Source organism: Ammodytes marinus (assembly GCF_949987685.1).
Source record: "Ammodytes marinus genome assembly, chromosome: 11".
Taxonomy (NCBI): Eukaryota; Metazoa; Chordata; class Actinopteri; order Uranoscopiformes; family Ammodytidae; genus Ammodytes; species Ammodytes marinus.
In genome coordinates, this window is record NC_137215.1 from 7,763,023 (window position 1) to 7,907,201 (window position 144,179).

The 144,179-nt window shown below is 40.3% G+C and overlaps 7 protein-coding genes across 7 annotated transcripts; 4 read left to right on the forward strand and 3 right to left on the reverse strand.

Annotated features, from left to right (window-relative positions):
• The first annotated feature begins 257 nt into the window (after positions 1–257).
• On the forward strand, positions 258–5,346 carry polh (polymerase (DNA directed), eta). Its single transcript, XM_080036913.1, has 10 exons — positions 258–438; positions 783–917; positions 1,079–1,311; positions 1,707–1,885; positions 1,985–2,088; positions 2,213–2,332; positions 2,832–2,955; positions 3,182–3,247; positions 3,397–3,569; positions 4,085–5,346. Exons 1-10 carry the CDS (start codon positions 302–304, stop codon positions 5,031–5,033), a joined length of 2,220 nt encoding a protein of 739 aa, XP_079893039.1. The 5' UTR covers positions 258–301; the 3' UTR covers positions 5,034–5,346.
• Positions 5,347–5,751: 405 nt separating this feature from the next.
• Positions 5,752–15,952, reverse strand: gtpbp2a (GTP binding protein 2a). Its single transcript, XM_080036372.1, has 12 exons — positions 15,565–15,952; positions 14,221–14,247; positions 13,473–13,657; positions 13,105–13,213; positions 12,791–12,988; positions 12,317–12,491; positions 9,399–9,618; positions 8,750–8,885; positions 8,583–8,641; positions 8,305–8,476; positions 7,769–7,933; positions 5,752–7,653 (listed from the first exon to the last, which is right to left on the reverse strand). Exons 1-12 carry the CDS (start codon positions 15,763–15,765, stop codon positions 7,471–7,473), a joined length of 1,830 nt encoding a protein of 609 aa, XP_079892498.1. The 5' UTR covers positions 15,766–15,952; the 3' UTR covers positions 5,752–7,470.
• Positions 15,953–19,897: 3,945 nt separating this feature from the next.
• Positions 19,898–22,003, forward strand: LOC307257776 (otoraplin-like). The gene is made up of 4 exons (XM_080037089.1): positions 19,898–20,087; positions 20,261–20,400; positions 20,641–20,751; positions 21,099–22,003. The coding sequence occupies exons 1-4, from the start codon at positions 19,973–19,975 to the stop codon at positions 21,120–21,122; spliced, it is 390 nt and encodes a 129-aa protein (XP_079893215.1). The 5' UTR covers positions 19,898–19,972; the 3' UTR covers positions 21,123–22,003.
• A 14,846-nt stretch (positions 22,004–36,849) lies between these two features.
• Positions 36,850–62,244, forward strand: pcsk2 (proprotein convertase subtilisin/kexin type 2; the record flags this gene model as incomplete). The annotated part of the gene is made up of 12 exons (XM_080036286.1): positions 36,850–37,044; positions 38,903–39,007; positions 42,636–42,749; positions 43,027–43,135; positions 43,569–43,606; positions 48,800–48,876; positions 49,996–50,084; positions 50,663–50,838; positions 52,746–52,961; positions 54,433–54,533; positions 56,273–56,500; positions 61,755–62,244. 12 exons carry the CDS (start codon positions 36,850–36,852, stop codon positions 62,242–62,244), a joined length of 1,938 nt encoding a protein of 645 aa, XP_079892412.1.
• Positions 62,245–64,211: 1,967 nt separating this feature from the next.
• Positions 64,212–72,954, reverse strand: bfsp1 (beaded filament structural protein 1; the record flags this gene model as incomplete). Its single annotated transcript, XM_080037422.1, has 8 exons — positions 64,212–65,218; positions 65,485–65,576; positions 66,510–66,730; positions 67,756–67,869; positions 69,087–69,179; positions 70,418–70,513; positions 71,369–71,429; positions 72,581–72,954. The coding sequence occupies 8 exons, from the start codon at positions 72,952–72,954 to the stop codon at positions 64,212–64,214; spliced, it is 2,058 nt and encodes a 685-aa protein (XP_079893548.1).
• A 5,666-nt stretch (positions 72,955–78,620) lies between these two features.
• prokr1b (prokineticin receptor 1b) lies at positions 78,621–82,503 on the forward strand (the record flags this gene model as incomplete). Its single annotated transcript, XM_080036461.1, has 2 exons — positions 78,621–79,084; positions 81,795–82,503. The coding sequence occupies 2 exons, from the start codon at positions 78,621–78,623 to the stop codon at positions 82,501–82,503; spliced, it is 1,173 nt and encodes a 390-aa protein (XP_079892587.1).
• A 13,664-nt stretch (positions 82,504–96,167) lies between these two features.
• Positions 96,168–103,163, reverse strand: plek (pleckstrin). The gene is made up of 9 exons (XM_080037098.1): positions 103,039–103,163; positions 100,055–100,210; positions 99,433–99,614; positions 98,804–98,895; positions 98,520–98,704; positions 97,865–97,972; positions 97,443–97,526; positions 97,256–97,325; positions 96,168–96,758 (listed from the first exon to the last, which is right to left on the reverse strand). Exons 1-9 carry the CDS (start codon positions 103,078–103,080, stop codon positions 96,619–96,621), a joined length of 1,059 nt encoding a protein of 352 aa, XP_079893224.1. The 5' UTR covers positions 103,081–103,163; the 3' UTR covers positions 96,168–96,618.
• Between the last annotated feature and the right edge of the window lie 41,016 nt (positions 103,164–144,179).

Sequence of the window (144,179 nt, forward strand, 5' to 3'; positions counted from 1 at the left end):
ACATTGTATGATGATAAACCGCCTATTAGGGGATGTATGACTCGGCAGCAACTATCAAGTTATTAAATGCAGATACATTAACTTGAGTTGTTAGTACTCGACAAATCTGTAGTCCTATTTATTAACTCCTTGAAAAGCATTTTTTTCTCCATGCAAAAGTCAGTGCACCGACTTTTGATGTGTCGACTTTTGATGACGTATTTATGTAACATCCAAACGACTGCGCAAATACCAAGCGACGGGAAGGGAAACATTTCGGCGCCTTGTTTAATTTCAGTGGATTTCGTTCTCCTCTGCAGCGATGGAGTACGGAAAGGAGAGAGTGGTGGCGTTAGTGGACATGGACTGTTTTTACGTCCAGGTTGAACAGAAGCTCAATCCGGCTCTGAGCAACACTCCATGTGTGGTGGCCCAGTACAAGACGTGGAAAGGAGGCGGGTGAGTTTCTGACACTAGAGATGTATTGTTTTGATGATCAAGGCAACATGCACTGCTTGCAAGGAGAATGTCCAACACAATTCTTGCCTAGTAAAATAAAGGTAAAAAATAAATAAACAGCAGGAATCAGGATTGTTATGTATTCTGGATTACTCCATTTGTGCACACGGACTGTTAATGTAAACAATCACACACTTTAGCATTTCAGCTGCACCAAGCTTGTGTCTGCTTAGTTGAACCATTTAAATAGCTGCCTGTGTTGGCAATTCATGTTCTCACAGTTTGTAAATATGACTTAGAAAATGTGGTTCTCAACAAAATATCATCCTCTGCTCTGCTGCTAGTATCATTGCTGTGAGCTACGAGGCCAGGGCCTATGGTGTCACCAAGAACATGTGGGTGGACGATGCAAAGATACTGTGCCCAGATCTGCAGGTGGCACGAGTGCGTGAGTCTCGCGGCAAGGCAGACCTGACACCGTAAGTGCTGGTGATGTTTAACCTGTTACACCTGTTCTCACTTCCAGGGGTATTGTGCCGTAGAGCATATTGGGGCAGTATGAATAGTAAATAAATGTAGCTTTAATACCTCTACTTCTCTGGCCAATTGTAAAGTAAATATCACTCTCAACCGTGTGTAGTTACAGAGAGGCGAGTGTGAAGGTGATCGAGGTGATGTCGCGCTTCGCTGTCATCGAAAGAGCCAGCATTGACGAGGCCTACTTGGATCTGACTGACACTGTCCAGCAGCGGCTGAAAAACATGGCCGACAAACAACCTGAGCCTCACCTGCTGAGTATGACCCACATCCAGGGCTACCCACAAAGTTTGCCTGAACAGGAATCATATGCAGAGGATGCTGTATTGGATAAAGGTAGGCTGTAAATGGAACTGTAACCAAACTAATCAATGACTCGACTAAATGTTTCAGCACTGGACAAGAGAAGCTGCTGTTAAGAGTCAGCGATTCTAGGGAACGCTTGTTGTCAGAATCACTTTTTGTCAAAATTAGTACATATCTCTTCCGGTACTACAGTGGGTTGGTCCAAGCCTACTTGTTTACATACCTGTTTGCATAACCTAGGTTGTGTATCAACACTAATATTGTTGTCATTGCATACACAATACGGACAGGTCACAGTTCGTGAGAAGATGATTTTGACTACAAACATTCTCCAGATACGCTGTATCCACCTTTAACATAACCTTTAACATGCCAAATCTCCGGTAAGGATGTGTCCTTCTAAACAGTGTCATTTTTGTCCCCAGAGGAGCAGAGGTCCAGAGGTGTCCAGCAGTGGCTGGCGTCCCTACCCGTCCCTCTAATAGGGGAGCAGGCCTCTGCGGAACTGCAGCTGACTGTGGGGGCAATAATTGCGGAGGAAATGAGGGCCGCTGTGGAGAAAGACACCGGTTTCCGCTGTTCAGCAGGGATATCACACAACAAGGTGAGAACCTCTCAATGATTTATTCCTGTACATATAATACCACTGCAGCAGTGCTTTGAAAATTTGTAACTGTCTCTCCTATGGTCATACTGTTTCCAGGTGTTGGCCAAACTAGCCTGTGGTCTGAACAAACCTAACCGACAAACTGTTGTGCCTTTGGACTCTGTGGCAGAGCTTTTCAACTCTTTACCAATCAGCAAGATGTGAGTTCAATGCACTACTATGTCACGAAGGAGTTACTCCTCATCATATTCTGACATAAAAGTGACAAACAAGAAAAAAAAAAGACAATAATCTGTACTTGGACTGTTTATTTGACCTTTGCAGCCGTAGCCTGGGGGGTAAGCTGGGTGTCTCCATTACTGAAACTCTGGGCATAAAGAACATGGGAGATCTGATTCGCTTCTCTCAGGCCCAACTGGAACAGCACTTTGGAGAAAAGACAGGGTAAGACAAGCCGCCAGTGTTTTGTGCTGCTGCAGTGGCGCAAATTGAAAGTTGGCTGTCAAATTGCGCTACCCCATCAAAAAATTGTGGTCTCCGCATGTCCAGATCCTCAAAGTAGCACTTATCAATTTGTAGCATGATCCGATAAGTGCTACCGATCAGATATTATTTTAAAAGTCAAAAGTGTCAAAAGGTTACTGGCGAACAAAAGTGTTTGTCTTGCATTTACGTATTATATCACACGCATCATAATTTTAAGATGAATGGACATATTGATTACAAATTCTTAACTTAGCCATTTTACTATATGTATCCTAATACATATCTGTGGTCACAGCATGCATTATGCCACATGCTTATAACACAACAACATTACAGGGACAAAGGTTTTCTCTTACAAAAACCAACCTGTTTGATAAAAGTGCTTCAGAAATTGACATTATTATTTATACTTGATTACCACCCCACATTAACCATTGAGCCTCTCTGCTTTTTGCAGCCAGTGGCTGTATGACATGTGTCGTGGGATTGACTTTGAAGCAGTGAAACCGAGACAGCTCCCCAAGTCCATCGGCTGCAGTAAAAACTTCCCCGGGAAGACGTCACTGGCCACAAAAGAGCAGGTAACGGCCATCTGTCTCGGTATGACTCAATCTGGCTTTTATTTTTAGACTGATATTGGCTGAAACTGAAAGTGGGGAAACTTTGAGAGAATGTAGTTGATCCATCTAGATGTGTAAGGAAGATGCAATTAAACACATTTTTGTAACATTACCATGTACAATATTGTTATTTTTAATTATGATTTGCCAGATGTTTTAAGGTGTATTATTGTATACCCCTCTGTAGGTACAGTATTGGCTTAATCAACTGGCCCTTGAGCTGGAGGAGAGGCTTACCAAGGACAGGGAAGTGGTGAGAAAAAATTATTTGCGATTGTGTCATATTTTCCGTTGTTACAGCAGTACTACCTATTTCCTTAACTGGGGTTTCACTGTGAAGTTGTTTTTGGTAAGTATAACCGTGGTTCACATCAGTGTCCGACATGTCTCGCCCCCTTGCAGAATGGTCGAGTGGCTAAGTCGTTGACAGTCGGTGTGCGTCAGCTTGGGGACAAAAGGCCGAGCAGCTTCTCCCGCTGTTGTGCTTTAGTGCGCTACGAAGCATCCAAACTCTCTGCTGACAGCTTTGCCATCATCAAGAGTCTCAACACAGCCGGAAACCACCAGGCAGCATGGTAAATTGATGCACATGCATGCAGTGAAATATTTACGCTGCGTTCCAATACCCATACTTCCCTGCTATTTAGTATAGTAGAAAAATATTTAGGATGTCCCAATTCATGTAGTCAGATGCAGCTTGCTTTTAAAATACCCGGATGCCCTACTACATCCGGTCGTGATTTTTAGTGAGGAAATCGGCATGCTTTTTTGGAGATTCTGACCCACAAACCACTGCGCAGGTGAAGTTACGTTTCAACGGACTCAGAATCAGAGCAAAAACAACCAGCAATGCGACAGATACAGTACATAAGCAAGAGACAAATTTAAGGCACGTTGTAATGATCAAATAAATGAGTCAAAGTATGCCCCAATTGTATGCATCATGCAAACTACATACTTGTTATAATCAGCTGTAGTATGTAGAATAGTCCAAAAAAAAAGTATGCGATTTGGAACGCAGGGTTTAAAGTCAGTTGGTCTAAGGAAACCCTGTGTGATGTATTACTGTGTTCTTGCATCCTCTCCCTAGGACACCACCCCTCACCTTGCTCCACATCTCGGCGAGCAAATTCAGCGACGCTCCGTCAGTAGGGGGCATCGCTGGCTTTCTCTCCAGCGATGTTACGTCAACCCAGAGTTCATTCTCAAACACTCAGTCGTCCACACAGCCCCACTCTGAGCTGAAGAACGACAAACAACCCGGCACCATCCAGTCCTTCTTTCAAAAGGCAGCTGAGAAAAAAACACAGATGGTTACAAAAGATGTGGACGAGGCGGATGAGGATATGATAAGCTCCGCAGGAACTCTCCTATCTTCCTCCATTCACAAAACTTCTGCTATTGATACTGAGTCGGAAGCAGATTCCAATAACTCCATATCTTCCTTTGCACTTTTTTCTGAATCTAAAATTGCGTCAGCCAGCCCCCATCCTGGCATTTCCTCTTTCTTCCACAAGAAGATTCTTGAAAGAAGTGTACAGGCCTCTGCATTGAATAAGCCTGAAGGACAAAGGCCAATGACTGTCACTAAAGAGGACTTCGAGGACACTGTCGCTATTGTGTCGGGCCTACAGGCAAAAACTAGCTCCGAGGTCACATCTAACCAGTCTCTATGTGAAGACTCCAGGGATGAACCGGACATTGATGCAGAGGTAAATCACCATCCTGCCAGTGTGGACAAAGAAGACCTGTTGACCTGTGAACGCTGTAGCCAGGAGGTGTTGGTCTGGGAAATGCCTGAACATAATGACTATCACTTTGCCCTGGACCTCCAGAAATCACTGTCGTCATCTTCCTCAACCGTCTCTTCTCCTTCTTCCAGTGTCTCTCTAACTCCTGTCAGAGCAGGAGCAGCAGGTATAGCCCAGTCCTCCCGGGGCAAGACAAAAGGCAGGGGCCAGTCGGGACCCCAATCCAAAAGGCACCGCTCCCAAGGTGGAAGTACAGGCACCCTGGATTCTTTTTTTAAGAAGAGCTGAAGATGTGCTGTAGGACTGCAATTGTTTATCTAAATAAAATACACATTCCTGATAACTCATATCGCAAATGTGTAAGGACAATAGGTTTTTCATTTGTTCAAGGAATGTGAAAGCCATAAGGTTACAGAAATCGCTAGATTAAAGTTACTGTTCTTTATAGGATTGGAAGGGTTTTAAAAAATATATATTGTAAAGTAAAAGGCAATAATTCTGTGAACCAGAGTGTATTAAAGATACTTTATTTTAGATGTTGTAGTTGTGTACATGATGTTGTAGTACTCTGACGTGCCAGCAGATGCCACTAAAGACTTGACAATAGAGCAGGAATCCTCACTTGAGTGACTTCATGTGAACTCAAGAAAGAAAACATGTTTGTCTGTTGCAGGACAACAAGGCAGTGCATCTTTGAAATACTAGCACAGTGAGAGTAATTGCATTCCGACCTGAGTCATCCTGTTTGATTTTTCCACCTTTGTACATATGGTTCTATTGACTGGTGAAAGACTATCAATCACTCTTGCTTTGTCTTGCATCAGCTGAGGAGTGGATAAGGAAGAGCTGTACCATGGCAATTAAATAACAAAGCTTTTTATTTACAACTCAAGGTTCTGTAGTGAGTCATGGCTCTGTAACGTGAGCCAGTGGACGCAGTACCCTGTGTGTATGATGACATGGTTGAAAACATTAAGCAATAAAAGAATAAGAAAAAAACACCTGCTGAAGAGACAATAAAAGTTTTATTCATGTACAATCATGATACACAAATTGGATCTGTACATAAATATTGCATTTCACCCAATTTAATGGAGAAAAATATTACACTTTCAATTAATAAAGAGGAAAACAGATCTGAAACATTTCAACAAAGTCAAAATGGGTGGGTGCCATTAAGAAGACAGTGAAACATTTGTTAAAATGAGTCGTAAAATCTGGAACTACTAGAAATCTATAAAATACTTTTGAGATGCAGTCAAACAAACACCTGATATAACTCTGCATAGAGGCTAGAAAATATTTTGGTTTAAATGCTTATAGTATTCTTCTTTGTGAGAGCATACAAACAGTGCGTAACAACAAAAACAGGTTTTAACAGAGTAGCACCGACCTAATTAGAACTTGTCATGGAAGGCTACCCAAACGGCAGTTCCATCAGGCACTGTGTTACTGTTAACCCCCCTCCATAGTAAGTAACAGAAGTGAAGAGACGACATCAAAGTACCCCAAACTTAATTGCTTTTAAACAAAGCTACATCAGTACTGCTTTACATACTATATACTCCATACTCAAACATGTCTCTTTGGGAGAAACACTCTTGTCTTTTTTTTTTTTATTATTCCCTCAAACCTCCCTCCCTCCAAATCGGCTACAGGAACCTCCAATGGAGTAGTTCTGTGAGAGTGGAATGCTTACTACTAGTACCAAGATGTCTATACTGACCTGAGTACGGTAACCTAAAGCACTTGAAAGATAGGCAGCAAGATCATTGGCATCTCACTGCACTATCGTGAGGCATTACTTGTGAATCTCGCAGACATATGTGACGTAACAAACACCAGTTATAAGTGATTGCCAATGTGAGTTATCTTGGCAGGCCTGTCATAACTTCATAATGCCCGTTGTGAGTAACATAGCTTTAAGGTGGTTTAGCTTATAAATAATTAAAAAGCTGTGTCCGTTCGTGAACCACCAAAGTATCTAAATGCTTTTACTAATTGTCTCACATAGTTCTTTAGCGGTCAGTCAGATAAGGATATGATGTCAGAAAAACATTTAAAAACAGTGAGGGCCAGTGGTGTATCTTCTTCAGTCAGGCACAGTGCTGGTAACAGACAAGCTGCTTTGGGTCGATCACAACAATGACATTAGCGATACAGCTTGCACCTTTATGTCCAAGCATCTCTTACTTGCAAACTGCTTGTAAACAATGATCTGCCAAAGGTATCTTCACTGGTGTGTATGTTTCAGTGCAAGAGAACGTGTGCTGTGTGCATGCTCTTTTTCAAAATGTGTAGGGAGTGTGTTTAGGTGTTAACCTTGTATTAGCACTTCAACAGAGGTTTGAGACAGCCATTTCCTAGTTAACACTTTTTAAATGTGTGCATTGTGACTATGTGTTCTTGATAGTCAATATCACGCCAGTAGATGTTGCCATGTGAATGTGTTAAAGAGGGGGCTGGAGGGTTTCCTCTTTTCAGTGCATGAAAGCAACACTCTAAACCTCATCACCAGAAAGCAGTTATTTAAAAAGGCTTTAAAAAGGGAAAAGTAGGAGGGATGGGGACAACCAGGTTTTGGAAAAGGCTGATAAAACAACAAAGTCAACTGAGAGGGATTTACTGAAACAAGGCAGAGACGCAGGAGGTTGTTTATAGAGCACCTTGTTTTTTTTTGGGTTGGGACGGTGTTTTTTTTCTGCTGGGGTCGTCAGGAAAACCATTAGGCTTCGTCGTCCTCGCTTTGGGATGGCAGGTACTGGGCGACGGGCTGCAGCTTGGTGACGAGGCCGATGCCTTTGGTCACGCCCTCTCTGAAGAGCACTTTAGCTCCAACCTTCAGGTACTCTGGGTGCTTGATGAACTTGAATAGGACCACTGCTTTCTCCCCTGTCCTCAGCTCCTCCTGGGTGTACAATCACATCATATTATCAATACATTTATTGTAATAATAATCAGACATATTATGCACAAGATAACACATTGGGATCTAACAAGCAGAGGTAAGTGGCGGAACTAACCTTGCCATAAACAGCTTCCACAGTGGCGGTCTGTCTCACATTGCCTATGTGCACAGTAACCTGGAAGCCCTTGTGGAAGGTCTTGGCGTGGAATAGCAGCACAATCTCAGCCTCAAACATCCAGCAGATGGTAGGATCCATCTCCGGACTCACCATCACCATGCCCTGTGAATAGGAAAAAAACACATGGACATTGCAAACATATAGATTAGAAATCAGTGCGTACTTCGTAACATGATATAAGTTTAGTTTGGTTTTAAATAATATAAAAAAAAATGTTGGCGTAATTTTTTGTTGTATTGTATTTAATGTTTTTTCATAAGTTGGTCAGTTATCCGTTTCTTGGATTTTCTTTCAATCAGGTTTGGGTTTCTGTCACAATAACTAACAATTAATTGACAATAACCACTGGTGCTAACTATCGATATCTTATATGTTTTCCCATATGAATTACTGATAAAGTACCAAACCACCAATATACATTTTTTATTTCCATGAAAATTTTGAGTTTGGCAAATTTGTCACAAGTGTCTCACCTTGCGTAGTAGCGACCGGTCGAAGTTGCCCAGGGCTAGTGTGGCTGCCTGGCCGGCCCTGAGCACCCTGCATGCCGAGCGGTTCCTTTGGATGCTCTCGATGGTCAACTTGTGGAACTGGCCCGAATCGGTGGGCCCTACCACAAGATCATCTCCCTCACGACAAATACCACTGCGCAATCAAAGAGAACACACGGTCTGAGAAAGTCCAGGCTAAAACATATTAAAATGCATGTTAAAAATGGAAGACCATGAAGTCAACATTTCAACACACTGACCTGTAGAGAGTACCTCCCACCACAGTCCCCACCTCTGGCACAGTGAAGATCTCATCAACCTGCAATGATGAACACACTACTATCAACCACACAATCAAAGTCATATGTATTTACTGTGTACAGTAAGTGTTAACATGTGCCAGCTGGTCCCTTTATCTTGGACCTACCTGGAACTCAGTTAGCTGTTGCATGAGCTCCTCCTGCTCCTTGCTGGTGCTGAGAGGAGGGATGATGTTGAAGAAGACCTTGAGCAAGTCTAGACTCTCTCCGGACACACTGGACATGGTGAAGATGGGTGTGATGCTGCCAGGGAGAGCACAAGCACGTGATCAGGACAAACAAGAACACACCACAAATTGTTTTTTACCCTGTACGTTTTTCCTGTCGTATCAGTCCCTGTCTTATCATTGTTGTCTTATTATCATTTTCATTTAGCTGGCTAGCTAAACAGGTAGTACCACTGACTTTGATACAAGAACCCAGGGTTCAATTCCCAGTCAGGCCGGGGCAAGTTAAGTGAGGGTTATGGGCAAGACCAATGCAACCTGCCTAAATCCAATATTAAGTCACTTTGGAAAAGAGCACCTGCTAAATGACATGTAATATTTAGTGCTCAGGTCTTGGCTATTCTTTTATTATGTAAGGCACTTTGTTCTACATTTTCTGTGTATGAAAAGTGCTCTATAAATTAAGTTTGATTTGATACCGTTATAAGAGTTCTACACTATATAGGATGCATACACATCACTACAAATCGTCAAATAGAAAACATTAAATGCTTTATTCAGTTGTACTTTACATATACTTGTTTCATACTTTGGTGACTGGGCGAACTGTTGGGCTGCCGTCACAGCGTCATCCGTGCTGCTGATGACCATTGGGACCTTGTTGCAGCCCGGCTGCTTCAGGACGCGCTCCAACTGTCGCACAGTGCGCTCCACTGTGGCCCGCGCACAAAGGTCCACCTTACTGATGACAATGAAGATGGGAACCTTCAAGGCCATGGCAAGTCCCAGATGCTCCCGCGTCGTACCGGCTGGAAAATAGAAGGGAAAGGAAGTAGGGATTTAGTTAGGTCTAGTTGAAGGGTTTCCTTAAAATGAATTTACTCATTCAGATGCACTTCACTCTGCACCACTCTACATCATCAAACGTGCTTTAACATGCGAGGGCACAAACACAATGTTTGTTTACAGGTAGTGTGCATGATGGGCTTGTACACATCTATCCAAATGAAAAGAAAAGTAAGGGACCCAATGTTCCCGGCAAACATCCATTTGGTCACATAAGGAAGTCTACACCCTCGAGGGGCAAGGGACTGAGATATCATTGCTTGTCTGCTGGCAAATAATATGAGTCTGAGCTTCAAAAGAACATGTCAACAAACTGATAAGCTGGTAAACATTTTAAGACAAGTTTCTCCAAACAAAGTGACACTTTCACAGAGGTAACATTGTACCTGGAGGATCATGTTTCTTTGTGAAGAAAGATGGCATGTTAAAGTGACATGTAAACATGGATAGTAGATTATGTTTCGGTCAGATGTAGGTCTAAACTCTCCCTACGTCTCCTAATAGTTTAAGGGTACACTGACCCCATAAAACACATTTACAGACACAGACAGACACCTAAAATACCATAACCCCTGATCAGCTGAGTAGCGTGTTGTTGTGCTATTTTTAGAGCATCCGAGGTAAAGGTGCATGGGAAAAATCAGAATAGACAAAAGTTCCTCCTGTTTTAGAAAGGAAATAGGTATTTTTTGGCTTGTCACAGATACGACCTAAGACGAGCCCTTTGCATTACCCAGATCCATTACTCTGTTTCATAATTTAAGCTGTTGCTCTTGGGTTGCAGACACTGTGTCCCATTTCTGTCTGTTGCATAGTTAAAATGGTCCCCAATCTTGATCCCATTTCCCCCCCAGGCGTGCCCTATTTTAGAAAAGACAGCCACACAAACATTGCAACAACTTCAGTTTTTCAAAGATAAATACCTAAATATGGATTAAATAATATTCATTTTTTTAATTTTTATTTAGTTTTATCAAAATGCTGGATATATTTTTCACACACAGTACGATCAGGAAGCAGATCATGAGGAGATATTCATTGATTTTGACAACAAGCGTTCTCCAGAATCGCTGACTCCAACTTTAAAGTGATCAGAATCTATTGTTTCTAAACTTTTAGACTGAATTTATTTTCCTGGTGTTGAAATAATCTGTATTATAACTATGAACAGCAAACTAGTGTACATTTAGTTTTGGCGGTAGTATATCCCTACTGAATACAACTTTTTTTTTTTTTTTTAATACATAGGCATCGTAAGTGTTGTCTATAAGGCAAACATTTCATCCACATGGCTAAAACACATTGCAAAAAATTAAAACACATCCACAGATTTCCTAATAAACCTTTGGTAAGTCTATTGCTTTCAAGAGACTCTTTACAGAAGGTCACAAGCCCTCATCAGCATGTTCTTATCTGGGGCCCACTAGCTGCGTGAGTCAGAGCCCCTCCCCCCAGCCATGAAGCAGAGCTGACATAAATAGATTAGTGTCAGGATGGCCGAGCGGTCTAAGGCGCTGCGTTCAGGTCGCAGTCTCCTCTGGAGGCGTGGGTTCGAATCCCACTTCTGACAGCAACGTTTTGAATAGGGAGGGACCATCAAGCTAAATGAATTAGTGTTCTACTGTTACAGCAGGATAAGTTAACAACAACAGTAGACAAACCTGTGTTTACAACCAAAGCAAATAACTGGCTAGCTTGTTTCAGCAGTTCAGGTTACAAAGTACTGTCTGTCCTTCCTGGACCTGGATATCAAGTCTTGTAGACTCTCACTTGATTAAAGGTTTGGGTCATTGAAAGGACACTGTGCACTGATACAGAATATATCAATACAATAAGTTTATTGTAACAAGAGAAAGACCATGAGCCGTAGAGTCACAAAGTTTGTCCCATATTAATATACTATGGGATGTGTAAAACGCTTTGCTTTGCAATGCGAAAAATTCACTTAGGAATTTTGTCTTCACTTTGCCGTGGGGGACATGTCTGTTGAGGATTATTGTAATGTTTCTGGAATCTTTTTTGTCTATGCCCCTAGGCTCCACGATTACAGACACAAAATGAAAATAAAGTGCCGTTCAGCAAAACGTCACATGAATTCTGGGAGAAAGTTCAGCTTGATCATTTATACAATATGAGCAAAAATCATGGGAATAACTCCTGGTGATTTCCAAGTGTTCCTGCAAAGTCAGCAATGTTGACATATGCAGTAGGTCACCGATCCATTTGCAGGTCTTTGATTCACCAAATCTGCACAGGATCAAGCACATTAGCTGCCTCCAGTATGTAAGAGGACTCTAAAATGAATGGATGGTATTTGAGATATTTTGGGACTAGTAGTGGCAGGCAGGGGCATGGAGACGGTGGTAGGAAGGGTAGCCTGTTACATCACTCAGATATCACATGTTTGCAAAGGGCTACGCTACAGCTGTCCGCTCGAGTGTAGAGTTGTTGTGAATACAAACACAGGCTCTCTCACAGATCTGGCCCTGCAAGTGTTTATTACCCTCCTGTGTCCCTGTAACAGATCCACTTTCAGCTTGGCTTATCTGAATAGTAATGTGACTGGATAAAGTGCACACAAAGAGACACGGTTACATTCTAACTGAGGAAAAATTTTCATACAAAACTAGTAGAAAATCAAATGAAGCAATAAATACTCACCAATGCCGGTATTTGCGCTGACGACCAGCATGGCGAAATCCGGACAGTAGCTGGTGAGGCCAAAGATGGTGGTCTTCAGGTACTTGTGGTGACCCGCCAGATCTATGAACGTGATCATTTTAGAGGCACTCTCACAAATCTCCTCTGCCGTCCGAGACTCGCTGTAATTCACAACCTGGGGAAAAAAAGTAATATTAAGTTTCTCATGAGCTCCCATTACATTTAGGAATATCCAATAGCACCAACATATCTCTCGTTATTTATTTAAAATGTACAGTACGTCGGCCAGATATCAGTCACTAATCAGTCACAGGTAGGGTCATTTGATGATTTCTACATTAATATTACAGCAAATTATATTGTATTTTCCTTTTAGTATTAATATTACCAAAAACATATACTCTTGGGAACATCTTAGTGAGAAAGGAAACCCTGTTATAATAACTATAACATAATGTATTCATCTCCTCTCACCTCTCCTTTACTGTTGAAGCCGAGGATCTCAAAGCTGATGCTTGACGTGCGTCCAGTCTGGATCTCGTGTAGATGTCTGAAGAGGTTGAGCCTGGCTCTCCCCCGTCCATTGTCCAGCTCACCCTGTGTCAACACACCCAACAGAGTGGACTTCCCCGAGTCCACGTTACCCAGTACGGCTACTCGCAGGTCCAAGAACTGCAGGTGAAACACACAGAATAAGCAGTGATGCAAAACAAATCTAAATTACGAAAACAACAAAAGAACAACAACCAAAAAAGCAAACATGTCTTCATCATAGTAGACCTACTAACCTGCTGGTCATCTGGCACCTTGCGAATGAGAACCTCCGCGATCTTCCGAGGCTCATCAGAGTCATAGTCCACCTCTCGCTCTCTGAGAATAGCGATGTCTGCTCCAACTCTGTCAGAAATAGGAAAAAACAAATATGTAAATGAATATAGAGTGGTGTTTTAATAATGCTATTACATCATGATTGTAGGATATGTATTTGTATGTATTGTTACATATAGTATGCATATTCATTTTGTAAACTGGTTTGGAAATTTAAATTGCACACCTTCATAATTTTCACTTTGTTTGGTTAGGGTTATGATAACTTTATATTTCAGTGACAACACAGGTTCTAATGAAAACTATTGTTGATATTATCTTGACTTACTTCTCTGCCAGCTTATGAAGCGTCTGCAGCGATGACCTCATATCGTCCTCTGATAGTCCCACCAGCATGCCATTGTCCTCGACACCTATTTGATAGACCGCTTCGCCCCGACCCTCCTGCAGTCGCCATTTCATCTGTGTTGCCAGGTGCTCAAGGCGGTATTGCGTGGGGTCTATAAGCTTCAGCTAGACCACGGAAAGATTTAAGAGATTAGTGCTGATCTTAAACTTAGACTGTGGAAAGTTATATGGCCCTATAGTCAGTGGTTAAATAATTATGATGCAAATAACTAACAATGCAAAGCAAATATATTAAAGGTGGAGTCAGCGAAAAAATAAAATCCAGTGTTGATACAACCTAGGCTGTGTAAACGGGCATGATGTTGCTAGCTACGGTGGGCCTCCTTTGTTTGCATACCCGTTTACAGAGTCTAGGCTGTGTATTGACACCATCTTTTTTTTTTGCGCACACACACACACACACACACACACACACACACACAGTACGGACAGGAAGCGGATCGTGAGGAGTTATTCACAATCACTGACTCCACCTTTAATGTAATACTCTTTATTTGTTCATATTTAGTTAATGTAGGGCTGAGGCAATAACTATCTGAAGATGGTGGGGTGGAAGCAGCTGTCCAGTTACTAAAAATGCTCCTGCTAATCCACTGTGGTGTTGGCTTCTTTTCCATGCGAGACTGCACTTACATATTCTTCTGACATGTCACAGCTAATTTGCTTACCTTGTACTCTATATTTCCCTCTTCGGCCTAAGAGACAGGGAGAGATACAAAGGCAGAAGAGAAACAACAGACTGTCAGACTGCAGAGAAGTGAGACAACAGGCTATTGATCAGTTAAGAGAAAAGCAATTGGACTGAATGAGCGGTCAGTGCACTACTGTGAATGGGCAGTCACTGAGAGCTATACAAACTGACTAACTGCTTAGCCAGGCTTATACACAGCTACTTAATGCGTTATTTGACAAAGCACTCACATGTATAAGAGTCAATATACATTTAAAGTTGTCTAGTCAATATCATTACACGTGCAAATATTTCAATTGTATATTGTCAACAATGATTACTTCAGGACAGTGGAGCTGGTTACATGCTGGGGGATCAGCTGAAACAACAGCTGAAGCCCTGGAATATGTTGGGACTTGCCCCATTAACAGACAAGAGTTCATGGCAGTGACCTATATTAATAATACCTTTCCTTTACAAATTTCCATAAAAACACAACTTATTTGGTTGAGTAAAAAAGCAAGATGTTGAATGACATGTTCGTTTGTTTTTTTAATTTGGTATGGTATTACATTATTTCACTGCAGGTCATTCAAAATACACAACTAAAAACTATAATAACAATGACTTTTTGAAAGATTGATTCAAGACATTTTAATACTAACCTTATGTTTAGATTAACGTATTCATTAATGTTTAAATGAAACTTTTAAATGAGTGTGTAGGAACCTTGTCTGAGACAATAATGGTCACGTTAACCGTTGAGTTTACGTTTAGCTTACTAAGGTTATAAATACACTATCAATGTAAGTTGTTCAGTATTTGTGTAGTAACCATGTATACAAGGTAGTAACACACAGTCCTTAGCTGAATGACATTTGCTGGCCCGAGGGGTGTACACCCGCCCCCTCTCAGATATTTACAAACACAGCTGTTCTTCTGCAAGACAGCAAAACATACTAGCCAGCTACTAGCACAAGCCATTCAACTAAACACACGAAGAAGGGATAACTACAGTAAAGTAAATGCGAATGGAAAATTTAAAGAAAACCGCTCATGTTAGGCTGCTAATGTTAGCCGTGACCAACCATCTCATTCATTTCCCTTTGTTGCCGACAAGCTACGTGTCACTACGAGTTAGAATACAACTCTGTAGTTCAGGGCAGCTAACCCAGTAGTCTAATGCAAAGGGAAATGGGCCTCTGTCAGCGTTGCACACCACAAAATGCTCAAAATATCCCTAGTTAAATTTACGTTTTTATTGGCGGCACTTTGCTACGGGTCGCAACTAGTATTAGCTAGTTTACGCTAGCAGTGTACGTGCGCGTGAGCTCAGCCTTACCTCCGGAGGTAGATATGGGGTGTTATTGCTTGGTTTGAAGTTTCGAGCGAATCGCGCTTTAGATTTCTTGTTGATCTTGTTGCAAGCTTTTTTGGAGGCTACCCCGTAGGCATGTCCCGGTTTGAAGCTGGACGCGACACCTTGAGATGCAGAGCCGCGTCCATTTCCTGAGCAAAATAACTCCGATACCCGGTCATCCATCGGCTACTCCGTCCGGGACCTAACTTGTTAGCTAAGCCTACTCACTACCTGGATAAAGGCTATGCTAAATATTACAACTAAACCTCGACCCCAGGCATGCAGGTGTTGTTATTCAGGTGGAATTATCCTGCTAATGGTCGCTATCAGCCCCCCAAAATAAAAAACAAAGCACCGACCGCCCCCCAAACTCTTCAAACCGAACAATAACAGCGCCGTCCGATGCTGTGGGAATTTGAGTGTACAGTGTGCCTACGTCACGGTGCTAAATGTCAAGGGGTTGTGCCTCATTTACTCATAGAGACAGCGCGACTGCAATGCGAGTGGGCGGTTCTATTTGTTTCCTGGCTTTAAACCCCGCCCGTCTGGCCGGTCTGGCTACCCAGGAGACGGCAAACAGACAGTGATACAAGTGATAAGAGTAATACACACCCCCGTTTTGTTTTTACATGACTTTGCATCAGACGGAAGCAATACAATGCTATTTCACGAAAGGGTTCATTATTACATAAGCCTAGGCCTACTTAGTTTTTACAAAGGGTTGTACTTATTTAGCTGATGCAAGAACATCGAAAAAAGTGTCATCTACAGTACTTTAGTCAATAAGTCCCTTAGAAATAGAATGTGACCTTCAAGTTGGCATTTAAACCTGCAGTGTGTAGAATTTTGGGTTTTATTTCCTAGCAGATTTTGTAGAAAGTAATTATAATATCCATAAGTACATTTAATTTAGTGCATAATAGCTGAAAAAAAAGTGTTTAATTATTATTTTTCCCTTAGAAAGGGTCTCATATATATCCATATTTCTGCATATTTTGGACCAAGGCCTAGTGCTGCCATCTTGAAAGTGTCATAGTTGGAATGTCATCAGGTGCATTGTTTAACATTTTTAATTGTTCTTGTCCTTGAAGGCCACTCTAGCTTCTGTTATTATTCTAAAGGGGCGGGGTTACCCAGGGAGCGTTGCAGTCTAGAATTTTGTAGAACTTTCTTGATGATGTCATATTACACACTGCACCTTTAAAGGCTTTAAGGGTATAATGTAAACACATTTGTAGTTGTTAGGCTAATTAATACACAACTGTCTATTAACATAGACAGTGTGGCATAATTATGAAATTCACCATAAAAATAATATCACAATTTGTCAATGACAAAAAAATAATAAAAATAGCATACTAGTGTTTTGCATATGATGTCACCAACAAACACACATTGATTTGGATGATATTTGTCACTATCTGTTATGCATTTATAGAGATAACATAGAGAGACCAAATACCTATTATGAAACACTGGACTACTTGCTTAGAATTTTCCATCTAGTCTGTTATTAAGATTACAGAAGGGTTGCCATGAAATTGTTTTAGCCAGAATGTCATTTTTTTCACTTGCCAAAAACAACCTACTAAACAGAGGGGAACACACTGAGTAGTGCATTTTCTTGACCATAGAAAAAGGGACAAGAGTGCCATCGGGTGTTTGATTTAAATATGACTCCTGTATTGGTCCCAACTCAATGGGCTGCCTGTGTATGCCATTGAGAGGACACAGAGGGTTGCACTACAACATATTATTAGTTGAGAGGAAGTTAAGAATGACTCACAAATATGTTGGCCTTGGCTTTTGACACCTTTTGAAAGTGGGTCTCTATATCCATTCTGTTTTGGTCTCAAACCATTTCCTGATTTTGTAGACTAAAAATGTTAGCCTGCTAGGGCTTGGTTCGGTCATGTTTATTTCACAATTATGTTTTGGAAATTATTAGATTTGAACTGAACGCAGTTTTTACCAGTATGCCTTATTACCAGTGGCGGACTCAGACTGTTTGAACGGCAGGGGCGAACAAATAAAATGGGCACATTCTGGACAACATGGGGCCCCACCAGCACACACAGTGGCTTTTCTAACATTTCATTAATTCATTAATTGATTGATTCATTCATTCATTCATTCACTTGTTACATCTCTGTGTAGCACTTACTTGTGTCACTTTGTAGTTTGGTTTATTTGCAGCTATAGTACTTACGTGACTCTTGTTGTTCTGAGTTTGTACCTTCATTGTTGAATGCACTTAATGGAAGTCGCTTAGGATAAAAGCGTCAGCTAAATAAAATGTAATGTAACGAAACACCAAACACTGTGTTTGTAGATGTTAAAAATAACGGTTGGGCTCATGCAACTAAATGGAAAAAATTTAGTTTCAAAGACACTGTTTCCCCTTATTAGCGACTTTATAAACACCAAAATGAGCTGTTCACATCATTGTGCACTTTCACATTTTAGCCAAAGAAAGGAGGATGCCTTGCTGCTTTCATCTTTACTAGCATTTAAGTAAAAATTAGACTTGAGAAAATTCAATGTGCCGCACCATACAGTCTTTGACCGCTGACAGCCAGCTACGGAAATATTTAAGGAACTTTTCCTTCATATTGAGGTGATAGCAAACTATAATTTTTTTTTTAAGATATTTTTTGGCATTTTTTATGCTTTTTATTGATAGTGTAGAGACAGAGTTGAAATGGGGCAGAGAGGGGAGTGACATGCAGAGAACGACCGCGGGCTGGAATCGAACTCGGGTCCGCTGCTGGCCGAGGCCCATGGGGGGACGCCCTACCAACTGAGCTAAGGGCGCCCCCATAGCTGACTATCATTGTCTCTCTTGCATGAAATGACCTACACTTGAATGAGGACCGGATCTTGAACGCTCAAAAAATTTATATAAATTTCAAACGGATTTTGCAAACTAAAAAAAAATCTGTTTTTCTAACTTGGCATCTAATTGTGCTTTTCCACTATGGGTACGGACATACTCTTAATTCGCTTTTTGCTTTGTTATCCAGTGGAGATTTAACTCGATGTAGCTGTTTGTCATAGCGACGCCGCATGAAAGCAACGCCTCTTTCGCATTCCCCGTTCGTCAGCTACCAAAGAGAGGAACGTCTGCACCTCAAGCTTGCTCCAGAGGGCACATCATCATCATTTAGGCCTATTGTATGGAGGGGCACTTGGGGCACTCAATAATTTTTTTTCACGTGAACGGCAGCCAATAAGGCATTTTCTCTCATTTTCACCACCATAGAGGGCACTTTAGCAACACCTTTTCAACCATGGGGGCACCAGACGGGCAGAAGGGCACTATCAGGGCACCAGACGGGCACCGGACGGGCAGAAGGGCACTATCAGGGCACCAGACGGGCACCGGACGGGCAGAAGGGCACTATCAGGATACTAGACGGGCACTAGAAGGGCACCAGACGGGCAGAAGGGCACTAGAAGGACCAGACGGGCAGAAGGGCACTATCAGGGTACTAGAAGGGCACCAGACGGGCAGAAGGGGACTATACGGGCATCTCATTAAGGCACGTCATCAGATTTTCTTGTTCTAGAGGGCACATCATCATAATCTATTGTATGAAGGGGCACCCTAGAGGGCACCCAATCATGTTTTGCATGTGAAAAGGGCAGCCAATAAGGCATTTCCTCTCGTTTTCACCACTCTTGAGGGCACTTTAGAGCGCTTTTTCAACCATTGAGCCACGACGAGTCCGCCACTGCTTATTACAATACATTTACTCCTGTTGTGATTGCTTAATTGTACAGTTAGTGGAGGTATCACTCTTAGGTCTGTTATGTTCAAGTAATTTATTCCTCAACGTTATTTCAACTCTTAAACCCAGTGCTTTGTCAAAATCAGGGAATATCTCCTCACGGTCTGCATGTGCTGGGAAAATAATCCAGTGTTAATACACCGCCTAGCCCTAGGCTCTGTAAACGGATATGTTCCAGCTACGGTGAGCCCCCTTTGTGTATATACCCTTGTTATACAAAACAGTTTAGCATAGGCGGTGGGTTTGCACTGGATTTCTTTTACAGCGAACACACAGTACGGACAGGTAGCAGATCGCAAAGAGATATTCACTGATTTTGACAAAAAGTGGTGACTCCACCTTAACTTCCTTATTGTTTTTACAGAGCTGAACATGGACTGCTCATTCCTGCAACTCCCTGGTGGGAAATGAATAGTTCCAGAGTGTGAAACTCAACACTGATTGGTCAGGCGACCTCTGATGTAGGGGCTCAGCCCATAGAGGCTGGGCCGAGAGAAGTTTTTTGGGGAACTTTATAGTCTTAAGTCATTTCAAACATCCACATTCACGTCAACACGCACACAGAAGAACGCTGCCTTGTTTATGCTCTTTTGGTCAGCATGAGTTATCCTCTGGTGATCCTGCTCTGTGTTGGACTGCTGCACCAGACTGAGGGGGCCGTGCGTATGGATAAACTATCAGACAACAAGATTTGCGGGGATGCAGAGTGCTCATGTAAGTCAGAGCCTTAAATAGAAGCATGACGCAATGGCTGTGTGTGAGTGCATCCTGAAAACTACCATTTAAAATCATGCAATAAAAGACATGCCTGATACACTTTTTTTAAACAGTACATTCTTTCATTAATATTTCCTTTTTTCTCATGTGATTGCATGTGCTGTTTTTAGACGTGCTCTCCATGGCCACAGCCTTGGTTGACTTCACAGCCCCTGACTGCAGATTCATCAACATCAAGAAGGGTCAGATGGTTTATGTGTATTCTAAACTGGTACCAGCGGAGGGCGCTGGAGTCTTCTGGTCTGGAAGCGTATGTGCACAGTTCATACAACTTTACAATCAGTTACAAAATGGACAGATGCACAAAATGTGAACTTTCAGGCCTTTTTGAGCAAATTGTCAAGCAGGACATATGGTCAAATATTCAAATGTATTGCTTTGGAAATGAGCGAGCATTTAAATGACTCAAAGTTTAGAAAGGAATGTTGAGTGCATAAATGATGTATAATGTGGTGCGTGGTGCTTTGTTAAGTGCTATTTTCACTGGCAGGTTTACAGTGAGCGCTATGTGGACCAGATGGGCATCATTGGATACTTCCCTGCAAATGTGATGAAGGAGATACAGAAGTTTGTGGAAAAGACAGTTAAGATTCCCACATCTGTGAGTATATCTGTTTAATCCTTTATCACATGAGGGACCATATGGTAACTTCAGTATACATCTAAAAGGGAAAATGTTTACCATAGACAAGGGCAAGGGACCAAATAGTCCATGGCAACTTCATTGACCTCAATTTGCAACATAAAATGAAACATTTTGAAAAAGTTAAAGGTTAAAGTTTAAAAAAAAAGTTAAATGAAAGAAATACTTGTAATATCCTGTAATAACACTGTAGGGTTTACATTTCTGAATTTGGAAGTATGTACATGAGCGCCCAATAAAGAGGACAATATCTGAAATGGTTGCTTTAATTCTTTTTCATTACATTTTGCCCTTTTTCTTTTCAGGACATGGACTTCTACTGTGATTGAGGGCTGACTGACTGAGGCCTCTTCCTTCTCAAGTAGTATTGCTTTTTGTAACTCTGGCTTTTATAAAGGAGTGTCTATAGTTCCTGTGGTGTAGTCTCAAGCATGAATGGAGAATTGGACACTCTCAGCCTTTGATAGCCCACAATGTGACTCCCATTCTATAGTCACATGCATCTTGCTCTGTTTTCACAAGACATTTTGCCGAATAAACCCTCTTTCATGTCAATCCAAAATGTTTATTCATATTCATGTACATTTCTGTAGCTATTTTATGTGCGCCAAACTACACCTTCCCTACACACCCATACTGAATCCAATGGAGAAGCAATGTGTACTGTAGAAACAATCTGATCTAACTGTGATAAATAATAAGTACAGATGCTGAGTATTGCTGATTTGGAGAAATGAGAGATCTAAAATGAATAAATTAGGTTATCAGTCACTGATTTAAAAAAGAAAGAAAAAAACCTCAGAAATAATCATAAAATAAAGGCGAGTTATTATTATTTCAACACTGCCACTTTATCTAAAAGGAATTGGTTAAAAGTGACAACCCTTGAAATGGAAATGTCTTTTATATGTGTAAAAAATCTTCTATTTCACACAGAATTAATTGTTGCTTCTCTCTTGGTCTCTATCAACACTATCAACATTGCCCGTCCTTGAACATGCAACACAGGTACATGCTCAACTCTATATCCTGTGTCCACATCCTTATCGGTGTGCATACAACCTTTGACAACTGTAACTTGTCTGTCAATTCTGTCTTTGTATTTCACTACTTTTTTATTTTTTTAAAACGATGTACCTGTAGTTTTGCTTAATGCTTTGTAAGATGTCTCATGTTGCTTTGAAATATGCAGTAAATGCCTTGTGTCAGACCTTCTTTAAAGCTCAAAAATCTCTCTGCCACTTCATTGTGATGAAGTGAATTCATGGTGACGTTATTACAGTGTTTTGTTTGTACCACATGTCCTAATCTAAATCCATCCATCTGTCTTTCTATCAACCCCTCCACCCCCCCAAACACACACACACACATACACAATCAGAAACAATAAAATGCGCACTTATAAATACACTTGCATCTTCCAAAGGGACCTATTGTCCCAGTTAAGACTCTTCTCAAAGGATGATCTGAATCTCTTTTTGATTGTTTTTTAATCATGTGCCTCTACGCGTAATAGCACCAGCTACAGTGGTGAATAAAGCATTTCGTCAAGTGTTTACAACGTCGGACAACCAGCTCCAAGGATGTTTCAAAGAAAGATTTATCATTGTTCAGAGGCTTGCCAGTAGATTTCTCTGCCCTCTCAGGAACTCTCTTACTTGCCAGCTGTGTGCATTGATTTGTGAGGATTTGTAAACACGTCATTTTCATTAGTTTGTTTCTGTCCGACCCGAAGGCATTTTCAGAAAGACAGGCGAGGTTCAGGAAATAGGGCTGTCACGCATAACGATCGATCTCATGTCCCCTTCCTTGGCCCAGATCGATACAAACCTGTTCCAAATGGGGCCATCTAATACCGACTGTCACTCAGCAAAAGAAAAATACCTGGGGCATGTCTGAGGGCTCTGTGGAAACAGGGACAATTTCAAAAGAGCAGAGAAAAAGACAGAAAAAAGGCTGATATATTCACTGAAGAATTTTTGGAAGTCATTTTTGTTTCAGAAACATTGCAACTCTCTCAATGTGTGATCATATTGCAATGAAATTGGTGTCATTACACAGTGCTACCTATGTACGGAGGAAAGGGAATGAACCAATGTCCATTACTTACAATTTACCCAACAAGGGTGAAAAACTCAGTATCTTTTCATCTCATTGCCAGCTGCAGTTGTGTGCCTCTGTATGTGTTGGCTCATATGCAAATCCAAAAGTCACATCAAGTCACTGCTGTCCTTTAAGTCAAACATCCTTCAGACAGTTATAGTTTAAGGTTGTTCCTATGGTGACAGACAAAGGGATACTGTGACAGAAGAGATTGATTTGTATGCATGTTTGTGTGTTTCCACTGACTGAGTTTTCAAGGAGCAGCTGCCAAATGCAGGCTATAGAGCAGGTGTGTTTTTTTGTTGTCGTCTTTTTTTTCTATCCGGGGTCACACACACACACACCTCTGTGCACGTCACCCTGTAGGGTCGAGAAATCAATGTCTTCAGGTCTGGTTAGCATCTGAGCGTGACATTTTAGACTGGGTGGACACACAAGTCTTTTTTTTTTTTTAGTTTAACATCCCGAACTGTCACGACTTTGTGATGCAACTGTGGAACAAATGCAATTTCGAACAGCACTTCATCAGAACATTCAAATGACTTCTTCATACCAACAACAGAAGCAGAATTTCTTATTAAAAAAAAAGTCAAATACGAAGCAATTAAAGAAAGGATAGAATAAAGTATAATCAAAAAAATGCAATTTCTCAAACATTTTTGTGACAGTAGTTCCTGGATGAACAAAAGAAAAAAATCTCCAGAGCACTGTAATGGAAGAATAACTGGGTCTTGTATGTGGCTCTGAAAAAAAACAAACAAAAAACCACGACATGACCTTAGATTGAACCTTAGATTGAGATGGGAATAAAATGAAAGAGAATGTCGAGGAGCATTTGAAGGGTCAGGGGAAATGTTTTTGTATGAAACAGCTCATTTATTTCCAAGTGATGTGATTTCTCTGGATAAAGACAATTTTTTTGTCCTCCTCGTGGTAGACTGCGTAGGCCTCTGCCTTCCATGTGCATGACTAGAGGAAAAAAGTATGTGTGTTTGTGTGTGTGTTTGTCTGTGTGCGCATGTGTGTGTCTGTAGAGACTGGCTTAATCAAAAGTGTCTTCAAGGTTCTTGAACGATAGGCTTTTGTCCGTGCCGATTTTCTTCAAGAGTGTCAGAAAATGGCATCTCACTGGCTGTTTGAACTAAATCAATCAATCAGTCAGAAAGAATCAATCGCCGTCAAAGCCTGAGGACCATCGGTGTCCACCTCACTTGAGAAATATCCTCTAGATTTCCGAATGCATTTGTCAGTCTAGTTTTTTTGTCAAGAACGTGTGAGTCGGGCGACATCACGTGTAGACTATTGCTGCCAAACTTTAAGGAGAAAGCAACAATAGAGGGGTTTCTAATCGAGAGGAAAGTGGAGCTTCAACAGTATAGCCTATTCTTTTCCCTTCAGTATTTATCTATCCTTCTATTTTATTCTCTTTCCCTGTGTGTGTGTGTGTGTGTGTGTGTGTGTGTGTGTGTGTGTGTCTTTGTTACATCTCTGACTCATATAATTGCACAGGCTAGTGTAATTCCTACCATTTTCTCTGTCACACAACTGCGCGAAGAAACCATTGGTTTCATGTCTTGTGTGTGTTCATCCCTCCAAATAAAAACTCAGGACTCCATTGTAGCTGGTGCTTGAGGATTACTGACGTATTCTGGAGAAAGGAAAATGGGCATTGTTAGAAGGTAAACCTTTGGGGAGAGACACAGATAAACTGATTAATAGTGACATAAGTAACTTTTTCTGGTGAGTACATTTGTTTAATGGCTGCATGTGGGTAAAGAAGTAGAGAACTGTGTGAAATAGTTGAAATACGCCTTTCCCATTCCACTTTCCATCCTCATCTCAATGGTCACCTCCATTTTTGTCACACCTGAATAAACCACCTGTCTGCGGGTGCGGGAACATTCTGCTCACCTTCCCCAATCAAGAGTAGCAAACTGTCATGCATCCATGGCCAGAACGAAACCCAGATTGAAGATCAGACAAAATGTGATTTGTGGTAAGAAAAAAATCCAGTTGTTTGAGGACCAGCTTCTCTAGTACTTCAGCCAAGCATGGCAAGATGGAAATAGGCTGGTAGCAATTGGGGTCGGAGCTAGAGCCACCCTCAAAGAGGGGAAATATCAAAGCTGATTTCCTAAGCTGATCAGAAGGGAATGTGGAGAGATGAATGGACAGGTTGAATAACCTTGAGATGTGCCGATCAAATAGAATGGACTGGATTTTAGTTCCCCTTAAGATAATGAAGTATACATAAATCTGTCTCACGTCACAGGCCCCAGTATAATATTACATATTATAACATAGCCTAATCAAACAAAAAATACCAAAGTTGTGTTGCACCTTGAACCTGTTGGCTTCTCCCCAAGTATTTTCAGCTTTCCTTCAGGCGCTGCAGTTCTGATCGTTATGATCAAAGCAACCTTTAGTTACATAACTTGGAGGTCAGATACTTCGCTGTCTTGTCTTTTCATCTCTTTGTAACATAAGTAATGAATGCGCCTAGGTATCACTTGTCTGGCGGTCTTGAAGAATGCTGTCTGCAGTTCTTTAATGCTTACATGTCATGGCATTTCAATGTCGCCTCACATTGAAAAAAAACCTTGAAACCCCACTAGAGACATGCTTTTCAGTGTGTATATAATATCAGTGTGACACACCAATGAAAACGATTAACCGTACTTCTCTTATCTTTTGCTGTATCCTTCCCTTCTGTATGAAAACCTTTGAAAAGAAAGAGAGACTCATTCAGCAGAGACTGAACACTTCAGTCCTCTCGCAGTATAGAAGTATATGCTTATTGGGCTCTCAGTACCACTCAACTGCTATTTTTCTCATATGGAACCAACATCTTAGGAGCCATTTTGTCCTGGGGAGTCTCCCTGCCTTCTTATTCATTATTAGGAAATGGAATAACAGGCTATCATTCCCCTTAGTCGGAGTGTGGTGGAAAGCTTCCATCAGAAATCTTCTACGTCCTGTCTTCAAAATGTGTTTGCAGAGGTTTTTTTTTTGCACTCTGGGCTATGAATAGTGTTGAGTGTTGAATAGTGTTTGTCATGACAACCAATTACCCATTACAAAAGCAGTGAGGCTAAGTAAGGCAATTAAGTGGTGAAACAAAATCGTGTGTTGCCAGATTTTCACCATGTGTTTGCTCTCACATACGTCTGCGGGTGAATACAGGTGTTCATGTTTCCGTGTGGAGTTTTATCTGTGAACATTCGCTGTGCACCGCTTCATTTCTATGACTTCCTGATGTAGGCTACCTTTATGATTTTTAGTTAAGCAGATGCAATCCTACAGCAACGTTGTTTATTAAGTTATAAAAACCGAAATAATTTGAATCAAGCAAGGCTATTTTAAAGTAAATAGGCATTGTTGTGCACAACAGTTGAGAAGATTGGTCTCTGATGGCTGTTAACTCATCATTATAACTCTTCACTTCAATTCATTACATAGGCTATTTTTCAATGAATAATGATTGTTAACAACAAACAGTAAATGTGTTCTTCCTAGATGTATGACTCCGCTGTCAGCTGGTGTGGTGACTTTTGATCGCTAAATTATTATTTACAGTAGGGTTTTTGAATGTCGAGTCTCAGTGTCGGCTGTGGTTCATCTATTAGGTTTCATCATTTTCTTTTAAGTTCCATATCTCTGTGTTGCAGCCGCCGGAAGCTTGTTAAATGACTGACATTCAGTAATGAAAAAAATAAGAAGCAAAAAAAAAGGCTATAATAGTACGTCTTCTCATAATGGAAAAAATTGTCATGTACTCAATTTGGTTAATGTCAAGCGATAGCGCAGGGTGGTATACACGTCACACGTCAATGCATATATTGGTTGAATAATTGAATGTAGTTGGTGGGTGTGTGGGTGGGTGGCGGGGGGTTATTTACGTCAATGTACTGCATGTACATTGACGCAAAGATGACAAATGAGTGACAGGACACAGTGTTGGAATATAGTAACATTACATCTTGCTTTGTGTAAACCACCTGCTGCCTCTGACAGCCATGACAGGTGGGCAGGGCAGGCTGTCCTACCTGTGAGTGCATGTTGTTGCTTTACAAAAAAGGCTGTGGGCAGTTTATAGACGAGCAGGGTTTGTTAAGCCTAATGGTCCTTGTATTGATTGGCTGGGGATATCCTCGCAAATCACAGGGGTAGAATGCACAATGAGATTCTGATTGAGGATCTCTAAATGCATTACAGCTTGTAGTTTTTATTGAGCCTCCTGGAGCGGCCAGTGCAGGGTTTGTTTACACAGTTTGCTCGCAGCCTATTTTATTTTTTTACAACGGCATGATGGATCTGGGCAGAGGAAGGTGTCGAAGGAAGTCACTCACGGCACAGTTGACTGGTTATAATGAAGTGAGCATGCTTTTAATAACATCCAAAACAACGCGGCTGTGGTTAGCGAAGTTGCGAAAACAATTAAACTGTATGCAAATGAATCAACTTTACTCGCTTAAATAAATGAGGCAACACTGAATGGATTAACACAACACAGGAGAGAACTTCTCATTGGCATGTGCTTACTTCACAGTCAGTAGACAGAATGGCGGGCTAAATGCTTACCTGTTGTCAACTGGGTGCAGCTATACTGAGCCACAAAGAGACTGTGGCCAAAACTAATCCCAGGTCGGATCAAGCGATGTAGGTTCCCCATGTTCGTGTTAAGAGTCAGATGAAAGGTAGGTGTCAAATAACGTGTTTCCTATAACAGTCACTGCTGCAGCTTGCGTGTCCATTGTTCACTCACAAAGGTCATGATCAGGAAGATCCCTCCCAGCTGAGCGACATGGAAAAACATGCTCACCCACACCCAGTATAAGGCACATGCATTCGTTGTTTCTTTACATAGCATTTCTCTGCATCCATTGTAACCTTTGTTCAAAGTAATTGATAGTTAAATGTCAAGTGGTTGTGGTAATGATTTGGGTCTAGATTCATGGAAATATTTACTCCTTATCGCCCGTTTCCTCGTACACTCCTCTCTCTTTCATTAATTCCTTTCTGTCTATTTTCCCTCGTGTTATCAAACTATAATGTCGGAACTTGGAGCTAACTGGCCAAGGCTTATGATACGTCACTTATTGTTTGTGGCATAGCCATTTTCTCCCCATGCCCTGTGTGTGTGTCTTATGAAAAATGTCCCTTGTTTGCTTTCTTAATGGACTATGCTCTTTGGCTGCTGCTATATAGGGCAGTGCTGGAGAGAGGCTTGGAAACCTCTGAGATACCATTACCATTAGCCCTAATGTCCTTTTAAAATGGAAAGAGCATCAGAGCCCACACACAGAGACTGCTGCGTATGCTGTTTATGCTGTTTGTGTGCACGACTTCATTGTCATCGTGTCCCTACCAAGGTCACCTGGCCTGTTCCCTTCCTGTAGTCACGGACACATTAACCTCTTAGCGAAACAGGCACATTTCGGAAAGCAGATGAATTGCCATTGCCATTTCACCCTCCATTGTTACTATTTGGCTATTCGTAGCTGTGCAGACAGGGCTCACTCTTCTGGGTTAATACACCATTTAGATTTTTGGCAAAGAAATAATCCAGTTTTTTATACGCATTTTTTCAACACATACTTCCAATCATATCGTTATTCGTATTGAATAATTTGATCATCTTAAATCAAACCAAAATTATTTTGAGGGACATGGAACCCAATGGAAGACTAGAATACGTTTGTAAACAAAACTGTGATCATCGCTGCTGTAAACAACCACAGTGAAACTGTTACGTTTCAGGTAGCTCTCTAACTTCAAACAGTGTTCCAGGGATCCAATTTTCCTGTGTGGAAAGTTTGGTTATCCACTCTTAAGAATACACCTTATAAAACGTTCAATTCGCTGACACGCCTAAAGTTGCATAGTGCACCTTAAAAGACTGCAACCTAACAGAAACAGATAAAGAATGACCTCTACATCAATACTCCAGTTTCCCAGTGATACAGTGAGTCATTTTTTTTTTCTTTTTTCTGTGCGTGTATGGAGCATAACAGGGTTTGTGGCAGTGACCTTAGTTACATGGCCATTATTTCCCGTTGTGCCTCAAAGGTCAGTCTGTCTCTCCGGACTCAAAAAAGGCAAATGTAATGTAACCACCGTAACGTCAAACGTCACTGCCCGACTCGAACAGATAATTGCTCGGAGGTGGCTGCCTTTTGCTGACGACTTAATGGGCGTACGAAAGGAAATGGGAAAGTTGGCAGTGCTGTGAATAGCTGAGGACTAGGTCCAAGCTCAGGAGGGCTTGATTAGAAAAAATGAACTTAGGTAATGTCTTCCACTGTGTCTAATCAAAATCATCAGCAGCAAATGTGTTTGAGGTGTTCGCGTCTGGCATGTCGGGGGCCGCTCGGCATGATACACCATTAATGGAAATTAAACCACCACAGTCATGGAATAAACATCATTTCTGAACACATTCTGGGCTTGAATCGTCTACTCAGAGATGACTGTTGCTCATCCACAAATGTTACTGTACATTTAGAAGCATCCACTATCATTTAGCTGATTGCTCAAAACACAGCATAAACAATGTTGTTCTTTTTCACCTACATTTCAAGATCAAAACACATTTTTCTGAATTGCCAATTTGGCAATATAACAGTGAACACATTCAGAGAAATGCTGCTAGGTGCTAGCCTGGTCCTACCAGACTATCATACTTCATTTCATTTGTACAGAAGGTCTGGAACTGCTGTAATTGGCAAACGTTCACTCACTTGGAGGCGGGTGTCTGTTGAAGTTTAAAACTATTGGATCTGCTCAGTGCCACTCTGGATTAGACAACCTATCACATAACGTTTGGTGTGACGTATGTCATGAGCCGGCTTCTGACGGTGCGTTCAAGTTGTACAGGGAACTCGGAAATTTCCGACTTCACTACATATTGTAGTCTATGGATCTACCGGTACCTGGCAACGGTAACTTGCTAGAGCCTAACTTTTAGTTATTTGGATGAGAAAGGTTGTAGGCTTCCATACTTTCGCGAGCAGATGCACTAACACAGACAGTTCGGAACTCGGAACTACCAAGTCGGAAATCTCCGAGTTCCGAGTATAAAGGAACGCAGCATTCAACTGAAACTGGAGCGCGACTTCGACGTCATCGTTTTCAGCCACTCACTCTGTTCGCTGATTGGACAGCCAAAAGTCTGGCTGAAGAAGGAACCCATCAATACACTTCAGCCCCAGACTGACTATTGAAGTGAAATGAAAATTGAACGGAAGTATGTAGGCGGGCAGAGCCAGGCTAGCTTGGTGCACCATTTGGACAGGTTTCATTAGTAGCAAAGCAGGAACCAAAAGACCTTTTGAGATAAGATATTACACAGTCTCAGATAACGAAAAAAAAAAATGACACGATCAGGTTCAGATGTTCTAGTCAATTCTCAAATGGGCAAAAAGTTGAAGTTAGGTTTTGAAATGTCTCTGTAAATCCAGATGTTTTAATACATGATTTTTCTCTGGCAGATTGTCAAAAGATGCTGTTGTATTCAAAGTCATAGTATGAGATGGCTAATTAATCAAATCTGACGGAGGGTTTTTTCACCCTCCCTCTCTTGTCGAACTTGATTGAGCTCTGACGTTAATCTGCACGTCTCTTTGTTCCCTCCTAGGTGGTGCATTCATTACGCAGCACCGACTACTCACCTCAAAATAAGTAATACACCAAGGGAAATAATTATCGTGATTATGCATAATCTTTGCCCGCACAGTTGTTTTTCTTTTCCAATTAAGCTAAATTTACATTTGGAATATGCTTTGAATAACAAAGCAGGTGTGGAACCATTGCTCTGCCACGTGCAAGTAAGCCTTCAGTGGCATAGTGTTTAATCTAGAGACCATTACTAATACAGGACATTATTTTCTCACATTGGTGCTGCGCCTTGGCACGAACCTATAGCGATTTTATGTTTCATTTGTGCATGGATTTATTGAGCTAGGTAGAGAGAAGACATGCTTTTTTACTCCTGGGAAAGGAAAACAATTGCATAGTTTATCTTTCAAGCGCGTGAATAAAACCGAACGCAGCCCGTGAAATAACAGTATGATGGGTTGTGCTTTTTTTCGCGGCTAGAATATACATTTTAATGACAACGTATAGTGGCAGTAACATTCTTCATTTTCTAATCTAATGTAAGCTCTCAGAGTGCCTATTGACAAAAGTGTTACATTAAAGGCAGCAGAGTGCAACACTTGCGCACCATCTCATCATCCAGGTAAAAAGAGAATGTTGTAGTTTTAAATAGAAGAAATAGTTGTCAAGATTAGAATAAACATCCTTCATAAACATTGTTTATATTCCCTCCCAGATTTGATGATGACACTTTTTGCTGATTGTTTTTCTTCACTGATCTATCTGTTCGGTGGTTTAAAGGTGTAAGCTAAGAGTCAGGGAACAAGTATACTGTATTGAATTCACACACTGTAGTTTCAGTGGCGGCCATGATCACAAGGTTAGCAGAAAGTAAAAAAAAAAGATGAGCTATAAACTGAAAATGCAAATCAAAGAGCCTTGCATCTTCACAAGTGTGGCTTACGGCCTTTGTCTCCTCTGTATGCATTGAAAACAATGGCGGCAAACACTCTCTCGATGAACGCACCTGAAAGGAGTCACTCGAAGGGACAAACAGAACAGGTGTGAACAACACTTACATGGCAACATGACAATTCTAGAAGATGGAGGGCAGGGGAGCTGTTAAACGATATACTGATTTGCAGAAGAGAAGAGAGAAAGAGGTCAGAGTGATAAAAGATTCCAGGATGAGTGACGGATGAGGCGAGTGATTGAGTTCAATGTAATCTTCCTCTGTGTCGAAATCTGTGTGCTGTCCATGACAAATCGTGAGCCGCCGTTTCCACCTGAGTTGGCCTTGCTGTCTGCCACGGCTCACAGCACAACATAACCCCGTGTTGTCTGTCCTCTGCTACCCGCTTCTCCAGCTGGCCTGATGGAAGTAATGGATCCGTACAACACAGTGTTACAGCCCAATCTGATTGAAGAGTATAGCTGCAATTAAACCCTATACCTCCACAGTGACTTTATTAGTAGGCTATACCTCCACAGTGACTTTATTAGTAGGTTAAGCATGTAGTAAAATTGACCGTACCAGACTTAACATCTCATGCGCACACAGACTAGAACTTTGCCCTGTGTTCCAATACCCATTCTTCACTGATATTTAGTATGGCAGAAAAATATTTAGGATGTTCCAATTATTGTGGTCAGATGCAGCATGCTTCGAACTTCCGGGATGTCAACTACATCCGGTCGGAATTTTTTGTTATTGTGTAAATCAGTCGATCGGAGCCTCCAAGTTCAAACAACAATGCGATATATAAGCAACAAGTTCCAGGTATATGGTCTTATGAAAAATAAGTAAAAGTATGTCCCAATTGTATTTTTTTTTACTTTTATTTTAGTGGTTTTATAGTTTTATACATATGGAAAAAAAACAGAATAAGTAACAACCCCCTCTCCCCTCTCCCCTCTCTCCTCCCTCACATAAACAGACAAGGAATACAGAAAAAAAATAACTAAGACAAAATGATTAAGAAAATAAGCTATAAATACACAAGAAACAAAACAAAGCTAAAACAAAAACAAAACTGGGGCAAACCTCACACCTGTTGGTTCCCTAAGTGCCGAAGCACTCTGGGCCCCATATAGCGGGGTATTTATGGGGGTGGCCTTTCCACATGTAGAATGCCCACCAGTTCCCTCAGCCAGGTATCAAACTGTTGTCCCAATTGTATGCCTACTGCATGCTAACTAGTCTAGACTTTTTTATGATCAGCTGTAGAAAACAGAAAGAGTATGCTGTTTGGAATGTAGCCACAACTGAGAAATGTTACTGGACCAGGAATGCTTTCTCTCATATCCCATCTCAAGACTTCCGCTGAAGCCAAATTGAATGATCTAAAGCAAGTGACATTGGGGTATGATGTTATGTCCTAACCTGTCAACCTTGTGCTATTATGAAGACATGTGTTGTCTGTGGGGCTTTTGATATCTCTCTACCTGTGAAGGCCCCAGCACCTTATCTCACAGAACCAGAAGCAGAGGGCGGCGTCCTATATGACACAGAGAAACTGGAGCAGAGGGACACATAGGGAGAGAGAAAGATGGCGGGCGCGAGGGAGCCAATGAAACCATTAGAAGGGCAGCTCCTGAAAAAATCTGCACTGCAAATCAATGCGAGTATACAGTAGTACCCACAATGCCCCACTCATTTGGAGACATCCAACCCCTACAACACCAACTGGCACTGTCTTTTTTTTAAATGTATGTGCCCCTCAGTCATTTTTTCATATAAATGAATGTCGACTACATTCAAGCAATCGCCAAACGAGTTGACTCAAAATTGCTTGAGCCTATCAGCTCCACAAAACTCTCTCCGTCTTTCTCCGTATGGCAGCATTTACAAACTAGTGTCAACCCCTGACACTGGCGCAGGAGGAGCTCAAAAAGCGCCCACAAAATGTTTCAGCTGTTGATTCTTCTGCTAAGAAAGAAACTGGACGTACAGCAGAAGGTATAAAATCTAAGCAAGATCACAGAAACCTCACTTCATGTTGATGCACTGACAATGATGTTGTAATAACTCAAAATTCTTCATGGGGGCGACAGTTGTTACACACTGTAGCTTTAAATTATGTGAGGCTAACAAAGAAGGGATTCCATAAGTTGTTGGCGCACAGTTCCATTTCTAGGTGGAGGGGAAGTTAAAACGCACTCGACGTTTCAGTAAGGGTTTGGGTTTTAGAGTGCGTTGGTTAGATCAGCATATACATGAGAGCAGAGGAATGGGGCAGCTCTTACGTAACTCATAAACTATTCATACACTCTGCATATAAAATGGATATAAACAGCATTCGTCGCATTGCAAACAATTTTGCAGTGTTTCTGGATTGATTTGATATAGCATTGAAAACACAACAGAGCAGGAGTAAAAGATCAATACTCTTGTCTCTGAGAGCTAGCAAACAGTTCCAGTCTGGCTGAAAGGTTGGTAGCAGAGGTTGCGGTCGGTGGCTTTGTGTGTGTGTGTGTATGTGTGTGTGTGTGTGTGTGTGTGTGTGTGTGTGTGTGTGTGTGTGTGTGTGTGTGTTTGTGTGTGTCTGCCGAGCATCATCTTCTAGCTGCCAGACTAATCTCCTCTGTTCTCAATGAACCATCATTGACAGACGGCCTGCATCCACTTTGGCCTTCGGCAAGAAAGAAAAATGAAAGATCCATGTTTTTCAGTTCCTCCTCAAACCCTGCCGTTCTGATAAATGACCGCCCAATCCAAGAGCTTCATTATATTACTGAATCTCCACACGGCCAACCTTTAATATTAAATGGTCTCATTATACAGTATAAAAAAAACCCGGAACAACCTGTTCTGAGCATCACAAATATGTTATCAACGTGACTCAATTACTTGATTATATGCTGCACAACTGAGTGACATTATTTCCATTGCGTCAAATTGAATCCATTTCCTTTTATAAAAAAATGACCGGACTACCTGCCCGAAGCAGAAGGTCTACTTGTCTTTGAGTATTACTTCAAGGAACTGGGAGATGAAACCACTTTAAATGCTTACAAACCCCCACTCCCCACTCCTCTCACAACATACGTACATAGGAAGTGATCCGTCAGAAAACCAATTTACTGTCTAAAAGCAGAAGATGCGGTAGCTTTTCTTTACAGGTTTTCCCACATATATTTGATAAAGAGGATAAAGTAAATGTGAATCAGCAGCCAAACTATGACTGCGTATCAATCGGAAGGTACGGAAGAATGGTGCATAGATGGAGAATGGGAAAGGGTGAATTATGCTGTTTTGACCAAGCTAAATAAATAATCTCTGGGCCACATGAATTGCAGGAGTGTGGGAGGAGGACTGCAGGGAGCATGGAAACAGTGATTAGTAAAGTGGATCCACTTATAGAAAAATAAAAACCTCCTTCATTATTTTCCAGACTTCTGTGATAACTGAGCTGAGCCACGTGCTATTGTGCTCCCTCGTTACCAAACCCTTCAGATAATGTTATGTAAAATTTGACGTTGCATGTGACAGCATGCGCCACTATGCTGATTTGATGCAAAACAGGGGTCATAAAATATGCATATGCATTTGTTATGAGGCCTTTGTTTTCTCCCCAAGTAGATTATATGTCAAATTCCACTGAGCAAGTGAAATCGTTTACTGGTAAGAGTGCAGAACACGAAAAAGAATGATTCCTCGTCACTGAATTTACAGTTTTAACTGTTTTTTTTTAAGATTTTTATTTTATAGACTTATGCATACTTGATTTGCTACTTCAGATTTTGGGAACTGGGATGAGCAAGACCATTTTTGTAAAAAAAATAAATAAAAACTTTTGTTCAAGACTATGTTTGAGATATCTGGATAGGCAACATGCATCCTCTTTCTAGATAGTGTGAGTATTAGGGGCCCAACAGAACACATGACAGATGAGCAGATTTAACAGCAGTGTTGGTTTAAAAAAATCAAAAAAATCGTGCTGCCCTCAGTCCAAGTGCTAATTTGAGTTCTGTTTGTCATAGAGCTTGCTGAGTTCTTCTATTAGAAGAACTCCCAACACCATCAAACTGTCAAGGCCATAGTACCAACTAAAGGCTGTGCAGCAGAAATCATACAGTATGTGGTCTTTTTTCACCAAACCTTGTCTGTATAAGGGTACATTTGCGATATCACTCTCACTTTCTCACATCACTGTGTGTGACTCTATAGCAGCGCTGTATGTCATTGATGTAACATAAAGCAGCAGGGAAGAAGGAGAAAGAGGAATGCCCTTAATGAGTGGGGATTGTCAGAGGCAGGGTGTGCAGGCTTCTCTCATGCTGCTGTTAACATCCAAATGACCAATTAAAGTCTAGTGGGTCTATTCTTACATCCCACTTCACAACTAGGGCCAGGCTGCACAACTGAGGTATGTCATGTTGTAGCAGCCAATAATGTAATAACGGCCGATACCGTAACTGCCAATAACGTTATAATTGCTCCATTTCTAATGTAATATAAAACGTTTATGTAGCTACTTGCCAGGAACTTAATCCAATTTTTAAAACCAATTCAAACAAACTTTTTGCCCATAATGTAAAAGTTATTACATTATGTAATAGTTATTATTACATTATCAGTAGGCCTACATCTGTGTTAAAAAAACATCCTTTAACTGGAGCTTTATTAAAAAAAAACATTACAGTAGGCTGACTGAGTAATAGACTATGTTGTAAAATAGTGCGATAGAAATCCACAAAGCAATTCTGTATGGGTATAAATATTAAAAAGGTATCCTACTCCTTTAAAAAGGGTCACAGTATTGGCTACGGCACACAAGTGGGAAATTGGGGATATTATGCGAACGTGTTTTTCATTCAGATGAGAGCTTAGCCACCAACAGACATTTATCCATATAACTCTCATCAACTCCAGAGGACGATGGGGAAAGGAATTGTCCAAGGTGCTGAAAAGTGTCCCTGTCGCTCATCCGGGGGAGCAAACAGCGGGACACACCCGCCGGAGCCCATTGGTACGACGTCACGCGCACAAAGTAGCCGAGGAGCGAGTAAGGTAAATGAATTACAGATGAGAGGAGGAGGAGAAGGAGGAGAAGAGAGAGAGAGATAGGAAGCTGAGGATGCAGGTTTGGTCCACAACACACAAGCTCGACCCCCACTCGAACCACAATAGCAGGAGCGGCTATACACCACCTCGGTGATACTGTATTATAGCCCACAACAAGTTCCAGTGGTCTCATCAGCTGACGACGAGGAGATGCGCCCGCAAAAGCTTTGACTCGACACCCTCCACCCCCCCGTTCACGTCCCCATCTTCCTACTCCTCCTCTTCCCTATAACGAGGATCATCCCGCACACAGACAGGCGGCATTTGACACCGTAAGATCCAGAGACACGATGAGTGGATCTCCCCGCCATGGGACAGCCGTGATGGGATTTATGGTGCTGCTGAAGGCGCTGCTGTTGCTGCTCGCGACGCAGGCTGCAGAAGGAGTCTTGACGGACCATGTCTTGGTTCAGTTGCACGGAGACGCGCAGGAGGATGAGGCGCACCAACTTGCAACACAACATGGGTTCCAGAGTGCCCGGAAGGTAGGGATGCATGGGATAACATTGTCACATTCACAATGTGCATTGCTTTCTTTCTTTTTTTTTAAATAATTGTTGCCTTTCTTTGGAGATAACTATACTCCAATAAATGACTTACCATTGCTAATCACATTACTCAGATTAAGTTACACAAACACATATTTGGCAACATGTCTAGCTATCAGTGATGGTCAAACATATGGTGCAGGGCAACACAAGTAGTCTAGCAGAGAAGATACCGAAATTATTCTTGAGTTTTTCTTTTGTTTTGACTTCATTGGTCTATACTTTTGCTTAATTTGATGACTTCCTTCGTACTAAAATCAAAGGCCCTGGTCAGACGAGTGTCTGTTGCCCTGTGTGGCCCCTGGCGACTCAAAGCTGCCAAACTGATTTAAATATCTAGACATATCTTATATCCCACAAAGCGGAAGCTTTTTGTTTTGTTTTTATTGTAAAAGATTATTTTTTTTCAAAAGAAAAACACAATCAGCAGGGGTCTCTCTCACAACTTGAAGTTGTAAAGTGATCTTATCCTTGAGATAGTTGATTTCGTCAATAGATGCCATGTATAGATGAAGAGAGCCTTTTTTTTACCTTTTGTTGAGTTGTTTGACCTCTTGCATTGTGTAACGTGGTAGCCATATTGTTTTTAAAGCACATCTTTATATCTCTCACACACAACACACGCTCAGATGTGTATTCATACTGCATCTCTCGACTGACGTGGCCTTCTCTACAGACATGACATTTTACTCACCTGAGACAATGTGCCTTATTAAACAGCCTGATAAATGCAGCATGCATCACAAGATGTCAAAAGCGGTAACAAGACGTTTATGGCAGACCAGTGGAAATAATTCCCTGTCAGTGTTTGTGCCATGCCGTGTCTGCCCTGCTATGAATGGGGATTTTCTTTCTCCTTTTTCTCTCTCTTTTTTTAACCTCCACAATGATAATAAAAAAAAAACCCTGGTTCAATCTGTACCTCATCATAATGTGATATCCGTGAGGTGGGGTTGTGTACCAGTTCTGTGATTGTCAGTTCCATTTCTTGTTGGCACTAGATCACCCCCATCTTCTTCCCCCCCTGCCTCCCAGGTTATGTAATCGGCATCTATATTTGTCTAAATGGGATGTGCACCATTAAACAATGTCTGTGCCGTTTTCAATGATCTTCTATTATTGCTTAATTAACTGGACCGGGACACCGAACTAAGACATGCATACAAATGTGAGCTCAAAGAGAGATAAAGGAGAGGGACAGAGATCTGCTATCAGCTAATATTCAAATCAACCTTGATTAATAAAATAGCCTTCAATGGAAGAGCAGTATTTGCTTTTTTTTATTGTGTTATTTGCTTCACATTCAAAAGCTTTTGTCTATTTGGCAACAACAATAGAGTGAAAGAGCAGTGGAAGATAAGGATAATCCTTGCATGCTCCTGTGAGAATTCATTTTCAACATAGGATCTGACAGGCGCATCTGAAAGCGTTTATTTTCAAGGACTGACCTGTACCCTAGCTCTTATTAAAGCATAAGGGGGTCTTTAATCTGTGCACAGTGCTCTGGGGGGAGGGAAGGAGACAGGGGGGGGGGGAGCTCTGGATGATGCATCTCATTTTCCCTTGGTCTCGTGATTTATTATGGTTGATTCCGGCACGGTTTCTCCAGTGTCTTAAAATAGAACCTCGGTGAGAGCCGGCGTAATCAGTGCGCCCTTGTTCCCACATTGAGTTTGACCTGCAATTCACACACTCTCTGATTGCTGCCTCTGTGTCCTTTTCTCATCGCCGATTCTGCTACTGATCCATTTTTCTCTCTTGTTTTTTTTTCTTTTCTTTTTTTTTCTCTACCCAGCTTTCCTTCGGAGAGGGGCTTTACCACCTCTATCCTCAGGACACTTTCAAGAGGCGGAGCAAACGCAGTGCCCGCAGCAAACAGCGGCTTCAGAACGACCGCAGGGTAAGCAGCATACATAAACCAGCTGAGAAGCACACGCTGTGTGTTTCCTGTACACGCATGTGCCTAGAGGGGCATGGTTACCCTTCTTTCACTTGACACGACTGAGGCTTCCATCCATGTAGAGAATGATGAGATAGGTGCACCTAGATTGCAAAAATCTAAATATGTATTACAGCATCGGATATGCAGAGAAAACAAAGGTACAGGCTACAAAACAAACAGAGCTCATCCAGGACAGATGCCATGACACAAAGGAAACCTCTTGAGAATGGACATGTTGCTCAATAGTGGCCATTAAAGGTCAAATGGAGGGAGAAGCAGCAATGAAGAGGGCAATACATTATAATCAATAATGTGTTTCACAAATGAGCAAATATGACCAAAAAAAGGAACCCAAACTGTAGTTACATTGGCGAGATATGTACACAGTAAATATTCATTTTGTGGTCCCCACAGGTGAGTATATATAAATAAGCAAGAAGGTACGTATCATTCGTTTTATTGATGCCATTCAATTGTGTACGGTGACTCTGACCATTTCCTGTGTTATGAAAATGTTCTGGTGAACAAACACAGTGTCAGGAGCGCTGGTCCATGGGTCAGTAATGAGTTGTGTTTGATATGTGGAGTACAAGGACACAAAAAACAATGTTTGTCAATGGTTGTTGGGCTAAATACATGGTTGCTTAAACCATGGCCATAGTCTGGTACCTACTATATGCCTACACTAAAGAGATGCTGTGAGGCTTCCAGAAGCTACATCACAGCTTAAGTTCCTTGGGGCTGTCTGACTTTCTTTCTGTCTATAGTCGAGATAAAAAAAAGCGACTGTGTTGTTCCCATCAGGGCAACTCAAAACCCTGTGGATTACTGCTAATTCAACATCCAGCTCTGAATCACTTAGTCTCGGGTGTCTTTTATAAACGTGTCTCTTGGTGATATTTTTAGATTTTTAATAATGTTATGTTTCATTTTTTACGATACACAAAAAAAAGTAGGCTTAGTTGTTTTACCAGTAGGTTTATTTGCATTGTATATGATACGTTATGGTCAGTTATTGATCTGGTATTATTACAGTATGTCTTAAACATGATACATAGTCATTTTTAATAATTACCTGCAGAAAATATGTTGCCTGGCTTCATAATAGGGCTTCAACTTTTCATTTAATGTTATTAATATGCTGACTAGTTTCTCAATTCATTGTAAATTGGGTGGTCAATAGTTCAACGGGCCTTTTTATAAATATATACGTTATTTTTTCATATTTGAGAAGCCGGATCAAGCTAGTGTTTGGTAGTTTTGCTTGAAATGGATTATTAAACGCTGTGCATTAATTGTATGTTTATGAACTTGCTGGATAACACAAGGACCCGCATGTGTTTTTCAAGCCCTTATCTTAGTAAAACATTGTGGCTGCGTGCTGAGCTCTGTGTGTTCAGCCCCGTCCACAGGTGAAGCCGGTGAAAGTGGAGGTCTTGCTAGAGTCAATGAACTAACCTTTCTAATTGCGGTTGTGAAAGGTGCTAATGAAAAATAAATTTGAGCCACTCCACCGAGTTAATACAAGCTAATGGAAGTGAGACAGCGAGGACATGGGCATATTCTGCATTCTCGATGCCGGCTTCTATTCAGATGCTCGACTCACACGCAACACTGCATTTATTGATTGCTGTGCATCTTTGGAATGGATGTGAAGTCAGCAAGTCAGATTTAATGTTGCCTGTATATCATTCTGAAGCCTTTACATAATAAGACACATATGTTTTGAAATCTTTTTGAAAGCATTTTAGGAAGTGGGTTAGGAGGGTGGAAGATACAAAAAAAAATATGAATACATTGAATTCTCTTTGACTGAGCAGCATCCCGTGACCCTTAAAAAGGCACATGAGGGCGAGTAGAGGGGGAAAGCCAGGAGAGAGGCAGCAAGGCTCTTTGATTTGAAGTGAACTGAAGCGTTGTGAGCTGTGTGAGCAGGCAAAGGCGGAGAGTGATGGTGGTGCATTGGACACTGTTTGATGTTGTGAGTGGGCAGTGTGTGACAGTCTGTCTCAAGGGAAATACGGGCCCTCCTGCCAAGTAATGGAATATATTGATGATTGATGGAGAGAAAGACACAATCTAGAAAATTTGCCGGTAGTTCCCCCTTTGAGTGGGAATTAAATGATGTCACGACAGAAGTCAAATGAGACCAAAAGGACCTTAAAAACAAATGTTATTTTCACAATGTCAAAGTAAAACCTTCAAAGACAGAAGGTAAGTATGCACAATGTAGCGATTTCAATTCTTTCTCAGGGCCGTCTGGTCGTTTCAAAGGACTCACTGAGGCGTTGCTTTACAGTGTGTGTGCGTCCTGATTGCTTAGAGTATATGCCATAAAAGAAAGTCCTCGATGAATAGGCTTTGGCCATTTTAAAAGGCCATCTTAAGTGCCGCTCTGCTCTCTTATCTGTGCTGGTAAACACACCGGACAATGCCGGCTTTTCTCTCAGTCAAGCTAGAGTGAGACATTTGCTAAAGGTAAGCACAAGAGGTAGGCTACATTTGGCCATAGGAACACAAATAATAAAGACATAGCTTTGAAACTCTGGAAAATACAGTATTTTATAAAGCATCATTAGTATACACACAACCACTAATTCAGCTATTGAAACTGAATTAAAGTCAATGAGACATTTAAGGTTATAGATTTATTTGTACTGTGTGTACAGTCCATTTTCATGTCTTCCCAGTACACCTACGTTGGCTACATTCTCAATCACACACAAACAGAAAGAGACAGGGAAGGACCTCAACCTTCAAATGAAACGCTCGGTGAGAGGCACATACTGCATTTGGTAAACCAACCAAAGAATGAGAGCTTCAATTCAGTGTTTATAATTGTGTGAAGGTTGCTATTTGATGCAACCTCGCAGAGAATATGGTGTTATTACAAAATGGAACGGCTGAATTGATAGGCTACCGTGGCATACTTTCCAACTACTGACAAAGCAAAAAGAAATATTGGGAGTGCATTGTATGCTTTGTGACACGATTTTCGAAACGCAGCAGTCATTTTAACTCAGTCATTTCTATGACAGCCGCCAGATAATCAAGCACCTGAATTTCATCGAAGACATTTAGCACTCTATATGTCATTTTTTTTGTGGTGCTATTGTGGCAGCTCTCGGGAAGCATTTGTAATCCAAAACACAGCTGTTCATCCGCCCAAGTGTCTTAGTGATGGTTCAAAGACACACAAGCCCACATCGCTGTGAGCGTAATTGCTGTGGCTTAATGCTGAAAATGTACTGAGAGAGAGAGAAAAAAAGAGCCTCCATTGCTGTTAGTGGCAGGTGAGTTGGGAAGCCTGGGCTCCAGCTGCAGCCCCTCTGATTAGGAGGGAAAGAATAGCCGCTTTTGATCTACACAATGTTCTGCCTTCATGGTACAGTAGTGCACAGCTGGCTCTGCTGATTTCATGTTCACAAAGCAGCACACGTCTATATTGCCCCCCTCTAGAAAGAAGTCCTGTTTCTAGTCGTACATGTGTGTTCCAATGTTTCATTTCACTCTTTGTATAAACCTTTTCCAGAAAACATTATTTTGACGTCATTGCCAACCATTTTCTTTCTGTCTTCTTCTGCAGGTGAAGAATGTCTTCGACCAAGACGGTTTCAGTCGTCAGAAGCGAGGCTACAGAGATCTCAATGACATTGAGACCAACATGAGTGACCCTCTGTTCACCAAACAGTGGTATCTGGTGAGTAATCAGCCAAGCAGCTGTCTCCAATGCCGCCTGACCTTTTTGCAGACTCCCCCGCCGCATTCTCCCACCTTCATTACTCAGAGACATATTCCCCACTACATTCTGCATCTATGTTGTTATTCATTCTTCAATAAGCCTGGCCAATACTGTCCATGCCATTCGTTCATGCCGCCTAGTCCCCCCCCCCCCCCCAACATTTCTAATGGTGGCTTTACCTGAATGTCGTGACTCATGGATTATCTCCATATTGTTTGTTGTTGTTGTTGATTAGATAAACACTGGCCAGGCAGATGGGACCCCTGGGCTGGATCTTAATGTGGCTGAAGCTTGGCAACTGGGCTACACGGGCAAAGGAGTGACCGTCGCAATCATGGACGATGGTGAGTATAAAGTGCTGCTCGTTCTTACTCTCTCATTTAAGGTGCATCTCGCTTTGAAATGGAAAACACTTATCAAACAAAAGGTCAACACTTTCCAAACTTTCTAACATTTCCATTTGTGCAGCCTAAGATGTGGTAGATGTGTCTCGACTAAAAAGGAAGCACTTAATCCTTTCTATAAATCACCACGTGAAAAGAAAAATAGATTAATATACAATATACAGTAATGATAAACATTTTTATGATGTAACCAGAAAAAAGGTGAATAATTGACTTAAACCTTTATTTATATATATTTTATTAAAGGGTCATTAAGAATACAATTGAATAAATAGGAAACTCTCTTTTAATAGCAATAGACACCTGAGGTCATATCCTCTATCCTCGTTTGCTCAATCATATCACTGATTCTAATGTCAAAATTACATTTCAGGCATCGACTATCTACATCCAGACCTGGCATCCAATTATGTGAGTAACTCGCGGTGATTTCATTTCATACTTTCATTCATCTCCTTCAAGTGCTGTCATTAACTGATGCATGGGGGTTCAGCTGGTGGGTTTCATAGGCATTGTGTGTGTGTGTGTGTGTGTGTGTGTGTGTGTGTGTGTGTGTGTGTGTGTGTGTGTGTGTGCGTGCGTGCGGTGCCACTGGCAGTGACAGGTGCTTTCCGAGTTGCCTTCATGGCTGCCCAGTCTCCTTGTATTCCTGGAGGACGCAGAGACAGGCAGACGGCCAGCCAAGCTGTTTAATGTTAATGCACACTGCACTGTGGCAGGCGCAATGGCAGGCCGATCTGTCACAAGCAGAGATAATGCCAGGGTAGTTGGCGCTGCATAATGTGATGCTCTATCTCCAGCATACTGATAAAAACCGTAAAGGACAAGAGTGATTGCTAAATGGAACAAGGAGATGCAGAAAGGCCCGGTTTGATTCGACTATTAGGTTTAGCAGTTTCATCAGTGTGACTGCGTCGTGCTGTTGTATTGTGTCGTGGGATGTGCAAATGCAAATCATCCGGAGAAATCGAGGCGTTGCGAAAGAGTGAGTCACGCTGCTCGTTGGCCATGCTTGTTTAATAAGAATTTTATTAAGAAAATGTCAGGGGTTTAGATATTCATCACGTAATTCTTTTAATAAATGGTTGCAAAGGGATATTAAAGATTCCAGCGATGCAGTTTGCTCTCTGTTTTGCCTCAGCCCACGTGCACACTGTGTGATCCTTTTTAAAATTCAGCTTGCATGGGAGCTTTGTTTTCTGTATGCTTATGTCCCCACATACACTATATATTGCTGCGTGTTCCTGCCCTTTGCATGTTGCTTGTCTGTGAACAGAGATGAGCCTTGACCTAAAATATCACTGAGTGCCTGAGCTAGGGTGATGATGCATGGGCACACTCCACTGGATTGAAGGATCATGCTGTGCATAGTTCTAGAGTGTGTGTTTTTGTGAGCACGGGCTGGAGGGAAAGACACTGTGCACGTAATCATGTTTTTGTTTTTTACCACAGTCATGGTTTTTCGTATAACCAACAAGGTTCAGGTTCATCACTTCTTTCAGTCTGATTCAAATTGGTTGTGCGGTTGTGCATCTCGGTGTGCATGTGTGTATCCGCTGTGGCCAACTAAATCTCAGTTTATGTAAGGGCTTTTGGATTGCGTGCCTTTTGTTTTTCAAGATTTGCCATTTGGAGTAATAATCGTACCGGAACAACTCATAAGGTACATTTCGATATGGTGAATTATTTAGAAGATTGGGTGTTTCCTTCGATGAGAAATGTCTATCTTGGCAGTTCAATTTCATGGCACGTTAATCTGCCAAAAGTTATAGCACTTAAAGAGTGTTTTGCATAAATCATTACATCCATACAGTTTACCGCTAGGTGATAAAGTGGCAAAGTACGGTTTCGTTTATTTCTTTCATTTAACAGAATGTATATGAAAAAAGTGGTCAACACCTGATTTGTATATAGGCCAATATACTGTATATAGTGGATACATTTATTAAACAGTGATGATGTTGAGTTAAAAGAATGACTATTCAATCACTCTTTTTATCTCCATGCTTGCCAGCACTTTATACTGGTATCATGTTTGGCTGCTCCAATATTAGGAGGCATCAATAAAATTTCCCAGTTCTGTCAAGATAAAGAATTGTGTAAAAACAGCAGAGAGATGTTGTGTTGGTTTTGGATCCCCCCCCCCCCCCCCCCCCCCCCGCCCCTGAGGAATATGTCATTGCAATTTTGACTCTACTGTTGTACACCCTGGGAAGTTTCCATGACAACATTTGATGATGTCACATTACCATCTCATTTATTGCTTTTGTTTTAATTTGTAAGAGAGATGAAGAGTGGGAGTTTAAGAGAGAAGAGGAGACAGAAAATGTAATAGATTTCAATTGTTGTGTGCTCATTATACGCTGTGACAGAAATGACTCAAGATTATGTTTTTCCAAAATCGGATCTATTGGGAAACAGTATCTGTCTTCACTGTATTTGTTATTTTGAAGATATTTTTTTACATTTCTTTTCGTGGTACTTTACCTAGCATCTTGCAAATTACTTTTCCATCAAGGTCACATCATTCAGGAATCCTGCATTAGCTCTTTTAGATAAGGTTATCAGCCTTAAATGAACTACTGCGCTGGAAATTAAAACCATCGCATGATAAATGGCACACAACAGAGATTCATGAGGATGTTATGTCTGTGCTTAGTCACTTACATTATCAACATATAGAATAAAGTCAGGAAGAAAACCAATCTAATTAAAAAGACAGGCTGCACCCTTAATTTCAAAAACATTTGCCATAGTATTTGAATAAGTATTCAGATCATTTCAATGCAACGTTCCAAAATTCCCAATTTCAAGTATAGTCCTGCAATGAAAGTGTATTTCAGTAGTTGCCAACCTATAGCGGGCCACCCCCCTTCTATGGCTCACAAGGTAAAGCTAAGGGCATTGGAGAAAATGTGTGGGAGAGGAAGTAGTAGGAACTATTTGTCATCAGAGATGTCTAAAGGGGAAATCACTCTTTGGTGAAAGTCCTTACAACTCACAGACCTCTGAGATGAAAAATTAAAAATGATTTTATTAACAAGCCACACATGTTGAGAACCATTTATTAAGTCCATTTATTAATTCAATTTAATCGAGTATTTCGAACATATCGTTTTGAAAAAATATATTTATAATCTACATCTGAAGATAACTCCAGCTTTTTAGTTGAGTAAAAAGAACATAATATTTTCCTTTGAGAGGATAAAATGTAGACAGTGATAGAAAATGGAAATATGTAGGTAACTTGAAATGTACTTACTTTCCATGCCCTTTAGATCTTCTCACCTGCATCTCAATCCCTCATCAGCCACACACTAGATATATCAAACTGATTCATTTGTTCCATGTCCGTTCTTGCCACTACGGTCATCATAGGGTTGTTACCAATGTACCCACCTGCTTACCAGTACTTTTTTCTGTCAGTCCACCTACAACATTTTCGGAATTTGGGTTGTATATCAGAACCAAAACTTGCTGGATATCTCTCTATACTATCGTCAGTATATGAGTGAAATCCATCTGCTGCCTCTTTACTGCCGCTCGTACCAACCTTGACACTGTAGCAGCTTTGAGTCATTGCTCTCCCAAGAGCCATTTGCTGGGAGGACGGTGAGCAGACCAGAGGTTGCCGGGGGGAAAAGAACAGGTAGCTGACACTGGCAGCAATCCATTATTGTGACCCTGGTTTGTTCACAGGACACAGGAGATATAGAGCAGAGTCTGATTGATTGAGGAAGATATGAGCTTTAGAAGCACAGCAGACATGCTCCCTTGTGACACGTGTTACTGCTCAGCACTTTTTCACTCCATGTAATGAAAACAACAATAACAAAAAAGAAGAGAAAATATACTTTATGACGTGAGCACAAAAACCTGTGTGGGAGCGAAATGTTCCCCTTTACAAAACATGTTCTACTGCATCTTATGAATGCCAATTTCCAAGCCTATTCTTTGGACTTTGGACGGATTGTGCTGTGCCACTTGTTCAATTTTTTTTAGGAATAGTTCTACAATTTTAGTTATTAGCTTTTTTGCCTCACTCTCTGGCGTTTAGTCATTCGTTTTATGTATCAGTTTTGACTGTCAGGTGAGGCAAGCTAACGCTCCCCTTGATTACTAGTGTTTGAGATAAGCTAATCTCCTGGGGCGACATTTGCACATTTATTCATCAAAACAATGAACACACAGTTAAAGGAATGGTTTCTGTCCACTTTTCCTGAGCCGGAGAGTGAGGGGAGAGTGAGGCAAAAAGCTAAAAAAAATAATTTAAATGTTGAACTATTCCTTTATACGTTTTTAAGACAAACAGAGAAGAAAGAGACAACAAGCAAAGGAGAAAGAAAAAGGAGTAATTACAAAGGACATTTTTTATTAGGTTTACTTTCCATCTTCACATCGCTCTCACATCTCCTTAAACAATTACAGAGGTATAAAGCACTCTCTAACAGCCACTTCATCATGCAACCCAAGTCGCCAAAATCATTTCTATTTTCCACTTGTTACCTGCTCCACACTGTGATAATTACGGTGTTTTCTCCGCCGGGTCAGTGAGCCTTTGCTTTTGCTTTCTCGTTGTGGCTGACTGAGTCATCTCATCTAAATGTCAGTCAACACGGGCTGAGATTGGTGCGTGGAAACACTATCTAGCCTGATACAAATGTGTTCAATTATATCGCTAATGGATACAAAGGTGTCTTCTCCATGCTTATGACCTCACAAAGCACACGTTACTGGGTAGATAGCAGACTTTTATAGCCTGGATAATGCTTTGGAAATGTGTTAAAGAAAGAGCAATGTCTGTGTTAAATCTTACTGTGTGTTTGTGTTTTTGTGTGTGTGTGTGTGTGTGTGTGTGTGTGTGTGTGTGTGTGTGTGTGTGTGTGTGTGTCCTTCAGACATGTCCTGTGGACTGCATTTATATCTCTCTAGCAGTTGTGTGTCTTTTTTTCTCCTGCTTTTCTGCTGCTGTTTGTTCTGATCCTATTACTTTTGGCCATGTGGAATTAAATGCTGGCAGTGATGGGGCAATCATTTCCTCCGCTTGAAATCCCCACTGTGATCACGTATTGCTGTAGATGAGTAAAAATTTGCAGTAACAATTGAGCTGACATTGTGTAAACTTCTTCTAAAATAGTTCCATTATAAATGTAGCCTTGCAACTTAAATGTCTTGTTTGGTAAATAATAATTTGGCATTTTGGGAAATTTCAACTTTTCACTGTCTAGCTTTTGGGCTAACTGTTTCCCCCTGTCTTCGGTTAACGCTAAGCTAAGCTAAAAATGATAAACATGGCTGGTTAAAGCTTCTTACTGCACATACAAGTGTTATCACTGGGCAATGAACTGAATAAGCGTATTTCCCTTACATTTTGAACTACTACTTTAAATTGAGTTGGTTATAGCAATGGGCACCTTCGTATAACTATCAGTATTTCATCCTCGAAAAGCATGTTTTGGAGAGAAAAAAAAAACCTCAAAATCATTCCTGCAGTGATGAGGTCAACACTCCACCGTGAAATGTTCCCCCTCTGCATCCCTCTCCTGTTGTTTTTCTGTCTCCATGTTGTTGTTTTTGTAAAAGCATTCATTTGGTCCCTTTCAGAACGCCGATGCCAGCTATGACTTCAGCAGCAATGACCCGTACCCGTTTCCACGCTACACCGACGACTGGTTCAACAGGTATAGCTCACCTTGCCGACCCCTTGTTTATTAACACGCGTGTACTCTGTGTGTTTTTGTGTGTGGGTTGTGTGTGCTCTCCCCGAAGCCAGCCTGCTCCCCGTCTATTGATTTTTCTCTCCACACAGTTCCATTAAGACATAATGGTGCGGTATAAACAGAGCTATTACAACACCACACCACACAATGGTGAAAACATAAAGCCTATTTTAACCTGCTCACTTGGAAGGGTGGATAAAGGAGGACCAGTACAAGTCTAGTTTCTCCTCTTAAGGTTCACAGTGATCACAATGGCGACCCTCAGTCTGATAACCTCTTATCTGCCTTCCATCTCCCAATCACACTGGGTGATCCACTGCCACGGCAACACATGTCGACAAGAGGAACAAAGACAAAATGTATTCTTTCTCCGCCTCGCCCCCTTCCACTGTGTCTCCATCTGCTCAGCTGTGTGTGTGTGTGTGTGTGTGTGTGTGTGTGTGTGTGTGTGTGTGTGTGTGTGTGTGTGTGTGTGTGTGTGTGTGTGTGTGTGTGTGTGTGTGTGTGTGTGTGTGCGTGTGTGTGTGTGCGCGTGGGAGTGAGAAGGGAGTATTTGGGTTTGCCAGTGAAGCAGTTGCTGACTGTCAGGGCACAACTCGCCGGCTAATCAGCTGGTTGTTATAAATAGCTGCCTGCCTGTCTGTAGCAAAGCATGCTGGGAGCGAGGGGTTGACTCTCTGCAGTGTCCCTGTGGGGAGCGGATGGATGGAGATATAGACACACATCACAGGGTGCACACGAAAACACTGCAAATGTGCAAACGCATACAGTCGGACTCAGATGAATGAAGGATAAATAATGCATTGATGGATCTTGCAGACTCTCCACGAGCTGATATTCTTCAGGTCACAGAATTAATGAGGGTTAATGCTCAGTGTTTAATTGATTTGTGGCTTTATGGATTTATGGTTAAGGAAAAACCTCTACTGATAAAAATTCCCTCCTTTTAGTCAGACGTGTAGGCAAGACAAACAGGGGTATCTTTTCACAGAAATGTAATCTCAAACGTAACCCACGATACATCCTTTATAAGCTAATGCAAATCCTCTGAAATGTAGTCTCTGTTTTTGTTGCCACCAGTCACGGCACACGATGTGCCGGCGAGGTGTCTGCAGCAGCCAACAACAACATCTGCGGTGTGGGAGTCGCCTACAACTCCAAGGTGGCAGGTGTGTGTGTGTGTGTGTCATATTAAAGGTGCAGTTTGGACGAGGGAGGGGAATAACAATGAGCCGACATCGATATTAGAAAATAACAGTAGCGATGATGATATAATGAGAGGATCCAAGGTAGAGTTTGTTGGGGGGGGGGAAATACTGTATGCATCATGTGTACAATATGTAATTGTGGAAGCAAGGTGTAGCATTCTTTAGTATATCTCTACTGATAGAATTACTGCTGAGGTCAGTATAGAATCCAGACTGCAAAAGGACAAAGACAGCTCCATGTTTCCATTTCATATTGATTTTTCTTGGAATCATGCTCTGGGAGGTCCACAGTAGGAATAAGAAAATTAGTATTGACTCCTTGATTTGTGTGCTGCTACGAAGCTGACACCACTTTCTTCCTAGTGTGCAGGCTCTAGAATCTGGATGCTATAAATAAGTTGCATTGAAACTGATATTGTCAACGTTGAATGAACAGCCCTTTGTGGCTACATAAACTACACTGTTTGCCAGCAGCAGTAACAATAAGATAAACTAACAATAATGCACATTTTAATGTACCATTTTTGTTGCTTATTCAGGTATCAGGATGTTGGACCAGCCCTTTATGACTGACATCATTGAGGCATCATCTATAAGCCACATGCCACAGGTGATTGACATCTACAGTGCCAGCTGGGGACCAACTGATGACGGCAAGACGGTGGATGGACCCAGGGAGCTCACGCTGCAGGCTATGGCCGATGGCGTCAACAAGGTAAGGCAACATCCCACCTGCTGTACTGAGGGTTACCTTGTAAGGTCAAACTACATTGTGTTGTCAAAGGTTGCCAAAAAGTAACCGATTCATTGAACTTGCTAAGGACGTTTTAAAAATATGCAATATGGCCAATTTTTTTCCCATGGTTTCCAAGCCCCCGCTTTGTCTTTGTGACATTGATGTTATCTTTTAGCTCAGAGCACTTCTGCTGCTAGCATCGGGCTGTATTTTGGTTGGACTGATGTCTGTTAACCAAACAGCCTCATGGGGGTACCAATCTCTACTTATTCAAATATGAAAAGGTATGCACAACGAGGTTGCTCCATTTGTTTTGTTGAAACTGATTTAGGAATTGCCAGTTAGAGGCAATGGATGCAACCAGGCACTGAGCATTCAATCCCTCATAGCTTACCTAATGTGTGCTACTACTACTACTCTCAACACTAGAAAAATGTTTTCTAATTAGTAAACAGTTGCCCCCCCAAAAAGCAAAAAAAAGGTCTCAGGGTTTCTGGAGCTGATTAGGCACTCTGGTCTTCCATATGGACACCACAAGGCCCGCCAACTGGGGCTAAATTGTGAGCCCTCTGGTTGAAGGGCAATCTTATTGGACACACACACACAGACACAGACACACACAGAGGTGCCATGCTAACCAAGCCACCGCCAATTACTTGCTTGATTAATCATCATGCATTGTGTGCTAGTAGGTGTGGAGTGCTCTAAAATGACCTGTCTCAGGTAGGGTAGCTGAGACGGTAATCTCTGATCATGTCAACACCACTAATCAAGCAGCCACTCTGCGATCCCCCTCTTAGATTCTAATGATCACTCACATGAGCTACTGTGTAGGCTGGGAATGATGTACCATTCAAATTAAGATGCACATTATTGCATATTAACATTTGAGTGCCTTTGATTCTCCATCTTAAACACGACTGTGTGGACTTGCAAATTGCTACTGATAATGGAAATAAATAGCACCATGGGCTGTGCAAAATGAAAGCACTTTGTGTGGATCGTGCGGGTACACAAGGCAGAAGGCCTGAAGCTCCTAGGTGGGCACAACAATGCTCAAACCAGTCTTTGCGATTCAAATAGAGAGCGACAAAAATAAGCACCAAGAAGGGAAGAACTTGTCAATCCTCCTCCACCTGATCCTTTGTTCTGTGGGGAAACCTTTTGTAGAAACAGGTGCAGCATTGGGTGAATAGGACGCTGTCTGCTAGGAGCCACATTCAGTTGTTTCATGTCTCAAGGCACTCCGTCTAAAAAAGATAATATATACAGTACATACGCTTGTATGTATTCTATTTGACGCCCATTCTTAAGAAATAGATTTGAAATTGCATGATCGCATCCATATTCTGTAATTTATTGCCCTCAGACTTCAAACTTTTTCCTTGCTCTGTTCTTACGTATATCATACTATAAAGGAAGACATCTACTTTGCACTTGGTGGTCTTACTGAGGATTGAAGGGAGGGGGTTATTATGATTGCGTGAGGATGAGTTAGCAGTTCTGTAGAAAACTGCTTAAAACCGGTCAATTTGACAGGAGTGCTACTGCAGTCTTTGTGTTATCTGTTTAGCTCTGGAAAGGAATTCATGTAAATACTACTTGACAGAAGACTGTGGACCTGTGCAGAACTCAAATGTGTGCTCTCTTTTTTTGTTCTTATCCTGTCTACCAATTTGACTCATATCTGTCTTTCTTCCACACAAAACAAACCTCCCACCCTCTGTCTTTATAATTGATTCATTTTTTTGCTCATTTGGAGTTAGATTATGTACATAATTAAAGTGACAGTCAGGTGAAAATTCCCAAATTCCCAATTCTCATTTCTAGAATTCCACTAGGGGATGAGGAGAACTGTGACATCTTTCATCACAATGACCTTTTAGGGGCGCGGAGGAAAAGGCAGCATCTACGTGTGGGCATCGGGAGACGGCGGTAGCTATGACGACTGCAACTGCGATGGTTACGCCTCGAGCATGTGGACCATCTCCATCAACTCAGCCATCAACGACGGACGCACCGCCCTGTACGATGAGAGCTGCTCCTCCACACTGGCCTCAACCTTCAGCAATGGGCGCAAGAGGAACCCAGAGGCTGGCGTGGTGAGTGTGTTTGGGTTTTTACTGCATGTTGAGTGTATGTTTCCCATGACTGTAAAGGGAATGACCTCAGATGTTTGTGGTTAACAAAAGTCTATTTCGACAGGTGGGCTTTGGGTGAACCTTTAGCATTCAAAGATGACTCGATGCTTGCTGGTACATCACATATTTTTCAAAGACATCCTCATACAAAGATGATAAACCGTTAATAGCTTCTTTTCAGTATGCCCGTGCAGGACATTGAGACCAGGGATGAAACCTTGGAGGCTGTTACACTGTTATTGCGGGGTTGGGAATAAAATGGAAGCTCAGGTGGACGAATAGCCTCTTCTCTGATAGCTTTCCTAGACATGAACATACATCCTTTTGCTGTTGAATCACAGGAGCAACCACCATCTTGTGTTGATCGAGGCATTTTAGACATAGTGGATGTGTTGTTAGGAGGAAAAGATTTAAATGGAAACATGGTCATCCTTTATAAGTACTGATAGAAAATGCTTTGAACATGACAAAGTAAAGCATTTTAGCTTAGTGCTTTGTGTTTTTTTTTTCTGTATGAGTGTAAAGGAAAGTAACAAGGCAAACTAGTTATACAACAACATGAATATAGTGGCTAACTGTAGCATACACTAATGTGCTGTAACTCAAACTGGCAAATGGCGATTTATTTTAAAATGTACCTTGATAATTGTGTCTCAAGTGAGTGATCACTGAAAAGAAATTGGGTGATTCACTGGAAATAGAAAATAAACAGGAAAAAAAATTGATAGCTGACGCACAACAGATGATGCTCACTTCCTGTTATTGAGGACAAATACCCAACCATGATGGGTAGGATTTAGAAAATGATTGCTCCTCTATCCTAGCATGCACAAACACATTAATATAAATAGACTGTCTATACTATGCTCGCGTGTAAAAGTAATTTCCCAGGATACAGAGGCGGGAATGTTTGTGTTAGTGATTATGCAAATCACCTTTGGCTGTTTACAGAGCCACGGATTTTCCCGAGGGGTTCACCTCTAATTCCCGTCAATCTGTTATCATTTCTAATTAAGGACCCAATTAAATAATGAAGTTCTTATTCAGAAAATATAAACATAACTTCCCTGCTGATGTGTGTACGTAACAGCTCAGCCCTGCACTCTTATTTGTCCTTTCATCTTGTTGTTAAACCAAAAATAATTGTATTGATGGAGGAGATTTCCTTCAACTGAAAACGCTTTCCAGGAAATTATTAATTGAATATTTGTGTAAATAGTTGTTGTAAACATTTTTGTAGCAGGGCAGGATTTCGGAAAAGGCAAAGGTTTATGTTTTGGTTCTTTTTGATAAAGATTGGGTAGGCTAAATTTGATGGGGGGAGGTTTTTAGTTATAGGAATCCTCCCCATACTCGTATATTTTTCATATAGTCACTTATACAATACATGCTTTTTCTTGTTCTTATTTTTCCTGTGTTATTTCTGTTTTAGGCCACTACAGACCTGTATGGAAACTGTACGCTTCGTCACTCTGGAACATCTGCAGCGGCTCCAGAAGCAGCTGGCGTCTTTGCTCTGGCCATTGAGGCTAAGTATGTCTTTTAATTCCCCATTCCACACACCTGCAACACATTGTGATTGTGATGGACTGTTCTGTATAAAACAATATTATGTCACTCCATATTTGACTCATCTTTACTGAAGAAAATACTGGTGAGGTCTGATTCCACAAAAACATATTTGACTTGAAAGAACACTGTTTTTGTGCTCATCATTTCTGAGCTGATTATTCTTTTGAAGTGCAACCTTGAGCGTTTTGTATCACTTTGAAGTCTTTGATCCCCCCAAGTCAATCTCCATTATTCTCATATCCTTCATTCTGATTTAATCTGTGTGTGTGTCAACTCTTTTGAAGCACGAATCATTTCTCCACTTCTCATAGAACTGCTTATTTTTCATATCAACCAAATGAAAAGTGAAACATCTCATATTCTGTTGACAACAAAGTACAGAATCAGCTGCCACTGCTCTTCATATCTCAGTGCAAAGCTACAAAAAAATACAGTTCATATACTATTAGGATGGGCTCAAAGCTTATGTTTTATATATCACTTATTTTATTATGCATCCAGCAGAGACACTGTGCTGAATAATGAAACACACTGCAGTGCTCGATTATCTCAACTAAATGTCATGTAGGCTAATATAGTGATACCAAAGCTTGTACAATTGATGTTTTACAACCCACTCGGTTAATCACGGCCTATTGACGCTGCAGTACAAGTTGGAGTTTCTTTTATAATCCCTCTGCATTCAGAACAGCTTGTTCCTGGTGGACCAGAAAAATCACTGAAAACATATGCCACTTAGGTAAACCCGCCCACACATAGTTAAAACCAATATGACAAATGTAGAACCTAGATAAATGCTGCTTCCTCAATTCGCAGAAGAGAGCGCTGCCTCTCCCTCACATGCTTAATATCTCCCATTGCGGGCGCACACCGTTCTGCTGCCATTAACTGACACCAGCTAGTGAAGTTGAGTAAAGAAACCCTGTTTGCTCTGCACACACAATAATGATGTCGCTATTGGGAGAAGCGGATGCTCACCCTGTCCGGGGGCAAATAACCCACAGGGCTGTAAGGACGAGCGTATACTGCCTTTTTACTGCCCAAACACACTTGAATCTGAACAAAGCTGTCACTATGCACAGCCGAGATAACGGAGGGAGACTCAAACAAAGGCAACCATCTGGCTTAAAGTGCAGACACTATGGTGTTTACATAACTGAAAGCAAGTAGTCTGGGTAAAACCACAATGAAAAAATGTTAATCCATTTGTGCCAAACTTTTAATTTACTTTATAAATTACTATATATACTTTAAAGTTTGCATATCATTCTAATGTTCAGGTTCAAAATGGTAATTTGGGAAACTTTCTTCAGGGTGTAGTATCCAAAAAAACTTTTATATGTTTCAGATTGCCATTGCTGAATCCCTTTTTAAACCTCTCTCTGAAACGCTCTGTTTAAGAGCCTGTATCTTTATGTCCCACCTTCCGAAAAGCCCAGTGTGCTCTGATTTACACTGAATCTAACTGCCGGTGTCTTCTCCCCTAGTTACAACATATGGGTAAAAGAAATCTGACTGGGGTTTTGGAACACAGATTTTCAGGGTTGTTTTTTCTCAAACTTTGTGAGACACTGGTCATACTTAGGACCCATATGAATGTGGAAAAACCATGGAAAAGTGCATTTTGCACAACAGGTGGCTTTTAATTTATTCCTCCTGTGCCTACTATTTCTAATGGCATTTTTTTTCGCTCACTCCAGCCCAGACCTGACATGGAGAGACATGCAGCACCTGTCAGTCCTGACCTCCAAGCGGAACCAGCTTCATGACGAGGTCCACCAGTGGAGGAGGAACGGTGTGGGCCTCGAGTTCAACCACCTGTTTGGCTACGGCGTGCTGGACGCCGGGGGCATGGTGAAAATGGCCAGGGAATGGAAAACAGTACCTGAGCGTTTCCACTGTGTAGCCGGATCCATTCAGGACAACCAGTGAGTCACATTTCTATTCTACACACTTTAAAGCTATAGTGCATATCTTCTGTTGCCCCCCTTGAGGAATTCTTATTAATTAAAATAACACTGTATGCACATCCATACATGAGGTAAGCCTTCAGTGATCGCAAATTGATTTTATACCATCTGCTCTACGCCCAGGTTTTTCCTTAGCAGTAGAATCAACAACTGAAACATTTCTTAGGCCCTTGGGACTATTTTGGGAGCTCCTGCGCAAGTGTCAGTGGGTGACACCAGTTTGTAGCTGCTACCATACTGAGAAATACAGAGAGAGAGTTTTGTGGAGCTGATAGGCTTAATCAACCTTGTGTCAACTTGTTTGCAGATGGCTTGAATGTAAGTGACGTTAATTTATATGAAAAAGTTACTCACTATGGCTTTAGGTTTTTTGAATGATACATGCCGCATATTATATGTACACACTATACACAACCTACGATTTCAAACATCCCCTACCAAGATGCTGGAAGTGAAAAACTGCTGTGCACAAGAGACACACTCATCTAATTACTGGGCATTCCCAAATTGGCCTAATTCAATAAAACATCTGCGATGGGAGAGTCCACTTCATAACCACGTATTATTTAGATTAGCTGCTCTGATGGTTCTGCAGATTTATAATGACAAAGACTGATAACCTGAAAGGTGCTGTTAGTTGGTTAATCCCTCACTCTTTTGACATGTGAGCACAACAGATTACGGCAAACAACAACATTGTGGGAAAGGTTGTTGATAAGTTTTTATTGTTTTGATTGGAGGTGAAAATTGAGATGCGTTTTCAGTTTGATAAATTAAAAAAAGCGATGAAATGAATTAATTCATCTAAAATTCCCCTCAACTAAAAACATGCCTGTCCATTGAAGCTGCTCACTAAAGTAACATGGTCTTGCTTTAAAGCGGCAACGAGTAACTTTTAAATATCTTTTAAACAGCCTCATGTTTCCTCTCATAATCATAAATTACCTTTAACAGCAAACGAGACCATCAGTGCAAAGAAAGACGTTTTTATATAGTTTTTATTACTGCATTTGATCTGGTCGTACACCCAGTCCGATTTTCGGTTCACGCGTGCATGCTCTATGGTCACATATCCGTATTGGTCACAGATTTCAGTGTGGCGCAGTTACGCGATTTGAGAAGCCTATCCCTCCAGGTGAGGGAAGGGGAGCGGGAGCCTTGTTTGAGACAGTTGTTTGTCGTCATAATGACTGATAACGGGGCTGAACCATAAAAGAAAAAAAAGAAAATGCAATGAAGAAAAGCGAAAAGGGAGAGTGATAGTCGGGCGGGAGGGCGTTGCCAAGCAACGTATACACAATTTCACGCAGCGAACCTAGACTGCAGCATGGACTGCAGTGTTTACTCCTAAATGAATGAGCGGTAGCCTACTAAAACAAAGTTTACTTTGCCTCACCAGCATCATCAGATGACCATTATTCATCTGAAATAGTCATTATTTACAACATAAACACATTACCTCATCGTGATACTAACTAACTGCCATCTCTCGTTCATTCGCTTTGTGTGGGGACACGGACTCGTTCAGCTCCGTGAGAGGTGACAATGCATCAACTCATTGCAATCAGGTGTGTCTAGCACTTACTGGCATTAGTTGATGCTGTGTCACCCATAGACTCACGGAGCCGAAAAGAGTCCGGTAACCTCACACTTTGTTTTCAACACACGGACACGCACCATATTGCTTCCTGATTATTTGAATCTGCACGCCCTGCACGCTGCCTGCACGAGCTAGAAAACAGCTTCACGACAGCTGGCGTCGTAATAATACTACCGCTTTTGTTCAAAGGTGTCGCCAACGTGCCGACTTACTCGTAGTGGCTTTAAATAAATGTGTACCTACAAACAATATTTTGTAACGTCACAACAACTGTAGTAACGAGCATCTTACAGAAATGTGATGTAAAAACTTGAATGTCGCCTGGATATTCTTGTACAGTTTAGCAAGGATTTGTGCAGTATAGCAGCTGTTGTCTTGTGTCTAGTGGTTATATTTTAAAATTGCAATATCTCATTTTCCAAGGGAGAAGGAGTAGATGTAATTTCTTTTTGAAGTATCAACTAGTTAAGGCAATCCATCTAATTTTTTTTCATATGCTCCCCGTGTCCACCCACACTGCTTAATATCTACTCAAGAGTCAAGATCCTTTCTTTTTTCTCTGTGCTTCTATCACTCTTTGATTTCCAGTCTGACCTCCTTTTCCTCTCTTTCCCTGTGCCTCTCTGTACGCCTCACAAGGGCTCTGCTTTCCATCCATCCAAAATGTCCTGAGGCCTTGAGCTCCTGTGTGTGATGCCTGGTGCTTTCCTTCTCATTCACCCTAATTAGAGCATAGCAAATGGCAAATGGCCCAGCGAGGCTTGCCTCGGAAACAATGTCAATTAGACTGAGTGATAGCTAGAAAGGGATTCCAGGTTGAGGTGTGTGTGTGTGTATGTGTGTGTGTGTGTGTGTGTGTGTGTCTGTGTGTGTGACTTAGGCTTGAGCTTCCACGTGCATTGTGAAAGTGTCACTGTGTAGGAGGAAGATTTTTAAAAAGCAGCCTAAATACGTGACGTCTGTGTATTTTTTTGCCAAGTGCAATTCCATATTTTTAGTCCATAATCAGTGCTCCACACTCAATGCAGCCGACAACATGGAGAAGGAGCATCCCCTCAAAGAGTCATGTGGTTTTTATTACATCCCTGAAGTCATCACATGCACATGGTGGAAAGGAGTTGCCCTCTTGTGCAGCGATGATGTGATTTAAGGCATTTACTGCTTATCAAGCATTCCATAGCATAAAGTGGCATCGGCTCTTTGCTCAGACATGGACAAACCATGAAATATCTGGATAAAAAATGGCATTTATAAGAGGGGAAAAAAACACCATATCTCTTTTTCAAACATGTTTTTTCTACTGTGTGTTGAAACCTCTGTCGCTGGCTGTGACACATTTTTTCATCAGTTCACTGTTTCCACAGCAGCGCCGCGGGGCTTGTTCTGCCTCTATTGTGGTTGAGAAGAGATATAATTACAACGAGCCCACCTCTGATGATAGTGTATCGCCAGGGAAAAGCAATAAAGACCAACATAGCCGTGATGGTGAACACACTGCTCAGCATTGATCTGATGTGGAAGCTGTGGCTTATTTAGCTGGAGGAGAACTTTTCATTATCAGATGAACTGGCACACGGTGGCCCCCCCCCCCTGTTTTTTTTTAAATCTCCACTGGTTCTGCCCTTCAGACGCATCCCTCTGCCTGCTCTATGACCGACTGCTGTAATTACTGGCACACTATCTGATGGGAACCGTGCACCTGCTGCTCTGGGGCTCAAAAGTGAAATCTGAAAATAGCCACTCCTAAATTTAGTCAGTGGTAAAAGAAGATGTATTTACATTCTTAAGAAGTACTGATACCACACCATGAAAATACTCTAGTACAAAGCCTGAAGTGGAGTAAAAAGTACATGGTGCTTACATGTAAATAATCAAATAAAGTACAAGCAACACACATTTGTTTAAGTAGGGCGCTTGAATAAATGTACTTAGTTACATCTGACCACTGGATTTTCTTATGCATTATCATAAGCATATATGAATAATTGCACTTTAGCAATAATGACTTGAACTCATTGGAAATGAGGGTCACACCTCAATGAAGGTTGAATGAATGAATGACTCTTTATATTGGTAATACATATGCAAAAAAGAGTGGGCAGCAAGTTGTAACTTTGTAAAAATACTATTTTTACACATAACAATCTACATGATTGCAACAGTGGAATATTTGGTTATGTTTATGTTATATGTCTTAATATGCATTCTAGGGTGTAACTTTATGTGAAACACCCCACTGTGAACTGATCTGTTTTCTGGGAATAATAATTCCCTTCATCAGCCCCTAGCATCTTCCTGCTGTACTCACCTCTCTGTGCTCAGAATATTGCTCCATTAATCATGTTTTAATGTTATTGCTGTAGCGCACATCTTTCTCATTTTTTGAACACCTGCAGTGCAGCCTCAGCTTCTAATAATGTTATTAAGGCTCCTGATAGCTTTCGGCCACCACCCCTGCCCTGCTGTGTTCTCACTCTTTCTTCCCTTCGCCCAAACAGAAAGGAACAGCAGTATGTCTTCTTCACCACAAAGCTACAACTAATAGCAGGGCTAGCCTGCTTTTACACTCTGTTCAGAACAAATCCATTGTGACAAAATAGGTGAAATAATCCATTCAATGACTGAAAAGGATTCACAGGTGGTGCACAATGACATTATACACAAACTATATAAAAGGCAAAATGCACGTGTTTAACACTTGAAAAAAGAAACACTAGTCAGTTGATTGTATTAATCTATCTAATAAGCAGCTGGTCATTATTGCACTACATCTTTAAATGTTTGGTAATGCTATTCTTAAAAAGAATAGATTTCATAGTTTGAAACATTTATTGATTATTAAATACATAATTGTTGCTGAATTAATATTTAAAAACATCAACAGTTGCAGCCTTTGTGTATTTAGTGGCTCTCAAACGAGCAAAGTGGCAGAAAAGCAGGTAGTGATAATAATGTTGAGAAACTCTCTTTATGGTCTATACTATACATAAAAAACGTTGTTATCTTATTATTATTATTATAATTAAGAATAGGGCATTGACATGATAATCAATTATAATTTCTAAATTAAACCATTATATAATTTGAGACATTTAAAAATCAGGCATAAAATAAAAACTTAAAACTGGTGGCAGCTTGAACATTACCTGCAATTTATGTGGCACAAACTATAAAAGGTGGCCATTTAGTGTAAACCAAATAGCAGGGTATTTTAAACGCACCACTAGAGCTAAATTACACAGTGAAGTATGCAGACCTGACAATCATCACTGCTGTTTGGCAATGAGGGAGCTGCTTCAAAAAGAGACCTGATTGTCTGTTATGGATGGATGGTTCCATATGAAATGTAGGTCAAGTACTGTATTAAATTGGACATTCAAAGTAGGGCAAGGCTGATTGTGCACAGAAAGATAAAATTTGTATTTTACCAGGCCTCAGTCTTAGCTACAGGGATGTCAAAATCCATCTAAATGTGGTGCTGTTTTGTCAATATTAAGTTTTTATTTCATTTTACACTTTTATTTATTTTTAACTTTTTTTTAAAATATTTGACTTCCCTCTTTATCCCTTTAACACTGTTTTAATTTGCTCCAATTTGTTCTCCTTCTCTAGTAAAATCCAAACCGGCAACAGGGTGGTGCTGACCATCGACTCTGAGGCCTGCCAGGGGAAGGACAACTTTGTCCGCTACCTGGAGCACGTTCAGGCGGTGGTCACTGTCAACTCCAGCCGCCGCGGGGACCTCAACATCAACATGACCTCGCCCATGGGCACCAAGTCCATCCTGCTGAGCCGCCGGCCCCGCGACGACGACTCCAAGGTGGGTTTCGACAAGTGGCCCTTCATGACCAGCCACACCTGGGGAGAGGACCCCCGCGGCACCTGGCTCCTGGAGGTGGGCTTCCAGGGAGACGAGCCACAGCGCGGAGTCCTCAAGGAGTGGACTGTCATGCTGCACGGAACACAAAGTGCCCCTTATATAGACCAGAAAGTGCGCGATTATCAGTCCAAACTCGCCATGTCCAAAAAGGAGGAGCTGGAGGAGGAGCTGGATGAGGCTGTAGAGAGAAGTCTGAAGAGCTTGCTAAGTAAAAACAACTAAAAGCCCATCTGCATGTTGCCAACTCGTTTCTCTTATCTCTCTCTCCCTCTCTGCAATTTCGATCCAACTTCTCTCCAAATCTCACGGCATCTCCTCAGTTCTTCTCACTTTCTCGTTATCCTCCCTTTTGTCTACCTCTCTCGCCCTGGTCACTCTGCTTTTCTTTTTTTTTTATCAGTGTTTCAATAGTCCCACCCAAAAATCTTCAATGAATGTTTCTTGTAATCCAATCAAGATAAAAGTGTAACCTTTAAATATATCTGTTCGACATAGAGAAAGAAAGCTATATCATCTGGATTTTTACACTCTACAGAATTGTACATAATTCAAAGTATACTCGACTCTTTCATGCTTTGCTTTGACTGCCCTGCACCTCTCTTCTGCCAACTGTTGTACAGCAGTTTGTGACTGTAAATGATTTTCTGTGCCATTCTACTTAAAGTTTAATATCTTGCAAACAGAGCATTGATACTTCTTTCTGTTTATATTTTTATGTGATATGCACTGTTTATATGAACACGGAAAGGAGTATGTGATTATTTTGCAGCCTGTGATCCTCGGTTCATATTTCATAATCTTTGACGTATACTATAATAAATCTATTCAGCTGTTTATTTTAAGCACTTGAGTGATTTGCAACACACTGCCAAACGTACTCATTAAAATCATCATGATATGATTCCTTTTGGATGCCCATAGTTTAAAGGGGGATTTATTTTCTTTTTTTCCTTTCGCGTTTCCCAGATTATTCATTCTCCTCAGCATCATGGTGTCAACCATTTTCAAGCAAAATATCCCCCAAAAAGACCCACAATACACTCCTTGAGCACACCCAGATGACAGCCGTTTGCATCATTTGGGGGATATAGCTAGCTAGCAGATATGTCCTGCTAGCTAGAAGCACAGCCAAACATAGAGTTAAATATTAGACAATATCAATCAAATGACTGCTTATGTTGCTTTATATAGCTGCATGTAAATAGGTGGCTGTTTTCCATATTAACCTAAAAGAGATGACACTATCAGTGACTTCCTTTTACAGCTTGTTTCTGTTGCCCAAATGTGACCAATAAAACACGCAGAGCTAATGAAGAAACTATTTGTGGAACAGTATAGACAACATGATCATTGAAATGTAGTAGGCCTGATATTTTTTTGATTCTCTCTCTTTTACTGGCACAAAGGGACTATTATCTCATCCACTATTTTTCTAAATATGTCAATTCATCACAAATAACTTGACTGTAGGATAATTCATTTATTTTTCAGGACTTCCACTAACATTCTTTTTCCCATTTCATCAACAATTTCACTTTGATTTTCTCTTTCTCTTTTGACTTCCAATATTCAAAAATATTTGTTTTGCACAAAAAAGTAAAAGAAAGCAGAAGAAGGTAGGCTATTAATTGATGGTGGAATCTTTATTATTATTCAATATATCAAAGCAAATTAATACACAGCAAAATTGTGCTGAGGGCAGGCAATGGCATCCAATTAAACAATTGAGCTCAAAGGGGAAAATTGGAGTTCTAAGACAGAGTTCAGAAGGGTGGCACAACTTCTCAGTTTCATATATATTTTCTTAGGAATTTATATTGGTGGTGTTTAGCTAGTTTTTTCGTCGTCCCAAGTTTTCAGACAGTAAAGGACTCATAGCAGGAGCATGGGTGTTAAGTCGAACAACAACAGCAGTACTTATGGAACCAGCAAAAACGTATTCTGCACGCAAGACCAGAGACTGCAAGCAAAAGGAAAGAGCATTGAATATCAGAGCAGGAATGTTTAGTTGGTCTTTAAGCATGGTTGCAACCCTCAGAGTCAAAACATTGATCTTAACACTGTAGTTTGAGGAACAGCGGTGTTTATGTACTCTGATACCAAGATCACTATTGTCAACTTGTTCAAGGGCCTGGACCATGTAGAACCCTGGGGATGTAGATTGACTATTCTTGTAAAGTGGCGTGGTTTCAATGTTTCTTCTTGCTGGACTTCTCGATCATGGTCTCCACAACCATGGAAGTCTCCTCATAACCTTTAACCTTGCGTCCATTGGAGAACTTCTCCACAGACTCCACCACTTCCAGCTTCTCGTAGCTCATGGTATCAGGGGAAAAGCTGCTGGAGCTAGTGCTGGTGCTGGTGCTGGTGCCGGAGCTTGAGCTAGAGCTGGTGCTAGCACCTCGAGGCGCGGGCTTTGGAGTGGGCCCGCTCGGCCCATTGTCATCCCTGCTTTTCTTGTGGTGATCGGCAGGGGGCGTGGGATCTTTTGGGCCGGGGGGTGTAGGGACTGGGCTCGGGCCTTTGGGGTGAGGCTGAGGCTCTCCGCCCTTATGCTTACCTTTACCTCCATTGTCCTTGCCCTTTCCACCCTTATCGTCCTTTCCACCTCCTCCATTAGAGGGCCGAGTGGGGTCGAAAGGCCTGGGGTCTACATTGGGCTGAGGAGGGAGGGGAGGGAGGGGAGGGAGGGGAGTGGGCGCGATGGGTCCGTAAGGCTCAATGGGAACCATTCCATTTCTGATAGTAACGATGATGTGGCCAGCAGATGGCGTGGAGGTGCAGAAACAGGGATCCGAGTAGCTGCCGTCGCCAGTGACAAGGACATAACGACCTTTGGTGTAGAAGTCAGCGATTGGCTCAGGCTTCTTGTACTTCCTCATTCTGTCTCTGACGATGTTACAAAGAGTGTCAAAGGCCTTGCTGATCTGAGCTCCGTCTGGGACATCCTGTGGAGAAACTCCAGTGAGAACAGGTCTGTGCTCTTTTCTCTTCACCCTCTCCTCCTGCACTTCCCCAGATGGGTTCCCCTTGGTTTCATCATCCTGAGCCTCTCCAGCGGCTCCTCCATTTCTGTCCTCCTGTCCGCTGTCCATTACATCTTTCGGGGTCAGCTCTTTCTTCTTCAGGACCTTCTTGGCCAGGATCTTCTGGCGCGGCTTGATGCTGGTGATATCTTGGATAGCTTGTGTGATATCTGAACAAAAAAATTAAATAAAAAGTCAATTTTAACTGATGAACTAAGAAAGTACCTAAATGATGTAATCTTAGATATATCCAAATGATTTGCCCTGCTAAAGACAATGAAGACAACACTTTGAAATGTCAGGAGCTTTTTATTTATTTATATCTAGCTTTGTTAGACTGAATCTTTAAAGAGCATAGTTATCTCTAACAATGGCGGCTGATTATATGTGAACTCAAATGGAATGTCAATGCAAAGCCGATGTGCTGTACCCTTACCTCTCCCCCTGCTTGAAGCAGTGGGTGTGTGAGTATAGCGGTAATTAGTTGTGAGCAGGGTAATGGGAGTGCCAATTATCGCCGAATTCAACCTGCAGGAAAGAGAGCAGTGAAATGTCACCCATGCATAATTGATGTACTGAACAGCTTTGCTATGCAGGGAAATATTGTAACATCGGTAATTCACATTTTTGAAAGCATATGTACACCTGTACAGATTTTAGAAGAAAAAAAACAGAAATATTGCTGATTTGAAAAAAGGTAAATCCACTCTCCTTGCTGTTGTGTAAGTGCAGTACAGGAAAACATTTGTTTTCACACAGCGCCACCTGCTGGCTGATTGTTCACTCCACATGAACCAAGTTACAACAATACAGCATTTATCTCGTATTGAAGCAGACCTCACCATAGTACCTGTCCACCAACGGCCTCTTTTGGGAATGTGCCGTTTGGAGTTTACACTCTACAATTACGCTACGGTGAAACAACCCATGGAGTTTTTTTGGAAGACTGAATGATATTCTTTCGAGTCATTAGCTATGAAAAGTATTTTAATAAAGATGTGCACATGATCCGTTTGTAGCTCTAAATTGTGTGAAACAACAACCATTAAGTTAATTAAAATGCATGCATATAATCAGAACATTTGAAAAGATAATTTTAGGTGCTTGTAAAACATTTGTTTTAGTCAGAATGTCAGAACTTTTGGCTCTAACCATGTCTCTACGTCTTGAGAGAACTTGACAAGAACGTAAATCCTCATAAACAATACTCTATGTTCTTAACATGTTTCTATAATTTGGTTGTGAAAAGCATTATGTATTGCTTTTACATTCAGACTAGGTTTACTGAAAGTCTAATGACAGTTTCTCAACAGTTATTTCAGCCTTCAATGTAGGTCCCTATTTCCGCTTCATGCCATTTGTCTCATAGCTAACCTGACTATAATGAACAAGAGTGAACAGCCTGTACAATAAGGCACTGCATGTGTGGGTTAAGTGTGTCTCCATATGGAGGCAGCCTACCTGTTATCTTCATTCTCGATGATCCTCGTGTACCTCTCCAGCTCATTCTCAAGAGATGTCTGGTACATGGCCAGGTGGCGACATTCACTGGTGAACTTCTCCAGGGACTTCTCAGCTTCCTCGATCTCCTTCCTCAGCGACTCTATTTGCTCGTTGTACGTCTGGATCTCATCATCATAACTGTCCTGTGTGTTTTTGATGGCTTGCTCCAACCCTGAAGTCTGAACGAAGAGACAGAAGGAGGGATTAATTGGACAATTATGAATAAAGACCCTTGAGGAGATACAACAGTGGAGTGTACATATCATTAATACAAAATTATGAAATTAAGATCCTAAAAGAAATTATGAATCAGGTTAGACATCAAAGCAGAATTGAATGTATGCCCAACACGGGGGTTTGTATAAAAGAGATGTAAAATAAATCGATATATTAAAAAAAGTAAACAGTCATTCATTAATTTAAAAAAATAACTTGATTCAAAAGCAGAATGAAATGCATAATTTGGGCTGGTAGCAGAGGTATGTTTTTAGTTTGTGAAAACGGCAGAGTGAAGAAACACTCAAACTGGAAATCAATAAAGGTTCTAAATTTGATTGTGCAGTAATTAATTTCATTAGACTAAAGCATTCCTGTGTTTCTCATTTCCTGTGAAGAAACTGTGCTCAGTAAACCTGTAACAATTCTTCTGACATAAGGTGGTCAATGCTGACATCTAGTGGTACTTACAGAACTACACCTTTGGCAACATTATGAACGTTGCTGGATGAAGGGGTGTTTAGGGTTGTGTGCCCCAAACAGAGCCTTCAAGGCAGTACTGGTTAAGGTTAGGGTTAGGGTTAGGGGATAGGGCCTTCCAGGCAGCGCTGCTTCGATTAATATATTATTCATCTGAAATCAATAGGCTACTTTGATAGTTTTCAGGATATTTTTTAAAGTACAAATGCCAAGATATCACTCGCGCCAGCTACTTAAATGTAAATATCTTGAGGTTTAATTTAGCCTTCTATGATTGAATATAATGTGCATGCTAATAAAAAAATTAAAATAGTTTTCAATTGTAGCCCTAGAGTTTACAATGGTTCACCTTACTGAGAGTAGAGCACAGTGTGGACTGGTCTACATTAATTCCCTTTTATGTGTCTTTACGCTATTGACTTGATGGTATAAAAACATTAAAAAATGTTTTAAACAAATTAATTGTATTTAATGAAGCTCCTGCTGTCATGTTGATAGTGTGGCCCACCTCAGTCTGTAGGTGGTGTTTCTGGGCTTGCAGCTGACAGAGGGCGCTCTTGTATTCCTCCAGCTGACTCTGGAGCCCCGGCACTTTCCTCTGGGCCAGCAGCTTCTCCTGCTCCTTTATACATCCAGCACAAATCAATGAGAACGTGAAGAGAAAAGCACTTTATCTTTACAGCATGAAGGGGAAAACACACATGCACGCATACACACACACACACACACACGCACACACACACACACACACACACACACACACACACACACACACACACACACACACACACACACACACACACACACACACACACACACACACACACATAGCAGTCTTTCTGAAGTCCCACTGCATTAAAAGCTTCACTGATTGATTTTTTTTAACGTTTTATTCAAGGGTCCTTTAACAATTGTGTGGCTAACAACAGTGATTTCAGCTCATCTTGAAATCATGTAACATGTTGAGTGTTTTTGATAGCAGTGTGCACTCTCCAGAAACTAAAAGAATAATAATAGAATAGCACACAAGTGGTCAGAGATTTACTCGTTACACCTGATAGAAATAGTAGTGGTTCTCAAGATTTTTAATAATTTTTAATTCATAGAGTTTGTAATGAGTCAATATTAATCAGGTGTGCTGGTAATGATTGATATTATTAAGTTTTGAACCAATGTACAATTAAAATCCAATCATGGTTAGAAACAATTACTGCAAACAGAAGGTGTTAAACATTACAAGCTGCCAGGATAGCCTCTTTAGTAAGGGGGTTTTGAGACTGTGGGAGAGCACCAATTAACATGTTGCTCTAAAAACAATTAGATATGTTGTTATCTAGTTACATTTTCCTTATTTTCATTGGAATACAAAGCACAGTGTCCAAGAGCTGGGGCTGCTTGTCTCGGCCCACATGGAATTAAAATGAACACAATACACAAACTCTGTGTCCACAGCTCTGAGAAGTCTCTGAGAAATGTGTTTGCATGCATACGATTCTAATCTGCTACACAAATGCCTGTCACTGTGGTCCCCGTTTGTAACAAACAAAACATGTACACGCACACTTACAGCCGCATTTGATTCATCAGTAAAACACAGGCAAATGCAGGCACACAGGCAACCAATCGGACTGAGTGGAGCCTGTAACCTCATCAACCTCAGACACGTAGCTGGCGCTGACACACGTGCAAACACCATCTTCTACCCCCCAGGGACTGCAGCAAACAGGCACCCACACACACGCACACACAGCAACACACACTCTCTCTCTCTCAAAAACAGACACACACACACACACACACACACACACACACACAGTGACAACAGTAGTGTGACCTTACCTCAGAGATGCCGGCTGACACATTTGGAGCGAGGGGAAGTGTCTGGTTGATTTGCTGTAAAATGTTTACATAGGTCTGGATCTCTGCAAGGTTCTGTGAAGAGGAGGGAGATAATATAAAAGGAAAACATTACATAAATATACAACTGGGTAAAAAGGAAGAACATTACTAAGATTTACCATTTGTAATCCTAATTCATTTTGTCTTTGGCCCCTGGACGAGAGAATGAAAGATATTCAATAAAAAGGCTTTCTAGCTTTCTATTTGCTAGTATTTTTTTATTACAGCAAAGAGAGTTCCTTTTAGACTCAATTTGTCTGACTCAGTAATAAAGAGAGGAGTTATGTATGTGCTGTGTCTCCAGTGGGATACTTCAAAGCTCAGGATCACAAGTCCAATATGCATGTAGAGGAACAGCAGTCAGTGGCCCTTTGATATGCTATCTCAATATTGCAGAGTCACGGATTAATTCATCAAATGTACCACTGGGGTGAAAATAAGAAAAGAGAGAGGAATTTGCTCGCGGCAAGAAAGTAAATGAAAAATTACGTTTGATGCATTGGGCGAGAGTCTATAGCTTTATTTTGTCTCAACATGTGTATGGCCATTTTGTGGGACATTGAAGCCACAGAGGGTAATATTTCAGATTTTGCCTTTCCTCAGTGCTGTCCCATCATGTGTCAGTGCCTGTGAAGAGGGGTGTTACATTTTCACCGTAACCCTTCTTTTCTCACTCACATCCCAGTGGGTAAAGTGTTGCGAAAGTCCCATGACACATGATAACGCATCTTTTGGCATCTATGTTAGGGTTTTGTGCCTAGTGAGACGAGTAGTAGTAGTAGTAGTGGCCATGAGTGCGGCAGCGTTCAAAAGCAACATAGAGAAAAAAACATATGATGGACTAACATACTTGGAAATGAGTAAGTGAGTTATCAGTGACATATACCCTGAGAACAAAGAATGGGATAACCTTTAAAGAGCCAATATGTCAAATACACTGCTTTGAGGCATGCAAGGAACCATTTTCTCTGTGAGGGGCTCCTACTGGCACATTTTGAAAAAACCCTCAAAGAATAATAATTTACTCAGATGTGAGCATCAGTTTCTCAATGTCACTTCTTGGTCTGGCTTTGCGAGACTACTTCTGTACTGTAAGCCCACAATACTCCCGCCCCCTTGGACAATGACAAAAACATCTTTACCATGTTTGTATGTATGTTTAGATATCTATGTTAACTTGCATTTGTGTACGTTAACTTTTTAAAGGTACACATTGTAAAATGTACGCCAACATGTTTACTGTATATAGTAAAGCCACACAATTACAATACCTTCTTGTGTCTATCTCGGGTGGAGTTGATATCGTCCTGCAGGAACTGTGATTGGATCTGGTACTCGAGGTTTCTCAGCAGAGCAGAGTCAGCCTCCTTCAAATGGGATAGAGAGAACAGAACAGAAGAGAACAGAATAGAACAGAACAGAACAGAACAGAAGAGGAAAACAACAATAGGGAACACGATGGAAAGAACTAGTGATTATATGTTTTGAGTTCTACAAAAGCCAAAGAACAATGAAGTGGCATAATGCGGTGACAGTCATACAGAACTATTCAGTGTCCAACCCAGTGTCATACTGACAATCTAAAATCAACTAAAGTCTGTTATGATCCGTCCAACTTAAAGGGTAAGTCGGAGATTCTGGAGAATGCTTATTGACAAAATCATCTTTTGTCAAAATCAGTGATCCACTTCACAGTACTGTGTTTGTGCTGAAAAAATAATCCATGGTCAATACACAGCCTAGTCTCTGTGAACAGCTCATGTTGCCAGCTTCGGTCGGCCCCCTTTATTTAACTGTTGATAAATACAAGTTTACAGAGCCTAGGATGTGAAATAACACCAGATTTGTATGGACAGGTAGCCGATTGTGAGGAGATATCTACTCATTGTGACAAAAATAGATTTTGTTAACAAGCGTTCTCCAGAATCACTGACTCAACCTTTAATTGTATAATTCATTTAATCTTTTGTTGGGCAAAGCTACGGCCTTGCTTTGATCAATATATCTTGAATATATTTAAATTAACAAACTTAACACATAGTAAAGTATCTCACTTGATTAACTCATTACTCTTTCAAAAGTATTGTAACTTGTAAAAAAAATTATGTTGTCTCTTGTTTCCCATGCTAAGGTTCTTCCATGGTTAAATGTGGGAAGCACAGAATACATTTCCATGTATGTTTGCAATAAAACCAAAAGTCATTATTTCGTCCATACATTACCTTGTTCAACTGTTCCAGTGTTCCACGCAGCTGTTCTTGATAATCACACTCATTCCTATATCTGGAACATAAAACATCTCCATTATGTGTTCATATAAAGAAGGGAGAGGTACAACATGACAGTAGATAACCAGAGTCCTCCATTGTGCAGGAATACTTACCTTACATCATCTGTGTGCCATTTGATTCTCACAGTGAGTCAGGACCGATTATCTGACTCATTTTAGTAACAGTTCGATGCTTGTCATTTTTCACAGCTGTAAATCGATATTACACACAGTGAAATCCAGGTCTCTCCGGCACAAGATTCAACCAGAATGGATCAATATGTATATATCTCATAAACGTATCAATCCATGTGGTGAGGCTTCGCTGGCTGCAGACAGCTGATTACACTCTTATCGTAGATTGTTTTATGTTTGTTTTTTGTTCTCACCTAAATTATAAAAAAGTGCTTTCTCCCTCTTACTCTAAAGTTATGTTCTTCATACAGGTAGTTTTAGTTTTATTGCCCAACTTTTGAGACATCTGCCAACGTGAATGGAATTTCAGTTGCTGTGCTAAAAAGAATAGTAAAGTGTTTATGCCCAATCATTCTTACACATCATTGTGAATAATTTTCTCTGGAACAATGTTCTACTCTCCAAATATTCCCATTAAAAATGTTGACAGTGTATTTTATGGATTATCCACAGTACCATGGACACACTTATGGAAATTAATGTTTTTAAAATGTATTCTAATGCTGATGGGCACTAATGTGAGCATTGCAAATTAATTTACCTCCACTATATTGAGTTGAAATGTATTTTCATTTACATTTTTTGGAGGGTTAAGGTGAACTGACCCTTTAATGTATCATTATTTAAATTACATGTTAATTCTTTGTATGTCTTATGTCTATTAATCAAGTAAAACATATTGTTACAGTATTCAAATTGTTTTAATTTTGAGCACTTTGCAAAGTGATTACTGTGTATTTTAAATTGCATAAACATAATTGACAGTTGCCCACGTTTCATGAGTAATCACAGTTAACTTTCTTTCTCAAAACCAGAATGCTACCTTATTAGGAATTCAGGTTCTTCAGCACTCTATCACCCTTTGTTTCTGAAAACTTTTCTATGCATTTTATAAAATCTCTAACTCTGAAGAAGAAATTTGACCTTTGACACACAAACTATCAGTAACCACCACCGGCCACTCTCTTACTTGCTGGTGAACTCATCCAACATGCGGCAGGCGTCTCTCAGCTCTCTCTCCAGCTTGGCATGGTCAGAGGACAGTTCTCGGATGCGCTGCCTGTTGACTTCAATCTGCTCTGTGAAGGCTTCCTCTAGGCCGCTGGCCTCTTCCATCCGCTGCAGTGTCTCCAGTTGCTTGCGGAACACGGCGTTGCGTTGCTCCAGTACTCTGGCCCTGTTGATGTACCGGGCAAAGCGGCCGTTGAGCTCCTGGAGGCTCTCCCAGCCCTGGATGGCTGAGATGCCTGCAGAGGTTTCAGAGTCCTCGGGCTCCTCTTCGAAGACATCTGAACGCTCATACTTCTCCTTGCGCACCTCGCGCAGGTAGCTGGTCTTGAACATGGTGGTACGTTTCTCTCCCGTGGGTCGGTGGTATCCCCGGAGTTGTTCCCCTTCAGCACCTTTATTGTGTGAAAACCTGGATGCTCACCCTCTGCTGTCTCATGGTAGACTAAACGCTGCACAGCACTGGCTGCTGGCGAAATAGCCCCCAAAACCTCCACCGGGCTGGGGCAACCCACTGTGCGAGCCTGGGGCCTTCCAGAGCATATTGTTGCTTTTGTGGCAGAGATTAGAAAAGCCATGCTGTTGATGACAAAGCAGAACACCAAAAACAAACAATTGGCTGGCCCTCGAAAGCACTGTGTTGTCACACACTATTATTATGCTTCTTAGTCAGCTGCTTTCTAGATCCCTGTTTGATATGGCATATTGGATTGTGGCCCACCACAGGACAGAGGGGAAATTTCGTGCAGTGCAATTTGTGTGGACTGTCGAGAACTAGTCCTGCCAGAAATGCCAAAGTGTTGACACACAATGTGTAAACTGAGCTGAAATAAAAGTTTGTTTTTGGTCTACAAGTTGGTACTTCTTGTTTTTGAGTTAGCATTACACAAAAAATCCTAAATAACAAAAATGTATTCAAGCACACAGGCCCAGTTGGAGAACTGTGATATGATACATGATCGCACAACCCAGCAATTGTTTAACCTTTTTGCGTCATTGTATTGCTTCTGTCCTCAGAAAGATAAAACGAAAAATAAAAATAAAAGAGTTACAAGCGATGTAATACTGAACTGTGCAACTACGGGATTAAAAGTTTGAGTCTTTATTTCTACACATTATTTTGTTGTTTGTTTAGATGGAAAAAATCAAAGAAAAAAAGTCCATATTCAAATGTGGCAATGTTGTTTTGTTCGGAATAGTGTAATATAATAGCCACTTCTAAAGCCGAATATGTCTGCAAGTTATTTTTTTATGAAAATAAATTATTTTACTTTAGTTGTTTTCCTCAAGGTGCATTTAGCCGACGTCTCTATGAACCTTCATTTTCTTTTTGTATTTCCATTCTTTCTCTTGCACTTAGCAAAAACATTTGGAAAAGATGAGAGAGGTGATGAGGAAGGGACGGTAGCGCCGGCTTGCTCAATGTGTGCTGTGACAGTCAGTCAGAATGTCCCTCTGGAAAGATCTAGCAAGCTGTCTGCAAAACGCCGGAATGAAACACATGTCAAATGGCTTTACATCAGCATTTCAGCATAGTTATTTGATCAAGTAATGTGTACATAACTATATGTGCTGACCTTGACCTCATCCTGCCAAATTGTACCTTGTATAATTGGGTCCTATTTGCCTGCCTGCCTGCACTGACCATAACAAATCCTTTGATTTTTCTTGATTTAATTTGACATGATTTGATTGGATATGATTTGATTTATTGTCCCCAAAGGTCAACTTGGTTTTGCATGCAGTCGAAGCAGAAAAACAACACAACATACAATACATAAATAGACATACTGTAGGTGAACATAGATTTATAAACAATATGGCAGATGTCATCGTTATACAATTGGATGGGCTCTAGAAGCAGGAGTCCATCAGACTTTGTTAAACTGCGATTGCAACTACTTCCTTATTTTGTCCAACAACCCAACAGCTGAGGGAGCAAATCGTTTCATCTATTTGATTTGGCCCTCATCCAAACGTGTGTATCTTCTCCCTTCCCGCAGGAGACAGAACTCTACATGGAGAGAATGTTGACTGTCACACAGAATAGCCATTGCCTTCCAAGTGGCTCTCACTTAAGAGATGAGGCCAAAATCATTCAGGTTAGTGCCTATGGTATTTTGGTAAAATAATCAATAAAGCAATCTTTCCAAGCTTTTTTCTTTTGATTGAAAATTTTGAGATTGTCGGACCAACATATCATTCCAAATGTATAGATGAAAAACATGATATGTGAATGTTAAAAGCCCTCCAATTACTTATGGAAAACAATCTCTTATAGGCCCTTTGGCAGATGGTGTCAGTATTGACATCGAAAGTCAATTGCTGATCTAGGATTGCACCTAGATATTATCATTGGCTTGCTGTCTCTAAGCCATTGATTAGAGTAAATGCTGTGACTGGAACGTTACTTCTGAACTCAATAGTCATCTCCTGTCTCGGAGACATTGAGTTGCAAATATGAGTTATCACACCATTGGATGAAATTGTTCATTGACCATACTCTATATCAAATACATATTTCTTCCATCATGCTTGGGTCCTATACACCACAGGCCTGGGAGCCTGACGGTTCTGCACAGGTATCTTAGCTGTTCCTTGGGCCATCTTCCTGATGTACTCATGGATCTTTGTTATTTCCTCCTGGATGGTTGCTCTGACGCTCACTAGTGCAAGACCAACTTTCAGCCACTTAGTGTGTCTTCTCAGCCTGCTGGACTTTGGGTGAAATCATCTATCATGGACATTGAACGTACTCTGTCAGTAATGGGTGTAGTGGACCCTACTACATCCATTACTGCCCATGAGTGCGTTCAAGGTCTCTACAGTAGAGCACAAATAGCAAGGGCTACAAAACTCAGCCAGCAAGGTTGTCTTTTGTTTCGATTTAAAAAGCCATTTCATGTATATATGTGCATGGATTATGTGGGTTCTCTCCTTCCTTATTCCCCCATCACCAATTAACAACCTCCCTATTTGTCCACACCGTCACACAGAGAAGGCTATATTTTATAGGTTTTATATTCTCCATGGTTCAGGAGAGAACGCCAGGATCATACTGGCCTCTTTTTTTCCATCTATATTCATTTGTAGCGATGGGCTGTAAATCTGAGGATGGGGGGAGATTAAGAGAGCCGTCCAGAGTTGGAAATGAGAGCCTAGTGTTTATCCTTCTGGTCAGGCCTCTCGGGCTACAGTGACAGACATAGGGGAGGACGAGCAAGTATAACCTCAAATATTTAGAGTCTAATAAAAACTAATAGGAACATGCAAAGGCAGTTCTCCCATCTCTTATGAGCTGGGGGATGGATGTGTGTAAGCCATAGGGCAGAGAACACAATGAATCTCCTGCCTTTGTCCATTTAAGGAGACGGGAGATGTCTGCTGGTGCACGTGTGTCTCTTGTTACATGTTATTAAGCTCAGAGACTACCATCTTCTATCCCGCTGAAACAAAAAGCCATCTCGCACTATTGACACAGGATTGTCAGAACAGCTACGCTTGTTCTCCATAAGGAAGTGATGTTAAAAAGTGACAAGTTCTGCCTACAGTGCTAGTTAATCTGCGATCCGGCATGGTTGACCTTAGGATGCTGACAGGTATCTGCAGCTGTGTCCAAACACATTCACCAGGCCCGCACCGAAAACAAATTTAAAAAGGATCAGATAAAACCCATAGTCGTGCTTATTGCTCTATACTGGTACTGCATTTTAAAGCAAAGCTGCATTTAGTATCAACTCACTCTGAAACTTTTGAAAAATAGGCTTTTTTTCCCCCCACAGAAGTTGATGAGATACTGTTTCTTGTTTATCATGAGTTAAGATATTCCTGTGACCATCTCTAATATTGACTAATATCCCCAAAGCCACCATGCAATTAGTGTGAACAGGAGCCATGAATATCAAATATGTTTGTTTCCCTTGCCAAGCAGGCACTTGAGATAACAATGTATTCATTACTTCTGTACCGTGAAGGAATATGTTGATGTGTTTAAAAAAAAAAGTATTTTACTTCATTAACAAGTGTTATTCCTTTATTAAAACTATGAGGAACTTTTAAATGTTGATGAGACAGTCTCATTTCTTATCTGATGATCACAAACGACCTGGAACAGCAAAAGAGACCAGCAGCGGAAAACAACGCTATAGTTTATAGTTATTGTTAATTCATTTCCACAGGTCTGATTTTTTCCAAGAAAAATTTGCAGCAGGCAGACCGTAACAACCTGTATTTCCTGAATGCTACTATACAGGTTTTATCTGCTTCACCATCGTCATATTACCATTATTAATCTTACAAAGTCACATACGTATATGCAAGCACTCATTAGACATTACTTCCAAATTAAGTGCTGTTCAAAATGCTTTAGTAAGCCTATGTAAGTAATGACATAGGCCTATCTCATTACTCGAGATAACTAGATACAGTAAACGAACATGCCACCTCATTAGTGGGATTCAGTTTAGAATTCATCACCAGGCTATGTGCTCTTAGAGGAGATTAAAGGAGAGACTGCATAGCTAGCCCTATAATCATGCAGTGAGTGACTGCATGTCAATGTCTGTTACTTTATGAATCATATCTTCCCACAGTATTGTGATAATCAACAGTTAAAGTTACTATAAGTTCAAATCTAAAGGACACAGTGTGTTCACCTGGGTTAGTACATTTAGCTGGTGAACTTGTATGTGTTCTAACCTTGTGACCACCAATAGCCTACGTGAACACGCGCGCGCACACGCACCTGCCTCTGTCACGCCTCCTGCAAGACGTGGTTTATTCACCAACTCGCGTCATCGTCGGATTTCTCACTGGAGTCCAAAGAGAAACAGGCGCAACTTTTTTCCATCTCTTTCTTAGAAGCGCTCAGCTGGAGAGCGGAGCGCTCTGGCAGCATTCTCAATCAATGTGCACTTCGGCTGGGAATCACACCAACGGCAGAGCGATCAATAAAACAGTTTTTTCTTTGTGTAGCTGAGAAAAGTCGCGGAACCTTCTGCAACGTTCGCTGGTAAGTGCCTTTAACATTCAAGATTTGTTTTCCTTTCCTTAGTCAGGAGATGTGTGTGCCCTATGTCTGAATGTATATTTCTTACATCAAGGGAGATAAATCCTCTCTGTCATCTTAAAGTTTATCTTTGAGTATGTGCATGAAAAAAACACACTGTTTTTTTTTTTACTGTTTTATCTAATTTTGTGACCCCCCAAGGCTGTGATGGTATATGATCTTATTGCGCCAATTGAGAGAACCCCTGCAGTTTAATAGAGACCGTTTGGTTTAATGAACTACCTCGGGGGCTGAATTCAAAATACAGATTTGTTCTAGTTCTGCACATACTGTATTATACATTATCTTACATGTTACATTAAATAGCGACCATTAGTGATTTCCTGGAGCTACAACTTCACTCCCATTTTTACATCATTGGACATTACATTAGACTGGATAATAAAACCAATTTAGTTGAGATCATGGTTAGAATCATAATATTTTTTCTCTCTGATTCTCTCACATTAAAGGAGTGCGTCACTGTGTTTGCCAAGCAGCTGTATTGTGCCAATGTATCCAATTAAATCTGGTACAGCCTATAATCTGGTTAAATGTTATTGTTTTTGGTAACATGTTTTTATAATATGCAATTAGCTTCACACCATCTGCAGGCAGGGGGGGTTAGGATGGTAAGTCACCACTTTCGGAGCAAATTAAGTATCCTGTCATCATGCTGTGCCTGGTCTATGACGTTGGCTTTGCTGCAAAGTGCTGATGTCCTAATAAATTACAAAAAGGCCTTGCTAGATATGACCTCGCCTCACAAACATTTTTCATCAGAAAATATCGCATGAAAAAAATTTCACATGCCTAACACTGAGACGGGTCACTTTGTGTTCCAGGTGAAGATGTGCTGCTGTTTCCAAAGGCGAGTCAGCCTGTTGTTCCTCTTCACACACACAACCTAAAACATTCTAAAGTCGTTTCAGGAAAATAATTGTCACAATAAGACATGGGGGACTCCAACATCAGCCACATGGTAGCAGCTCACACAGAGATGAAGGAGAGTGACCCAGCAGGCAAGGATAATTACATGGACAACTATGATATGGACTATGGCGTCCCTCCCAACGAGATTCCAGACACCACACAGGGCCAGGCCTTCTTTGTGGCAACCATTGTTATCGGCGTGGTGCTTGTCTGCATCATTCTTGTCTGCGGCTTGGGGAACTTCATATTCATTGCCACGCTGACTCGCTACAAAAAGCTCCGCAACCTCACCAACCTGCTCATCGCTAACCTGGCCATCTCAGACTTTATTGTGGCAGTGGTGTGCTGCCCGTTCCTGGTGGACTACTATGTGGTGAAGCAACTTTCCTGGGATCACGGACTGGTGCTGTGTGCCTCCATCAACTATCTCCGGACTGTGTCGCTCTACGTGTCCACAAACGCATTGCTTGCCATCGCTGTCGACAGGTGAGTCTGTTGTTTCTTCATTATTTCTGTGGGTCAGTGAGCTTGTCCCTGTGAACACAATTGTGTTCAGTTCAATAAGCCCACTGCTTTTTTTCGTCTTGTATCTTCAGAGGTTTGAATCGATAAAGCTCAAATGTTTTTATATCTCGGTATACATTGCCCTTTAAGGGTTAGAGTTAGGGTTAGGGTTAGTGTGCAGCTCTAATGTAACATGCCACAGCATACATTACATTTATTTCCTATATCCCCAATTCATTAATGATTTAACATGATCTCAGGTCGACCTTGTTAACAATAACATTCCTGTCAGACGTTGAGAGATACTTAAGGCCAGGACACACCGGCCCGATAATCGCCGTCGTAGAGTCGGGAGGGGGCGGGGACACGAATCTGTTTGGTGTGTGCCGTGAAATCGGTCGTCGTAGATGTCGTCGGGCTTCTTTTGAGCCGATTGAACATGTTCAATCTGCGGCGGGCAGTCTTTCAGTTGGAGCAATTTGATTTGTGGAGGGCTAGCGAATCAGTGAAGCCCGGAAGTGAGGCGGGTAGCACAAACAGCTAACAACAGTTAGCCATCGTTTTAATGTGTTTGTTTGTTTCGTTCAGCGAGTACTCAGATGCATCGACCCTTGTTGACTGCTCGACAGCATGCTCGCCACTCTCTGCTAAAAATGGTGCTCTTTATGGTCCATAAATATAAATACGTATTTCTATCTATGTTTATGGTCTAGAAAGCCGTCCCATCATTTCCGGCTTCCGTATTTTTTTGGGCCACAATACAGATTAGCGCCGCCTGCTGTTATGGAGACATTACGTCCTGCGCAAGCGCAGAGCGTACGGAAAGTCAGCAGTCGGTTTGGTGTGTTCTTTGCACTTTTTCGGCCGCGACGGGAAGACTGGAGCTCCCTGAATCGGCAGTCTCCATTTTCAGGTAGCCGGAGTGGTGTGTCCTGGCCTTTAGACTGATGCTTTTTTTCAGACACAGGAATCAGAGTTTTAGATTAAAGCATGCAACAGATGCTCTTGCTCAGCTGTCACAGCTGTCTGTATTCTGTGAAATACATCTTTTAAACATGTCATCTTTATTCCTTACCAATTAGCTGAAATAAATCACCAACTACTTGAATTAAGCAGAACTACATGTCAAATGTTTCAAAAAGATATATTACTACAAGTTTAATGACAGTGGTTCTTCGCACCCACAGAGCTACTTGTCATATTCACATTGAAGTGGAGATGATCACTTTAATCAAGGATGCAATCCTCCACATGGGATGAACTGGCACTGTGGGATTTGGAAGCACATATTTGTCTTGATGTATAACTTATCAAATTTAAAAAGATGTGTGCTTGTGCGAACCATCACTATGCTTTGATTCATGTTTAATTGTTCATTCATAGGCCTAACAAGCTCAACAGAAAACATTTCTATTGCTACTCCGTTCAGCGTGCAACAGGTTGATATCCTCTCATGATGAGCCCTGCACTATACCTGTGCCATGTTTATACCAATCCTCCTCTAGCACAAATATAATTGGTTGAAATTAAAAATACTTCTCACGTCAAACCCAATGGGTGTAAAAAGGTCATCATTGTTGTTTGCATACCGAAACATCCATCAGTACTACATAGGACTGGGGTTCGGTCAAGTCTTGAATTTAATGAGAACAAACAATTGGTGTTGTTAAGATAAGGGGATGGGAAACAGAATGCATTAATGGGCTTATTAGCGAATGTCAATCCTGAATGTAGCCGCCAAAGGCTAACATCATAGCTAGAAGTGCATTGTGCATTGAAATGAAATTCTTATTTAATCAATGAGCATCAAAAGGACTGTTTCACCAGAAGACATGTTTACATGTAACAGTAGGGAAAAAAGAAGAGTAAAAACCCAGTTTGAGGGTACTGGTATTGTGCATGCTGTCTCACTGTCACAAATCGATTTGGACACTGAATAGAGCCATCGTAAATGGTATGCGCAACACCTGTGATTTTCTACTGTGACAAGGCAAAATGCCTGCTGTGGCAAAATTGGCCTATAATGGGAGTGAAAAATATTGAAAAAACATGAATGTTTTGGGAGAGGCAAAAATCATTAGTAGTATGTGGATAATGTTACATATATATTGTAATTTAGTCTAAAGTAGCACCCTCGAAAAGATTGATTGAACCGACTGTTCCATTGCCTGCAATAGTGTTGGGCCGATAGGTGTTGGAATTGTCCATCGGCAATTGATAGCAATCTGCAATCTTTTTTTTTTTTGCAGATGGGATTGGTAGGTTTTTGCGGATAGTGTTTGAGTGACTGAGTGTGAAGTGGAGAGAGAAATAGAGAAAGAGTTAGTTTACATTATTTTCTATAGTATTTCATATATTATATATAAATCTGTACGATATGTTATATTGTTATACACATATTGTTCTGACTGGTCACTGTTCTCTTTACGTATTTTACGTTATTATGTATCCACATTGAAGAGGTTTGGCCCACTGATAATGAAATAGCCATACAGTCACAAACATGAACTATGTATTTCAATGGATGATGGAGCCCTGTGTCAAACTTAAATCTTCAACGAGTGAATGGAAACCCGTTGCCAAATCGGTTGAGTTCCCACAGCACTCATAATAAAAAGGGCGGTTTGATTTCATTGTATTATGGATTTACTGCCGGCCTCCTCAATGCAACAATATGTTTGTGTTCCTCCAGGTATATGGCTATCGTCCATCCTCTGAGGCCTCGTATGAAGTACCAAACGGCCTACTGCCTGATAACAGGAGTCTGGATCATTCCCATTCTCATTTCCATTCCCTCTGCCTACTTTGCCTCTGAGACCATGTATCCGCATGGCGACAGCACCTCAAACACTCACAAAGTCTTCTGTGCCCAGATCTGGCCTGTGGACCAGCAGGCCTACTACCAGTCCTACTTCCTCTTTATCTTTTTTCTGGAGTTTGTCGGGCCTGTGATCGTCATGTCGATGTGTTACGCCCAAATTTCCAGGGAACTCTGGTTCAAGAGCGTCCCGGGTTTCCAGACGGAGCAGATAAGGAAGAGGTTGCGTTGTCGCCGCAAGACAGTGATGGTCCTGATAGGGATCCTGTCCGCGTACATCCTGTGCTGGGCACCGTACTACGCTTTCACCATCCTGCGAGATTTCTATCCAACACTCATCTCCCGACAGAGGAACTCATTGGTGGCCTTCTACATCATTGAGTGCATTGCAATGAGCAACAGCATTATCAACACCCTCTGTTTTGTCAGCGTCAAGAACAACACCGTGAAGTACCTGAAGAAGATTGTCCTGCTGCGCTGGAGGACGACATATGCCCCCAATAAGACTGTGGATGAGATGGATATTAGGACATCATCCATCCAGCCTGTAACAGAGGAGATCGAATGCATTCAGCTGAGGTGAAGTAAAGTAAATATGTAATGAAAATACTTTTGTACCTAGAAAATGACCAAGGTAATGTTGAGCTATCCTGCACCTTTGTGCGTATCCTAACCCTTGGTAATATAACCAGCAAAAAGCTGATATACATAACTACCTGCTGTGATTGATGTGTGTTTATAATAGCAGTCCCTCCCCTATACACTCCTGCTGATTCTGTGATCTTGTGTGGCACTTGTTGCCGTGGTGATAAACAACTTTGAATATCTCTCGTTAATGTATATATATATATATATATATATATATATATATATATATATATATATATATATATATATATATATATATATATATGTATATATATATATATATATATATATATATATATATATAGGCCTACTGTATAGGGGAGAACGGGGTAATCTGAGCCACTTTTTACATTTGCTCCCCTGTAAGCGAGCTAAAATGATTTATCACTCAAATTTACACATTTCCCATTAATTCAGGATGTTTCCTAGAAATGGGCATTAGCACAATTTTGTCAAGACAAAGGGCAGTGAAAATATGATTGTTTTAAAAAAAGTTGGGGTAAACTGATCCACTTACTTTTTCCACTCTAAAACTGATCCACTTACTTTTTCCACTCTAAAACTACCATAAAAACACATATTATAACAGTAAGAATCCTGAAAGCTAGCCACACATTCCAGAACTAATGTCGGACTAGTAAAAGAATGAAGGGGTTTGGTCAATTAAGCAAAGCAAATTTTCTAAACACTTGAAAGTAACTCTGAACAAAATCAAATACAACATATTATAATTCAAAAGGTTTTAATAAGATTCAAATGAAAGATAGAACCAGTTAGATTAGAACACAGTCTGGGGGTCAGAACACAGGACCCTTAGAGCCAGCTAGTGTCTGGGGGTCAAAGCATAGGAAAATCAGAACCAGCGAGAATAGCCTGGGACTCAGAACACAGGAGAAGACCCAACTGGATTATAACATCAGCCTGTCATACTCTACAACTAGGCCTACTCTACATTCCAGCCCTGAAGGTTACAGGGAAAGATGAGAAGGTGCTCTTTCCGTGTGGTTGCCCCAGGTCGTCTTCCTGGTGTATTTCCTTGGCATGATGGCTTTTCTACAATATGTATGACATTAAAATAAAACTTTTGTCATGTAATATTTCATTAAAATATGTTTAAGACTAAACTTAACTTGTGCCTCATGGTGGGGGAAAGTGAGACAGTGGCTCACTTTCCCCCACAGCATTTGGCTCACTTTCCCTCACCACCACAATTTGAGAAAAAAACTACCTCTCTTAGCATTTCAGGCTAATCTTCAGTTATCAGCATCACATGGTTTCATATGTTGGTAGTTCATCAAGATGTATGATAGAAGTTTTTCTACGTGAATACATTTGCTTTGGCACAACAGTTGATTAAGTTGACAGCAAGAAAATTTACTTTTACATGCAAAATACCTATTTTGGTGAAAAAAAACATGCTTACCACAGCACCATGAGGTCCTCTCTTTCAGGGCCATGGGGAAATGAGAGGAGCTTGAAAACATATATCTCACATGACCACAAATGTTTTCCGTTGCCTAGATACAGGAGGTGGCTCACATTACCCGATGCCTCAGATTCCTCCGTTCTCCCCTATATATATTTAAAGTCCATTTCATGGAAAACTTTCTTCTACAAACTGCTGCTCGTAACTGGCAGACGGTCCATCCAATCGTCAAAATGATCACACTGTGAGAGGCAGGAGATCCTGGTTAAGTAGTAGTGTGATGAACAAAGTGTCTTTAGTGTTAAAATTGTGGAAATAGAGCAGTTTATAAAAGTGGTATCATTTGGGTTTCTCCAGAAATGTATAGTCTCTTGAATATGGGAGCCTACGCAGCAGTTGCTTGAACTTTACATCACTTGGAAACTCACATATCCAAAGGTGTAGGTCTATTTGCTTCTGTAGTCACATGTGTGCCACCAGCACACAATTTCCTACGTTGTATGTACACATTATGTATGTAGGGTGAAATTTGTACGAGTGACAGCGAGTTTAAATCTTTTTTCTCCTTTCTTTTTCAGCTGCCCTTCACTTTAGTGATGATATCACCCAGTCTACCAAATAGGGTTTTTGAACATTCCATTTCAGTTCCCCATTTATTTTACTATTGAACATTTTTGTTGTCTTTTGCATATTTTTTGGAAAACGGCTCGGCGAAACTCACATCACACTATTCCCCGCTGAGCCACATGTTTGATGTATTTTTTATTTTTTTGCGATGAACGCTGTGGGACTAGCAACCTGAATTAATCAGGCAGAAGAAGGAGGAGTTGAAGGTATGCTGAATAACATTGTGCTGCATTCTTGCAGGCACACTGACACACTGACTTTTCAAAACTACATAATAATGATGATTTTGCATGGAACATTTCCATCCTGTTTGAATCACATTTTGGACACATTTAAAGCATCATCACAAAAAAGGTCACAACCCAGCAGTAGTGAGTAATAGCTCAAACTACATGAGTCTGCAGTAAAAACAGTACTTCTATTTGAGGTATTATGAGAATGTAAGTGTTGTTGGTACTGTGACTGTGCACCGTTTTATTGTTGTGAAATGTGGTAGCATGTGTATAAAATGTATTACATGGAAGACTTGTAAAAAGCTGCTATAGATCTTATTGATCCATGATGTTGATTACCTGCACTAAAAGGTTCATCTTTACTTTGCCTGTAACAATTTTGTTTGTATTGTTTTTCAGTGAGGCTAAATAACTCTTCATACAAATACATTGCTACTGTATTTAAATTATTATTTTTTACCTGCCAGACATTGTTCAGATTTTTCAATGGAGTTGTAATTTTGAATTGTATTGTTTTGAAAATACTGTAAGCCAGTGAATATATATCCCCACGTCTTTTGAATGTCTTGAAATTAAATTGTGTGGATTATTTGTTAATTAAAACAATGCATGCTTTATTTTGTAGATAAATGCATTTTATGTGTGCTTATTGTAATTGCCAATAAAGCATTCATGCAGACTCATTATGAGTTGTAAACCCTCAAATGCATACAATGTTCACAGCATTTAGCATTGTGACCATCCTTGTAAACCTTGTCACGTATAGACGCGCACACAGAAATAGTGAAAGGTTTCAGACAAAGCCCCTTAATTGGCAATTTTCAAACATCCTGTGGTTTCTTAAACATGTGTTTTCACTCCCTGTTGCAACTAATCAAGTGAATCAGGAGCGATGGGATTTATCAGTTGTCATCTTGGCAATTCAAAGGGAACACAAAAACTGTTCCTGCACTTCTTTTGTGCGAAAAGAAGAAAAAGAAAGATGATGCACTTAAAATGTCTAGGTCCTCAAGTAATTATATCTTCCTGTGGATACATTGATTGAAGTGGATAATGAGAAATGTAGAAAAGTTTCCAGCAGAGCCACATAATAGACGGAAAAGGTTAAACTTTTTGAACAATCAACAGAAGGTTTTTCTTCATTCACCTACAATGAACTGTCTTTTCATTTGAAATGCTGAATCCATATTTTAACATGTTTAACATGTTTGAACAACTTGGCAAACTCGTGAATTTTACATATCCATGTGCTGCTGAATTAAAGTAGCAAATATATGCCCACCGCTTTGGGAATATGTTATGAGTCAGTAACAAAAATGCATTGAACATCCCAAATAGTTTATATGTAAATGTGTTAAAGTATCTCAGGATGGATCTTTAATCATTCTGAGTGACATGGTCATGCCTTAGTTTCTGATAATACATTTTATGTAAAGATCCATGGCCATTCAGGGGCAGGATATTCAGCACTGACCTGGTAACACCTATCCATATTGGCTCAGGTTGGTGGATTTAATGGGCCTGCTATTCAGCCAGAGGTAAAGCCAAGCAACTGACAAAAAACCCTGCATTATGTTCAATGAAAACAATATGTTGTCATTTATGTGCATGCCAACTATATATAAGATTAGTAAAAGCATATGTTATATTAGAAAATAACCACAAAACTATAGACTTAAAGTGGACCTATGATGCTTTTTCAACTTTTATGACCTAAAAACGTTGTTATAATGATGTATAGTCATGTTTAACCATACTTAAGTGTCAAGTAATGACTTACATGCATTTAGACGTATTCCCTGCTGACCGTCTGGGGTGGCTGTGCAGAGCACTAAACACTAGGGCAGCCGGTCGAGAAATCACGTGTTCAAATCGGTTCAGAATTTCCTGATATTCTTGTCGTCACAAAATGCGGATGTTTCCATGTATGGTAATGCTGCAACCTGCTCACATGCCCCCACCTTCCTGCTCATATCTGCCCGCGTGCTGCTGAAAAAGGTAACCAATCACAACGGAGTGGGGTTTGCAGGAGGGGGGAGGGGGCGGAGAAGCAAAGAGTCAAGTGTGGACAGAGACTGCTGAGCGCGCCAGATGAGAGGAAGAGTTTCCCGAAAATCTACATGTTTTTTTGTGCTGTGATTCGTGTCAGGTTGCTCCATAGGAGTCAAAAATGAGACATTAAGACCAGAAAAGTAGTATAATAGGAGATCTTTAAGGTTTGATTGGGGTCGGGCAAATAAGGAAATAATCGTTCCCATCACACGTCATACAAATATACATTTAGAATTGTTGTACTTTTTTCTCTTGAACTCTCACATTTACCTGAATGAAGAATTTGGAAATAATAAATACACAGTTGTCTACCATATTAGTATGCACACTTTGATGCTCGGTGGAGATGCAGTGAACAATTGAATTTTGGAAGGCTGCATTGGTGAGGATCAGGTCATATATTCAATCATCTAACAATGGTAGTGGACATATAGTGCAGAGGCTGAATCTGTTCATTTGCAGTGGAACACCTAATGTTGTGGAGTATTGTAACCGTACTAAACTTTCTCCGTAAAGCTTTTAAGCAGTGCCACATGCAGGTGACTGGTCAAATAAGAGGCCATTATTAGATTCCTGTTATGAAAAGGCACAGCGACCCACTCACTGTTTATAACAGCTTAAGGTGTACCCACAGCAGTGGTTTAAAAAGGCCATTCACACTGTAATTTACATGTACAGTTTAACAAGCTGCCAACAATTTAGTCTAGCTGTATTAAAGTAGGACAGTATTAATAAGATGTTGTCTGTGGCACACATTTACTTTAAATTGCATACGCTGACCTTTTATCCTCGCTCTGCAGTGTGCTTCACTCTTAATATTTTGCCACGTGTTAAGTCATGCTTCCCATAGCCATTAGGTCCTCGTTTAGCATGTTTACAGCTTGTAAAAAGTGTCGCCTCTCATGCAAATTTTCTTACAGGCTGTTGTTAGATGCTTGGACATGTTTATTTTGCATTTATAACGGTCCTTGCTTATTGTCCCCATTAGTCTATGTACTCTCTGGCCCCTGTCTACCATCAGGTAATTTAAATAAAGAACAATTATATACACATGCAGTATGTCATGCACAGTTTAGCCTCTGATTATCTGGCTCCAATGAGCTCATTCTCAGTGAGAAACACACATCTTTTCCCTTTAACAATGTAGACTGCAGTCAATCGGGTCATATTGATATAGAGGTATCTTAATGGGGGGCGGGACCTGATAAGCCTTTGGCTCCCGTCTCCCTTCGGACAACACAAAGTATAATGTATGAATATTTGCAAGAGAAAAGTGTGTATTGTGTGGAATTGTCCGAAAGAATAATAAAAAAAATAAAAATAAAATAAAATAAAAATAAATAAATTAAATTATACTAAATGTGTACAGAATAGAACATACACGGCCATTTCATTTTAAACGCCACCAGTTTGGCGCAATTTCTTTAAATAAAAAAAAACTTTACACATGCTATTAATGTCATAGCTCAAAGCAGTTCCGCTTTTTGCTTTGACCTGAGACTGAAATACATTGACATATTATTGATGACATGGTCAAGAAAGGTTCATGTATTTGAAAATGTTCAGATGTCCTAACTGTAATCTAAAGTCTCATCTATTGACATACTATAGTCTAGTGCTAGTTTGTACGTTGACATGTAGTTATGTAACTTCACATTTAGGAGAAACAGATTTTAAAATGGGTACATCCAAGTCAATTATAGTCGGATAACCAATCAACAGCCTTTTATAAATCTGGAAATATATTGAGAAAAAAATATTAAACCTTAGAAATGTGTCCATGTGTTCGTTATTCTGACAGAAAATGCTTTTTGTGGGTAGGTTATTTTCCACTCAGTAACCTCCTTTATTTCACGAAGAAGACACAGAAGCAATACCCCCGCTTTATATCAACAGGTGGGTTGGTCTTGACAGAATGTTCAGTAGCAGATTTAATGACTATTAGACGTCAAACCAGGGCATTTAAGGCCATCTCTCTTGGGGTGGCGGTTTAATGCGATGTGTGTGTGCTTCCTCACTCGAACATGGCCTACAGCTTTGCAGGCGAGGGCCATCCTGTGACAGCAAATCGTTGGCTGCTCGTGAATAATGATTCTGATTTCAGGCTCAACGTTGTGCTTAGACCAGAGAGCAATTTGATCAACATTGTTCCTTTAACAGCCTAAATGAACAACCGCCCATTTGTCCACTGGCCTTTGTTATACAGTGTCGCAGCAGGTGTGTCTGAGCAGCCGTGTGTGAACTGGAAGACTGTGGTGTGTTATTACGTTATAAAACAATCCTCCTATTCATTGTTTATAAAATTGATTGTAAGTAACCTCAATGTATGCCTCAATCTAATATGGCCTTGAAGTATGCTGTAAGGCCATACTATATAATAAACATATTGGATTTTGTCTAGATGGCCCCCGATTTAGCTTTAACTCATTGATTATTATCTGATATGACACACAATGCTGAGCTATACGGTCACATAGGGGAACAGCAAGTCCTGCTAATCATGGTCGTGTTGACGTTTCTGCAGCATAACATCCATCCAAGTGTCACATCTTACAATTTATTATTTTTGACTTTATCGCCACCAGGCATAGAGACAAACAGTAAGCCATCCATCCCCCCAGTGTCAATAGTTGTTAGTGGCTGAACCCTGCCATGATGGGGCTGCGTTGTGTTGACAGCCCATCAAGGATCAGATTTTAGCCACTGGAACATCGGAGAGTAGGAGAGAAAGTAAACAGTCACATAACAAATCCCTCCCAAGTCCTTACATCAATAACAATCTCACTGGATGAAATACCAGCCCGCTTGAGACCTTTGTCATTCACTGTTTGTTTTCTGATCATCAGACCATATTTGGAACCATTCTTATCTACATATGTGTGTACGTGTATTACCCATCTACATTTTATTCTGAAATATATAATTATCTAACTGCTGTATTGCTCTTGTGTCTCTTAGCCAAACCTTGTTTATGTAAGCTTTATTGCACCAGTAATTATTTGTGACCTGGACAATGGCAGTACAAATCCAATGAGCCTCCCTGTGGTCATGGAGAGGCCCTTCAGAATGATAGAAAATGAAGTGTTCTGGTTAGCTGGCTTCGGAAATAGCTTTCTCCCAAGGGATAAGAGGCACAATCACTACAATAAGGAGGAAAAGCGCAAACCTGGTGGTTGTGTCACCTCTCTGTGCTTTGGTAAGAAGGACGAGTGGTTAACATGTCCACCTCAATCAAATGAAATCTAAACACTTGGATACAGTATGATGCATTTATGATTAGTGTTATCTTACTTTACTCACTTATAACTAACAACAGTAGTAAGCAACATACTCACATTTTTGGTGGTATATATAAATCTGACTTGGGCATGTAGACATACAGCAGCCATAATGATCAGATAAACAAATAATTTAAAGGTCCCTACTTTAGGTAACGTAAAATGGTTTGCAGACACACTGTTGCAGTCAGTCGACTTAATGCATTTGTTTAAAGTTTATACTGAGGGTCCCTTGCCACTATTTATGCCATTAAAAGCCTTGTTTGGTAGATAATCTGCCTTAATCCACCCCCCCTGTGTCACCGTATGAATGATGAAGCATGACATTTACTTCTTCACAGGTAGTGCTATAATCTCTTCCTCAAAGATTGTGCACTGATGTGAGACACTTATTTCTTATAGAGGCTTGACTATTTGGTTGATGAGGATTCTGAGATGAAATGAGGTGATTTTAATCCTGTCAGAATTATATTTATTTATTTTGCTGGTTGGAAAGTTGATATTCCAAACTGAAGTACCTCCCAGCATGACATTAAAAATGACAAACTGTATGAACTATTTCGCTCCTGGCCATCCATCCTCCCTCTTTTTTAGTTGTTCAATGGAACAAGCTCAAAGTAGATCATTTTGGAAGATGGCACTACACTGAAAAATGACTTATTTGCTCTTTGATTCAAAATCTTAACACAATCTACTATATAGATTTATTTTTCTGACAAGTAACATCTTGTAATACGAATGGCTATCCAAAACATGGGTCTGGTAGATCATACATCTCTTATGAAACACATATTTTTTTAAGGCACAGGCAAACAAAACATTTCGTATTTTAGATTTAGGACTTGAAAAAGTGAATGTCGGGTGGAGAGTTCTAGGGATGGGCAAGCCTTCTCTAACCATTTATCGGGAATTGGTTACACTTTGTTTCAAAAAGACTATTATTCCCTGCCGTGCTGTTGGAGAGAGCTGTGGGAAGGCTGATATGTTTGACAATGAATCAATTTCAGTGCAGGTGGACCAGGGAAGATAAGAAAATATTTATTCTCACGGAAATAAAACATTTATGTATAGAGTACTAGAGCACTCTTCAGAAACACTATTTATTTATGCTCTACTTCTTGCAGTTGGTCCACACACTCAGTATTCATATTTTTACATAAAAACCATTGGTTTCAGATGCATGCTGATAGATGGATTTATTCGTCCTGTTATTCTAGTTTTGATTTCATTGTGGGATTTTTATTCAAGCACCTAATCAATTATAGTCTTGCTTTAGACTTTAAATCTTAGTGTGTCACTTTAGGGGTTTCTGCCTGATTGAGTACAATCACAATCAAAATTGATAACAAGATGGCTTTGTGAAGCATGATTCCCAGGGGAAACAGCTTGGTAATTTAAAACTTGGTGGAGTGTATCCGACCCCTATAGCCACACATTTCCATTTGACTATCCACAAAACATTTGGAAGGTTATAAGGCTTTTAAAGTCCAGAAGGCACATCTAAGACTGCTGGATCAAATAACCTAATGACATATACTCTAAATCTGGATAGGCTATCAATTTTAATTAAAGTTATTGAGTTTGTGATATTGACTGAGCCTGCATCATGTCCAGACCTTTAAAGGGGGGGGGGGGGGGCAAACTGGAAGATACTCATGAGCGACTAGGAGTCTCCATCCACTCATACTACTGTTGTCTGCAACTTCCCTCCCCTTGTCTCTCTCTCTGTCTACGACAAAAAAAAAAAAAAAAAGGTCAGCCTTAATGTCAAAAGTACATAATGACCCTTCTATGCAGCTCTGTGCAGATTTAGGAGATGTTTTTATCTAAGTGCTTTGGTGTCCCGGAAGAGACTACACAAATTCTGTCTACATAAAGTACTCTGTGTGGCTCAGTCTTGCCATTTTCACTCTTATAATGTGACGTCAATGCTACTCCTGAATGTACCTGGAATCCTGATTTTACAAGTATCTCGGGACTGAACACCATTCTTTAAAAATGTATTAAGTTGGTGTTTTCATGACGGTTGTGGAGTCCGAGATGCCTGACAGGTTGTCTGACATCTCCCAAAGGTGTTTCTAGAGGTTTGAGATCTGTCTGTGAAGGCCATAGCACATGATTTACAAATTTTTTTTATACTCAGTGAGCCCTCCACATCCAACACATGACCTTTGTTCAGAAGTCCCATCATATATGTTTGTGCATCAGTGGGCTCAGTTGGATTAAGTTTTAATCAATGTGTATATATATATCACCTTTATATCTTGAATCATTTTCAAACAAACACAAGGCAGTGTCATGCATATCACAGTAAGTCATGTACTCTTCAAATAATGTATTTTAATATGCAGTCAGATTAGCTGAGATAAACCCTATGACATTTGTGAAATTTAATGAAAATGATATCTTCATACTATTTTATATGCAGTATATTATATGTATGTATGTATGTATGCAACTTTTTTGACTCTTAATATATAATAGTTCTGGCTCTAGCATTGTATGCACTTTTTATGTTTATATTGCATTTTTTACGTTTATATGTTTTTATTTTTATTTTTATTTTATTTTCATCTTTTGCTCTTTGTTTTATTGCCTGTGATGAATGTGTTTTGTTTTATATCTTCTTTATGTGTGCATGTAAAGCACTCTGAGCTGCATTGTATGTATGAAGGGCGCTATACAAATGAAGATTATTATTATTATTATTATTATTATTATTATTATTAATATATCATGAAGTTCCATGGATTTACCATTCCATGAAGATAAAAACACATCATCTTCAGTAAATATTGTTTTAGGTGGGGAGTCATTAGAACCTCCGAAGATAGGGCAAATATTTAAACATTTACAAATGCCCAGTCTGTTTAAAGGTTGATGGAAGATGGACTTTCGGTCTGAGTAGTTTTTTAAACCCAGGCAGAAGATGAACTAACATTTAACAACAGGGTACAGATGCACTCTGCAAACCCATGTCATTTGAGAGCAGACTCATGTACTCCACTTGGGGAGTTGCCAGTCTACGGTGAATTCAATTTTGTTTCACGCTGGTCCCAAAAAAATCAGTTTGGCCAAACCGTAGGGGTAACAACAACAAGCTGCTTGATGTTACTAACACCATCATCTGAGACGGATACACCAGATAGAACATGCTGTTTCCATGCCAAACGGGGCTCTATCCACGATAGGCTTTTCTGAGCATTTTTTCCCATTTCACACTGAACAATAGAAAAGTAATACAAGTCTTCCAAATGCACATAATGGCAGTTGGATTGTGGAGTACATTTTTTCTTCCAGTAAGACCTGTGGCTTAATCCACGGACTGACATGTAACTCAGCTGGTTCTCATCAGGGTAAAACTCCAATCTCACAGTATAGTTTCATCTATTATGAATGTGTCCCTTCTGACCTTTGGTATACTGTAGATTCAGCATGATGTTAGCAGTGCCAAAAGAGAGAAGAAAAAAATGCATTAACAAATTCATTATTGTGGACAGAATTTGAGAAAAGAGTGTTTCCCCGTGTCTGTGATTTATTTTGATAATCAAACATTCAGTTGTATCTTTAGTACACATAAACCGTTTTTCTCATTCATTGTATTTCAGTTGTTGAAGTGAGAGTTGGATCTTTCTGTTCTTTGTGTGGGCTACGTAACGTGGGAGGTTTTTCTCATCAGCTAGGACCAATGTTTAATACTAGTAGGTGTGTCTCGGTGGTGCTGTGCGTCACCCACACTGCCTGCTTCTTAGAAAATACTTACAATGGGAGCCGGGGTGCATTGAATTCCTCCCTGGGTCTAACAAATCAAAACTTCTTTAGAAAGTGTTGCTACAAACTAGTCAATTTACCATCCACAACAGGCTTATACCCGTGTGCTATATGAGCACAGCTTTTACAAAGCCACATGAACGTGAACAATTGTATTTTCACTCAATTTAAATGAACTGTATTGTTACATGTGTACATATTTATTATAAATTGATTGATGTCAGCATGTTATTGCAACAACATGTATTCTGACTGACAGCGATTTGTTTAATTGTCCCAGTTTCCATCCATTCAATTTCACGAATACATGCATGCATGCATGTATAAAGGTTGTTATAATAGTAATACTATGATTGTTTTTGTTGAAAGGACCTCACTTAGCCCTGAGGCTATAGGCCGATGTAGCAGATTGACCAAAGTATAACATCAAGACACTTCACCCACATTGCCTCGTGTGAATGTGTATGACTGCTGTGTGTTTGAGGTGGTGGTCGGAGGGGCCGTAGGCGCTGAATGGCAGCCACGCTTCCGTCAGTCTGCCCCAGGGCAGCTGTGGCTACTATGGTAGTTTACCACCACCAGTATGACTGTGTGTGCATGAATGGAACCTGGAACCCTGTAAAGCGTCTTTGAGTGCCTTGAAAAGCGCTATATAAATCCAATCCATTATCTTTCCAACTTTTCACCATAAAAATTGACCATTACAGATGATGTGCCTGCTCTGACTCACAGGCACTGTCTTAGGTTGATGTATAGTGCCCTCTTGTGGTAAAGAAGAAAATAACTACACAGACAGGATCATGATTTCTAAAAACAATGATTTGATCATTTGATCAAAACAGAAATGTCAAATAGATTGACTGATTTTAATTCAGGGTTTCTGTAATAATAAAACAGAAAAAATAAAACCTGTTGTTTAATATAATAGCATGTTACAGCTGGTCTGCACTGGAAAGAAAAGTGAGAGCAGAGAGAAAATAAAAGTGAATGGGTGATTTGTTTCTGTGGGTATCACCACAGAAAAATATGCCTCACTGTCATGTTTCACCTATGTCTATGGAACATTATATTATTGGTAAAAGGTAACGTTTAGTTCACATCTGCAAAAGTGTTTTGTGTTTGAGCAATTAGGTGAATTTGAAGTTGTAATAAACTGGTAATTCTTAAGTTTACTTCACTTTAGCTGTCATCACTTAAAATAGCGTCTTAACAGAAGTTTCCTTTGACACTGAAGCCAGTCATTTGTGTCCCTGATAAACTCACTGACAGATGCAGCAGGCACAAAGTGACATTGAACTGTGAAGGCCATTTCACACTGGGTCTGCTCGTATGATAACTGAGCGAGGAGGAAATCGTAAAAACCACAATTGGCAGAATCATGAAACTCAAACCAGAAACACACAGCCTCTCTTTCCTTATGAACGTTCTCTGGGGCCCTTTATATTTAAAAAGACAGTGTTTTAGTTTCTGACTTTTGGAAGGTAAAAACAGCAAGCCCTCTCATGAAACTGCCACCATACTGTCTGTCTTCTATTAACATACAGTCAGTAACATCAGCCTACTTGGCTAAATGTAAGCTTAGTATGTAACGTGCATTTCCATATGCAAGGGTTATACAATGTAAAGTATTTTTGCATACCACAATAAGTTGTTTTAGGGCTATGACCAGATCTATCACTAATAAGGTAATACGAGGTCATCTTGATTACACCAGGGCACCACTGGGGTTCAAACACAACAATGATATGTAATAGCCTGGTATTATCTTGTGGCAATGATAATGAGGGTTTAATATCTGCTATATGGTAGTAATTGTTCAAAACATTTCAATGTAAAGTGGGGCAACAATAATTACACAATTGTTATTGTAACTGCCCTGGCAGTTCAGACATATTAATATATTAACAGACATACGAACATTGGTTAAGTTGCACACAAAAACACAATAAGCAAAGTTAGGTAACACTTTATAATAACTATCCGTTGTAACTCGTTAATAGATCATTAGTAAACTCTTAATTAATGATTATTAATGATTTGTTAAGTGTTTGTTAGCAGTTTGTTAAGGATTTATAACAATGGTAGATAGTTAATAGCTTAATAATTGAATCAGTTCATCTGGGAGGTAATCCGAGATTAACTGATCACGTCACGTTCAAGTCCATGGCATGCACAGTGTGTATTGAGTTTATTTAAAAATATTTGAAAATGGGGCTGCCCTCAGTTGCCCATGCACTGTGTATAGTCTATAGCCTATTTCAGCCTCGTCGGTATCTCGGATTACCTCCCAGATGAACTGATTCAATTATTAAGCTATTAACTATCTACCATTGTTATAAATCCTTAACAAACTGCTAACAAACACTTAACAAATCATTAATAATCATTAATTAAGAGTTTACTAATGATCTATTAACGAGTTACAACGGATAGTTATTATAAAGTGTTACCCAAAGTTAAACTGATAAATTTATATATTTATTTCCCCATTATTATACATAATTTCAACGGTTTATTTAGTGGACTGAAACTTGCTGTTTGGTGTAGAATGACACAGCAGTGAATTATGATAATAAGTTAGTTATGCTTAGCTGACACACTGTTATAGACATTTCAAATGCTGCCTTTTCAACTTTGGCTGGAATATCCCTCAGCAGCTCCTTTTATTTCCCACTTTTTGACACTGCCTGCACTGCTTTGATCCACTCCTTCCTTTCTTCAGCCGTTGCAGCTTGGAGGAAGTAGTGAGTCTCATCCGAAGTGATGATCTCAAAGAGGTTGCCGTCAATGTCGTATTTTTTGGCTGAAAGCGAGAAACGGTGAGGAAAGAGAGTTGAAAGGTAGAGTCAGCGATTCTGAAGAATGCTTCTTGTCATGATCCCTTTGTTTCAGAATCAGTGAATATCTCCTCACAAGCCCGCTACTGTGTGTGCACTACTAAACCACTAAAAGTGGTGTTAAAACACAGCCTATGCTCTGTGAACGGGCATAATGCTACCTATAAGGTGGGCCACCTTTGTTTACATACCCTTTGTTTACATACCCGTTTACAGAGCCTGCTGTGTATTAACATCATATTTTTTTCAAAACACCTAGTACAGACTGGTAGCAGTTCAGTAGGAGATATTCACTGATTTTGACTAAATAGATTTTGACAACAAGCGTTCTCCAGAATAGCTGACCTTTGAACGGGATACTTTGCAGAGAAACAACCGACACTAAACAACTATTATATTTCCTGGTCACAGTGTGTCACAGTGGGGAAGCAACAGTCATGTGGTTCCCGTGACAACTACTCACCATCGGGCACATGCTCCACAGCTGTGACCACAGAGCCACGGAGATGGATGGAGCCCAGAGGGTCATCGCCCTGACACAAAGAAAGAAATTAGACGATAAAAGGTAGAAGGTACAGGAACAAGAGCCATACTGTGAGATGAACAAACTCTTACTCATATTTCAATCTTGCACAAGTCAACATATTTACCTTTGTAGGGTCATAATAATGCATGTAAGCAGGGTCGTCCCTCAGAATGAACTTTCGCACCTTCCAGTTTTTTCTCCTGTGTCCCTGTGAGGAAATAACATCGCATGTTTTACCTGATTTGACGAACACCACTACTAATCAGCATGCTTGGCGGTGAGTCAAACACATGTGAAGTAAACTTCTTCTTTCAGTAAAGGTTACAAACCACTTGCTTAGTGTTGCTGTGTTATTTGCACCTACATGTTTGTGAAAGTGAGAGTTACTTTCATACAAGTGTGATCATTTGCAGCAGCTGGACAACTGAGAACTTGGCTTCTCATCAAGGAATTTACATTTGTATTGACAAATATAGTTTGCTTGCTGTACAGTATATTAACATCGTTAAGGCATGTATCTGATATTTTGCTTGCTCTCTGATTCACCTGTTTCAGTAAACAGCCCTGTTTTATGATGTTTCCCCTGAATTCTTCCTTCACAAGCGCGTCCTCCTCATCGCTAGAGTAGCCTTCACAGAAGAACCCACTGTCTGCCTGCACATCCATGCACACACACACACACACGCACACACACACACGCACACACACACACACACACACACACACACACACAATCATCACATCGCATCATACATAGGAACGCAAATTCAAATATTCATGTTTCAGGATTGTTTGAATGCTGATTTGCCAACAGTCTTATCGATTGAAAAATAGTTATACTTCATTTCCATTTAAAGGTGGAGTTTGCAATTTTTAAAAACGGTTGTTGTCAAAATCACTTTTTGTCAAAATCAGTGTAAACCCCCTCACGATCTGCTACCTGTATGTACTGTGTTTGCACTGAAAAAATCTGATGTAACTGCAATAGACAGCTCTGTAAAATGGTTTGTAAACAATAGGGCCCAAAAGCAACCTGCCCGTTTACAGAACCTAGGCTGTGTTTTAACACAGGATTTATTTTCAGTTTGCACACGGTCTGTAAGTGGATCTTGAGCGTTCTCCAGAATTGCAGACTCCACCTTTAGATTTCGATGACAATTCTGAGTTAAATAGTAACTTTTCAACATTCAGTCGAACTTACAAAGTAATAAAGAGCATTTGTTTGATCTAAGAAGGCTGTTTGCTCTGCACCCTCCGCTCCCTCTTTTGACAGGTCTCCCGCGGGCTGGAGAAAACCCTCACTCAGTAGCCCTGTTGCTAGCATGAGGGCTTCTGGCCTGTTTCTGGCTTTCTCCTTTGAAACCAGCCACTCTACCACGGTCGCACCTGTGCAGAAATGAGGAAGCAGAGACAAAAATAGTGGAACCGTTGGAGGGTGAGAAAAACACAACTTCTTCCACATGTGTAAAATAAAGATAACAGTACCGGTGAAGCAGTGGTTGAAGACTTTATTCTCCTGCTCCAGTTTTAATTCTCTCACTCCATCATCCCCGTCCTTCATCAGTGTGTACAGCTCACTGAGAAAACACAATGAAGACACGTGTCAAAATGTGTTGCCATGCTATCATTTTATCAGTAATTAGTTATCCAATAAATCTACTGCCCAGGTGTTTGGCCAAAAGTAGATTAGCAACCACAACTAGGCTCAGCAATCTGGTCAACAAGATCTAAATGCTGAATCAGTGTGCATGGTAGGGTTCCACTTGTAAGAGCAAACAGAGGTAGAAGTTTTTGGATGGTTATTAAGTGTGTGTGAAACCTTTTTAAGATGTATTTATATGCTTCTTGTCAGCTATAGTGAGTTTGTTTTAATAAGATAGCTACGGGTCGATACAATCTGCATGAGTTTTTATTCCAGGTGGCAAAATCAATGGTCGACTGCAAGAAGTATGTTACTGTGCAAAATCTGAAAGCTTGAGTAGGGTAACGACAGCAGGTAATGGGGGGGAACACTTTTCTAAGGTTAAAAGCTCTGAATAATATGAATCCATGTTATGTTCTTTTCAAATAACTGTTTCCACCAACAACAACATAAAAGGCTTTTCAGAACTTACTTCAGGTTGATCTTGTCAGGCAGGCGAATGGAACGTCTTGTGGACTTTCTGGCAAACTTGCGTCCGCCCTGCAGGCATGTAACGGCTCTCTTCACATCCTTCACCCACAACTCTCTCTCCTCCACGTGGGAGGCTTGGAAGAAGTGATCCTGCTTTTTTTCACTGGTTATCTTGAAAACCAGCTAAAGGGAGGATAAATGGTCAGTTAAAAAGGTGGAGTCAGCGATTCTGGAAAATGCTTGTTGTCGATAATCACTTTTTGTCAAAATCAGTGAATATCTCCTCCTAGGCTCTGTAAATGGGTATGTGCATAAACAAAGAGGGCCCACCGTAGCTAGCAACATGACGGTTACAAAGCCTGGGCTGTTATACTAACACCATTTTTTTTATCGCAAATACAGTGAGAAAGGGTATCAGATCACAAGGAGATATTCACTGATTTTGAAAAAAAAAAAGGATTTTGACAACAAGTATTCTCCAGAATCGCTGAATCCACCTTGAATGTAATTTGATTCTTAAACAGTAATTGTAATCTTGACTAATGAATAAATGTCATTTAAACATGTCTAATCCTTTAATGCTAACACAGACATTTCAGACTTTTTTTATTTTTTCTTCTTACCGTCCTCTTGCCAAAATCCTGGCAAGGACTGATGATGGCGGCTCCCTTCAGTGGAATCATTCCTTTCGGAGAACGATCTGTTTTCTTTTTATAGAATTCAACCCCATCTTCTGACAGCACCACCCACACCGCGTTCCAGGAGTTTAGCACTGTACCCTGAGGATCAATGAGACAGGAGACAACATGCGGACTTGAGAAAAAGTGCAGAAGCGTCGGTAGGATAGTTTTACAGAGGTTGTACAACTGAATATTAAATGTACACTCATTTTAAAGGAGAAGTAAGTGATATTTTTTGTTCAAGAGGACCTATGATACTTTTCGACTTTTATGACCTATAAACGTTGTTATAATGATTTATAGTCATGTTTAACCATACTAGCTTATCAAATAATTACGTACATGCATTTCGACGTATTCCCTGCTGACCGTCTGGGGTTGCTATGCAGAGCACTAAACACTAGGGCAGCCGGTCGAGAATTCACTTGTTCAAATTTCCGGGTATCGTGTCGTCACGTACCCGGATGTTTACATGTATGGTAATGCTGCTCAGGCAAGCTCCGGCTGCATGCCCCCACCTTCCTGAAAATCTCCCGCTGCTGGAAGGAAGGTAACCAATCACAACGGAGTGGGGTTAGCAGCAGGGGGGAAGGGGCGGAGAAGCTCAAAGCAGTGTGTAGAGAGAGACTGCTGTGCTCGCTAAGGTAAGAGTACGAGTGTCCCGAAAATCTACATAGTTTTTTGTGATGTGATTCGTGTCAGGTTGCTCTATAGCAGTTTTTAACAAGAAATTATGACCAGAAAAGTAGTATAATAGGAGGTCTTTAATATACGTGTTACATCTCTCTATATTCTTACAGCAATCACTTACACAGTATGCACAGTTCATAACACATGTCACCCAGTCATTCAGCTTTGCAGTTATTGGCAGTTAAAATTGTCGAGTATCCCGCTGGTTTTTATCCAATCAGGAGCGCTATAAAGACGCGGGAGTCTGTGCCTGTGAACGATGACTCACTGCTCTCCATCGAGGCACTACCTCACAATGACGGCTGGGTGTTCATGTGGTGGTGACGTAGGGATGCTGGATGGGACTGCTAACTGCAGTTGCTGACAGGAAGTTACCAAAATCTGGATCAAATCACTTACTTCTCCTTTAACATTTCTTTGTCAACACTTTGTCCAAATATCACCACCGGGAACAGCACTGACCATCAATCATCATACTTTCAGTAATAAGGTTTCACATAAAACAAGAGGTGGAGAGTTCTCTTTTTTGTTTGAATTATATAACATTGGAAATACCAAAATGTATTTTAGTTTGATATGAATTCCCCTTTTAGTTTAGGTTTTGTTTCTTACAACGTATGACATGAAGTGAAAGAAAGAACATAAAGGCTTAAAAAAATTAAAGCAAACAGCCCTTATCCGACCAGGCATTCACCAGCTGAATGAAAATGCAGAAATGAATCTCATGTATTAAGGAGTTCTGGTAATACGCATAGGGAAGAGGAATTACTGGCTTTGGTGTGCCCTCTCTGGAACAATTTGGGTTTGTGTATTTAGCTGTTCGGTCTTAAACACACTATCATGCATTGTCCTCTGCTCCCTCAAGTAGTGTGTTTTTTTTTAGAGCTTGGCATTTAAAGTAAAACAATTTATGATAGAAACATTTTAATTGAGGCTCCCACAATGAATGGTGATGAATATGCATAGACTTATTCATCAACTGTTTGTATAATACCCGTGTCCATCACACCACTCTGTCCATAAAGACATAGTGGTGTGATGTATGAAAATGCCTTAATCCTCTTTAGGCATGACCAGGGCTGTGGTTATTTATTGCATAGTGTCATAGATTATTCATAAAATGAAAAATAATGAAATAACCATTTTATATAAATCATCAGCAAACAAGAGAATGCAATCAGCAATGATTTACTGTCATACAAGAGCATTGATTACACACAAAGCCATTCATTTGAATATGGTTTAATAAAGTGCCTTTGATTGGCATGTAGAAAGCTGTTGAACGTCATAAGAAGATCGATATAGAAAAAAGTGTGAGCGGGGGTTTGAGTACTGAACGTGTGAAACGGTCACATTCTTCTCACTGCACTTTTGTTTTTAAAATAAATTCCAGTTAAAGTGGAGGAAATGTCTCGAAATTTTGGGCAGACACATTGTGAACATATCCCTGGCCCCCTGTTGTTCATGAAAGCAGTTGGAATTTATATTCATGGCATATTGCAGAGAAAAAGTGTTTGTTTTTCTCAGGTCACAACATTCTTCGGTTTTTTTTCTCTCCCAGTGTAACTATTTAGAATACATGCTAGAACACAACCCCCCAAAACACACTTCTGTTTGACCCTGGGTCATGGGCAAAGGCAGGAACTTGTTTTTATATGTTGTTGTTTTTTGCAACTGCTGAACAGAAGTGTGTTGATGCGTATCATGCAGTCTCTTCTGAGCTATGTGCTGGTTTGACCTGGAACAATATCCACTCTCTGCCCGTGTGGTTTGTCCAGTTCAGACCCTTTTTTTGAGATTGTGCGGTGTGCTGGTGCAGCAGTAACATTGCTCAACATCACAGTAGTTGTCACTTCTTCTTGGTTCAAAAACTCCGAAAAGTGCTACCTGTCAAACGTGATACATTCTGCAATTCTTCATCCTTTTACACAGGCTGTTATTACGAGTTCAATGCTTTGACGTTTGAGATTTTCCATGTAGATGTCAAAGTCGTGCACTCTTGTTTTTGTTCTGAAATATTGCCTTCCAATAGGTACGGAGTGTGTTGCTTCAATGTTAAACATACTATCTTGAAAATTAAAATGTGTCTACTTTTTGTCATAGAACCATATCCTTCACACCATCATTAAGTTGTCAATTCACTCATGATATTGTCAGTTTTACACAAAATACTTTTTCAAGTCCTACAAATGCAATGTGGGGAAGTGGATAGTATTTACTTGCAGGTTTACTCTTACCTTTTTCACCAAGTATCCCTCTCGGATCTGTTGCGGCTCCATTACCCCACTGTTTGCCGCTGTCAGCTGCAACGTTTGACACTTCTTTTAGTGACTGTCAGTAAAGTTTCTCACATAATCCACCTTTTCTCTCTCTCTGTCCCTCTCTCTCCCCCTCCCTCTCTCTCTACCACTCTCTCTCTCTGCCTCGCTGTCGAAACCACAAACACACAAACAGACACCCAAGCAGGAAGCACTGATGGGTGTGTAACAAAGATGACTGGTAAACCAACTTCCTCTTGCATGCGGTATTCTTAGTCCGAGCTCCAGCATATTGCTCAGCTGATGTCTGTAAACTTAATAGTGTTGAATATAAAGAGGTAGCTTGAAAGTTCTGAAGATACTTGAACCAGTCTTTCACATTTTTACTGCACTAACACTAACAGTTAAACACACCCCTTTCTAATGTGTCCTACGGTTTTAAAACAGACACACAGTGACTGCTGGATGGTTTCACAGTACATTTCCCTCCAACTACAACCACCTTCAAATCTTTTAAAGTTATTTCTACCGTGCCTTAAATTGAGCACTTTTCTGAACCTGAGTTTTTATTTACTTTTTTACTTTTAGGGATATTTTTTTGTTATTTAATTTGATTATACTCTCTCCTTTGTACATTGCTTTAATGCCTTTTATGCCTTAAGTAAGACACTTTAAATTGCTTGTGTGTGCTTTTTACCAAATCTCTCAAGCAAATATGACCTTTGTGTGTTTTCTCATTGTCTCCTATGGTAGTCTTCGATATGTGTGTACTGCAGGCAAATACAGTGATGTTTTTTTCACTTTGCTGTAAGATGACAAAACTAAGTATTTTGAAATGCACCAGAAATAAACTGTATTCATCATTATTGTTGCAATTTTGCATTCAGTGAACAGTCGACCCCCTCTGTACTTCCCTCTATTTACTGTATTACTTACCATGAAGTCTGGTGAGTCAGGCCAGAGTTGACCATGTTTCTATAAATACAAAGATTCCTCTTTTACTGTGATTGCTGAAGTGTGCTGTTGTAAATGTAGAGAAGTAGACAGGCTGGCAGAGTGGTAAACAACTTCATCAGTCTTGTTGTTGATTTACTAAGCTTCAAACAACATTTGAATAAACTACATCGGAGAAACGGAACAATACGGCTTTAAGAAGGAACACGAAAACATATAGAGTGTATAGCAAAATACAGTTTTGATTCATTCATCAGAAAGACAGAGAGGCCTTTTTCAACTGTGCGATTGTAGTCCTTACGCTTACAAAACAGAGACGTCAGACTTGTGTGAGTCATCCTTAACTTGAGTGACAAGAGAAGTCGCCCGCTCGCTCCTTATCAGACCATGTTTAGCAAACTGACATATTTTCATGCAACGAAAGGAAGTCTCCATATCTGAAGTGTCAGCTGTGTGTCAGTTATCAACGTGGTGACCCAGCTGTTTGCATCATTGGAACACCACAACGTTCAACAATACAATGACTGGCGGTGAAGGAACACTGGCTGTCTGAAAGGGGGGAGGAGGGTTCTTTTGGGGAGAAACATGGCATAATCAATATCGTCAGCTCTATATTCATACTTTACTGACAGCATACTGCACAATTTTTATACATAGACATTTTTATACACATTTCAGCAATTTCAAGCAAATTGCAGGTGATTGACACAATTATTTCTGCTTTTTATATTCGGCTCAATTGTGATTCTGAAAAGAGAAATTTTTTAACACCTTAGTTGTACTGTAATCTACAGGGATAATGCATACCATTCACGTCAGCTGAAAGCTTTTATTTTTGATGTTGTGTTGTTAACATTCCTCTAGAGGGTATCATAAACACGTATAGTCTGAATGAGGCGTGGAAGGCTTGCAGTACTGTGTTCATGGGTTACACTGGCACTGAAAAGATGACGCGACAGAAAACAAAAAGGCTTGATACAAAATGTGTGATGAATATAGCCTGTTGGGGAAAAATAGTTTTGGGTATAGAGCACCTCATTTAGACAAGTGGAGCACAACAACAAATTCATAGAATGACCATTATTCTGTCAATTGTGGTCAATAATCCTCCTTAAACTGGCTACCTGATTTAAAAGCTAAATATTTTTTCATGATAAAACCATACAATTAAAGTTATGATGATATCATTCCAATGCAGATGACAGAGATGTTCTCTATGGCTGTGGCATTTATCAAAAGGGACACTGACTGGCCATACAATTTGTCTTTCTACCTCGGGACTAACACTCAGGTATTCTATTGCCTACGCTTTATGAATAAACATCTAAAGGGGCTGGTGGTGTTTATCAGTTTATTGATGAATCTCGGGGCAGTGACTTTCCTTCACTGTCATCACACGACTCAAGGGGTTGGAGCAGGGCACTAACAGATACATTTTAATCAGTGGAGATTTACATGCATCAGAGATTTAAAGACATTTATTTAAGTAATTCCCCACCTGTGCTACTGGAACGCACACATTCGGAGGTGACGTCAATCCCAGTTCCGACCTCCGACTTCCAATGGAAATGGAACGCAGCAATATAAGTTGTTTTAATAAGTAACAAGAGAGATTACAAATAGTCACTCTTCCCGATTAAATTTTAGCTTCCTTGGTAATATCTTAAGAGCAGTTGTCAAGGACGGCCACAGAAAATCAAAGCACTTAACCCTCATCTTCTTTGTAAGAGGCACATAAAGGTTATAATAGAAAAGCTCACGGAAGGATAATCATAATAAAAATGTCCTTTTGATTCACTGAAATAACTCATTGTGCTGTCTTATTATTTACACAGAGTGCATACAGTATAATAATAGTTATGATGATGTACTGTCAGGGCCGCTGCTACGCTTTTGGGTGCCCTAAGCAGAAATTGTCAGTGATGCCCACCCCCCCCAAAAAAAAAAAACACCCAGAAGCTCGCGTCCGCAGGGCGCGAGTGAATTTTTTTTGCCCTTGCAAGATCTCTGCGACTGCTTTTTGGCACATTTGCCAGCATTTACTAACAGAAAGAACAGCTTAACTTGTGAAAAAACTGCCTTTGCAAAGGAATTGAGTGATAGGATCATAGACTGATTATGAGATAATGGGCCCCTGGGCTTACACTCTTAAAGGGCCCCCCACTTGTCCCTATCCAGTCAGGTACACTGAATTTTCTACACGGATACATACAATTAATGGCAAAAACATATTAAGGAAGTCAGTGTTTCCCACAGGATTTTGGGGTATTGTTGGAGGGACCCTGTACCTTGTTGGGGGGTGGGTGGATTTTTTTTTTACCTTTTTAAAGTAAAATGCATCAATCTGGTGCACTTTGTGAGGAAATTTTAGAGACTAGAGAGATATCAAATCCTGAGATGCAGAAGGAACATTATTTTTCTGATTTTTCTCAAACAGGTAGCACTCTGCAACTGTAAAAACAGTAGATTGGTCTGCAGACCTATGTGTGAGGGGGCCTTCAACCCCCTTAGACAGAGCTACTAATGCTGTTGTTTTTAACTTGCTTTTGTATTTCTCCCCTACTAGTTGAGGGGCCCATGATGATTTCTATCTTGTTACATTTTAATGAGTATTTATATTTAGGCTATTCCTTTTTGGACCCTGTTATTGACATCAGTGACTGAGCTCTTTGACTATGCAACATGAAAAGTTACTATCAGTATCTCTGGCTAAGGGCCCCCCTGAGCCCTTGGGCCCCTGGGCCTGTGCCCGGTGTGCCTGTGCAGTAATCCACCCCTGGATAGGTTACACAATTAAGAAAAAACAACGATGGGCCTGTTCATAACTAATTTATATATTTTTTGTAATGTAATGATTATCATGAACTTTAAAACAAAATATACTATTTTGGGGGGCCCCCGGACCATCTCTTTTTCCTTTTAAAAAAAAAAAAAAAATTATAATTTTTTTTTTTTTGGGGTGCCCCCCCCAGGAACTTGGTGCCCTACGCAGTCTGCGTACTCTGCGTATAGGGAGCGGCGGCCCTGTGTACTGTACAACCTGGGGACAGAGAGAGGAAACTGATCTGTTAGCAACAAGCCAGAAGAAGAGGGGCTGAGTAAGGTACTGTAAGCATGATGAAACTGAAGAAATCTGTTCACACACACACACACACACACAAACACACAAAGAAGCGTCCATTCTCTTCCAATCTGACTGTCTTATTACACCTGAAATATCCCTTGAACATCCATTGTTAAATACCCACCAGCTTCCTGATGAGTCAATGGAGTTAGTAACATGTATGGAGGAATATCCTGTGGAGAAAAGTTACCCACACATTTTTGTTGCATGCCATCCCAACATTTCTACCACTCTACAATATGGAAATGTAAAACCTTTGAAAGACATATAATAATAATCTTTATTAAGGACTCAGATGGTCCACTCACATCCAACATACACACACACATAAAACACATTAAAATACATCACTCAATAAAACACTGTACTAAAATAGGTGTAAGCTATCATGCCAATGCTATATGTTTAGATGTATCTTAAGATCCTGGCTGAAAACCCCACATACCAACTCCATTCTGCATTTTCACATACACAGTTATACTGGACTGATACTTTGCAAACAGTTTTAAATATTGTGTTTTTGAATTGAACTATTCCTTGTGACTTGTTGATTTGTATTGTTTGTTTTAATCAAAGCTGCTTATATCAATATGTATACATTAACAATGGATCGCATCTAATGACATGTGTAATGGGTGAGTGTTGGAGTTTTTGAGCAACTTTCAGACTAGATCATTGTCTGGTTTTACAGCCCCAAACGTTATGGTTTTTATTCACTCTCATCAGTGTCATTGTCAGCAACAAAAAAGATGACTAGTAGCAACACAATGCACTGCACAAGAGACAGATATTTCCCCTTTATTATTGGTTTTTTTAAATAGAGCTTAAGGGAGGATGATTATTGGACTAATATTCAAAAAGGGGTCAAAAACAACACCCTAAATTAATGCTCACAAGTGTTCTGGGTTTGCTGAATGTGAAAATAAGCAACTAGTTGCTAACAGTGTTGTGTTTGCACTGCCCCCAGGTGGCCAAATGCATTAACTGGTTCCATTGCGTGCTGATGCTACAATATACTTCAGTCAACTTTAACTCAGACGCAAATATTTAAACTTTTGATCCATTGTATATTTATTTGAAAGTGGAGGCCACTGAGCAGATTAACATTCGAGCAGAAACGGAAACATGCTGCTTACAATACACGAGTAAAATATAATCCAATCATGTATAATCATGTAAGTATATCTGAAAGGATCCATTCTGTATAATGAGTATCCTAAACTAGAAATATCTTAATGCAAGACTACATTTGTCTTCTATTTCAGTTTCTTTATTCGGTCACTGTCACATTAACTTAAGTAAAGGAGCTGCCTCTGCTTCCACTGTTGCTAATGCAATAACGGCAGGATGAGTTCTATGATGTTTCCACTTTGAAGATCACCTCCATTTTTCTTCCCCCTGGTTCCTCACATCGAACGCGGCAATAAATAGTGAATACCTTGCTCCTCCTGCCGCCCCACCCTTGGCCATAGCTCTTGTTTTGCGGCCCGGGGATTGAGACGTCTTCATCCCATGCCTCTGTACCTCACAAGCACCATCAATAATTCTGCTAAAGAGTCCACTGAGCTGAAAATGGGAAGGGAGGATGGTAGCGAGGGATGGGAGGGCAGTTGATGGCTTTTCCATGGCACACTCAATCTCTCTCCACCTCCTTTTGTTCTCCCACACTTCCTAACATGACCTTCTGTAACGTTGTTTATTATCTGGTGCAGTATACTATGGACAACAGCCACATAAAGCAGCCGCACAGCCTTTAGCCTTGGCATGAAACGGGAACTCTTGAGCAGCAGAAGTATACATCCTCAAGGGGGCTTTCATTTCTCTTTTGTATACTGCGTCAAACCAAGAGTAGTGTGGACATTATTAATCAATATGGGAGGTAGAAAAGTTATCCTGAGCAATAAAATCAAATGTATTTCAGCCTGTGCGCCTAAGATAGGTAATATGAAGAGTACATGATAATAACAGATATCTAGATTCTCACAATAATATATTATATCATTACTTATTAATTCTGAATATGTACTAGATTTTGTCAGAAACTAGTATGTACATGACACTGAAAGAACCATCTCACTTTAATGTCGCTGTTCCGACATGGAGCTTGCTTTTTCATTTCTATAATTGAAAATACTCACACAGCTTTCAAACGTAAATCAACTTTTTTTTTTAGGCTGAGACTGTCGCTAATAGATTTCACTGGCCTTCCCTCGGGATATAGCACACATCACACCGAGCCAATCCCTTATTTGGAACAAAGATATGGAATTCATGATACCAGATGAAAGACAAGTTATTCCATATGTATGAAATATGTTAGTAACTGGGCTTTGATGTGTGTTTTTTATTCATCCTGCCAAATCATCATATCAATCATGATATTTATAAAAAACAAAAGATTATTTGCATATTGCATCATCAATCGTTTTGACATGCTTTAATGTGTACTAATATGGTACACGTTTTATGAGCTGTCTGCGAGCACCTAACCATATTAGGAAACTCTGGATGTTTGCCGGAAACACATGAACAGTTTTATAATGGAAAGCCAATTCAGAACCATTTCAACAGTGTTATTAGCCGTCCTAGCTGCATGGCTACATACCTGCAGCAAATCTGATGACATCAATCTCAGCTGTACTTAGTGCATGCCGGATAAACTCAGCATAACATCAGCATGTTAAAATGGTCTTTTGTGAGGATGTCAGCATGCCAAAGTTAGCATATGGCTGAGCCCTTGCTGTGCATCAAAGCTGTGCAGTACATACCATGGCGGCTGACTCTTAAACTTATTGTGATGAACTCACTTTTATGAGCAGGTGCAGTAGACATATTTCTAAAAAATCACCCACAGACTGTGGGTGTTTTGCTGATATATTGAAAGTGAAAATTTAATTAATTTGATTTACTTATTCAAAGTAATTATGCAGACAACTATGAAATAAATAACTTAGTAATTGCTAACCAAAGACAACATTAAACCACTCACACCACTCAATTGTGTGTCATAAGTCATATTGATAACATAGCCTACTTTTCTAATATTTTTTCACCATACATCTTCATACAAGAGTAGACTCAAGTGAAGCATGTTCTTCCTCAGTATCTGCAAACATGTGCAAATCCCTCTGATCTATACTATTACATCAATTCCTCCTTATGGTGAATTTTTACTCTAATTGCGTCTTGATTCAATCATCAGTTAGGGCGTGAACTAAAATGAGAGATAAAGGGCAAAGACATCAAGTTCACAGTCTGAATTGACAACAAAGTGAAATAAATGAGCTGCTGGAGAAAATGGCCCACTGTGGTGGGACTAATAAACCTTCAGGCTTGTTCTGAAGGAGGAGGGGGGAGGGGGGGGCTCTTCCATCTGCCAATTAAATGAGGGGAAAATTAATGGATAAACACTTTCATTGGGGATCAGAGAAAGAGTGATGGTGCTGTGAGCCTTGCAGGAAACCACCCCGCATCACAGCCATAACCACCACCGCACCCGCGTGTGTTAACAGCCTAGAGGAACAAGCAAACTTATTTATTTTGCAATTTTTTTCCCTAAGCTCTCAGTGCTCTTGCCAACAACTCCCTTCAAGAGTTTAGTTGCGAGGGCAAAACTATGCTAATTTGATCTCTCTCTCTCTCTCTCTCTTTTTTTTACAATAATATTTGTTCTTGTGCAGATAAGTCTTCTTATCCGACGCCTCACACCCGCCTTGCTGCTGGCTGCTTAACCCGCATTATTTTTGAATTGGACGTTCTGGTGCACAAACACCAGGGTGTATGGTTTAAAAAAGGTTAAATATGGATTTTGATATGATTGCATTGTACCCGTGAACCCTGGAACTATAGTGACACCGTCACACAGCAGCAACACCAATTGCAGAAGCTGAAAGAGTTTGAATGCCTTCATATATGCTTTGTCTAAACCTTTTAAAGGGTATTGCACCATTTAAGAGGTATTGATTTGAGTAACAGCCCAGAGCACTGATAACGACCTATCCTTATGTGTCTGTTCAATTTCAATGCCCTGAAGATTTATTTTCTTTCTTTTAGTTCTTTTGGCAACGCCTATGGATGATGGTGTCACAGTGTTATGCCCCTGTAGCTCCTTACGATGGTTCCTAACAGTCCTTGCCTGTTGCTCCAGGCTAGGCCATTGTGCCGACATCATTAGTGTTAAAATTTTCAATTGTCCTTTTTTTCTGTTCTTTTGTTTCTTAATGCTAGGAGGGATGATTGTTCAAACTGTGCAGTCATTTGCCTCAGGCCTTGGATCACAGTCAGCCTCTGCACCAACTGAGATCTGACTCTGACAAAATACTAATATATTGTCTCCCTCCCTTTACACATTATAATTAAATGCCACCACAACAGTACCAATGTAATGTATTGTAGAGATAAAAACGACTTTGGATTCCATATCATGATGCTTTATAACCTGTTGTCCACTGTTGATGGTGTACTTTGAGTTAAAGGTGTGTATACTATGTGGCTGCATGAGAGCATTGGCATGGAAATGATGTGTTTTGATGGGAAGGTCTGGCTCTTCTGCTCTGGGGGACAGAGGGTAGCAGGGTAGTGAGAAGATGCCAAACAACAGACTGAGGCAGGATATAAATCAAATCTCTCTGGAGACAACAGGGCTCACGGCACACACACACACACACATGCACCTACACATACACATATACGTGCACATACACATACACATACACACAGTGGTTTCTGGTGTCTGCAGGGTGTTCAATACCTCAGCCACTAGGTTAGTGACTTCCAAACTAGCCATGCATCCAAAAAAGATTACGACAGCGGAATGGTAATATGGATGGAAGGCATTGGAGATTTGACTCAAAATACATTTGTTTGGATAATGAGGTATTATCCAGTGGTGGAAGAAGTATTGAAATCCCTTACGAAATTAAAATTGGCAATACCACACTGTCAAAATGCTAAGTTTCAAGTCCTGCATTCCAATTTTCTTTTGGTAAAAGTAAACTGTGGTAACAAAAGAAATGTAGCTGGCTGCTACATTGTGCAAAATGGCCTCTGTCAGTTTTTGTTGGATCAGGACTGATGAATAAATGTGAGCTGTGTTTTAATGTTGTTACTTAGTTGGTACATTTTGGAGCAAATTTTATAAAAAAATGTAATGACTGCCTGAGTGTAAATATGACAAGGTTACGGTTTGTAGCATTTTCCAACCTAACAAGTTGACAAGGATGAGCTGAATGTCATTACACACTGGACCAGTCTGTGTTATTTGATTCTGAAGGTTTTTATATAATACATCTGTTTTAACCTGGGAGAACCAAGGTGCAGTAGTAATACTGTACACCTGTAGAAGCCCTTGAGAATGAGAATGGCCTTGCTGACTTGTCATGGCGTATTCACTGCATTTTGATATCCATCCATTTCTTCCATTTTCTGCCAACCATCAAGGTCTCCCTCTCTCCTCAGCCTTTAGCCTGGGGGGAACCTGGGAGCTATAGACCAGATAGGATATGTTATCCCTCTAGTGTGTTTTGGGTTTGCCCCAGGGTCTCCTACTGCTAAAACCTGCCCAGAAAAACCTTCTTTCCTAAGTGAAATTTCTAAGTGAAGCTGTTTGGGTGTCATTCACTTTTCAAACAAGCTGGACCCATGGTCGATTACAGACAAAGTTATAAAAAGGTAAAAAAGTTCCCCTTCAATCTGTCCATGAATCAGTACTTTCTGGACGGTTACTGTAGCAACATAAGAAAGATTGGGAAGAAAGAGCTCACGTATGCTGAGGGCTGAGTTTGACATTCTGCCTCAAGCAGTTATTCAACCGTCACACATTGTGTTTCTTTCTAAAGAAAGTGTTGATTGGTTCTAATGTCCAACCTATAACAATAAAAATGTCTATTTTTACCCGGGCGCACACAGCTTTTCCTGCATTCAGAGGGAATGTTACACAGACAGACACATTGGGATGGTCTTCAAACTACACTGAGCACAGCACTGAACAATAAAAACCTGCGTCATGGACTTACTCCTACTATCAATAAACAGTATAGAAGTTTACTGAAGGACACATACTGTGGTTGCTTAAATCAACAAGCTAACAATCCACAACAGAATAAATTAATTGTTGCTGCTAAGTAGGCTTTAGATGTGCAAGAAGACGGATAGTGTTACCTTTGGATAGAGCCATGTGTGCTAAGCTAAGCTAAACGGTTGCTAGTGGTTCCGCCATATGTACTGTATATATATAACAATCAATATCATTCTTCTTATCTTGTTGGCACAGGGCATTTTACTGGAGCCCACATTTCTTTCATGTTAATTCAGAAAAACTTTGTAAATATATTCAGATAAAATGATAAAACTAATATTGTCCACAGAAGTCGGCACAACGTGTTTCTATTCCATTAAAACATGCAAGTGTTGTTACTATTTGATCACGGTACTTGGAGATACACTATAGTTATTCTAGTGCATTCCAGCCAATTCACATGGCCTTTTATGATACCACAGCGTTTGCCTGGCCTGGGTGTGCAAGAGTATGTGTCCCCAGAAATGTTAATGTGCCACAAATATTAATTCAAATCCTCCTCAAGCACGTCCAAAGCCTATACCCTTCCCCCTGGCTGGTTGATCACAGGCGTCTGTATATTTGGCTCCATAGATATTTCACAGATAGACGTCATGGTGGATTACTTCAAACAAGTAATGCATCAGGGTTGGCCGGGTCAACAAATCAGATGTTGTTTTTTAAGGAAGATGTTGCCTTGCAATTTGTTTGTTAGTGTGGCAGATCCATCCTTTCATTTGTATATAAGTATATATATCATTTGCCAGTTTCAATTTCAAATCCTCACAGACCTACAGCGTATTTTTCTCATCCTTATCCAGACAAACAGTAAGGCACCAGAATCATTTTGATCGTCTATCTTTGAATGTCCCCATGAAAACTCAAAGTTTCTCCTAATAGTGTATATTTGCACTGTCAATCTCACCTTTGTATGCAGATTAAGCAGTGTGGTGCAATGTAGTATTGTACCATGCATCTGTAATCTTCAAATTATTCATATAATATATTACACAATGACAAATTCAAATTATACACCAAATGGCATTTGCAACTTACATAACTTGTGTTGGTTTCATACGCGCTATACACAACAATCATGAAGTCCTTGGATGTAATCAGCTTATCATTCATTATTAATTGTTGTTTAATTATGAATTACATGTATTTGATACACCCTGCATAATTTAGAGTTGTAACGACATGAATAATGTGAACACTGGAATTAAAGTGGAGCTGGCTTCCCTTTACAAAACATTGCACTGGGTTTTCACAGAATGATCTCCTTTGCCTTGCAGGACTCTGAAATCCTGGAAGTATTTTCTCCTGTGACATGGGAAATTATATCAAGGGTACTTAATTTTATCCAGTATGGAGGACAATGGTGATGCTGTCTTCTTCTTGTGTATCTCCCAATCGTGTACGCATGCATGACCTTCAACAAAAATGTGCATGCACACTTCATAAATGTGTTAAACACACAATTAAGAAGCACACCAAAATGTCAAACTATGTAATTGCAACTGAAAGCATGTCAGATATGGGTCAGATATGTTATTTTTATGATAATACATTTATATTATATTAGTTATATAGTGATCAGGTGTGATAACAGCTTTGTTAAGGGTTGTATACAAGTCCAAAAAAGTGATAACTGTTTATAAATATTGATTAATTAAAATGACTGACAACTCCTACACTGTGTTCTAAAATACACTAATAAACACCTATGACCTTGTACAGTGTTAACCACTCCATTGCAGTGTGCTAGAAACAAGCATTTTCTAATATTGTTAAATGTAATATAATAATGCTTTATTTATTAGTTAATGGGTGACTGGTTTCAGAAAAAGAAGAAAAGTTTGCAAATCTCAATCGGACACAAATCAGGTGTTGACTCCACTATATAGCCAGGTCTAGAATACAGAGTATTAGATTAACTGAATAAGAAATGTTACAGAAGCCTCCACCCCCGAGCGGTTAAAACCCAGTGCTCTCTTCTGACACAAATGTTCTTGCATAGTCGGGAGTTGTGTGAGTGGGAACCTTTGAAGTCGCGGCTTGATTAGTGTTAATTTGGATTCAACCTCTAGAACTGCAGTGTACACAGCACTTAAACTATAAGCCCTTATTCTGCGCTAACATATCCAAACCTGCTGCCAAAAATTCTCATTCATCTGGAGCCCTATAGTACCATCTGGGCAATATGTTATTTCAGCTGGTACTTCAGAGATTGTACTCAGCGCGCTGTCCAAGTAAAATATTGCATGTCTTAATTTGTTTTGACTGTTTTCCAGGATAGCAAGAGATGATCTCATTAAATCATCAGTTTTGCTGAATTTATAAAACAAACAAAAGTGTGTATCTCTTAAGCCGGCTGTCATTTACCCTTCACTAATTAATTAAGGAGGCATCTCAGTATGTCATCCACATTACTTAGGTTACACCTATTTTCATTTGCTCACGATTACCTCATTTGTTTTACTATGACGTTGTGTGTGCTACTTAGCTGACTAACTACTGACAATGATGGGTGAACAAAAATGGCTGTCTCCACTCTTCAGCTGTCGACCCTCCGTCTCCGGTCCTGACAGTTGCCTTATAAACAGTGTGGAATGGAGAGCCAAATCAGTTGGTACATTCATGACTGACTACCACCTGCCATCAACACACAGTGATTGGCAACCACCTGTCATTGGCCGGGCTCTTGTTTGATTTGATCGTGGTTGCGAAATCCATCATAACATATATGCTGCCTCATGCATACCAAGCAGAGGGCTGACTGCAAGGTTAAGTATTTCACCGTTTGATTATGACGAGAAACAATTGTGGAATCATCAGCAACAATGATATTAAAACTATTGTTTGAGAATCTGTTTGGGCAAAAGCACACTTTATACTTTTTTCTCAAGCAAAACACAGCAGTCATATTAACATACTCTGTCACATTTAGTGATGTGGCAATATCTGTGTCATGTTCAAAGTGTCCAAGATCTTTATTAATTATGAAAAATGACAAGCAGTGCATGACAACTTTCCTTTGGATTTACAAAACAAGTAGTTGAGAAATGGGATGGTCAATCTTAAACTGAAGCACTGGATAACTAGATAACTAATAAAAGTTTGTCTTTGGTCTTTGTTTCAAATGAGTCTCGCGTGGGTCGAAAACATATAATATGGATTAGAGAAATATTTAATCATATTTGAGAAATTTGTGTGGTAACTTTTGGTTGTTTTTGTGTAATGGAAATGACTTGTCTGACCTCAATGATTAGCCGTCCGAGTTGTCATGACGATTAATCAGCTGGTGACATTCCCTTTTTTGACTTTGAGTCACTTTTGGACGGCAGACAAACAGACTAGCCTATCAAAAAAAACAAAAACAAGGATAGAATCAACAGGGGCGCCTTTTTACAAAAGATGAGATGTACAGCGAATTGGACAGAACTGTGAATATGTCTGAAATTGCTTTTCATTTCAATTCAAAATGGGAATGAAAATAATATCCTCGAGGTGAATCAGAGCAAGCATTATCTCTGCATCCAGAAGTCAGATGGATGTACAGCTCTGGTGGAGTGCTATCAATCATTCAAGCTGTCAAAAAATCTATCAACCCTGTAAAAGGGACCCAGATATGACATCTTTATCTACATAATAAGGATTGACAGTGACTTCTCACAGACAAAAAACCTCCACATTTGCTTTGATGTAAATCCACAGGTTTTATTCATCGGAAGCTTTGTGCTCTGGCCAAGATGCTGCGTGCGTGTTGAGCCACTTAGCGCTACTTCCCCCTTGATATATCTGTTTATTGTTTGTGCTTTAACAACAATGCTATATCCTTTAAATCTATTTGGCTTGTAGATCTGTCACGCAAACCGCAAATGGATTTTAATGAGATTAAACATCTCTCCGCCATCTCCAGCCAGACTTCTGATTGGCCCAGACGGATTGAGTTATTATGATTAAGCTCAGTGTTTATGGACCAATGATTCCAACCTACCTGGAAATCGATAAAGGACACCTCAAGGACCATTTTCATGAGAAGTGGCCATCGCGTTGCATAATAAGATTTCTCCAGCTTCAACCCCTAGTGATTAATTTCATTCAATACCGACGTTGAGCTCAGTCATTTAGTTTGTGTGGAGAAGCATAAGCTGTTTTAATGCCTGTCTAAGACTCAAATACGGCTGCTAATCCCTAATAACATTCCCACCTGAAACTCACAAATTTTTTAGACGTAGTATAACTTCGGGCAGGTATTTCTTGCTTAGACATTTTCAATCATACAGTCACAGTATATAGTGTCCATGGCTCAGGGGGTAACCTTGGCTCCCTTTGTGTTCTAAATTGAACATGAATCTATTGGCACCAAAGGGTTCACAGATGGGAAATTCCATACACAGCACATTTGTTCAGATGAATGTCCATTGTTCGCCTTTCTTTAAAGAGCCCCTGGTTTATGGCAATCGCAATTCATTTTTGTAGCAGATTGTTTGTAATGAAGTGCAAAAATAAAGACTCCTTCTTTTAGGTATTCTACCATATGCTTTAACCACAACCCATGCTACTGTGTTGTCTTTATGCACCTTCATGAATTGTTTTGAATGCACTGACCTTTAATGACTTTTCTTTTAAGTTCAAGTTCACACATTCCGTAAATGTCAGATGTTGCACGTGTTGTGTTTTCTTTTTTGTATTATAATTGTATTTCATAAATGTATTGTACAAGAATTATTAGTGGAAGGTTTAGATATTTGGAGTCTACGATGCAGGAAATTGGTTGGTTTATTTGTATTTATGTGGTTTATTTAGAATAAGGATTTATGTTGTAGCATTTTAAACTTTGAGACGGGAGACATTTCTTTAACTAATTTAACAGATTATTTATTTAGCGAACCAGAACAATTGATTTTAGAAAAAGAATAGGTATTCAATTATTTAAAGCCTTGGCCTGTGAAATGTTCCACGAGGGGAATAGAATATCACAAATTATTGCCACTGACCCATTCAGAGGCTTGCAATAAGACGCATATTATGGAAGTATAATCTTCAAAGTGTTGTAAGAACTTGAGTAAAAAACCTGCAAATTGTAACCCTTACACGCAGATTTACCATTTTACACCAGGGTATATTAAACAATTCACATGCCATCGTGAGCATTATATAGTAAAAGCATGAATTAAAAGAAGAAAAATAACATTAAAATTGTATAGAACATTAATGATTTACTTTTATCTTGAAATTACCAGTGTTTTTCCATCCTCAGATACCTTTTTTCCTTGTGCAAGTGAGTTTAGACCTCAGCTGTGATTTAGATTCCATCCTCTCTCTCTCTCTCTCTCTCTCTCTCTCTAACTCTCTCTCTCTTTCTCTCTCTCTCTCTCTCTCTCTCTCTCTCTCTCTCTCTCTCTCTCTCTCTCCCTCTCTCTTTACATGCAGTAAGACACAAAAGGAAATGTGTTAATGCAGCCATAATTGCCTACACCAGGTTGGAGGTGTGGAATTTGCAAATGAGAGCTTACATGGGATCAGTGTTGGATAACATCAGGAGATACATTACCTGTCTGCACTTTATACTATAACATCTCATGTGTAGATTCAGCCCTTACAGCTAAAGCAACACTGACACTGAAGCTGTTTTCGCTGGGCTTAGTGAGATTTACAGTATAGTGAAAGAAACAAACAGACAAATCAAAACTGATCTTTCAAAATCCTGCCTGATGGATAGATATTATGCAAAGTGTGAACTCTTACAAAAACAGCATATTAAAAAAACGTAGTTACTTCTTATTCAAACATGAATATATATAGGCAGCTGTGAATTTATTCTCTGCCATACAGGAGTGTTTATCCCTTGTTCAGCAGCCAGACATATGCTTATTGGTATGCATTAAACCAACAGAAGACTAACTGTCTACTTTGCCTTATCAAATTGACAACCACAATGTCAGAGCACACAGTGTTGCAGGTGTCGAGTTATCCCATATGTTTTGTTGACAGTGACTTTACTTCATTTTACTCATTGTTTGGAGTCATACAGTCTCCATTGATAATATTATAATGAATAATATATTTATTTTTTCTGACCTTTAAAAAAAACAATATGTTTTGATACTAACAAAACGGACTTGAACATTTCATTAGGGAAATACATTGGCACAACACAAAAAAAGAGAGAAATAGATTATGTTTGAATGTTTTTTGTATCTTAACAAATATAGATTACATTTGTTTGACAAACAGTAATTGAGAAAGACATATACAATATGTTTTCAAATATAGTGACTTGAGTTAAATAAACCCCAGCGAGGTATTACTCGTTAAACCTTTCATGAAATACATAAATACAACACAATAACATAGGCCCACATGATCTTATTTGCGATTTTGGAGGCGTAATGCTGCATAAACAGCCCTACTGCAGATGCAGTAGTTCACAGATGAAGTGGCTGGGAAATGATGGAAAGTTCGGATTGAGTTTAAACGCTAATTATGGGAGCAGGTGCGCAGGTGGGTGTGTTGGTCAGGTGACGGCTGAAGGCGGAAATACTGCGGATAGACATGCCATGCTTCAATATTCATCGTACGCATATCAGCCTCCGAACTTTGGCCCGTCGTCAATCCACATCATTATCCAGCTGGGCGTTCAGAGGGGCTCCGGAGGGATTTGGATTAGTTCCATTTACATGATATTTAATTCATGTGATGCTCCGGGTAGAATGACAATATGAGAATGGAATCAGATGCAAAACCCTGCACCCTGATTCAACTCAACAAAAATAATCTATCAAAGTGTGTCTCTGAATCACAATCGAATCAATTGGCCTAAATCTGGTTAGAAGGGGAGGCTGGGCAGACATGGGGACATTTGGAAGTGTGTGTGTGTGTGCGCGTGTGTGCGTGCGTGTGCGCGTGCGTGTGTGTGTGTCAAACTCTCCGGCAAAACTTTGGGTGGCGCCAGAGCGCAAGGCAATAGGAAGTGGAGGGAATCTCAACGCGTTTAATGGGTTAATCAACCCGGAGAAACGCTTTATGGCTCCGGCCGTCTGCACATCTCGCTGGATGTGAATCTTCTACGGCGGGTGGTTGGATTCATTCATTGCCACCTGTCAGGCACGGTAAACAGACTTAATCGCCGAACACCGAGCCGACCTCTCCTTTCCCACTTTCCCCCACTCTGGAAACCGTTCATATTTGTATGTGCTGGGTGGCTTGCATTAGTGAAATAAGCACGGACAACTTTGCTTTACCCGGCTGCGCGGGGGGAAAGTGAGCCACACACGCTTACGCTGGCAGTGGTGAGATTATAGCCGGAGTCTCTGAGCGCCCGACCCCTCTCGCTTTGAAGATTAGAGGGTTGACGACGTTTGAAGGACACTAAGAACAGGATTAGGCATTGTGGAGTCTAACCTACTTTCCATCACTCCTACATCTTGTCCTCTGAATATTCGCGCAATGACCTTTGGTGCACTTGGAATACAACAGTTGCGCCTGTGAGGTAAGACAAATATTTTTTATATTTTTTTCATATACATTTTCTTGTCTTTTCCTGTTTGTATTAATCAAACTATATAGTGGAGTCGTATCAGACAGCTAAACCCAGCCAGCGTGCAGCAGTTGGTATTTGGAAAATGATATCCTTTTTATTGGAGCCTGTTACGCGCCGGTGCCATTGCATTTTGAGTAATGCCATCGACAACTACATATATTTGACAGGCATGGTGTTAGTAGTGGAGGGGTATCACTCTCATTGGGTGCGTTGTACAGCTTCATCCTGGGACAACGCGAGGTATTTCTCACGCTTAACACCTCATCCCATGTCTGGAGAAACAACGCTCATTACGCATGGAAGCTACAGTCATTTGCAGAACGTGCACCAATTTAGAGAAGATCAATACTTCACGGATTCGGATTTGTGTCATGATGCAGTCACTGTATGTTTGAAAAAGCTGTCGCGTAAAAAACCTCTTCTCTGACCAGGGCATCGACTATGATTTTATCTGTGAGCTTTCCAACCACATAGTGTCCACTGTGTAAGGGACACGTGTGATTGGGATCGTCTGTAGGACAGTGCCATCATGTTAAGGTTCCCCCACAGCAGAGGCTAGAGGAGACATCTTCCCTTACATCAAGTACATTACAGAGTCATTTCCGTAGTTTGTGGGGAGATTAACATATTGAATGAAACACGTTTTTTCTGTAAAGGAAACGAGAATTTCAATGTGCTCACTTAAGCAGATTATGTCTCACCAAAACCTTATTTTTATTCACCCAAAATGCACGCAATCCTGAGCCAAACATCCGAGGGCAAAGAATGCTCACTCTATTCTAGATAAATGCTAAGTGTCATGCTTTGGATTGTAGTCTACCCATCAAGAAAATATCAAGCCACCGAAGGGCCAAATCTATAAGCACAAAAGCAATTGTAATTATTTCAATCTAGCATTGAATGTGGCATGAATATGGTTATTTAGATTTCCGTGAGGACATACATAACTACGTATTACCTGGACCTGACACACATCTTAATGACACTGATTGCAAGACTGAAAGGTACTCATCTAACAGTAAACAATCAGTAGTATGAACCATTGATTTTGTAGGTATGTGCATAGTGCAGTTTAAAGTGGGCATCAATGGGGGTGGGGGGGGGGGGGGGGGGCTATGATTGTGTTATCCTCAGCCTGCTGGATGTGCTTCAAATGCTGTTGTTTCCCTTCTATGGCTTTATTCCATTGTATGTGTACAATAGTTCCCATCAGCTACAGGTTTGAGTAGTGCCCTAGCAATGTGCAGTGAATCCTTAAAAAGCATTGCTACTGGATGTCTTCATCAGTCTAGGATTGAGCCAGTTCTTTCCAGAGGCGCACATTTGGGAAATGAGAGATGAGGAGTATCGTAGCTCAGGCCAGCCAGACCCCATTGATATTCTGCCTGTGTTCTGCTCCATAGGCAGCCCATTGTCATGGCCCGCTCAGTGGGATAGCATCTGATGATTGAGGGGTTTGGGAGAGGGTTGAGAGTCTGCTTGGAAAGAAAATAAATGTTCATTTATTGAAGGTTGAGGACGTGTCCTCACAGCAAAGGGTTTATGTGTGTGTTCATATCGTCTGATAGTTTCATGGAGGTTGAATGAATTTCAAAGATGAAAACAACGCAACACCTGACTTGTTCAGGTCTCCTGTGGCTCATTCATCTTCTCTGTCAGTCAATCAAATGAAATGTATGTATATAGCACATTTCAAACCAACCAGATGTGGTTCAAAGTGCCTTATATTGATTTGGAACATACGAAGAAAGCAAAGATGGATGGACAGTCCAATGCACGCTTAACAATAAACATGAGTAGTTAAAATGATCAAGGAATAAGAAACAGTCAATACAATAATGCTGCCAATGTCATCAATAACAATACTAAACATCATAAAATACCAAAAACAAGTCTTTACTTAAAACAGTTTGAAGATAATAAAATCTAATAAAAATACGATTGAATGGCGCAAACATGAACAAAGGGACTTCCAAGCAGTGCAGTTGCAACCACGAGTTTCAAAGGCTGCAGCTCCTCTGATATCGTTGTGCAACAGTGCCACGCTGTGCGGCCACTCGGCCTTAAAAGATTCATGGCCGGCAGAGCAGAAAGATTTATCAGTGGTGAGGGTGTGAAATTGCAATGCTCTGCAGTATTCTGTCCAGGGCCGACGTGAGAGACGGATCCTCATTTTGCTTTGGGAAAAAATAATGAAGTAGCAGAGAGTGGAGCCAAGCACACAACAAACAAAAAAAACAGGAAACACTAATGGCTGCTTGTGTTGTGCGTCAGCTAGAAGTGATCTAAGCTGTCTTCTCTTCTCCTTTTTTTGGAATGAGAGAGAGAGAGGAAATAGGCAGAGAAGAGCAACCACAAGGGAGTTACAGAGAAGTTCATCTGAGGAGTCAAACAAGTGGGGGCTGGGCTTTTTGAAGTGTGCCGCGGAAGTTGTCGCTGAACTGCAAAAAACTTTTTCAAGTGGCTGCAGACAGTGGGATCGCATTCTTTTTCTGCACTTTTTTTTTATGCAGTGAGTGCACTACCTTTGAATTGGCTGCCACGTGCTGTAAAAGTCAGTCACTGTTAATTTACAACTTCAAGGGTTTTCTATATCGTAGTTGACGTCAAGTTGATGAGCTGTGTATTGATTTACTTTGATATTAAGGTTCACACTGGGATAGAAAAGTGACTCAGTGAGGACTGATGCTGTGTTCTTTTCTGATCCTCAGTCAATAGCCTCATTCAATAGGTGTCAAGTTATAGCTCCTAATGTGACCTGTTGACATAGTCGGTACATGTTTTGTCTGTGCAATTGAAACACTATCAATTTAGTTAATTGGTTGTGGCTATAACCTTATAGATTGACACATTAAAACATAATATTAATGTGAATATATTATATAGATTTAGAGGAATTATTTTCATTTTTGGTGGAGTCATGGGCTGCTGTGACCCACAGTTTGAGAATACAATGTTTCTTTGGCTTGAGGTGTTGTACTGCCCAAAAATGTGTAGCTGCATTCCAGGTCCCACACTGGAACATAAAGGGACAAGACGGTTTATTATCCTACTGTGGCAACACCACCGATGGTTTCAGAATTAATAGAAAAAGGGGAATTGACGTGAATATGAAATACCATGTGTATGGAAATGGAAAGCACTGCAGATCTATTCCATGGTTTTTTTCCCCTTTGCTTTATCTCTCCGCTCGTGTCCCTCTCAAACACAATGAATACGGTAGTACTTTCTCATGCTGCTCCCTTTTTTATTTGAGATAAGAACAGTTTGTACTTGGTAACAGGTTTCTGAAATGGTTTGAGGACTATTTAACTCTCCCCCCCCCCAGTTTTTAGATTTGGTTTAACAGACACACCTTGTTGTAGTAGTAGGGATCAGTAATCATATCAGAATGCTGAAGGGTAATTGGAATTTTCTCATTATCTCCTGTACTTTCACTCTTTTGTTAAGTCTCTGAATGACTACTACTACTGAGTGGACAGCAGTCTATTGTAGATGGTTAGACATTCGGAATGCTGGACTTTAAAATGGGCATCACCAGTGTTTCTGAAGAGAATATGAGTGTTAAAACATTTATTTATTCCTTCAAATGAAATGCTCTTTGAGCGGGCCCGAGGTCAACAGTGGAATGAGAGTTGTAGTAATTTGACATTTGTGCCCTCGAAGTGCACGTGTAAGCTGTGTGTAACCTCTCCTCCATGTAACATTATCTTCTGATTTCGCTGAGTAACAAAGAGGGTGCATACTAGTTTCCTTCCTATTGATTCACCAGTTTTATTCATTTGAGTCAAACTACAATGCCCACTTAATTACACCAGGAGCAAAATCTGAAATTGAGCAGTTATCATGATGGTAATATTTGGGCCTTTTCCCTTTTTGAATAAAGAATAAGAGTGACTGAAAGTTGTCAGCATCAGTTAGTAAAATGTCATTTTTTTCTTAAGCAGCATCCCTTTGGAATTTATAATTTTAAAAATTGTTTTTGATGAAGAAACAACCTTTTCCAGAGAAGCAGATATGCATATTATTTTCAACTATAATTTGCGGGGAAAATTGCAAGTCTCCAGTGCAAGTGTGTACTGATTGAAATTATATTTGCATAAAATTAATATTTGCCCCTGCTTCAAATAAAGACTGATGTACGAAAAGCAAATAGAAGGGAAGGATGTGAATTACCATACTGTGATAATAGCTTGACTAAACATTGGCTGCACACTTTGTAAGTGTGGACAGATAAGACTGTGGCCATGTTTTAATTTCACACTTCAGCAAGAATATTTATCTGTGGCCTTTGTAGCGGGTTATGGTATATGTCCTGATACTTCACCATGCAAGAAGATAGCAAGGACCTTCTGTGACCTTGCTTGTCTCTGTACTACTGTCTATGATGATTGGATTATTAGTAATCATTGTAAATTATATTGCATACATTTTTTACCTAGATTCGGAACATTAAACAACAAGACTATCATTATTATATGTATTGCTTGTTACATGAGGACGCAATTTAAAACATCAATCTTGCTGGGGAACAGCAAAACACATGTTGATGTGTTGCTATAACATGACAAAATCTAACTGATGGGTAAATCGCATTCTATCCAGCCTACATTACTTTATTTATTATTTAGTTTAATTTTATTTCTTTTTTGACATTGTTATATCACCTTATAGAGTGGCTATAGCAAATGTGGTGGCAAACAGTGTGTTGTTAACACAGCAGACATGGAAGAACATTAGGACCCTGCTAACCCTGTTGCTGTGCCATTTTGTGCTGGGCAAATAGTTGAGTCATTCAGTTTGACCTTTTTGGATTCTTTTAAACTTAAGGATGCACTCAATGAATCCACAAGCTGACAAGTCAAGCACTGATGTAAGAGCAATGCACTCAACACAGCCTAGCCAGTAGAAGCACCATCATGAAGCTTGAATTGAAATCTATTGGTTATTCCAATCCATTCAGAATTTCATACAATTCAACAAATAGCCTACACTGTTGCCAATATCACACAAATAAAAATAAAAGATCAAGATCCAAGGCAACCTGCTGAAGCCTGTGAAGGGCTTTCAGTCTCAGAAGGATGCATCTTGACACGTTTAAGATCCGCTCTCCCACCTCGCCTATAAAACATCTCTAAATTCTCTTGCGCTCTCTCTTGAACACGCGCTATAACTCACGCATGCACACATACACAGCTCTCCTTTAATATCTATTTCAAGCCTGAACATAGTCAGATGCACACAATGCTGCTGCACTTTGAGGCAATAGCAGATTTGTGGGAGCTATGTGATTCCAGGTCGACATTTCACTGATTATGCTTTAAGTCATTTATGTATCATTAAAGCTGTTGGGTTTGTTTTTCTAACCACACAGTGTGTTCAGTTTGCTGCAAATAGTCACACACTTGTTAGGCTCAAAGCTCCAGGTGGTTTCAGAAGTAGCTGAGGAGCACTTTTTTGGTCCGTTGGTGGCTCAACCAACCTCGACATAGACTCAGCTGCTTAATTTAAATTAGGACACAGTCAAGTTGGCTGCGTACTACAAACTGTGAAGATCATGACTTCTCTATACCATCTAGTGCAGGGGTGCCCACTGTTTTTCAGCTTGTGAGCTACTTTGAAAATGATCAAGTCAAAGTGAGCTACCACCTACTATTAGGGGTCAAAAGTCACGGTTCGGTACGTACCTCGGTTTTTAAGTCACGGTTCTGTTCTGTACGGTACGGTTCTCAGTTAAGAGGAAAAATGTGTGCAGAATTGCAGCCTAAAGGTATTTTCCAGTATAGAAAAGAAAAAACTGCTGCATACAACCAAAGTCTCCAATAAATAAAATACTTCTTAAATAAAAGTGAAAGTGCTGCACCGCAAACCAAACAAGCCTGTACATATTTAGTTAAACATATTGAAAATGTACAATATAAGTTTGTGTACCTTGCATAACTGCATGAACCTAGGGATGCACCGATCCACTATTGTTAGTTCCGATTCCGATATCTGGGTTTTGGATATCGGTCGATACCGATACTGTCCGATACAATATCATAATGGTTATACATTTTTTTGTTGGTGGTGATGTTATGTATTAGGCTAGGAAGGCTTAAGCAATTCTAATTTAAAAGAGCAAGAAATATACACAAATGCATATAGGTTTATCTTAAAGGCAGAATTATAGTCATACAAAAAAAATCCTTCTCAATGATCACTTCTGTCCCACTAGAATATGTGGTGGTCTGTTTGTCTGAACAGTCTTCCTCTCTCTGGCTGTATTTTACATAGTAGAATTTGTCACAGTGCAGAAGCCTCTCCACTTCCTTGACTTGGATTAGCTTTGGTTAGCTCACTGGCTAACAAACTGATATGTACTGTATGTCAAAATAGAACGTGGTGTCCTCTCTCCCTCCACCAAACGTCGGCGCATGCTCGCATGGGTCGTTCGCTCTTTCATAGTAAAACAAAAAAAAAAAAAAAAAATGAAATGAAATCATTTACTTTTTTTTTTTTTTTTTTTTTTTTTTAAGAATGCCACGGGATCGACCCACACTACCCCTGATCTAGTGATACAATTACTTCTAACTGGTGGACTGACATTCAATCAGATGTATTCATGTGCCACAATCACAACTAAATAAATCAAACTTTGTTTTGATATATTTGATACATTATTTTTAGTATATGTTTTGATAATTACAAAACAAAGTCAAGCGCTTACAAAAGACCTGGCCTGAATGTAAAATATTAATTTAAGGTTTAAGTGAAGCATCAATCACATTTACCCGGATTTGAATAAGATCAAAAACCATATATAATATAGATTCACACCTTGGGCAGCAGCATTTGAAGCAACTGCAAGCCCACACATATAATGTATACATATGTATTTTTTTTATATATATCTATTTGATGGAAGATAGATTGAAAAATGTATAACAACAATGCTAGGAGAGACTGTAGATTGTTTTTGAAGTGGACATATTGCTGGTACAAGTCTGCAATCAGCAGCACATGCTGTTCAATTCCTTGAGTGCCTAAAAAAATAAGATGCAATCTCACCAGGGCTTTTAAAAAAAGCTGTTCTTCGCTACATCTGCTGGATTTATAAAATGGGAGCATGTTTGAAATGTACTGTGGAACAAGGCTATTAAGAGCTTTTTGGTCTATGAGGAAGAGCCGCTCATATTGTATTGTGGAAGCATTGGGTAACCAGTGGAGATTTCTGAGGATAACGTTGAAGTGGTCTGCTATTTTTTGTACTTGTTAGGCATGGTCAGAAGCTCTCTGAATGATGAGCTGAAGATCTGTTTTGGCTTTTAGGCCCATTAATGGGGAATTGCAAGAGTCCAGTCTGCTCCAGGCAAAGATTCTTTATTCAACTCTAAAAAGTTTTGAGCCAACTAAGCAGTTGACTGGAGAGTTTATGGAATTCATGTGATCAGTGGGTGGTGAAATTGAAGTTGCTTATCATCAGCATAGCTACGGTAACTAATGTGAAGCCCCTTGAGGCAAATTACTTATTTGTGATATTGGGCAGCATGAATAAAAATTAATTCCCTTAATGTTTAAGATTGTCTCCAAGGGGTTGATATTGAGACTGTTTAGAAAGAGAGGTTCAATGATCTATGGGACCCCATATAGTATCCTGTATTTGTTAAATTGAACATGTAAACAGGCTACATGTCAGAAAGACTGGATTTTCATTGTAACATTGTATCATATGCAGTTACACTTAAAAACTGATCTGCATTACTGTGTGCAAGTCACTGTGGAGGTTATACCTGAATCAACACATGGAAACGCCAGGACTGTTCTACGGTCTGAATTAAAAGCTGCTGTGATAAGCAAATATGAGTAAAAATGTGAATTCAATTTGACCAAGATAAGGTATCGTTTCATATTCTGTCTGTAGAAATCTATCCTATAGGTGATGCAACAACCTCCATCAGACACCCATGTTCATAAGCATTTCAGTGTTTTGTTTTTTTATATAAAAAAAAAAATACATGTTTTTCTATCCACTGTACTGTTTCTATTCTCATAACTAGTGTCCAGATGAGCAGTGCTCATAAAACATCAAAGACATTCGACTTCAGGGGGAAGTCATTATGCAGCATGAATTTGTTACCGAGTATCTTGGGTGCAGGTTCTTTGCAAAAAATGTTATTCCAAGACCTCTATTAACTAACATAAAAGAACAATAACAACTATTTGCATTTTATTGCTTTTATTTAGCATATTGTTATTTAAAGTCTGCTGTCCTTCAGAATTGTCCTCCTGGTTATTGAGGCGAGAGAAGGAAGGTGACCCACAGATATAACAGAGGTTGGGATGGAGAGGCCAAACTTAATAAAAAAACAAGATTATAAGCAATATAGGCTGAATAAATTCTGTCTTTTTTTTGTGGATATTTAAGTAGAAATGTGGGGGCTGTCATAAACTGTATTGTTTGCTCTGGGCATACTTACCCCCGCAATCTCGCAATACTCGCAATTATTTCATCACTGCACAAATAATACAATGGCTCTCTTACTTTTTATGCACATGCATTATAATAGTAAATTTATTTTCGGAGGCAACAATGATATTAAATTATAAATAATTTAAAGCCTTTTCGGAATTATATTTGTGGCAGCTCCAGTCAAGGGTGACGTTCATGCATCATGTTTGAGTGAGCAACTGTTCAATAGCCTATGAACAGTTACAAATGTGCTCATTTTCTTTGAGATTTCATGTTGTCATAGTCATGTTATAATCCAAGCACCCAAGTGCCCAGAACTTTGTGTGTCTTTTTTATTATGAAAATCTTCAAAAGGTAACATTTGGTGTTGTTTAGTCACAAGCTGTGGTAATGCCCACTGGAAATTAGTGTAATGATGTTTGATTTTGATGTTATTTCAGCAGGTGGTACAACTGCTACATGATAATCCTCAAAGCACCATCCACACAAAGAAAGCAGAAGCTATTAAAAAGAGATACAAATGTGGACTTGAACATTCATTACCCAGATGATGACGCAACTACTAAAACCGGAGCAGCCATTACGTTCTCTGCCTATACGTTGCAACATTCGGTGTGGTTTTCAATCCACCTATTTCTATGTACATTTTCATTTTTCACCTGAAACAAATGCAGAAAATCTGTGAAGTATCACACAATTGGCTGAGATTGAACAGTTGGTGTATCAATCAAATTAGAATGCAACAACGTGCAATCAAATGGACTTAATGATGCATGAATCATGTGATGAAAATGTAAATTAACTGTTTATCTCAATGAACCATATCCTAACATTCGCATGACAGCAGATGGAAATGCGCTTGGATTTCAATTTTCTTCACAGATTAGATTTTCGGGAAATTTGTTTAGCAAAAGTAGGCTATAAAAAAAGTTTTCAGTATGCTATAATACAGCATGTACCTGAGAAACTTCTGTTAAATAGTGAGGATTGGCTGTCAGACCTCCTTTGGCAAAGTAAACACTTCTTCTTGCTTTGGCACTGAGTGCAAATATTATTTAAAGCTGTTTGAACTAACTAGTGTTGTCATTTTTTCTGGAAAGAAAGAGGTGTCTCAAAGGATCATATAGCTGGAGGGGCTCAGTCTATTTCTCTGCATGAAAACAATACCCAGCTGCTAACTGCATGCAGAGAAGGACTTCTTGGCACAATTTTCTTTAAGGATTTTCTTCATTAAGCTTCTCGAGTGAAACATCACGCAATTTGTATCCCTCGTAATAACGTTATATTTTCCATAATGTTTTTTTACGTTTATTATTTTCTTTTTTTTTTTACAATAAAATAATAATTTCCCCATTGTTGCACATATTGGCCGCGTTTCCCAGAATCCCAAAGAGCCTCTTTGGGCTAAGTACTACTTTGGAGCGCTCTTAAGAACGCTGTGAAAGAAGAATGCGTTTCCCAGATTCCTTCTTAGCGAAAGTAGTACTTTCACTAAGATGGAACTGTACGACGGCGCTGACCCACTCTTTCAACCTTTCTTAGCGACCAAATCGTCAGTGATCATGCTGCGTCAGGGAAATTTATTTCCTCCACTTTTCGAAATAATAAAACAATGTTCAATGCGGACCTGGCACAATAAACATAAACTAATAGTAGAGAAAAAAATGTTTTAATGAATTACACGTTTACGTTTTCCACACACATGTGAGTTTATAGTACTACACATAAAAAAACATCCACAACCCTGTGGCATTTGACAGATATCAAGGAAACAGATTTAATTGAACTCAGCTGAACCTCATCCAGAGCGGCTCCACCTGCTATAAAGGCGTTGCCAAAGTCCGCGCGTGTGAGAAACCATGGCTGCATTACAACAGCCTCGCCGTGCGCGAAGCCAGACGGTTTACATAAATGCATACGTGCGTCGGCACTTCTCCCCACTGGACGTGCTATCAGACCGGGCCGTTCAGGCAAAGTACCGACTGCCCCGGCCGTGCGGAGATCCAACGGCTGATCACTCTGGTGTCTCCACACACATGCAATTTTTCCTTCAACCCCCCGGAGATGCAGCTTCTGGCTGCGCTGCGTTTTTAAGAACATATCAACCTCTTCTGAGGTCCAACAACCCCCAGCCCCTACCCCTTTACCACCAGTCACCAAGCACTGATCACTAAACCATAAACCCACAACCACCACATCACCCATATACTCTCAGGCCTGAAGGCTGAAATAAATAAACAGAACCAGCAGATGTAGGCTACATGTAACGTCCTGCACACTATGAGTATTGCTGCAGTGTCCGAGTGCTTTACCTCAAAGTCTGGCACTGGAATGCTGTTGAAAGGGCACACTATACGCACACGTCATTAACCTACACTTAGATAAATTACAAATTGCCTGGGACTTTTTGTTGCTATAGGTTTGACACTCTCATTTCAATGCAAAATGATACACACAATACATGGTTGAAAAGGAAACCAAAGTAGTTTATTGAAACCATATGGGGGAGGGGTTACTCTGCGCTGTCTTTACTGGGCGTCTGCATCACCTGCAACGAAGGGAGATTGATTAGTGAAACCTTCGCACTCTTCCTTTTTGTTTGGTTCTGGAACTCCTGCCACTTCTTCCTCACAGCACGCCAGTCACGCAGGCCACATGGGATGGAGGGGGACATATTTTCGGCTATGGCCTGCCTAACACGGTTCTTCACCGTGATGTTCTTTTTGCCCCTTGTTCCCCCGAATAAAACTGCCCGGTGCTGCCAGACCTCGTCCACTAACGCCCATCTCCTCCGCGGTAAACGACGGTGCCCGCTTGTTTCTTTTTCTGCCGCTTTATTCCACTCTCACATGTGTGTGCCTATCCACGGGGTATATATGCGCTAATGGGCTTGATTACTACTTGGATACACTTGTTGCCCCCCCCCCCCCCCCCCTCCGCACCCACACACCCCCACACACACACGATACATGCGTAGCCTAATTCCACCTGTGTGGGGGAGACCACGGGGCGCTGTGTGTGACTTATGCGCTGATAAAGAGGTGGGTGATCGATTCGCCTGGCATCGATTTATTCAGTTTCAGCACGACCGCGGTGGACAGCTCCCACCAAAGAGGCTCTTTCGCTTCAACTTACGCGTTCTCCAAAGAAGGCACCAAAGAAGCCATCTGGGAAACACCCGTATCTTAACGCTTGTTCTTTGGCGAACCCTTCTTTCGACCCTTCTTTGGCCCCAAAGAACGATCGATTCTGGGAAACGCGGCCATTGTAGTAATTCATTAGACTATTGACTTTTTATAACATTACATTGACACGCAATCTCTCTTTCTCCTGCTACAAATAAAGACTATTTGTTTGTCTATCTTAATGGTAAGACTTAACTCCGGCCCCACCTTCTACTCATAAAACAGTTGAATACCGAATTAAGTGGGAGCATGCATGTTTGCAACACAGCCAATTCTTTCTCTGTTGTATAAGATGTAATATCTCTTTGAATGCTTAAATGATTTTTTCCTTGAATACAAAGACCACCATTTCTTTTTATTTATTTATATAAATCACTTTTTTCGATGTTAGAACGCCTACTGGAGTGGCTGACCCGAAACCAATGTCTGAGAAGAATTGGCTGGTAGTTTAGCTGCAGGTGTAAAAGGGGGTCAGATGTATCACAACAGCTAGTTTTCATTGTGTTGTGTGTGTACTCTTTACAAGGAATATTTTTTTTTCTAAATGTATGAAGCTCGCCTCCTCATTCCAGGCGACTGAGTCCATTTGGAGGCCGATTGACTCGCACTGTAGGGTCCTTGGACTATATGGAATATTGATTCAAGAGCGATTTTTGCCCCTTGCATGATTTATCTGTCACGTTGCTATGGAATGCTTGTATAACCTTTAAGAATATGTCCTTTCCAAAAACTTTATTTTTTCTTTGGCAAGAAGGCCATGTTAATGTCATGTTGCACATTCTTAGACCTGCATATACATCAAGTAATACTTGTGACTGATGTGGCCTTAAAATAAATGAACCCATTCATCATAAGAAGAGGACATCATTGTTTTGACGTCTGCTGATAATCAGGTCAGATGAAATAGAGCTTGACTTGATCAAAACCAATCTAGAGCCTCATTTGTAACACACATGCTCCATGCATCGCCCTACATAAAGTGGACCGTGCAGCGCATAGCTTAATGCTGTCATTTTGAGAGACAGTTCAGTCTTGTGAAATGCATGTATTGTACCATACAACTTCCACAAAAAAAAACCTGTGCTGTTGAAATCCTTTGGGGCGGTGTTTTTGTCTGGTTGCAGGTGATTAAAGTGTCAAGCACATTGCTGAGAAGAAACCTTGATCTATTCTTTTTAATTTTAATTTCAGAATGTTTGGAAGGATATGGCACTAACTTGACTTTGTTCTTAACCTGTTGTTAGTCCCTGCCATTCATTCACTTCAACCTTACGCCTCCGCTGCTTACTTTCAGTTTTCCGCCGTGCTTGATGTTTTCAACCAGAAATAATTGAATACATGTTTTGACTTAACATAACAAAACATACTGGGCACACAACTATGTATTGTGTTTGGGAAGCTGCAAGTTGAAATATCTGAACCTCACTAATATGATAGTTGAATTACCCTCGCATGTTTGCCTCTGAATAAACTGGTGGAGAGTTGAGTGGGAAAGTGAGAGAGTCACGAGTGGTTAGACCAGTCAATTAGGGCTACCTTCACCTAATCAACCTCACTTTTATAATGGTAGACACTTGCAGAGACTTAAATACCATGGTACATGGAACGGCAATTAGTGATGAGACTCCACTGCAGGCCTTCCAGCTTGAATATCATAAATGTAGGTGGCCGCTGGTGAAACATATAATTAGATCGTCTTTTTTTCCTAGGAGAGGAAGACCGATGTCTGCAGGAATGGCACAGAATTGTTTCTCAACAAAGTGACAAACAAGGCACATAACAATTTGTTTAGCTGTTTCTGTCTGTTACCCTTCATTGATATGAGAAACTTGGTCAATGAATGCCCAGTAATAGTAATCGTTGTCTTCTATAGTAGTGAATGATGCAAAGCGTGTTCCTGTAATCTGTATTAGCAAGTAAGCCAATTCAGATCACATCAGAATAACTTTTAGCAGTGGCCAAATGGGTGAGGAACAACCACTCTCTCAAATCAGTCCTCCTTCAATACTTATTCTGAATGCAGAAGATGTTTTCACACACACGTGTGCTTGTTATCGTGGAGGAAGGGCTATGGTCAATAGGCAATTTTAACAATGCCTGTGTTATAATCAGTGGTGGAGATGGCCACACTTTTTGAACCCTATTGGGTGGGGAGTTGACACTGGAAAACAACCTAAGTCTGGAGAAAAACACGCTAAGACATGGATGTTTGACCTGAATGTTTTTCTTATTGATTTTTTTCATGACCATTAGAGCTACAAAAAAGATGGCAGAGGTAATTTTATTCTAATACACATACAGTATTAAGAGCAGTACCTAATATAGCTTGCAAAAGCTAGTTCTGTTGCTATTCTCTGCTCTGCTTCTCTCATGCTGTCCTCCACTTCATTGCTCTCCCCTCCACTGAATAAGGTCTCCCCAGTTCTCTATTCACGGTAATATGGTTAGCACACTACTGACTGACAACTCTTATTGTAGAGTCCAGACTATTCATGTGCAAAACTCATGACGATCTAAAAATTCCTACCCTAGGGTTTTTTTGTGGAAAATCAAAGAACAAGTCTCCCCTTGTGACTAACGACTAAAAAAAAGTATGTGAAGAAAAACTTTCACTGGAAATGTTCACAGGATGTGTTCTAAGCTTAGCTATTTATTTAAGTGCCGAAAAATCGTGGACATTAACGGGTAAAAAGACACAATAAAAAAAGCTGACGCAAGAAATCTCAAAATTGTTACCAGGGCAATTCAACCTGAGGTGAAGATTTGTCTCCTCGTCGTTTCTGTAATTGTCATTCTGAAGCATGTGTCAAGGTTTCCTCTTTGTGAAAAATGTATTTCAACTTGTAAGGACCGCAGTACAGTTTGGAGTTAAGGAAAAAATATCCACTTCCTCATTATATTTTTCTCTCTGTGCTAGCGATAATCACCGTGGTCCCTACTAGTCCACACTTCTTTTCCCTTATTCTGACATTTTATATCAAATATTTTCATTAATCCAGCCTAGCAAGTAGCTGAGAACACTGTTTGAACATGACAGGCTCAAGGGGATGAGAAGGAACGGGCTTTTAATGAAGAGGACAAGGTTGCTAGCTTGGGAATATGAACACCATGCAAAGAGTGGGAATTACTTCTGTGTCGCTTTGAAGTTAATGTGAGAGGCTCAATTAAATTGGGCTGCACTTTGCTCTGTTTAGCAGAAATCCTTAACCTTGGGTGTAAAGAGCCTTCCCATGTGCCCCAGACTTCAGTGTTTATGCAACCTGTTTCACACTCTGCGTGATGAGGAATATGGTGTTTTTATTGCATTTGGGATATGACCCTCTTGGTTGATAGAAGCGTGTAAATGGACATGGTCATGGCCCATTACCTCACCAGTGAGTGCCAGTAAATTCAATAGAGGAAATTAGTTTTTGGTTCAGTGAAATAAGTGAATTTGTTTCTCCATATGTAAGGGAAAAACACTTTTCCTTGCTACAGGGATTGCAATTGAAGCTTGCCAGAAAAGTCTGCTTCATGCTTTCCACAAAAGCCAAAAATATGATTTTAAAAACCCACATGATCACAAGATGGTAACCTCACAGAAATCATGATGAAAGTGCATAGAACATGATACACATCCTTTTCAGGGAACGTATTATTTGCAGAGAACTTACATCGTTGAATAAATCGGGAGTAATATATGTATTTCTGACTAACGATAGGTGCTCCCACTCAGTGATTCAGCCCGATTCCACATGATAACTCGACATATTTTCAGATATCGCCGCTCAAGCTTTTTCCTGAAAAAAAAACATGTTACGATATACATTTATTTAATTAAACATCAGCTCTATTTCTATCAGAATGATATCTTGTGTACGTCATGCAGTTGACTGAAATCTCTGCTTTGTATGAAACACACATACTTTGTATTACATTCTGTAAGTGTATGCAGAGTCAGACTCAAGACCACACTCTGAAAAAGGTTCGGGGATGACTGGAGATGAAAAATGTCAGAGAGACATAATGTGCTCTGCAAATTCTCGATTATTTAAACTATATACTCCCAGTTGATCTCAAGGCTGAATTTTCTTTGGATAGGATTAATAAAAGTGTATTAACAATAAGTTCTAGCATATGAACAATGACCTATGGACAGATTTGTTTTGCTTCAATTTCAGTAAGTATTTGGGTCACAGTGTTCCACTTTGTACGATTCGTGATTCATTGGTCATTGTATTTCATTAAATCACCAGTAGTAGCACAAAGAACAAAGTTTTTTATGACAAAAGTCGGTAAGACATCTGCCATGCTTTGTCATGTATTTTGTTTGATTCTTGGGAGTTACGCATCAGTGATTCATTTTTAACAACAAAAACCTCTTGGCAGTGGACTTCTTGATGTTAGTAGTCAATCGCTGCTGCTTTCAATGTAGTTCATGTGAAAACTTCTAGAAGTCACATTCCCACTTTTCTTTTTTGCCATTTATGACTTAACCGGATGAGGCAAGGATGTTTATTACCAAAAAGACATTTAAGTCTGTGTTTGTGTGTGTTCCTATTGTGACCATGTTACTTCTAAACTAAAAACCCACATTTTCATTAGTAGATAAATCTCATTATTGTATAAGCCTTTGCCTCATGTGTATTGTTCTGTGTATTTTCTGTACTTATTACTAACTTCTGCTCTGAGGAGGCACGTCCCCTTAGAGAGAGGAGACAAAATCAAAACCGTTTGCCAGAATGTGATCTCCTCTGGTCTAATCCTTTCCCCACTGCACCTTACGAATTCTCTCCTGACAACTCCGATAACACCAGACGCTGGAGGGCTATTTATACTCCAAAATTGCCGTTTGCATCTGAAAGCCAGTTGGCGAGCTTCATCGGCGGCCTCATAACAACCACAACAGGGGCCTCATGCAAATATTTCCTCAAGTTGGACAGTGCATTCATTCAGCAGGCGGGCCGGGGGAGCCAATGGCTGAGTAACCTTGCGTTCCATCATGAAGGTTATCACTTTCCAGAGCAGTGTTAGAATGTCTTCTAGGTGCGATGACAATTTCACGACCAATTACGCTCTCCCTCTCTCATCACCGTTTTGACAATGCTGCCCTAGATGAAGTTGAGGATTTTTACTCTTGGAAACATGCTGAACTTTGCTGGCCCTCACCCTACTTAACATTCAGGCAAAAAGAGCTGCACCTATACTGTTAAATAAACTACTGCCTTTGAACAATGTTATCACTGGATGCTCCTGAATATAGCTTGTACAGTATATTCAGAAACGATAAGTGATGATGCTGATGGATGAGCAACTAGGTGGAAAATAAGGGATTCTGGTGCCAGTGCAGGCTTCCATGCCACAGGCTGTCAACCTGCCAGCGCTCAACCCCAAACCTCCAGAGATTGCATACAGACGTCAACACATTCATACACGTATCAAACAGGCCTCATGGTGGTGTGCATACAATGTGCTGCTGATGGAATTATTTATAATTAGATAAAGCCCATAGAAACCGCACAGACTGCAGGAGGCTTTGTGCAATTTGAAGTGTGGTTCACGCATGTATATTAGTTTAAAATCTCTTTTAACTCATCCCAGGATCTCTTTAAGCTAAACAGGAACATTGATGAAAAAATATTTATTCCCCTAAGCTTCATAAGAAGTCTATTTCTTTGACTACTGAAGCAATACACTTTCTTATTTGTCTTCATACTGTCTTACCAGATCAAGAGGTCCCAGAGGGGAAACAACCTTGTTATGTTTCTACTCATCTGAGGGATGAAAATTCAGCCCACAAAGCATACATAGTGAGATTAGCCTTTATTAAAGAAACATATGACAGTGGCATTTGAGAAAGTGCCACGTTGCACTTGTTTGCACCTTTAAGGCTGACGATAAAGAGGCTTCCTTTTCTGCCTGAGGCTTCATTAATGGTTGTCTGAATGTGAAAAGGGCGGCAGAGTTTTTTAATGGTACTCAGCAGGATTGTGCACTAGCCATACACACCTTGTGATCTAAGTAAATTAGCTGTGAAATGTGGAGTTGTGCTGATGTCAGGTTTTAATTGAAGATGTCTTTTCCCTCTCTTCCAAGGTGGGTTAATAATGTACGCAGATTATTTTTTCTACATAACCAAATAGTGCATGACAGCCCCCCCCCCTGGTATTAGAAGGTAAATCATAGATCATACTAGTAATTTGTATGAGTGAAAATTACAACACATTCATTCACTTGGTCTGCTCGAGTCAGCCTTTTTCAGGGTTGCTGTATAGGCTGGAGTCCTTCTCAGAATATATTGCCAGTCCACCCTATTACAAATATACAGTATAGATTTTTTTTCTTCTGTATCCGACACAAAGTCCATTTTCTGTTCTCTTGTTCCCCTAAACGTGTTCCCCATTTGGCAGCTTGTGTTTGTTGCCTTTATTGTTCAGTATGACAATTTGACATATGCCGGCTTATACATGTTTTCCTTTGTGACATGAAGTTCATAGGTTAGAAGCAGTCCAGTGCAAGACAAATCTCTGTGGTCTTTTTTATGTTCATAGTTTTCCTGTAATCGATTGTCATTTGCAGAACCTGCAGTGAAAAAATCTGGGCCACCTAGGGAAAGGCCACCAATGCCTGAAGGAGCAATCAATAGCCAGCGTTATTTTTTGTTGTTGCTAGAAGTCCTTTTGGTGGGAAAAATCTCTACATGCTCTCTATGTTAAATGTCATACGCGATTCACATAAAGCACCAGTTTTATTCTAGAGTTGACCAGAATAGGGCACAGCACCACATTTAATAGATGTACATCAAATCAAGCTCTTGTTATAGCATGTACGTACAAGCTGTAATCATAAAATGGGTACACCGGCATATGGACACCTCACAGTGCTGCTGGCTTTGTAATAGTTGGATGAAGCCTTTTTTTCGAAACAGTCGTGGTCTTTCATTTCACAGCAAAATAAGGTCAACGATAATTACTAATGACATAATCACTGCCCAGTAAGTGATAATTTTGGTCCTATGGTTATTGAAATCCCCTTATTATGCATTTCAAATGGCCACGCATGCAATTCAAATGACCATTCATCTGTTCATGAAAGGGATATTCAATGCACTCTCTAATAGTGAAATTATACCCAATGTAAGGCGATGCCTACAGCGACTATTGCAGCTGCCATATTATCTTCACCAAGTGATCCTTTTCAAATGTTTTTCAATAGTGAACAATTATATTTATTTTAGCATTTGAGAGATTTAAGATTTGAAAGCCACACTAACTTTGAGACGCTATAGTAAAGCACAGTTGTTTTTAGCGAATGCTCGCCATGACAATTCTAACATGCTGATGTTTTATTAAGCATTATGTGTACCATGTTCAAATCAGTGTTCAGTTAAAAAAAGAAGCTTATTAGCATCGAAAAACAAAGTATGTGAATGTGGTATTTGGTTACAAGTTTTGGAAAAAGTAAAATATTGACCTGATAACTGAGATATTGCACCCTCAAACTACAAAATATGTAAAGCTCATAGTGGTGCTATAGAATAAAGACCATGAATGTCTGTTTAATATTTCAATACAGGGCATTCAGTAGTTGTTTAGATACTGTACATCAATCTGGGCAAAAGTTATGGACTGCTGACAGACATAGCTTTTCCCAGATCTGTGCCTCTAATAATAAACAGGTTGGACAAAAAGCCACAAACACAACACTACAAGTGCCATCTTCCCAAACAAATGTATCAGCCTGAAGAAAGGGGGTCCCTGGTGCAGAGATAAGAGACAGCACTAGTACCCCTTGTGTTCCCTGCCTGTTTCACAATCAGCACAGGCCAAGTGCGCCTGAGTGGAAAGGACATAAAGGTTCAAATAGACACCACAAAGGACTAACAGAGAGACTGTATAACATGCATTTATCTTTCAAATCACTCTTGGTTTACATCGTAGCCTGGTTTCTCTCAGCGTTTTGTTTCTGCACATGTGCCACAGAGGTCATCATGTGTACTGGATGCAGGGAAGCAAAGCAGCATGACTTCCAGTAAAATAGCCTAGCCTTCCAGTGAAAAACAATGAATATCAATGAATTTCCCTCTTGATTCCTACTCTTCTTTGCAAGCCTTACCACACATCCTTTTTAAATGTACATTATGTGTTTTATCAGGCAAATCATACAGTATAAACTAGTGTTAGTGCTGAACCTGGGAGTGAATAAATAGAAAAATATGTATAACACCTTAACTGAAGAGTTTTTTTCTTGAAATTGAAAGCTCACACATTGTATTGCAGTTGCTTCCTCGACACTCTGTCAATGCCTTGATCTAATCTTGAAGGCAGCAAGTAACTGAGACCATCGGCTCAAACCGGAGCCCTCCAAATGTGTTCTCTGGACCCTGGAACACAGCCACCATTGATCATCGCTGTTCTGAGAAAGATGTGATAAAACTGAATAAATTACATTAGTGTTTTCTTTTTACTTGACTATATAAGGTTCAATGGCATTTACCGTATTTCCCTGTCTCTGTCTCACTCTGTCCCTCAGTCTGTCCACACTTGTTATCCAGAGTGGAAGGTTGAGTGTGGCTGTTTTTTTTCCACTAAAGAATGTTTTGACGGCTTCTACTTTCCATTAAAGCACATCAGCCATGACACATGTTATTAGAGGGCAACATCTCGGCTTAATGGCTACCACGGCAGGTCTAGGGCTGATGGAATTATGAGTGTCGCATGCTGAATGAATTCATAACGTAGAGCTGCTTTTAGCACCATGCTGACGGTGCTGATGAATGATCCCCTGATGTCAAGTGCAGGCAGGGGACCATATGAAAACTTCATGTCACGGTTACGCTGGCCAAAGTAACTGAGATTCATAATATTATCCCCATAATCCTTAAATTATTCTTAAACTCTGTAAATGGTTCTAAAACTTAAAATACCCTTCACGTTACATTTCCTATTTGTATTGCATCACACATAGGACAGATATATTCTTTGTGAAAAACAATATTTATTTTATAATGTGATGTTTAGTATTTATATTGGTAAGGACTTAATCCCTTACTGGCTTCCCAACTCAAAAATACTGACAATGTTTGCAAAACAGTATGATAACCAAGGCACTCAAAAGGTCAAAAAACCTGTATTGATACAGCTAATGCACCATTGTTGGAATGCATAACCAAGCCTGAGTGACTGCTATTAATGATGGCATAGAATTATCTTTTTCTGTTTTCTTTTACACAGGCCCTGCTTTGCTTCTTGGTAACATGGAGTTATTATATAGGTGAACAAGTTCACACACAGAACAGATGTTGTTCAGTCCCAGTTGTGCCGCATCAGCTGGATTTGTAATTGAGGTTGCTATAGTCCGAGAAAAGTTCACTCAGTATATTGTCAAGAAGAACAGATGCACACTGCTGCTGAATTGCCATGCAGCTAGCATGGCTGTCTAAAGCATTTCTTGGCATAACCCAGATTTAATAAATCCTTTACTGTCTTGAGGAGCAATGTACCCTACCAGGACCGGAAAAGTTTCCAAATCCTAAAAAGGTTAAGGATAGGATAGGATAACAGTTCCTCTGTAACAGCCCCTCACAGACAGACCCACCCCAACAATGTCCACCAACCAAATATTTGTTAGGTTCGGGTTATCAAGGTTTGACACTGTTGCCTTGCCCAAGAGTATGAGTGGGAACACTGCTAGACAAATTTTACCTGCGAAAAAAAATCTGGTATGTTAATGCAAAAGTCATTGTAGTGAAACAATGTGTTGTTATCCGTGGCCGAGTGGGCATTATTTGTTCCACTAACATAATAGTTACTTCTATAAGGAGACAGGCATCTTCAGGCAAGGTAGACACGGGAGCAGGAGAGTTGGTCTAACAGGATTCTTTATTAAAGGTTGACATCGGAGGTTACAGCTTAATAGACAACTTCTATTATTCAACACAAATGTACTTATTCATTACAATAGTTCAGATCTCATCTCAATTAACCTACTCTCCCGGAACTCTGAAAAGGGGCGGCCCTACCTCAGTCTTTCTTCCTCGGGCGTAAAGGCGCGTTTCTAGTGAAAGTTCTTACCTCTTATACTATCTGTGTGTGTGTGTGTGTGTCTGTGTGTGCGTGTGTGTATGTGGGTGTGTGTGCATGTGTGTGTGTGCGTGTGTTTCTGTGCATGTGTTTCTGTGGGTCTGTGTGTGTGGGTGTGTGTATGTGTGTGTGTGTGTGCATGTGTGTGCATGTGTTTGTGTGTGTGTGTAAGAGGGTGCATGTGTGTGTGTGTGTATGAGTGTGTGTTTGTGTGAGTGTGTGTGGGACAGATCTCATATCAAGCCTTATTAGCAATAGTGTGCCTTTAATAGAATCAGATGATAGTCTTATTCGTAGCCAGGTCTTTCCACATGGGCACCGGTGTGTGCTTTCCGCTCTGTCTGCAACTTGTGAGCTGTGTGCTTGTGGCCTATAAAGGTCACTGTATGACCTATGTGGTGTGGTGCAGTTATTGCTTAACTCTGGGAGTTCTGTATTAACTTCTCTTTAATATAACATATATGTTGGAGAATACTACATCATCAAGTTTCATTCTCTGTGGGCTCTAAGTGCTCAGGTAGAGGGATAATATGCATGGATGGATTGAGTGGATTATTGACATGAACAACTCTAGTTTTACACCAGACCGCTGGTAGTGCAATGCTTTGTAACACTAGACACTATGACTGAACACAATATCTAATTCATGCGCTAACTGAGCCTTTACGTTTAGAAACATCGTTGACCTCTTTCTTGAGGAAATTCAGCACAGCAGCTTCTTGATGCTAATGATTTATGCTTGTGACTTTTAATCTCCAGTGTTTACCTCATGCAGGGCTCTTAGGTGCCAAGGCAGTTAACTGCATACTGTAAATACAGTAAACTATATTACAAAGTGTTAGACCTGAAGACATACACATACGCATAGCCTAAGTTGTACAGATGCCCCTCCTGCTCCCAAAAAGTATTCAAACCAACATGCCTTGTTCTTAGAGGTAATTATTTTCTTTCTGATGGATTTGATGTGGAAAGAGTAATGCAAAAATGTGCAAACTTAAGTTCTGCTGTCATTTAGGTGTTTTAAGGTGGTGCTTAACACAGTACACAAGGAGGCTCCTCAAAGATCTGCCTCATTATCATAGACAAAGATGTCATTATTAAATATCTGCTGACATTTCAATGAATGCTATTAATTGGTTGTCCCAATGTTAAAAAGAAATGCCTTTACCTTCAAAACTAGATTTCATGAAAATGCAACGTATATACATGATCAAATGACCACTAGAAAGCCAACTATTCCAGGTTGGATTTTGGATGTGAAAGTCCTCATTAAATTATGACTTTATGCAGACGTGCTGGTCTTTTTTTTTAATGCGACATGGATTAACCAATGCCCTCTCCTTGTCATAACAGTTTGACTCTGTGACAGGTAATTAAGAATGTGGCGAAGCAGTTGGGCGTTGAACTTCATGCACCTTTTTAATTCTTCATTATCTTCACAGGGCAGATGGTTTGCGAAGAATTACCTTTCTCTACTTAAGCATGGCGGTTTTTCTTATATTCTCAACACTGAAACTGAGACACGTTTAGTGTTGTGACCGATGGATAATGCAGTGTGCATAAATTCATCTTAACTTAGCATCAAGACTGGAGGATGGGGGCAATGGAATGCCCGGCTCTGATCATAGGTTAAAATTATCAGGGTGAAAGTGTGAAAAATACAAATTGGGGTTTTTCGGGGGTTATGTGCAGAAATATCATCTCTTGGATGGCTGCATATACCTCCTGTACCCTTGACTC

Coding starts and splice junctions, on each gene's coding strand:
- gtpbp2a (XM_080036372.1), bottom strand. CDS start 15,765: ATGGATGACCGGGTATCGGAGTTATTTTGCTCAGGAAATGGACGCGGC. Junction 12,989..13,104: donor AGGTGCCAGATGACCAGCAG/GTTAGTAGGTCT, acceptor TTTCACCTGCAG/TTCTTGGACCTGCGAGTAGC. Junction 8,642..8,749: donor AACAGCTAACTGAGTTCCAG/GTAGGTCCAAGA, acceptor TCATCATTGCAG/GTTGATGAGATCTTCACTGT.
- LOC307257776 (XM_080037089.1), top strand. CDS start 19,973: ATGAGTTATCCTCTGGTGATCCTGCTCTGTGTTGGACTGCTGCACCAG. Junction 20,088..20,260: donor CGGGGATGCAGAGTGCTCAT/GTAAGTCAGAGC, acceptor TGCTGTTTTTAG/ACGTGCTCTCCATGGCCACA. Junction 20,401..20,640: donor GAGTCTTCTGGTCTGGAAGC/GTATGTGCACAG, acceptor TTTCACTGGCAG/GTTTACAGTGAGCGCTATGT.
- plek (XM_080037098.1), bottom strand. CDS start 103,080: ATGGAGCCGCAACAGATCCGAGAGGGATACTTGGTGAAAAAG. Junction 98,705..98,803: donor CTTCAACCACTGCTTCACCG/GTACTGTTATCT, acceptor ATTTCTGCACAG/GTGCGACCGTGGTAGAGTGG. Junction 96,759..97,255: donor TGTGGAGCATGTGCCCGATG/GTGAGTAGTTGT, acceptor TCTCGCTTTCAG/CCAAAAAATACGACATTGAC.
- polh (XM_080036913.1), top strand. CDS start 302: ATGGAGTACGGAAAGGAGAGAGTGGTGGCGTTAGTGGACATGGACTGT. Junction 2,333..2,831: donor CACTTTGGAGAAAAGACAGG/GTAAGACAAGCC, acceptor TGCTTTTTGCAG/CCAGTGGCTGTATGACATGT. Junction 3,570..4,084: donor GGAAACCACCAGGCAGCATG/GTAAATTGATGC, acceptor TCCTCTCCCTAG/GACACCACCCCTCACCTTGC.